The sequence below is a fragment of the Onychomys torridus genome, chromosome 7 (genome assembly GCF_903995425.1).
Source record: "Onychomys torridus chromosome 7, mOncTor1.1, whole genome shotgun sequence".
Classification (NCBI taxonomy): Eukaryota; Metazoa; Chordata; class Mammalia; order Rodentia; family Cricetidae; genus Onychomys; species Onychomys torridus.
In genome coordinates, this window is record NC_050449.1 from 92,345,114 (window position 1) to 92,489,292 (window position 144,179).

Here is a 144,179-nt window from a genome sequence, read left to right on the forward strand (position 1 = left end):
AAAAAAAACCAAACAAATATACATGTGTTTACTCAAGCAGTTAATGATTCTGTTGTCTGCATTCCTATGTCTACCTACGTCTTTCCTAGGACAAATATTCCTTCGCTCAAAGGACCTAAACTATAACATTTCTTATAGTGAAGGGATATTGATGATAAATTCAGCATATGTAGATCTAAAAGTAACCTTTACTTGATCTTATTTTTAAAGATATTTTATAAGGAATATAGTTTTATGTTTATTTTAGTTGGTGTCTAGTACCTTAAAATATTAATTCATTGGCTGGAGAGATGGCTCAGAGGTTAAAAGCATTGACTGCTCTTCCAGAGGTCCTGAGTTCAGTTCCCAGCAGCCACATGGTGGCTCACAACCATCTGTAATGAGATCTGGTGCTCTCTTCTGACCTGCAGGGACACATGCAGGCAGAACATTATATATATAATAAAAATAAATAAATAAATAAATAAATAAATGAATAAAAGTTAATTCATTAATATTCTTTTTTATATCAGCTTTTTTTGGTAAGAAATCTTCTATTTATATTTTTGCTACTTTGTATGTGTGATACACATTTTCCTCTCTGATTTCATTTTTAAAAATTATTTATTAGTTTTTTGTTGTTGTTGTTTGTTTTTTGGTTTTTTTTTTTTTTTTTTTTTTTGAGACAGGGTTTCTCTACATAGCCTTGGCTGTCCTGGAACTCACTTTGCAGACCAGGCTGACCAGTGATCCACCTGTCTCTGCCTACCAAGTACTGGGATTAAAGGCCAGTGCCATCACACCTGGTCAATCCTTTTTTATTTAGATAAAAGAAAGTTTAACAGCATGCACCACCACTGCTCAGCTACTTCTTCTTATATGTTGATTTGGACAGACTAAAAATATCCCTCTTGGAATCTTTCAAATGAAATTTACATGTGTGTCACATCCTGCACTTATTCTGGATCAGTGTCTTGTTTTGTTTGTTTGTTTGTCTGTTTGTTTGAGACAGGGTTTCTCTGTATAACAGCCTGGCTGTCCTGGGTCTCACTCTGTAGACCAGGCTGGCTCCAAACTCACAGAGATCTGCCTGCCTCTGCATCCTGAGTGCTGGGACTAAAGGCGTGCGATACCAAGCCTGGCAGACCAGTGTCTCTTTACTAACAGTTTGTGCTCTTTGCTCCCAGATTCTTTCAATCTGTCCCTTCTGAAATCTTCTGCTCCTGCTGTTTATTTCTCTTTCTCATTCTCATCCTTCTTCCTCTCTGTCTTCCTTTTCCCTTTAAAAAAAAATTCTGCCAAAAATATGTTCTGGCCACAGTTTAAAAACCTGTTTCCTACCTAACTTCATTCATTTCTCTTTATCCTAAGCATAGGCAAGTCTTCAGTGTGGCTTCTGCCTTCAAGCCATTTGTCCTTTTGGTGCAGCTGAACCAAGGGCATGCTGGGAAATCAGAAAAGGACACAGTCCTTCAATGTCTGCTGCAGACAGAGGCACATATTGTGGGCAGCAGATGTGAAGATGGGCCATGTGGCAGCACTTACATCTTAGCCTATGCAGAAGATGATAGAAAACTTGTTGACAGTAGACAAAAGGAGAATCAGTTGTCATGTTTTACCATGTGCAAACGTTAGCTACGGATGGAGGAATAAATGTAATGTGAACGAAGAAACAGTAAAAGAAAGAAAGGAAGGAAGGAAGGAAGGAAGGAAGAAAGAAAGAAAGAAAGAAAGGAGGGAAGGAAGAAAGGAAGGAGGGAAGGAAGAAAGAAGAGGAAAAATATCGTTGTGACTTAGGAATCATGTTCTTTTTCAGAAAGGTACCCAAAACAGAGATCCTCAAAAAAGACCCATATTTATTACATTAAAATAAAACTATTTGATAAATACATGACCAAAGTTGTATTTATCCAGCTAGCATATTGGTACAAGATTGTTGAAATGCTTAAAAATTACATGAGGCATGAAGATTCTATAAGGAATTAGAGTTTCACAATTACAGAGACAGAGAACCCAAGAGAAAAAATAAGCTAAATGGTTGGAGAAGCCCACAGACAAGGAAAAACAGCCAGCCTACAGGTGAGGAGATGCTTGTACTCATCACTTTTAGAGAAATGAAAATTGGAACCATGGTCAGACAGCTCACAGAAACACTGATGACTCCTGGTGGCCTAGCCATCGTCACCACCCACAACTGGTGTGATGAGTAAAATGAATGGCAAAGCTATCACGGCAAATACCAGGACCAGGTAGGAACTCAACAGTCCAAAGGCTAAGTGCAATCTCACTTCTGCTTCTGACTGTCCAAATTGTTGGAGATAGAGGTCAACACAAAGTCCTTGAAATGAAAATGTTTATTGAGGGAACCAACTGCTTATTGAGAGTCAATAACTACTTTAGGTCTCTTTTGTTGGTTATTTGTTCTCCTGAGAAATAAGTCCAGTGGTTGATAGGCATGTGGGTACGTAGGTAATGGTAGGTAGGTAGGCAAACAGACAGACAGGACATCAACTTTGGTGCCTCCTAGTGTAGACAGACATATGGCAAACCTAAACTGAGAAAGGCATGGCTGTTGAGCATTCAGTTTCCTCAGGAAGGCAAGCTATACATCAGCTAAGCTACCAACACATGGTGAGGTAGCCTCCAAGAGAGCAGGAAGGGAATTCAGCAAGTGTAGCAGGAGGGGGATGATGAGTTGCAGGCTTGTCATGTCTACCTGATGAGGGGGTACTACAGTTCATCTTGCTGAACTCCATACTGGTTGTTTCCTTTCATGAAGAAATGGAATCACAAAGACACCGTTTCATGAGCTCATGGAGGGAAATAGATATGGACAGCTCCAGGTGTGTCATGTGGTGGTCATGAGAATGCTTTCTCACATACCTCTAAACTGCGGAGTGTAACTGAGGTGAGTGTCGGGGGCAGGGTGCACAGCTGCAGCCAAGGAGATTCTGCTGTGAGTTTGCTGTGAGGCTCCTCCTGCAGGCTACTCCTAGCCAATGACTATGTGTAACAAGATCCCTCAAGTCTACCTATTCCTGGGACACACAGGATTCTGCTAATAACAGGCTTTCAGAGACTTGGCTGAATCTGTCTTAGCCAAGGACAGTCCTAGGTCAGGCAGCCTGCCATATTTCCTGACAGGGTTCTTCCAGACTCTCATTGTGGGCTGATAGCTGTCTCAGCCATACAAAACAATGTGCCCACTTAAAAAACCCACATCACTAGTGTCCTCATAAAGTCCATGCATAGTCAACATCATCTTGGTATCTGCTTCTCAGAGAACTTGTGTTTACACACAGCTAATACTCTAGGGAGGAGAGTTGAGAATGGCCCTGTGACTTCCAACTTGGGGTCCTGTGTGTATAGTGACAGTAGGAAAAAGGAAATGGATATCCATCTGGGAGAAAAAAAGGAAGACATGGCCATAGACCAGAAAGTTCCCTTGTGCTGCAGTGATCTGTTGTGTATGCAGACCATTCCCTCCCCACGACACCTGGTCCTGTTCTTTCAGGAGCCCATTGTCTGCCTTCCACCATGTGCTCCCAAGGACTGAACTGAGCTGTACATATCAGGTTTGAAGCCACTGAGCTGTCTTACTGGTCCTTGGTTCTAATTCTTAAGAGCAGTTTTAGCATCCTCTAGAGTTAAAAAACAGATTGTCATGAAACACGTGGATGCTTACCATGACATTTCTGCCATGGCTCAGTCTGCTACAACAAAATTCCACACACTGGGTGGCTTAAACAAAAGACACTTGTTTCTTATCATTTTGGAGATAGATAGATAGATAGAGAGAGAGAGATTGGTCTTCTTATAAAGGTCTTAATCTGGCCCATACTCTGGACTCATGTGCCTGCTGTTAATATTCACAATATATCTCTCCTTTAATCTGTGTAGTTATTTCACTCCAAATAAAGTTATCTTGCTACTTTTGCTGAAAAGAGGGAGATTTAATCTGAATCTAATTATCCCTCCCTAGTTTGACCTCCAAATACATCCCTTGAGATTAGGTAAATTTGGGGTGGGGATGTGACATATTAGTAGCCTGTAACAGTTTCTGTCAGTTGTATTGAGATACGCTCAGTCCCTCAGACAGTCCTGTGCCACGTGGGCAGTGTGGGTAGGTCGAAGATGTTCCCACTTCCCTTGTGGAAGACGGAATTCCAACTCTGTTCAGAGGGCTTAGCCACATAGCCTTAAAAAGTGGTTTCAGTGGGTACGAGTATCTCACCAAGAACATTAATTTTTACTTTATCTTGCAGCAGCTGTTTTTATCTGCAAATAAATGTTAAAGGCAGGGGGTAATTACGTGAGTTATCACAATAAAGCAAATCAAGAAATACGCTTGATAACTGTGCAAGGTTTTGTACACAGGGGTATGTTTGATTTAGGTATGCTCTAATAAAAAAGAAAGAAAGATTAGGACCATTTTACTGGGAGTCTAAGATAGTTTAAAATACATTGCAAGGTCTGATGGCTTTAAGACACTGACTTCTAGTTTAAAATTGTATTTTTCAGGGTTAATGATAAACCTTCTAAGCGTGCATCACCTCTTTTATCCTTTATTCATGGTTCCCAAACACCATGCTACCTGGTTGTTTGCCACTCTGTGGTGAGATGAGGCCCGTGTCAAGCCGTCTCTCCCTCTATTCACATCCAGCCAAACAAACCCCCTTTGAGGCTTTGTTTGCTTGAGGAAAGGAATTGGCTGCGTGGACAAGCTATCGCCTTGGATAATTTGTCTTGGGCTGCTAGTAGCTGACTGTTTTAACAAGTTTATCAGTTCCACTTGCTTAACAAATATGTTAAAAACCGGAACCATCACATTAAAAGCCAAAGCAAACAGGACGAGTGCTTCTGGCCTAAGCATTTCCGTCTCACAATAAACCCTAGTTCAAAGAAGCCACAGAGAGGCACAGTGTACTTTTTAAGTGCAATTCAAGTCAATAAACATTTACTGTGAAAGATCCTTCTAACTTTCCTGGCCCGATACAGTGGGTCCTTTATGCAAGTGGGTGCTTCGATCCAAATCCTGAACTATTTCTAATTGAGATTATCAAAGGGTATGCATAGGGACAAAGGATTGAAAAAGCTCCAAAGTTGATCATTGAGTAACGTTCTGAGTACAATGGCATCATTCTGGGCTGGGTAAAGTCGTTGTTGTGGGGCCTCATCTTCCTGAAACCCATCCTTGTGGATGCTGTGGTTCATGAAGTCTGAGTTAAGGGACTCTGCTGTGACCTTGTCCTGAACAGACAGAAACTGGGAGTGTGTTGGCTAAGTGTAGCAGAAAGGAGAGCAGAAGGAAGGAAAGGAGTCTTATTTGTGCCCCCCCCACCCACCTCAAAAGGATGTCCACACACCCTTGGAAGTTCCATTTGGAGTGATTCAAATCTTTCAGGAAGATCAGGGAAGGACATCCAGCTGTGATCCTAAACATTCTTCAGGACCTGTAATTTGCATTTTGGACACATCATACCAACTCACACAGGGTGAGGATCTAAATTTCATTCATAAATTAAAAACAATTACCCAGGGAGCAAAGCAGCTTTATGTTTTTATTAAGGAGTCCATCTACAGTAATTTTTGTTTTATTTTTGAGGCAGGATAGCGTTTATCTCAGGCTAGCCTCGAGGATGACTCTGTGGCTGAGGATAACTCTGAACTCCTGATTCCCTGCTTCTACTCCACCTTCATTGTCTTTCCTCTTCTCCCTGGTGGGAAGTCAGGGTTCTTCTTTAGTCATTTCATCTCCAAGGTGAGCCTGAAGTATGTTATTTTCTGCACTTCTCAGAGTCCTAGAGCTCTCGGCCTGTGACAGATGTAGGCATCATTCTGCCTGCTGTTTGACCAGCAAGATCTACTGTGATGTTTGAGATTTCACATCACTCAGACTCACACCTAGGCCCCGCTGAAAAGACCACTAACTCTGCCACTGTTTTCTTGACCACTGGCTCATTTGTTTATGCCAATGTACAAGCAGCTAGACCCAACTAGGAACAAGGAATCTATCACTTCCACAAACCCAGCTCTCCAGTTAGCCTCAGGCAGCAGAACCGCTAATCTTTCTGCCTGTTTGTAGGAAAGAATGCCCACATTTATTCAATCTAAGAACTCTCAAAAGTTGCTAGATTACCCTGAGCCCAGAGTTGATCAGGTCCACATAAGAAATCCATTTCCCGGGTTGGGGATTTAGCTCAGTGATAGAGTGCTTACCTGGGTTCGGTCCTCAGCTCATAAAAAAAGAAAGAAAGAAAGAAGGAAGGAAAGAAAGAAAGAAAGAAAGAAAGAAAGAAAGAAAGAAGTCTATTTCCCAAAGGAAGAGCAGGGGGAGAACCAAGAGCTAGTTCTGGGGATGCTCAGACAAAGAAACCCAGAGAGATCAAGAAATGGGACAGCTTCAACTCCCTTAATATAGGATTGGATCCACAGCCTGTCCAGTAGGGTGCATCCCTGATCATATTACAGCATCCAGGGGAACCTGTTTTTGCCTGAGAGGAAGCTCTGGGCTGAGGACAGGTGGTTCTTTGAGCAGAGAACAGTTTCTTTCTTTCTTTCTTTCTTTCTTTCTTTCTTTCTTTCTTTCTTTCTTTCTTTCTTTCTTTCTTTCCTTCCTTCCTTCCTTCCTTCCTTCCTTCTCTCTCTCCCTCCCTCCCTCCCTCCCTCCCTCCCTCCCTCCCTCCCTCCCTCCCTTCCTTCCTTCCTTTCTTCCTTCTTTTTGGTTTTTCAGAGACAAGGTTTCTCTGTGTATTGCTGACTGTCCTGGAACTCGCTCTGTTTGTAGACCGGGCAGGTCTCAAACTCAGAGATTCACCTGCCTCTTCCTCCTGAGTGCTGGGATTAAAGGCTACCACTGCCTAGCCAAAGAACAGCTTTAAAGAGGTTTGTTGAACGCTCATATCAGGAGCCATGGGCTAGACCATGGAGAGTGAAGATACCTTGGGGAAACCCACTGGTTGAGGGTGATCAAGCTGACTTTATGAGAAGCTCTTACTCCACAATGGTACATCAAGGCAAAAAAGACCCCTCCTGCAGCCATGGTAGCTGACACTGGAGGGTCCATTCCCATTGTACATCCTTGGGCCTTTAGACTCCTGGAGTTTGTCCACGGCTTTGATGGTGCAAACAGGCTTTCTTTCCTTTTTATCAAACTTTTTAATCACGATTGCAAAGGGGAAATCTGGGTCAGTTTACAGATTGTCTGGTAAAGAACCTTTCACAAGACTTTGCCCATGAGTTTGATTCAAGATGAACTGAGCAAGTGTGTGATGGCACCACCATCATGCTCTCATATAGTTTCCTCCAGTTGAGAGTATCCTCTTGGAGTCCCCATGATAGATCCCCAAACAGGCTTGACAAGCCACGCATGTGGGTCATCTGAAACATCTTGTAAACTCCTATTATCCCCACATACCTACTTTCGGGGTGATAGGGAGGAGCTTAGTGAAGGGAGGAGCTTCCTGGGGAGTTCTTGGGTTTACTCTTAATCTTCTGCCAATGATTTACTTTCCTCTGTGTGGTTGAATTGGAAGACTGGGCAGTGAGTTGTCAGAGTGTATACAGGAAAAATGTGTCCTCACTTCTAAGATTTCAGATACTGGTGAATGTAAGTCTCCGGCTGGAAAGTAAGTTCTGGGCTCCTGGATTTGAGTTTTTTGGAAAGAGTTATGTAGAAGGCAAAAAATGGGCCTCTTAGGAATTGAGATCCCTGCTGTCTTGGAGGCAGCTTAAGCTCAAGCTCACTTCTGCAGGGAGGGAGCCACTGTGGTGAACTGGAGCCTGGACTTTGGTGGTAGATGATGGTAGATGATCCAGGTTGGACTCACCGCTCCAATGCTTGCAAACGATGCTTACAATGTCACCCTGTAACTTTCACTTTAGACCTTTGGTTAATTTTCTTCGGAATTCTGTTAATTTTTGAACATATTAGATTCAGTTTTCTCCATCTGTGGTCATAGTTTGGGAAACTGGTGACACTTTGGCCTCTTCTAATATTTATATTAGTGATTTTTTTCTTTTTGTTTCATTGACTTGGTTAGAATTGTTAGAATAATATTGACTAGTAAGAGTGATGATGGGCATTTTACCATAGTCAAGCTTTATTGGAACATTTTATAATCTATATATTGTCACCTATATTATCCTTATATTATCATCTGTCTATTCCCATCTATATACTATCTATATGTTATCATTTATGTATTGTTCTGGCAGGCATTATTTATCAGATTAAGAAAGTTTTCTTGTAATTTTAAAAAAAATCATGACTGTGAGTCAAAATTTCCTGCATTCTTGACCGCTATTGAATCAGAATTGTGAGATGGTTGCTTTCTGTTTCTTCTGTTAATAGTATATATGTTAAATTATATTAATTAGTAGTATATATATTAATTAGTGTTTTATAGTATTTATTATTATTAATAGTATATATTAAATTAATTGTCTTCCTATATAAATCTAAATCTAAGATGAATTTTTTTGATATTGCCAGTCTTGACCATGTTTCACTTGGGACTTCTTCCAGCTTAACCGATAAGTGATATTCTTACTCGTTTTCTTGCATGCTGCCTCTACTAGGAGCACCAGGGTGAATTCTGATGAACTGCCTTGCTTGAAGAAGAGGCTGGGAGAGCTGGAGGACATGCTGAGGGAACTCCACCTCTCCCTGTCGCTGGTCCTGGTGTTTGCCTGTGGCCTGCTATACCATCTCACCCTGAGGTCCCAATGCTTCTTTGCCTGCCTGCCTCTCTTCACATCTTCTCCGGGGCAGGAAGGCCTCTTGAGCAGTGGACGAAGCATTGTGTTCATAGAAACTTCTGAAAGAGTGGAGCCACCTCCACTGGTCTCCTGTGCTGTGGAGTCTGCTGCCAAAATCTACCCGGAGCAGCCGGTCATCTTCTTTATGAAAAGGCTCAGCAATGCCACACAGCTGAATTCAAACACCAGCTACCCAGCCTTCTCCCTGCTCTCAGCCATAGATAATGTTTTCTTTGTCCCTTTGGACATGAAAAAACTGTTTGAAGACACACCCTTGTTTTCATGGTACACCAAAGTAAGTGTTCAAAGCATTGAGAAAGTCTGTGTTGGGAAGGAGAAACAGAACCTGCAAAATAATGGGTCAAATGCACTCACTGTAGATAGGTAAACTGAGTACAGGGGCTTGGGAAAGAGTCAGGTCTAGCACTCAGACTAATGGGTTGGATTTCTGATTCAGGTAAATGGGAGACACATCAGTTAAGTGATTGGGCTGGTTTCCTTTGCATCCAGGCTAATTTCTTTGAGTCTCTTTGCTGTTTTGGAGCCTCTTCTTAACAGAATGAATTTTTAAAATCCTTTTTAGATACATGGAACACTTACTTTTCACTATCATTTAAAGCCCATCTATGTTAAACTTTTTCAACACCAGAGGTAGAAACCAGGCAATGTTTGAAGTGAAATGATGTAGGTTGAAAATTCAGGAAGGATGAGTGACATGATGCTCCACGAGATTGGGTTGGGGCAAGATATGATCGAGAAGCCCCTGGAACTCCTAGAGATCCAATAATTCTCCTCTTAGCAGTATATCACAATAAATAAATAATATTTCAATGTACCGTTGGTCTCACAGAGGGTGCATAGTTGGGTAGTGCTTAAGAGAATTAGAGTGCAGTTACTCAAGGATTCCATTAGACAGGGCTTACCTGAGTTGGGTTTTTTTTTTTTTTTTTTTGGTTTTTACTGACATCTTATGGGAAGTATAAGACAACATGGAATGAAAGCCTCCTTTACAATGCAATTGTAATAATTTCAGCTATGCAGCCATCTCCAGCATTAAAAAGAATAGAGGAAGCCTTCATGGGGCACACACCAATAATCCTATTACTTTCGAGGTAGAGGTAGGGAGATCAGGAATTTGAAGTCATCTTTGGCATTATAGTAGCTTGTAGGCCAGCCTGGGCTACTTGACACTTTGTCTCAAAAAACAAAGAATTCTAAAAAACAGACAATCAAGTCCCTCCAACAAACAAGCAAGCAAACAAGCAAAAACCAAAGAAACCAAACAGCTATTACAACAGATGTTTGAATGTGATTTAAATAGAAGTGACTCAAAATTTTTGAATTCATCTTCTTTTTTTTATTGGGATAGCATTTCTCTGTGTAACAGCTCTGACTGTCCTGAAACTTGCTTTGCAGACCAAGTTAACCTCAAACTCACAAAGATACAGCTGCCTCTGCTCTCTGAGTGCTGGAACTGAAGGCATGTGCCACCACCGCCTGGCTAAGAAAATTATTTTTTTAAAACAGAAATAATTAAAAAGTTGGTGTCGTAACCTTTGCTTGCCATGTGAAGTTCTACCTAAATGCTCACCCCCCCCCCCGACCGTCAGTGAATATTTAAGCTTTGTGAGCCAACTAGCAAAAGAGAGGTTATCGTCTCTGTTGCTCTGTTAGTTTACAAAGGCTCCTTTAACAAATGATCTCAGATCTGGTGACTGACAGCAACAGACATTTATGCTCTCAGCTCTGGAAGCCACAGTCACAGCAGGAGCTATAGATAGGACTGTTCCTTGTTCCTTAACAGCTTCTGGTGGCCAAGCTGTTCCTTGGCTTGTAGCCCATCAATCTATTGCTGTCTCCTTCTTTAAACTCCCTTTACCTCTGTGTGCCTAGAGTCTCTGTCCACCCCATTCTTTAAATAACGTCTCTGATATTTTCAAGGACTCATCAGCATCATCACACCATCTCAATATCATTGTCTTAATTCTGTCTGCAAACATCCTCTCCCCATACTTACAGGTTCCCAGAAATTAGGACCTGACATCTTTGGGCGGTCATTGTTTAGCCCATTATAGCACATTCATAAAAAGAGAAGAAACCTCTCCCTCCCCTGCTCTGTCTTGCCTCATTAGTGGGGTTCTGGTGTGTTGGTGTGGTTGGCACACTTGAATCTAGTTGCTATCATTTGGAAACATTTGTCAAACTACACTGTAACCCTGAGTGGACACTTTTAGTAGATTAGGCTGGCAGGGACTGGGATTGAAGGCAGCTTCTGGGGTCAGTAGTATTTGGCTTTTAGATGCCAAAGTCCCATCTGTTATAAGACCTGGAAAGGAAATGTAAATTTTGGACTGGTCAGGAGGAAGTGGATAAATTCAAACATGCTAAGTGTCCATATGTTAGTCTTGGCAGTTGCCAGCAGGAGAGTTCCTGGAAAGTGAGTATCACTGTCCCAGGAGCAACAGGGTATGTAACAGGCCAGGAAGACAGGTGTCAGGAATGGAGGGGACAGACAGTTTGGTCCATGCCTCTAAGGATGCCCCAGGACTGCACAACCTTTCCCATACCTGAACTAGACTGTTCTTACCTAAATTGTAGTTTGTTCATTGGAAAAAGAAATATCAAATCATGTTATTTTGGGAGGTGCTGCACACTACCTCTTTTTCTTACAGACGAATCACTCAATAAGAATATTAAAACCTCATTATGGTTCTGAACTAAGGAAACTTTAGCCCTACTTAGAACTCTCTTTCAGTGTGATACATAAATAACCTCTTGGAATCAAAATCCTTTGGGACAAAACTTGGGTTGTGCTAAGATGGATCTAGTTTTTACATGTTAGATTTTAGGAGCAAAGTGGGTCCTGAGATGCAGAGCCCTTAAGTGCCCGCTCCATCTGAGTCTGCAGGGTTATATGCTGGGGTGTGTAACTACAGCGTTCATACCATGATACCCTTGAGGGAACTGGGCCAATACATGTTCTGTCCCAGCTGGGCCTCCAAAGGAGATAGATTGGGAGGCACCTGTTAGAGAGGATCCATGGTGCCATCATTTCCTAAGGACCCCTGGGTTTGCTATATGAACCATACAAGTAGTTGTAGCTCTTGAAGATGTCCAGAACCAGCATGGGTATTGTCCTCAAGACCTCCTTCTGCCGCTAATGCCTCCATCCAGGCGGGGTTCCTCTTCTGCTTTCCTAAGGCTTTTGATGTTCTATGTCTCTTAGTTCAGTCAGAACCCTGAATTTCCCAGGTTATACTGATTTTTATCATAACATAGTTTCTTTTGAATGAGTGGTTATCTGAAGACAAGTTGCTCAGATTCATATTCAAGCCGTACTTGAAGACAAATGATGAAGCATCTTGATCCTTCAGTTTCTCATTTGAAAGATAGAATGACCACGCACCTCATCTTTGAGGATTTGTGTAGATTATCAAGTGCTTAGAATGATCATTGATATATGCTAGCTATTAACTGTTTCTGTAAATGATGGGATAACTTTCAGCAACTGTGAGGCTTTTTGTTTTTTATATACAAAATTTATGTTAACTTGCTTTTGTTCTTTATAGTAGAATTTTAACAACTCTTTTTTTTTCTTTTTTTTGGTTTTTCGAGACAGGGTTTCTCTGTGTAGTTTTGGTGCCTATCCTGGATCTTGCTCTGTAGACCAGGCTGGCTCTGCTTCCCACACACTGGGATTAAAGGCATGCACCACCACCGCCCGGCTCATTTTTTTTTTTTTTTTTAATCAAAACCAAAGGTCTTTGGTTAATCTTTTACTCAATATATTTAAATTCAGAAAAACTTATTTGTTTTTTGTTGTTTTTTTTTAATTCAAAATCTTACCATCCCAGGGGTTGGGGATTTAGCTCAGTGGCAGAGCTCTTGCCTAGCGAGCACAAGGCCCTGGGTTCAGTCCTCAGCTCTGGAAAAAGAAAGAAAAAAAAATCTTATCATCCCAAAAGGGAACACTATGATTTATACTGATGTATTTTTATTCCTCTGGGCTCCTCTTCTGTCTTGCTTGATTTTCGAATTTACAGCTATTTCTTTCCTACCCACCTACCCATCAGTGAAGGCTGACCTGTTTTTATCTGGAATATGGACCCTGATCACTTTTCTCACCCCCACCAGATTATTATTACCCTGATCCAAGTCTGGATGACCTCAACAAGCTCCTAGCCTGCTTCTTTGCCTGTCTCCATCAATTCCTGTCATTGCCCCAGATTCTTGTCCACACAGCAGCCAAAGTGACCCTTGGAAAACCATTCAGATTACATGGCTCCTTTCTGCTCAACCTGCCGGGCAGTGGTGGCACATGCCTTTAATCCCAACACTCGGGAGGCAGAGCCAGGCAGATCTCTGTGAGTTCGAGGACAGCCTGGTCTTCAAAGCGAGTTCCAGGAAAGGCGCAAAGCTACATAGAGAAACCCTGTCTCAAAAAAAAAAAAAAAAAAAAATTCAAATCTTGATCCCATTCTGCCTGATCTCTCCCTTTCCCATACTCTGCTTTGTCCTCATTGCCTGCCCTTCTCCCTCCTTCATCCTGCTTCTGCCTCATAGTCGTATGCTTCTTTCTTGGGGCCCTTGCACTTGCTCACTGCTCCAACTTAGCATTTTCTCCTGGATGTTTTCATGGCGCACCCATCTATTACATTCAAGTTTCTGCTGGAGCCTAATATAACATTGTGCACTCTCTCACCCCTTTATAGTCCTCTCGCCTAGTATTTTATTCCCTTTGTGGTCCTTATCAACACCCAATGCAGTATACGTTTGTTTATTGTCGATCTCCCCAGTGGGGATTTTCCTGTTTGCTCATTAATTTGCTTTCAGCAACTTCACAGTGCTTGGTGCATAGTAAGTGGGTCCTTAGTGAACTTCATTAAGGGACCTCCCAAGCAAACAAAGGCATGCATTCAAGCAGTCTCAGATTCTTTTTCTTTCCTCCAATTTCTCAACTAGTGTATTAATTTTTTTCTAGTTTCCTAGCTTGTTTTCATTTTTCACTTTATTTTAATTTTTTAAAATATCAATCTTGAACATTTTGAGGATTTAAAAAAAATCCATCCCTCACAGTTTCATGTTTGTGGTATTGTCACCCACGTGGAAGATTGACTCACACTGTTCATTGTGAAATTCCTGCTGAATTTTGCCTCTATCTTTCCACTGCTTTGCTGAAAGAAAATCCAGTTTTTGAAATCTTCAATAACTGCTAAAAATATTTGCATTGCTACTAATTGCTATAAACTCTACTTCAAGGAAAATTGGGGTGTGTGTGTGTGAAGATAAATTGAGAAATTTGTGAAGTTTTGCTTGCAGTCAAAATCTATTTAGATTTTGGGGAATCTACCATGTTGTGGTCCTTCCTAGCCACCTATACTACTTTCAGGTTCATTTGTACCTGTTCCCATAGGTCAACAGCAGTACTGAGAAACACTGGCTCCATGTCAGCTCAGATGCATCCCGCCTGGCTATCATCTGGAAATACGGTGGCATCTACTTGGACACTGATGTCATTTCCATCAGGCCCATCCCCGAAGAGAACTTCTTGGCAGCCCAGGGTTCCCGGCACTCCAGTAATGGTGTATTTGGGTTTCTCCCCCACCACCCCTTTCTGTGGGCCTGCATGGAGAACTTTGTCGAGCACTATAACTCACGCATTTGGGGCAACCAAGGTCCCAATTTGATGACAAGGATGTTAAGGGTGTGGTGCAGACTTAAAGACTTCCATGAGCTGGGTGACCTGAAGTGTCTGAATATTTCCTTCCTTCATCCCCAGAGATTTTACCCTATCCCCTATCCAGAGTGGAGACGCTACTATCAAGTGTGGGACACAGAGCCAAGCTTCAACAACTCCTATGCGCTACATTTGTGGAACTATATGAATCAAGAGGGCAGGACTGTGGTTAGAGGAAGCAACACCCTGGTGGAAAATCTCTATCGAAAGCACTGTCCTAAGACTTACAGAGCTCTGATTCAAGGTGCAGATGGGGACGTGTCCAGGGAGCCAGGTACAGGTAACACATAGAGGGCTACTGTTGCCGTGGGAAACTGGACACTTCTGGGCTGCCCCACTCTCGCTTGGTCTCCACTGTCTCTAGGGCCTAGGAGCTAATCCACATCTTCAGGATTAACTTTCTCTGGTAATAATACTTCAAAAGAAAAGTGGCTGTAAACATAGAACATATTTATCCTTCATGGAGTAGCAAGTCTGAAAGCAGATAATTTAGGACAGGTATATTAATAGTGGCCATTGGAAGCCCAGGCTTGAATCTTTCGGATTGTTGTCCTAGCATCTGTAGACCATGTTCCAAGTGGCTGCTGGACCTGCGGCCCATCATCTTGTTATTCCAGACACTAGGATGACAGAAGGAGGAAAGAAAATGCATTTCATAAAGATTTTATGCAAGTACTGTATAAGTGCAAATACAATGTATCCCTGGCTAGATTATAGCTGCAAAGAGGCTGGTAGGTAGCTAATAGGTCTGTTTATGTTCTATTTTATTTAATATTGTAAGATTAATTTTAACACCTGTCAGAATGAAAGGGACATGGCTGTTATTGTTGTTGTTTTGATTTTTGAGACAGGGTCTTGCTATGCAGTTCTGGCTGTCCTGGAACTCTCTATGTAGACCAGGATAGTGTCCAACTCACAGAGATCTATCTGCCTCTGCCTCCTGAGTGCTGGGATTAAAGGCATGTGGCATCATACCCAGCCCTTGACTTTGACATCTGTGTTAATCCATTTTTCTGCCACTATAACAAAATACTGGAACTGAGAAATTTATTAAGAAAAGAGATTTATTTATCTCAGACATTTGGAGGCTGAGATCTTGACTCAGATGACTCTGTCTGTTTGGCTTTTAGTGAAGCCCTCATGAAGGATGGCATCACAGTACAAGATGGACACATGTACAAGAGGTCACATGGTAAGTCAGGAAGCCAGAAAAGTGTAGGAGCCAAGTCCCTTGCACATGTGTCCTAGCTACTAGTCTCCTCTCATCCCCAGGCTGCCTTCCCCACGCTATCCCTTTTCAGTGTACACATTTATCCCACCCCAGCCTTTGCTTAAGAGCAAATGATAAATTCAAGCTCTTTAAAGCTGCTTCCTCCATAGGTTCAGATGAAAACTGACTTCCTTCAAGCATCATGCTGTACACCACAAACACATGTAATTTTTTAATTTTTCAATTAAAATACAAATAAATTCACTTCTGCTTCTCAGGAGGCATGAACATTGATATCATTATTTTTTTTTCTGTAAGCAGTTATCAGCCAAGTCTTTTTGGAAATTTCCTCTTGGTTATTTTCTTTATGGAAAAATTTATACTTTTTTCCAGACACAAAATTATGATGTCTTATGAAGCTCTCCATCCATCTGTTGCCTTTCTATGTTTAATTTCCCTCTTCAAGAATCATGGCTCTGATAGTCTTATTTAAAAAATTGGTGAGATGGCTCACTGGGCAAAGGTGTTTGCTGTCAAACCTGATGACCTGAATATGAGTTTTGGAACCCATGTGGTAGAAGGGGAGAACCAACTCCTGCCAGCTGACCTCTGACCTCCACATGTGTGCTGTGGTGTACATGTACACACACACACACACACACACACACACACACACACACACACTGTAAAGAAACCAAACAATCCAAAACATTCACAAGTCCTGTGTCCTGCCTCAGGTTTATTTATTCCATTAGGTGCTGGGTTTTCTGATATCTGACTCCTCACTACCCCATGATGATGCCCTCTCTTTGTGTCCCTGAGACAGTGAACGTGGGTGTTTAATGTTTCACAGATAAGAATTCCTGTTAGCCCTGCTGGGAAGGAGGAGGTTGACTCTTATTGCTGTTATCTGAAGAATGCTCTCCAGACATCCCTGAAAACAAAAGTTTGAGGGACTTGATTGAAAACACTTTAAACTCAAAAATATATAGTGTTTCCAGTGAGGCCAAATAGGTCAACATCAGAGTCTGACATATTTCTTTAGGCTGGGTTGTACTTGTATGGATTTTTTTTTGAGTCAATAATGATAATTTGATGTTTAGAAAGTTCTTTGTTTTGCAGTAAAATGAGTTTTTGATTAGTAAGTGTGGAAAATGAATTAATAACTTATGTAAGGAGTACCATTTGTATGGTAAAAAAGAATAAATTTAAAACACTTGTACTGGTTCTGAGGAAAATGGAGCAATGTAATTTCCTGGTTCATTTTGGAGAGGCCGATTGCTACCCTTGTTTAACTGGATTTATATTTTCTTATTCTATGCAGCATGTAATAGCGTTTTTTTATGTTGGGGTATTTTCTATTTTTATTGGTTTGTAACTACTCTGTATGTTAAGAATACTAATATATTTTATGACATTGCAGTTTTTTCAGTCTGTTCTTTTTTGATTTCACTCTTTAAATTAAAAATTATTCTTTGGTAATTTCACATATAAATATAATGCATTTAAATGATATCTACCCTCTGGTGTCCCCTTCTAACTCCTCATGTCTTCTTCCTCCTCCTCTTCTTCCTTTTCTACCCATTGAGTCCACTTAGTGCTGCCTGTATGTACATGACTGTAGGGCACCAACCACTGACACATGGGTGACCTGCCATGGGCCATACTGCTGAAGGAAGCTGACTCTCCCCATCTTGGCATCCACCAAGTAGATCCTCAGATAAAGGCAGGACTGCATGGATCCCTTCCTTCTCCCAGTGGAGTGTTGATCTTATGCAGTCTTGGACTAGGACCTCCAGCTTCTGTGGACTCCTGAGAGCTTTGGTCCCATTATGTCCAGAAGACATTAGTTCACAGCAATCCTCACTGACCTCTGGCTCTTCTAATCTTTCTATCTCCTCTTCTGTGATATTCCCTGAGCCTTGGTGGTAGGGAGCTGTGATACAAATGTCACATTTTAACATCCAATGGTCACTTATTTTCTGTATTTTGACTAGCTTGGAGTCTTTGTATTAACTGCCATCTGCATAATAAATTTATCTGATGAAAAGTCTATGGATATAAGGATAAGTATTTAAGTTGGGTAAAGGTAGTGCATACCTTTAATCCTAACACTGAGGCGGCAGAGGTGGGTGGATCTCTATGAGGTTGTAGGGCAGCCTGCCTGGTCTACATAGTGAGTCTCAGGTCATCTAGGACTGCATAGTAAGACCTTATATTTAAAAAATTAAAGAGGATTAAGTATTTATTTAAAAGACAGTTTGATACTATGACCCTTTAGCAAAACAACACTAGTAGGGTGTTACTTCTTAGCCAAATTTGCAGTTCCAGGCATGAATTCCCTCCTCTGGGGTGTACCTTTTGGTAAACTAAGCAGCCTAAGTTCAATTGAAAAACTGCTGGCTACATTCATAACATTCATGCCATAGCATTGCACCATTGGGCACATCTTGACAGGCTGGTCATTATTGTGGTTCATAGAGCTCACAGCTTGGCGAGATTGTTGATGGCTTTTCTCCCCCAGCAGTTTGAAAATCACCTTCTGACACTATGAAGATAGCTAGCAGGCAAGATACTTCCAGGTCAGTACCACTTGATTTCCCTATGTCCTGTGATCAAAGTGTGGTGTCCTCAACAATTGGGTCTTACCATCAAGTTCTGGTGGGTAACCCAGAGAACTGTCAAACTCTTCCACAGAGCTCTGACCAGGCTATGCTCAAAGATCAACTCATAGATGGGGTCTTAAGTATAATTTCTTATTGTTATATGTTTTGGCTCTTTTGGGGGGCCTGCCACCCAGCCAAATAAATCATACATGGAGGCTTATCCTTAATTATAAATGCCTGAATTTAGCTTGGTTTGTTCTTGCCAGCTTTTCTTAACTTAAATTATCCTGTCTACCCTTTGCCTCCAGGATTTTTCCCTTTCTGTATATCTTACTTTTGCTCCTACTCAGTGACAGGCTGTGTGGCGGGGTGGTTGGCCCCTGGCATCTTTTTCTCTTTGTTCTCTTGCTCCTCTCTTCTTTCATCTTCCTCCTCCCAGATTTCTTCTTCTATTTTTTCTCTCTGTCTGACAGCCTGGCCTATCCTTTCTCCTGCCTTGCTATTGACCATTCAGCTCTTTATTTGACCATCAGGGTTAGACAGGCAAAGTAACACAGAATGGCTATTCTTTACAATTATGAATATAGCCTATGAGGCATAGCAGTATTTATAGCATTGGGCTGGCACAGGCTGTTATTAAAATCACAGCTACTTTCATATTGTGTTAAAGTCATACATATATTGAAAGATTGTTTACACTCTCAGAAATCTTCTATATCAGTGGTTCTCAACCTTCCTAATGCTGTGACCCTTTAGTACAGTTTCTCATGTTGTAGTGACCTCAACCATAAAATTATTCTTGTTGCTACTTCATAACTGTAATTTTGCTACTGTTATGAATTGTAATGTCAATATTGGATTTGCAGGATATCTGATATGTGACCCCTGTGAAAGGGTTGTTGACCTCCAGAAGGGTTGCAGCTCACAGGTTGTGAACCACTGTTCTAGACCAAATGCATTTAATGAATTAAATGCTATATACACAAAGCTGCCTTCAAACTGGGAAAGATGAATTTCCTCTTAAAAGACAGGAGTTCCAGGCAGGAAGTCACTGAGATAGGTCTGTCCTGATCCCATCACCATCGCTGCCAGCCAATAAGTGGCAGATTAGTCAGCCAACTAGCTGATCCTGGCTAGGCTTCTTTCAATCCCATATTTCCACTGTTCTTCCAGAAGACATTCTTTTTCCTGAGAAAAGAGTTCTCCTCTGGAAGGGTAAGACTTCTTTCAAAGTGATGTTTTCAGGGAGAGAGCTAGAGTGTAGGCTCCATATGAGGAAGAGCCCCTCTCAGGTCCAGCCAACTCCAGACATGTGAGTGTGTAGACCTACTGCTGCCAGATTCTCAGATTTTTCAAGAGAAATGACCAAACTAGGTTTTTGGGTAAATTCTGCCTCTGACCATATACCTCTGTATCTCTGCATCAACACTATTGCACACTCAACAAAGCCCTAAAGAAACCTCATGGGCCACCATGAGTGGTTATCATGCTAGAGGGTAGGATGGATGCTGGCTTCTCTGCTATAATGCAGCAATTTTATGGGCTGCTCAGGCATTTCCTTCTGTTTCCTGAGATTCTTGTGTGAGGTGTAGGACAGGGAACAGGTGTATGACAAGGTCTAAGCTGGATCAAGTGTGGAAGTATGACTTTGGGTTGAGGAGGTAGTGGACTGCAGGGCAAGGTGGAAATCACAGCTATTGAAAACCATTCCCCTCTTTTTCAGCCAACAGTCATGGTCCAGTGGCTCAGGGTACCAATGATCTAGAGCCAATCTCCTTCCCCTGTATCTAAACATGGGCTAACCAGGTACCATTGATGTTGCCATATTGTATGCTGTGGTAACAGAAAGTGACAGCTTCTCAGTGCTTGTGATTTCTCACCAAGAACAGACCTTGCACATGCTATGTGCTCAAGACTCTCTTCTAGCTGAGAGGAGTGTCCAGGCTTTGAAATCAAAGACAAATCCATATTCCTCATCCCTAAACTGTGTAACCTCAAGAAAGTCACTATGACCTCTCTGACCTTCACTTTCCTTAACTGTAAAGTAGAAAAACTCTAATTGGCAGGGTTGTAAATGAGCACCCCGTTAGCTAAAATATTTCTAGGCTCAGCTCAGGCCTGGGCAATCCATGGTGTGTCTTCCCAGGCTCACACTGAGCATTCTTGCCTATTGGTTTCTTAGCTGTCTTTAATCTTCAAAGTTTACAGAAAGTAGCCAAAGCTACCTGTGTGTGCATTTCTGTGTGTGATTTCCATCAACCTCAGTTTCCCCATGTATAAATGGGTGCCTTCCTTTGCTAAGGCAAACTTGATATGTATGTATTCAAGTCAACCCTAGCCAAAAGCTGAAGCCCCATTTTGAGCCAACCAAGACTCCCATACATGGGATGCTCAGGTGTTTATTTCCCTTTCTGGGAAATTCAGTTGACTGAAAAGGAGGGAATAGTTTTCAATAGCTGTGATTTCCATCTTGCCCTGCAGTCCATTACCTCCTCAACCCAAAGTCATACTTCCACATTTGATCCAGCTTAGACCTTGTCATAGATGTTCCCTGTCCTACACCTCACACAGTCAGAAGGGAGGAAGAGAAAGATTTCCTATAGAAGGATGTAACATATTTCTTATTTGTTCCTTGTTTCTGATCATCATTTCCCCTTACATTTAAAAATTTGTGGTAATATCTCTCTCTCTCTCTCTCTCTCTCTCTCTCTCTCTCTCTCATAAGGTTTGCTCTTTTAGCCATCTTTAGTGTAAATTTCAGGACACTAAGCTTTCATATTGTCATGTACCCATCACTGCTGGCATGCCTGGGAATTGCTCACCATTCCCCAACTGAAACTCTGCACTCGTCAAGAGCAACTCTATGTCTCATCTCTATGGACCCCAGCAATCACTCTCCTGCTTTCTGTCTCTATGAATTTGACTCTTTTTGGTTATGTCCTGTGTGGTGGTTTGATTGAAAATGACCCCCATAGGCCCATAGGGAATGGCATTATTAGGAGGTGTGTGTAGCCTTGTTGAAGTAGATATGGCCACTTTGGAGGAAGTATACCATACTGGGGGTGGGCTTTGAGGTTTCAGAAGCTCAAGCCAGGTCCAGTGTCACTTTCTATTCCTGCTGCCTGCCAATCTGAATGTAGAACTCCCAGCTCCCTCTCCAGCACCATGTCTGCCTACGTGCTGTCATGCTTCCTGCCATGATGACAATGGACTAAACCTCTGGACTGTAAGCCAGGCCCAATTAAATGTTTTCCTTTATAAGAGTTGCTGTGGTCATGGTGTGTCGAGATGATCTTCATAGCAATAGAAACCCTAAGACACCCTTATGTGAAATCATACGACTCTTTACTTTTATGACTAGCTTGTTTACTTTGCATATCTGTTAGCTTTTGGTCAATATAAAATCAGTATATAAAAAAGCAGGTTTATTTTGGCTCACAGTTCTAGAGATTTCAATAGGAGGCAGAGTTGTTTGCCCCATTGCTTAGGCTTATGGTAGGTAATAGATCATAGCAGAGTGAAATCTCTTACTCCATGGCAGTGAAGCAGGAACTGGGGTCTCACTATCACATTCAAGGTCTATACCTGATACCCTGAAGTCCATCTGCTAGGTTCTATCTCTTAAATGTCCTACCAGCTCTCAATAGTACCATGCTAGAGACCAAGGCTTTACCACATGGACCTTTGTGGGGGCACTTAACCAAACAATAGCAGTGATGTTATTATGAATGGGGACTCTTGGAAGTGATTAGGTCATGAATCCTAACCATGACCTCACAGCTGGATTCAGTACCCTTATAGAGGAGTCTCCAGAGGATGACTAGACTCTAACATGGGTCTATCAGGAAATAGATGCTCAGCAAAGATGGAGTCTGCTCATGCCTTGATCTTAGACTTCCTAGCTTCCAGAAGCCAGAGGAATGAGTTCCTGTTCAGTCTGTAGTATTTTACTGTAGTAGTCTGAATGGAGTAAAATAAAGCTGATTTATGTTAAAAACATGTTATAACACATGCCAGTACTTCCTTCCACTTTAAGGGTAAATGATATTCCATTATATGTATAAACTGTGTGTTGTTTATTCAATTAGCTATTATTATTATTATTATTATTATTATTATTATTATTATTATTTTGGTCTTTCAAGTCAGGGTTTCTCTGTGTAGTTTTGCGCCTTTCCTGGAACTCACTCTGTAGACCAGGCTGGCCTGAACTCACAGAGATCCGCCTGCCTCTGCCTCCCGAGTGCTGGGATTAAAGGCATGCACCACCACTGCAGTCAACGCTATTATTTTATTTTACATTGTGTGTGTGTGTGTGTGTGTGTGTGTGTGCGCGCGTGTGCGTGTGCGTGCGCGCCTCTGTATGCCCAAGTGTCAGAAAACAACTTTTAGGAGTTTCCTTCCACTGTGTGAGTTACAGGAATTCAACTCAGGACATCAGGCTTGGTGACAAAACCCTTCCCTTGCTGGGCCATCTTGCCAGCCAGATAGTGCTATTTTAAACACCAGTATCCCATGACCAAGGCAACTATTTACAAAGAATCACATTTAACTGGGCGCCTAGCAGTTTTCCAGGCTTAGTGCATTATCATCACAGAGGGGATGGCGCCAGGCAGGCATAGTGCTGGAGAAGTAGTTGAGAGATACATCCTGATCTGTAAGTCCAGAGAAAGAGAGACTGGGTCTGGCATGGGCTTTTTGAAACTTCAGAGCCCACCCCCAAGTGACACACTTCCTCCAACAAGGCCACACCTACTCCGGCAAGGCCACACCTCCCAATCCTTCTAATCCTTTCAAAGAGTGCCACTCCATGGTGACCAAGCATTAAAATATATAAGCCTATGGGAGCCATTCTAATTCAGATCACCACAACATGTTAATTGCTGGATCATACGGTGACCCAAAGTAACTTCTCCTTGGAGTCACCATTTTGTTTTCCACAGCAGTAATATCATTTTGTATTCCCATCAACAACGCACGGAAATTTGAGTTTCTCCCCACCCTTGCCGACACTTATTTCCAGTATTTTCATCTTTGCTGTCCCAAAATGTAGAGCTTGGCATATGGAAGCTGTGGCGAGAGAAGGCCCTAAGATACAACAAAGGCCTCCCAGAACTTAAAAGCAATGAGACCCAACGAGAAGGCAGCAGGACCCATAATCAGGAGAGAGAAAATAATTCCCTCCAGCTTCTGCCCCAGCTTCCTGGGATCTGCATAAGGGATCTGGAAAATGATTGCCATTTGATCAAACGGAGCACTCTCCAAGTGTCTCCTTATGTGGGCCTTGGCCAAATCCCTTTAGTTTGGCGGGCTTGCAGAGATGCCTGCAAAGCAGCCGCCGCCGGCTGGCCTAGTTTACCGGACAGTGGCTGCGTCCAGCCATGGGTGAGATGTGGAAGTGAAGGGAGGGAGACAAAAGTGTCTGTCCTGCTTCTCATCAAGGCCTAGGAACTTAGATGCTGGATTTTCTTAACGGAGTCAAAGAGGCTCCTTCTTCCATCCCCTACAGCTCTAAAAATAGCTGTTCCGGGGCGCTGGGGAGAGGCTCCGCCTCTGCTGTGGGTGGGGGTGGGAGGCACTGCAGACCCCGGGCCCTGAGCTGCTAGCGTGGAGAGGCGCGCAGGATCCCTGCATTCGGCTAGTAGTGTCAGCCTGGCTGGCAGCATCCTCGGGCTGCCCGCGGAGATGGGGTGAGTCTGGACCTATGGGTGGGGTGAGTGAGGACGTGGCACCTTCCCCAGACCTCCAGTCTTCAGCCCCTGCTCCGAGTGACCCCCAGGGTGACGGAGGCCTCCCCGGAAAACTATGCCTGGATTCCAGCCTGGAGCCGGGGGAGGGTGCGCGGTTCCAGGCGGAGCTACTTCGCCGCTGCGCGCGCAGGTTAAACATTAGTGGCTTCGGTCACCCAGCCAAGGAACCGAGCTGCGTGGTCCAGGGTGCCTCACGACGTCTCGTTCCCTGTGCCTCCATCCTAGCGGCCTCGGATTGTTCTGGACTGAGGTACCCTGCCGGCGAAGGGCTGGCGTGCTTGGAGATGCGGAATGAGATGACTGACACCCAGCCGCCCCTCCCTCCCCAACCCCCCCTGCCTTCTTCGGGAGGGTGGTCTTGGGAATGGTGTTTTTGAAAACAGTAAAGTGATCTAAAGGGACGACGATCTGATTTCAGTAGAGAAGGGGGCAGGGGCGGGTGCGGGTGGGTTTCTAACAAGATGATTTTTAAACAAATATTGGCATCTCTAGTTCCTTCACTTCCGGTCCCGGGCTGAAGTTTAGCACAGCGTTAAGGATCAGAGGTGGATGTGATTAGAGTCCATGGGAGACTGGGTAGGTACAGGGCAAGGGGGTACGAGGCAGGAGCAGAGGACAGGGCTTGGGTAGGACTGCCTTTAAAAAGGATCCTGAAGGGCCCAGGGCCTGTGCTGTCCTGGCCAGCTCTCCAGGAATTGGTTTCTAGCAGGATTAGGTGAGGCCTAGTGAGTGTGAGATGTTCTAAACCTGCCTCCTCCATCCACCTCAGTGTGTCTACTGAGCAAGATGGTTACTACCTCCTCCTTCCTTCCCCAAGGTGTGGTATGGCATGTGGAAACAATTTTGCTCAGAGGTTGTCTGTCTGCCAACACAAGCACCTGGAGACATCTCCCTCCTGTGGGTTCAGATGCATGTCTCAGGTTGGAAGCAGAACATCTTTGTGCAGCTGGGCTTGTGGGTTCTGCCCTGGGAGCTGCACTTTTGTCAGAAAGTTAAGTGTGCTACCCAGAACACCAAGTGGAGAAGGCGAGCACTTGGTAGGCAGTTCTGAATGTCCTGTGGCCACTTTGCAGAAAGGGGCAGTCGTGGCCAACAAGGCTGACCGGCCACTTTCCTCTCACCAGGCCTGGCAATTCTAGTGAGGGGTCTGGCCCAGACTAAAGATGGAGAATTCTGTTAGGAAGCAACAACGCTTGAGTAGACAAGAAGCCCTGGTATAGTCTGTCTGTCAGTTTTCTTTGTGGTGATGTGAAACAGATTTTGTTTGTGTTTGACACTCTGTACCTGGGATGGGTCATGCCAGGTCTATTCCTCTTCTCTGAGATACTCTCAAGAGGCATCTGTTATGGCTCCACCTACATTTTTATTTTAAAGAAAATCTTTTTTTGTGTGTGATAAAAATTCACAATAGCTTTTATAATTGTTTTTTCTTAATTCTTAATTTGAATCTCCTACATGTATTCTGATCATACTCCCTCACCCTCTCCACCCTCACTCCCTACCTGCCCAGCTTTGAGACAGCACCCTCACCCCCACAGTACAGTTGCTGCTGTTTCACTACTCTTGTGAGTAGGGCCTACCATGGAGTATCGTTGACCTGCCAGGGGTCATGTGTACAAGGCCCTGTATTAGGTCCCCACCAGCACACCCACACCAAACAAGCTGTTAAGAGGAAATCATTTTAAAGTTGCTGGGCAGAGGGGGGCAGCCACAGGGAGTGAATCTCTCTTGCTGCTTGGAAGTTCTGAGCGTGGATGCAGCCCCTAGACCTGTTTTTAATGTTTAAGAAAACATTTATTTAAATAAAACAAGAAACTCTAAGATCTAGACTAAGGTCTGTCTATACAAGTGTGCTTTGCAGTCCTTTCCATCAAGGGCTCTAGCACTCCCTTGCCTCTGGTATGTGGAGAGCCTGTTTGCAAACTGTGGGAAGGTTTCCTTGGCAGCCATGACAATTAGCACTAATGACAAGCCTGGAGTTCCCCAGGGCAGGCACAGTGAAGTTAGCTTGGAAGCCCGGGCAAGTTGGTAAATGATTGCCCACAGCAGCCCCTGAGAAGCCTGGCACTTCCCGAACTTTCTTCTTGGTTTCATTTTTGAGGAAGGAAAAGAGACAGTAAGATTTGTAGATGCAATTTCAATGAAAAAGAGAATTAGATGTTTGGGCAATTTTGTGAATATTCTCTTTGGTAGAAGAGCCGTCCAGCTTCCAGGATTTGTTTTGTTACAGAACTGCTGGCTTGGGAGGCAGGAGACACTGCTGCAGGTTTTGGTGTTTTTTTTTTGTTAACATTGAGTGTGGAATTGCTACAGGGGAAATGAACGCTCTCACAGTGGAGCAAGCTTGAAATACTAGCATAAGCCCCCATTTGGATCATGAGAGTAAAGTAGGATTGGGGAGTTTCCCTGGACCCCGTCAAAAACGTGTAGATACAGGTAACACAGCCTCAGATTTCCTAATGACAGTGAATCATCTCTCCCTTGCGTTTCTGTTCCCAGATGTGGGAAAACAGTCTGCTGTAGCTCAGTCTGGAGGAGGCCCGAGTCCCTGCCCCTGGGGTGTGCTGTTTCTTGGTAACCAGCTACATGCTCAAGTGGCTTTGTCTTCTGCTTATCCTTACCAGGAAGCAGGCTTTGGAGCTGAGGTACGTTGAGGATTTAAGGTCTCCAGCACTGACCCTGTCATGATTTGCTGTGAACCCTGGCAGCCCTTCCATTCTGCTCAAGAAATCTCAGGTACTGTATTTCCACACGAGAAATAATCTGTTGTATCATTGTCTGACACCACTGCCATCGTTATTGGGAGGTTGTTTGGTGTAATTCAGATTTGTGGAGTGAGACAGAAATAACACCTGACATGAAGGTGCTTGATACATAATAGCTACAACCATCAGACCACCATCTATATGAATTCTCATATTTCTAGTCTACCTTTTGAAGCCAGAACCCCCAGACGGCTAAGAACCAGACTTCTAGAGTCATAGAATGAGATAGGAGTGATACTTTTGGGGGTGCAGAGGTGCAGTAAAACCTCATGAACTGAGAACTCTGCTTCAGAATTCCATGTAAGCAGGGTGGGGTCTCCCTTCACAGAGTTTATGAAGTTTGCTTAGAATGTAAAAAGAAAGATTTGAAGGATACTGGGAGAGCACGCTCTGAAGCCTTATCTTGACAGCCACGCAGGGCACTTGCAGGGCTCAATGATGTGCCTGAGCTCACCCACAAGAGCCAGTGGGGTTCATCTGTGACTACAGGTGGTGGTCAACTGTCTAACACTTCACTGTGGCTGCATTTCCCCATAGTGAGTCCGAAGGAAAGACAGATAACTCATTTGTCTCGTTGATTCTAACTCTTGGAGGCCCTAGCCTCATTTCCCCAGAACCCCTTGAACAGAGAATTTTGAGGCAAATAGTATAAGGTTTTGGCAGTTTTGTTCAGTTTAATAGCCACCAGGAAGTGGGTCAGAGACTGAGATGCAGTAGACAGGAATAAGGCAGTGTGCAGCCCCGGAAACTCTGGGACATGGGGGAGCAGATGGGGAAGAACGCAGCAGTGTCTTGGTGTGGACCCCTTCTTGGACCCTACCCAGGCACTTAACCACTCTCTAGGGTAAGTTCTGCATATTCTTCTGTCTTTTTGGAGAATAAACCCTGGAGCCAGACACTGTAATTAGGCGATTGTGGGAAAATCATTCCCTTCCTTATTCACCCCCCAAGGTTCTCCATCTGTGTGGTGGGTTGCTGTGAGAATAAATGGGAAAACATATGTAAAACCTGAGAAGTGTGCATGGAGTTGAGAGATGTGAGCTTTTCCTCTTTCATTTCTTCCTCCCCCTCCCCTATTACCCTTCCTTCATCATGGCGGGAACCATTGTCTGGGATCCCATCTATTCTGAATTGTGGTGCCTGGCTTAGGAGTCATTTGCTGACACAGACCAGAGTGAGTACTTAGTGCTTTGGGTTCCCAGAGAAGAGCCCGGAAATTTGGACTCTGGGCCTAGAAGGGATTTCTGGTGACAGTCAAGATGAGCAGAGTCTTGAAGCATGTGTCCATCTTGAGCGGGAACAGAAGGAAGTGGCAGAGGGTCGTCTATTCTGAGGGGCTGCAGAGACAGTGGCTGAGAGCCCAGGCTGGAGTTAAGCTGCTTGGGCTTGAATCCAGCTTCTGGACCTTGGGCAAACATCTTTATTCTTCATGACTCAGAATGTGATGGCAGCTCTTGAGGAATTTTTTAAAATATATTTTTATTTTATGTGTACGAGTGTTTGCCTGCATGTATGTATACTACATTATTTTTTAAGACATAATAATATATTTTATTTTTTATTTATTTTTGAGACAGTCTCAAAAATAGTGGTCTTACATTCACTATGCAACTGAGGATAATCTTGAACTCCTGTCTTCCCACTTACCTCTCTCAAGTGTAGATATCACCACATTTGACTTACAGAAGTTCTTTTTGGGAATACCACATTTTTGCCTGATGCCTACAGAGGCCAGAAGAGGGCTTCAGATTCCCTGGAACTGGAGTTATAGACAGTTGTGAGTTGCCGTGTGGGTGCTGGGAATAGAACCCGGGTCCTCTGGAAGAGCAGCCAGTGCTCTTAACTGCTGAGCCATCGCTCCAGCCCCTAGAAATTGTTTTGAGAAACATTCTCCCCATTGCCGTAGTCCTCAGGACACACTGTAGAGGTTGTCTTTCTCTACTGCTCTCTGCCTTATTTGTGGGTGTGTGTGAGTGTGAGTGAGTGTGTGTGAGTGTGTGAGTGTGTGTGTGTGAGTGTGAGTGTGTGTGTGTGAGTGTGTGTGAGTGTGTGTGTGTGAGAGTGTGTGTGAGTGTGTGTGTGCGTGTGTGTGAGTGTGTGTGTGAGTGTGAGTGTGTGAGTGTGTGAGTGTGAGTGTGTGTGAGTGTGTGTGTGTGTGTGAGTGTGTGTGTGAGTGTGTGTGAGTGTGTGTGTGAGTGTGTGAGTGTGTGTGAGTGTGTGAGTGTGTGAGTGTGTGTGTGAGTGTGTGTGTGTGTGAGTGTGTGTGAGTGTGTGAGTGTGTGTGAGTGTGTGTGAGTGTGTGTGTGAGTGTGTGTGTGTGAGTGTGTGTGTGAGTGTGTGTGTGTGTGTGTGTGTGTGAGTGTGTGTGTGTGTGTGTGTGTGTGAGTGTGTGTGTGTGAGTGTGTGTGTGTGTGTGTGTGTGTGTGTGTGTGTGTGTGTGTGTGTGTGTGTGATGTAGAGAAGGGGGCAGGACATGCACATGGAGGTCAGAGGAAAACTTGGTGGAGTCAGTTCTCTCTTCCCACACCTATGTGGGTCCCAGGGATGTATCTCAGGTCATCAGAATTATGAGGCATGTCCTTTACCTGATGAACCAACCATCTTATGGGCTCTCCACCTGGGTTATTTGAGACAGGGTCTCTTGCTGACTCCAGAGCTCACTGATTGGCTAGATCCCACTGAATTCCAGGGATCTGCTTGTGTTTGTCTCCTACCTAGTGCTAGGGTTACATGTATGTGCCATCATGCCTGGCTTTTATGTGGGTCCTGGAGAATGCAAATGCAGGTCTTTATACTTTTGGGGGCAGACACCTTACCAAGTAGGCTGGCTCCCCGGTTCTGGGTTCTAACATGTTCTCAGATGATGAACTGGGAGCTGACCCAGGGAGGGGAGGACTCTGAGAACCACAGCTTTCTTGAGTCTCAGACACTGAGGCAGAGAATCAGTTTGCCATGAAGCATGTGCTGAGGTTTCTGTCTTACCTGGCATTTCATGTATTTAATGCTACTTTTCTGACACTGTTGGAACTTGGGTTTGAAATCTAAGCAGTTTGGAAGAGTTGGATCCAAAAGTCACAAGAGGAAGAAAGGACCTGAGCAAAGAAATTTGGGGGTAGCCCGAGGTTCAGTCAAGAGCAGAGTAGCTGAAGCAGTGGGTATATGAACCCATCCTCAGGAGCATGCAATGAGACATAGGCCGGGGGTGAACAGTGGATGAATGTAGGGGGTACCCACACCTCTGCCTTAAAGGCAAAAGAATATCATTGCTGAATGGGGAGGCTGGCAGGAGTGTGCTGAGAGAGAGATAGAGATAGAGATAGAGAGATAGAGAGATAGAGAGATAGAGAGATAGAGATAGAGAGAGAGAGAGAGAGAGAGACAGAGAGAGAGAGCTGGTGATGGAGAACTGTGGCCTTATCACTAGACATGACTGTTGGCTAAGACGGGAGGCCAAAGCTTAAATAGTTAAAGAGTGAGGTTCTCAGGCCTGGGAGGACAGGAAGTGGTGTCCTATTACCCTTGTGCACAGCATGCCTGGTAACCTGCTGTTGCTCAGAGGCAGGGCTTGTTGTGAGCAATCATCTCCCGCTGCTCTGGTTGTGAGGCTGCAGCTTGGAGCTAAGCATGGTGAGTACCATGTCACACAATTCCAGTTTTGCTTGCTACCTGGCGTATCGAATGGGGTAGAAAATATACTGGTCATCCAGGGATCATGGCGGGATGCTTATGCTGGATGGTGTTGTCTTTGGAAGAGTATCTGAGAAATGAAGGAGAGGAGTTGGAACTGAAGAGCTAGGCTCAGGACATCCTATGGCCAGTCTGAGGATCAACCAAAGAGGTCTGCAGCCAGCACAGTGGCAGCAAGGAGCCACACTGAACCCCAAGGTGGGGAGCAGGGGTGTGGTGAATACAGCACACAATACTCACAATGCTAGCAGCTGGGCTAAGCCCAAAGAGGTATACAGTAAACAAGGGGACACTTTGTGAACGAATGAATTAGAGGCTTAAGGGAAAAGGAGTGAGCCTCTAGTCAAAGTAAAAGTTCAAGAAGAGAGCCTTACCACAGTTGACTAGTTCAGGTCCACAAACTTTGGAGGGTCATGAACGTGTCGCTGCAGTTCAGCCTTTGTTTCCCTTGTTGAGACGGACCCAACATTCTATCCAGACTCCAGTTTGGTTTGTGGCATTGGCATAATGGTACTGTATCTGAAGGGAGCAGGCAAAAACATCTTGGCCTGAGTACTGCCATTTTGACTTCGGACTTCATCTTACCTGTAGGGTGAAATAAATTTCAGGTTTCCAAGCCCTAGGGGAGCCGAGAACTTTCCTATGGCTGACCCACCTCCTCCCTAAACCATGGAAATAGTGGTTATGCATCTTTAGTTCTCTAGAAACATGGCTGGTCCTAACAACAGAAAGAGCCAATGAATCTGATTGGCTGGACTGAAAGGCTTGCACATATGTCTGTTGACAATGATGGAACACACCAGGAAGCCCCTAATCTTTGATTTCTGATAGGTGAAAATTGTAACTGTAACTTGGCAATAGATGTTTATGAACTTTATACTTATGAACCCCACTTCTGCCCCTGCTTGGGCCTGTTAAGAGAAACAAGGCTCCTGAGTTCTTGTCCTGCAGTCATGATTGATCAGTGAACTGCTTATGTAGTAATTATTAAAATCTTTGGAACCCATAAGTGTTGTCTCTCTCCTTCCTCATGGCTCGGTGTAACATATCTATTTGTAGATTCATACTTAGCTTAGAGATTGCATGAAGCATGAAGCATGTTGGTGTTACCTCTGAGGCTCCCCCCCCCTGCCCCCGCCCCCACTGCTTCTCATAGTCCCTGGGAAGCAGGTGGAGCTGGCCTGGCCATTGCCACTGCATTTTCCAGAGGAAGGCAGTTCAGAAGGGACAGGAACTTTCCTAGAGCCCCTTCTTTGCCCACCCAGCCCTACTGTTTCTTCAAAGCTTTTTTCTTTCATGAGTTTTGTGACCTTTTGTGTTGTTACTTTTCTAACCGTTGTTTTAACAAATATCTGACAAAAGCAATTTAAGGAAACATGGGTCTTTGGGGGCTTATTATTTAAAGGAATATAGTTCATTACAGTGGAATGGTGGGCATGGCAGTAGGGGTGAGAGGTGGCTGACCACTGCTTGCACAGACAGGAAGCAGAAAATGCTGCCTTACTCAATCCAGGACTCAGGCCAGGGGATGGACTCATATCCAGGGTGGGGCTTCCCTCCTGGGTTAATACTCCCTGGAAACGCCTGATAGACAAGCTGAGAGGTGTGTCTCCTAGGTGACTCCAAACCCAGTCAAGTTGACAAAGAAGATAAACTAATACATTTTTTCCCCTCTGCCTTTGGATTGCATTTCAGTGACTGGATCACACAGGCTGGGAAGAACTTGATAAATGGGGAAGTGTGTACCTTTCTCATCTTAGACTGTCAGTCCACAAGGGTGGAAACTGTATTATTATTATTTTTTTAGTTCAAAAAAATAATAAAAGTAATTGGTAATGGTGGGAAGAACTTTGAATAGCATAGAGAAGTGAAAACTAAAAAACCAAAAATCTAACAGCCATGTTCATTTCCTATAAGTAGTCAGTGCCAATAGTTTTTGGCTGTTTTAGAAAGTCTGTGATTATGAAATCAAGCATGTAAATGATTCATGTGACTAACAAGCATGCACATTTTACATAATCAGAACAGGTATAAATCACTCCAATGAACATTGTATAAAACTCCTCTATCTATCTAACCACCTGCTTTTTGTCATCCATCTATCCATTTATTTATCCCATGGTCTCATTTTTGTCTTTCAGACAGCCATCCTAATGAGATCTATAGCTATGCAATTTTTTGAGTTATTATTAAATGTGATTGGACTAATAGCAAACCAGAAATAAAGGCATTTGCATGTATGTGTGTAGATGTGCACATATGAAGTCATTATCCCCTATTGGTATAAAAACTGTCTTGCCCTTGTAACAACAGAGTATTTTGTTGTATAGAAATACCATTTGTATCCCATATTTACTTTGCATCCTCCCCGCCCCCCCCCAAGTCAGAGTTTCTCTGTGTAGCCTTGGCTGTCCTGGTACTTGTTCTATAGACCAGACAGGTCTTGAACTCAGAGATCCACCTGCCTCTGTCTCCTGTGCTGGGATTAAAGGCGTGCACCACTACCTGCTGTATTTTGCTTTCTTATGTATTTTCTTGTACATTACTTTTATAAATAATATTGCAATGGTAATTTTTCACAGGTACCTTTGTGCAGATGAGTTTGTTTATAGTGTAAATTATAATTCACCTTTTTATTAAGAATTTCTCTCTCTCTCTCTCTCTCTCTCTCTCTCTCTCTCTGTATGTGTGTGTGTGTGTGTGTGTGTGTGTGTGTGTGTGTGTGTGTGTATGCTTTGTGAATGCAAGGTAGGTACTTTACCACTGAGCTACAGCCCCAGGCTTCTGCCCCTCTTGAGTATTTTTGACAATTACTCAGGCTGGCCTTGAACTTACTCTGTAGTATAGGCAGGTCTTGAACTCATGATCATCCTGACTCAACCTCCCAAGTATCTGGGATTGTAGGTCCTCCTGCATCAGGCCCTTCTTTAAGAAATGATTTTTTTCCAAAAATTTAATTTTTCTCTAAGTACTGGAGATCAAATCCAGGGTTTTATGAATGCTAGGCAGTCACTTTACTACTGAACTGCATTCCAGCCATAGTTATAATAAGAATGATGGTGATGATGGTGATGATGATGATGATGATGATGATGATGATGATATTTCTCCTCCTTCTTCTTGTTTTTTTGAGACAGGATTTCTCTGTGTAACAGCCCTGGCTGTCCTGGATCTCGCTGTAGACCAGGCTGGCCTTGAACTCACAGAGATCCGCCTACCTCTATCTCCCAAGTGCTGGAATTAAAGGCATGTACCACCACCTCTTGGCTTATAATTCTTAGTAGTAGTATATTAATTTTAAATTCTCGTTGATATTGCCAAATTACTGTTCAAAGAGAAATTAGATGCCTACCGTCTTAGTTTGGGTTTCTATTACTGTAATAAAACACTATAATGAAGAAACAACTTGTGGAGAAAAGGGCTTATGTTGGCTTACAACTCTCAGGTCACATGCCATCATTAAAAGGAAGTCACTAAATGAAGTCAGGTCCTCAAGGTAGGAACGTCGAGGCAGGAACTGGAGCAGAAGCCATGGAGGAACACTGCTTCCTGGCTTGCTCCTGTAGCTTGCTCAGTTTGTTTTCTTATTCACTCCAGGACTGCATGCCCAGAAGTAGCACCACCCACAGTGGGTTGGCCCCTTCTACAACAATCCTCAATTAAGAAAATTCCCCACATGCTGGCCCACAGCCCAATCTTATGGAGATATGTTCTCAATTGTGGTTCCTAACTGCAGGCGATTCTAGCTTGTGGCAATTTGATAAAAAGCTAGTAAGTATACCTACCGGGAGTACAGGAAATAGAATCCTAGTCTTTTGGAAAAACAAAACCAAAGCTCTTTTCTCTAACCTGTTAATGGACTTGGAGTGAAGCTCCACATTAGAGCATTTGCCTAGCATGCCTTAGGCCCTGTGTGTAATCCTCAATGCAGGAAAAAAATAAAACAACAAATAAACAATCAGGCCCATCATAGACTGGGCACACTTTGTGCAGAGACATAGCGGCTTTCCCTCTGGCTGGGCTGGACATTATTTCACTTACAGCCCACCAGAAAGAACTTAGTCACACGATCACACTTTACTGCAGGAGAAACTGGGAAATGTAGTCCAGACATGTTCTACTAGAATGCGGTGTAACACAAGGCACTGTTGTAGTCGTTAGGTGTCTCTGCCATTCCGGGAGAGTTGTGGGACTTTATCCCAAGTAACTGTAGTGTTGCACTTGTACACTTGACAGAACTTTTTGCTAGGCACCACTGCAGTGGTTCTGTAGGGGGTTCCTGAGGACCCCACCAGGTGCCAGGCAGTAGGCTGGGTGTGTCACTGGCCTCCTTCGTCACCACAGTCCTTCCAAGTGGGTTTCCTGCTCTCCCAGAGACACAGGAGGTTTAAGAGGAAGAGACTTGCCCAAGGTAGAGGATTCAGATACATATCTGTGCAACGGAAAGCCCACCTTTCTTTCCCACACTGTAGCCGTGTGAACACCGTGCATCATACTGAGTAGCTTTTATATAGACAACTCACTGTGCTCCACTTTAAGGTTTTGCTGAACAGGTGTATGGAAGCTACAGCCATTCGAACCTGTCTGACTTGGACTCTTCCATTTTCCAGGTCTTCTTTCAGCTCCTTGGCCAGTGGCCTTGGTGGCACTCTACCCCTGTGGTCAGTCCAGAGCCTCTCCTGCCCATGCAGTATTCAGCAGCCACTGTTGAGGGCCTTAGTGGCCCACTGTCTGGGGCCTACACACTCCCCACCTTCAAGTTCCAGCCTCGCCGTGAGAGCATAGACTGGAGGCGCATCAGCGCTGTGGACGTGGACCGTGTGGCCCGGGAGCTGGACGTGGCCACTCTGCAGGAGAACATTGCTGGTGTCACCTTCTGCAACTTGGATCGAGAGGTGTGCAACCACTGTAGGCAGCCTGTGGACCCGGTGCTGCTCAAGGTGCTGCGCCTGGCACAGCTCATCATTGAGTACCTCCTGCACTGCCAGGACTGCCTGAGTGCCAGCGTGGCGCAGCTGGAAGCACGGCTGCAGGCCAGCCTGGGCCAGCAGCAGCGTGGCCAGCAGGAGCTGGGTCGCCAGGCTGATGAGCTCAAGGGTGTTCGGGAGGAGAGCCGGCGTCGGCGAAAGATGATCAGCACCCTGCAGCAGCTGCTCCTGCAGACGGGTGCCCACAGCTACCACACGGTGAGGATTCTGTGCTGAGGGGAACCTGGGCTGTGTACCTTAGGCACAAGGCCAGATGAATGGTGCTGCCTTGGGCCCGGGTCTACTGGAGGCCACTCTCACCAGTTAGGAGCAGATTTTAGAGGTGACATTCTGAGAGTCTTAGGATTGCTGTTGGGTGCTATGCTATGTAAGTGTAGAATGGATGTGTGAGGAGATGAGTGTACAGGGTTATGTATATGGAGTACTCCTGTGCATGGTGAGGCTGCATGTGTAGTGTGTGAAGGTGTGACTGTATGAGGTTTGTATCTGTGTGTGTGGGTATATTAAAATGTGTATATGCAAATGATTGAACCTCTATGATATCTGTGTCTGTAGAATGTGTTGTGTAGTGTGTGCCTGTATTGACTTACCACAATGATCACAGCTGCGAAGTCTAAAATAAAGATGTATGTATGATGTGTGTCTGTGTGTGTTTGAGGAGGTGAAGGATGTGAATGTCTGTCTGTACATATAGAGACTATAGGTAAGGATGTTTATGTGAATGAATGAAGGATATGTAGTATATGTACCTAAGGCTGTGAGTATGTATGGAAGGTATATGTGTTTGTGCATGTACAAGGATGGAGAGTTTATGTATGCAGAGTGTGCCCTGTAAAGGCATGTGTGCATAGAAGTGTGTGGAGTGGGTTGGGGATTTAGCTCAGTGGTAGAGTGCTTGCCTAGCAGGCACAAGGCCCTGGGTTTGATCCTCAGCTAAAAAAAAAAAAGAAGTGTGTGGAGGTTGATTGACTAGGTGTGTGGCAAAGCATAGTGGAGGCGGGCTCAGACAGATAACCAGTGCAGCACTTAAGCATTTGAATCCACTGCACCAGAAACGTAGGTTGAGGTATTAACCCTGGCCATGGGCCAGGCTCTAGAATGCAGTTACAGTTCATGCTAGTTTAGGTTTTCAGGAGATTCATAGTTTGAGGGCAAGGCTATTAGTGTGGGGTAGGGCAATAAGATACCCCACCCAACTTACATTCCTCTTACAACTAGAGGTTTATTTCTGTTAAGTGTGTAGTGGGCAGACTCTGTCAGTGCAGAGTCTGTCCAATGTGATTGTACTGCAAGTGACAGAGATCTGCCTGGCTCTGCCTCCTAAATACTCCAGTTAAAGGTATGTGCCACCAGGACTTAAAAAAAAAGTCACCTCCTAGAAATTGCTTTCTGCTTATATATAATGACTAGAATTTAGTGACATGGTAAGAGGGCCTGGGGCATATGGTGATTATTCTCACTGGCCTTGTATTCTACTAAAAATCAGGGTTCCTATTTTCCTTCCCTACCCACTCCCCACCATTCTTTCCTTGTCTATGTGGTGATGGGAATTGAACCCAGGGTCTCATGCACTCCCAACCCTTCAAATTATTTCTATTTCTGAAGCAGCCCATGGACGCCGTGGAGGCATATTTTCAGTGCAGGGAAGTCCCATGCTCTCTGGGGGATCTAATCCCGCTCTTCCAATTGCTTCCCCTCTGTGTAGTGCCATTTGTGTGACAAGACATTCATGAATGCCACCTTTCTCCGGGGCCACATCCAGCGCAGGCATGCAGGCACGACACTTGAAGTCGGTGAGTCCAGGCAGCATCTGGGAGCTGCTGGGCTGGGATTTGGTGAGTGGGGCACATGCACATGAACCTGCTAGGGAACAAGAGGGATCGGACAGGTAGGTTTTGTTGTAGCTTTTTCCTTCAATGTTACGACAGCGCTCAGCACTTTGCCTCTGAATTTTTGTACCTTTTGCTGTGCCTGAAGCAGGCAATGACTCTGAATGGCCTTTAGTCTCCAGGCCTCATCTGAAACCCTATGAGGCTGGCTATGGGCATACATGGGGCAAATGAGCAGTCAGACCAGTTCTTTGACTGTTCTATGTACTGGAGCTTATCACTACTTAATCACTTTATTTAATTTTACCATTTCAAATTCCAACAGGAGCAGCAAGGCCTTGTACTGTACTCATAAAGTTACATATACTTTTTGAGCTCAGAAGAAATATTGGTAAAATAAAATAAATGCGTAAACTAATACAAAATTTTCATTAAGGAAAACATCCTTGTTTCTCATCATAGTAATTCCCTTTAAAGAAAAAGGTATTTTAGAATTGAGAATGTAACTCAGTAATATAGGACTTGCTTGTATGAGTGAAGTTCTAGGTTCAGTCCTTAGACAGACAGACAGACACACACACACACACAGAGCATGCTTAAAGTAGTACCATTTAACTATACATTTATATATCTCTTCATAGTTCTATACTGGGGATTATTAAGGAAAAATAGTCCATGTCTTAAAACTAGTTTCTTGTAAAAATATGTCTTAGATATGGAAACTTAACTACATGGTGATACATAGGAAAAGAAAAATAAAAACGATGGGCATTATCACTGGCAGTTATTATTTTGATGTATTTTTCTGCATATTTGTAAGCATATAAAAATCACTTTTGATGATTTTGATGTATTTTTCTGCATATATTTGTAAGCATATAAAAATCACTTTTGATGATTGCTTGAGAATATACTACAGTTTTTGTATGTTTGTTTGTTTGTTTGAGACAAGGTTTCAAAGTGAACCTTGATTTTCACTTTATTTATTTGAAAACATTTTTAAAAAGATTGATTTCATGTGTATGAGTATTTTATCTGTATATATGTGCATCCATTTGTGCCTGGTTCCCACAGAGACCAGAAGAGGGCATCAGATCCCCTGGAACTGGAGCTACAGACAGTTGTGAGCCACCATGTGGGTGCTGGGAGTCGAACCTGGGTCCTCTGGAAGAGAAGCCAATGTTCTTAACCCCTGAGCCATCTCTGCAGCCCCAAGGCTGATTTTTAATAAGAGTACTTGGTAATTTCCATTTAGAAGTCACTAAATGTAGTTTTATATTTCATTCTCTATCTGCTATTCGAATACAGTGGTTCTCAGCCTGTAGATAGCAACCCTTTTGGGATTGCCTACGACCATCAGAAAACCCAGATATGTACATTATGTTTCATAGAGTAGCAAGATTACAGTTATGAAGTAGTAAGGAAATAATTTTATGGTGGGGGTCAGCACACATGAGGAAGTGTATTAAAGGGTCTCGGCATTAGGAAGGTTGAGAACCACTGCTCTAATAGTTGCATGTCCGTCTGTCATTACCGTCAGAATACTCTGAAGTACAGTTACTAAAGGTTCACATTTAGGGACCTGTCATGCCAGACACTGTGCTAAGTAAGCACTTTGTGTTGTCACATTTCATTCTCACTTCATGCCACACTCCCCACTGAGTGCTCTTCTATTTCTGTTTTGCAGTTTGGGGAACCAGAGGGACAGGGAGGTGGGGGATATGCTCTTCGTCGCAGGTCAGCGAACTACGTGACAAAGTTGCCCTCAGACTGAGGTGTGATTGCAGAGGGAGAAATGCCCCACTCTTGCCTTTTCACCTATCCTTGTGTTGACCCCAGGAAAGCAGAAGCAGGAACAGCCGCTGGGGGAGGTTTTGGAGGAGCTGCGGGCCAAGCTCCAGTGGACCCAGGGGGAGCTGGAAGCCCAGAGAGAAGCTGAGCGGCAGCGGCAGGCCCAGGTAGGCGTGCAGGGGAAAGGTTGGGGAGACTCAGGGTGTTGTGCCCAACCACTCCTGCAGGGTCCAGATTCCTACTGGTGTCCCTCAGCCAGAAGTCAGATAGAGGGCCACCTTCTCTTGTGTGGGGCATAGTTATAGTTTGTTCAGAAAGGACCTGTGTGGCCGAAAGTGGAGCAGAGAGTCATGGTCTTCTGCATAGTGATGCTGAAGGCATCTGAACATCAATATAGTGTTTTGTGTTAGTTGGCTCAGAGCTTTTGGCTAATTGGTTTTGAAAGCTCTGGAATCTAGGCTGGGGGGTGGTGTAAATATTTACAGAGTAAAAACACTAGCCTTCATTCCTCCACGTATTCACTCATTATTTATTGTGTTAGCAGGCGTTGAGTACCAACCGGGTGTTGTGAGGAGTGTAAAGAAAGAGAAAATCAGTCTTATCTTCAAGGGAGTTTACAATTTAGAGAGGACATGTCTGCAGTGGACCACTCTGGGTCTATACCACAGGGGCTGAGGGTGGAGAGTTCTCTGGATCCCCATAGATTATACATGTGTAAGAGGCCTTCTTGGGTCCTCAGCAAATGTTTGCTACCGAGTGGAGGGAATGACTGTATTGCTCTTTCTCTCTCTCTTTGGTAGGAAATAGAGATGACTCGTCAGAGGGAAATAGAAGCTAAAAAAAAGTTTGATGAATGGAAAGAAAAAGAACGGAGCAAACTTTATGGGGAAATAGACAAGTTGAAACAATTATTTTGGGATGAATTTAAAACTGTTGCCAACCAGAACTCTACGCTAGAAGAGGTAGGTTCCCAACACAAAAAGCTTTTCAAACTTATTTTGTTGAAAACCTGTTTATTTGTTCTTAAAAATTGTGTGTGTGTGTGTGTGTGTGTGTGTGTGTGTGTGTGTGTGTGCATGTAGAGACCAGAGATGGACATAAGATGTCTTCTGTCATCTTTCTGTGTCTTACTTCTTTTTCAGATTTATTTTTATTTGGGTGTGTGTGTGCATGTGTACATGCCTGTGTGTATTCACACATATGTGTGGGTACCTGTGGAAGTCAGAAGAGGACATCAGATCCCCTGGAACTGGAGTTATAGTTGTGAACTGCTTCATGTGGATGCTGGGAACTGAACTTGGGTCCTCTGTAATAGCAGCAAGTGCTCTTCCCAGCTGAGCCATCTTTGCAGAACTTCCACCTTAGGTCTCTCTGTGTAGTTTTGTGCCTTTCCTGGAACTCACTCTGTAGACCAGGCTGGCCTCAAACTCACAGAGATCCACCTGGCTCTGCCTCCTGAGTGCTGGGATTAAAGGCGTGTACCACCACCGCCCAGCCACCTTAGGTTTTTTATTTATTCATTTACTTTTTGGTTGTTTGAGACGGGGTCTTTCTCCATAGCCCTGGCTGTCCTGGAACTTGGTATATACACCAGACTGGTCTCAAACTCATAGAGATCCATCTGCCTCTGCCTCCTGAGTGCTGGGATGAAAGGGGTATGTCCCCACACTCAAATTCCGCACCTTAGTTTTTGAGACATGGTCTCTTACTAAACAGGGAAACCAAATTTTGACTTGAGTGACTGGCCAGTGAGCCCTTAGGATTAGCTTTTCTCCAGCTCCAATCCCTGGTTTTACAGATGTGCACTGCTGCACCTGGCTTTTACATGGAGGTCTGTGCTACGGCAGTGACAGAGAAAGCAGAGGTGGAAAACCCCCAGTTGTTCAGGCCTGTTATGCTAAAGCGTTTGCCAACGAAAATACTGTAGCTGGGAAATAATTAACATTTGGTCCTGGTATTGCTTAAGCAGTGGCTGAGAAAAGTTATCAAGAACACTGAGTAAACTCGGGCTCAAAGATTCTTAAAGCTGTATAGGGCTTTAAGGTTGTGTGTGGGAATAGACATGGGCTTTGTTAGTATAACGGGGGTAGGTAGGGAGGGCTCTGTCTTCGATCGAGTTGTGCCTGCCTGCTCCTCTGGTCACAGTGCTAGCTCAAGAATGGTGAGGGAGTGGGTGAGCCAGCCCAAGGGCATGAGAGCAGAACTGGCCCTGCTCCTTGCTGTCTGCTGCATGGGTGAGTTAGCTGGGGCAGTGCTGGAGAGCTTGCCCTGGTGGTGTTGATGAGGGAAAGCTGGCAGGCTGACCAACCCAGCTATCACCCAGGCCCAGAACTAGGGCTGTGAGTTAATCCACTCCAACATCCATCTATCTATGAACTGCTGGAGCATGTGAAGGGGTAGGTGCTGCAGACCCAAAGCTACAGGATCTCCATGACACAGGGCAGCAACAGGTGATCCAAGAGGAGTCCCAGTGAGGGCCCAGCATCGAGAGTGTAGCCGAAGCCTGGGGTCTTGAACCAGGTCAGCGACTCATTATAATAAACACAAGTAAAGATGTATGGACTAAAGGGTAAACTGTGTGACTCACTGTGTCACACACAGCTTCTACACCAAGACATTTTTTTGTGTTAGTTAGTTTGGTTTCGTTTTTAAATTTTATTTTATTTTGGGGCGGAAGAGGCTGCAAGAGAAGAGAGTGGATGTGAAGGGATAGGGAGATGAACGGGATTGGGATGCATGATGTGGAATCCACAAAGAATCAATAAAAGGAAGTAAAAAATTCACTAGGTATAAGTGATATGGCTCAGAACACTGTAAAAATAGTTGTTTCTGGTGACAGCCAGTGTGTGTGTGTGTGTGTGTGTGTGTGTGTGTGTGTATGTGTATGTGTATGTGTGTGTGTGTTTGTGTGTGTGTGTGTGTGTGTGTGTAAGAAGCAGGGATTCTCAGGGCATAAAGACTCTCACACATGGGCCCTCAGTGTGGCTCTTTTCAGCTTAATCTAGACCTAGGAAGAAACTGGCCAGCAGCTGGGCAAGCTTGGAGTTGGGGACAGCAGGATTTCGCTGGAACTGAAATAAGACTCGAGTTTGTTATTCCCATGGGTGCTTACTTCTACTGTGCAGGGGCTGAGCCTTGGGAGACCCCTAGTGAGGAGACTGCTGATTTGTATGGAAGTTTACTGGCACAGTGGTAGTGAGGGCAAACTGGACGGGCTCTTGATTCAGGGAGTTAACTCCTCTGGTTCTGTATTGGGGTAAGATAAATAGCCAGTGTCATGTCTAGGCTTCCTTTAATGAAATGATTCTTGGCTTTTTCAGAAGCTGAAGGCGCTGCAGTCCTACAGTGTGACTGAGTCCCACCTTGGGTCTCTGCGGGATGAGGAGTCGGAGGAGCGACTCAAGCAGGCCCAGGAGCTCCAGGCCCTTCGAGAGAAGATGGAAGTTCAGGTGAGCTGATGGTTGCTTGGCGCCCTTCTCTCCAGAGCAAGTCAAGAATCTAGCTGTCCTCACTGAGGCCTCAGTTTTGCCTTGTGGATTCGGTGAAGTTGAGAGACATCACAGCTTTATATTTTCAGGCTTTGTTCAGTATGAAAGCACTGAATATGGTTCCCAGACAAGGCTGGTGATGTGTTAGTCATCATATTTACCTGATAGGTACAAATATATGCAAACACAGGTGGGTCTTTTTGACATCTTTGTCCCCACCTTTATTCTGTACAGTTGAAAACCATTCAGAAAGTGTGACAGTGTTCTGGGATGTGAAGATATCTGTGACAAGTCTGTGGTATGGTAGTAAATGCTTAGGTATCAGCTCAGAGCCAAAAATACCACTTGCCAGTTTCTGTGGTGTGCAGACTCCTAACTGGCCATCACTGAGAGGTCACTGAACAGAGCTGGGAAGATTTGTACCCAGTTTACTCTGGTCAGCACTGGGAGAATCTTGCTCAAGTCCAGGCAGTGGAGGTTGGTAACAGCTCTAAGGCCACAGCAGGGACAGTCAGCCACAGCCCAACATGAGCTCCTGTGTCTGCTCTCCAAAGTATTTATTTATTTATTACCTAGAGGGCTCCATTTAACAAAGCTGAAGTCTGTTTGCAGAAAGATGCTGCTTGGATAACATCTTTCAGAGTTTCTATTGTTGTGAAGAGACATTGTGACCAGCAACTCTTAAAAAGGAAAACATCTAATTGGGGCGGCTTACAGTTTCAGAGGTTTAGTCCATTATTGTCATGGTAGGAAGCATGGCAGCATGCAGGAAGACATGGTACTGCAGAAGGAGCTGAGAGTTCTACATCTGGATCTGCAGGCAGAAGGAAGAGACAATGAGACACTAGACCTGGCTTGAGCTTCTGAGACCTCAAAGCCCACCCTGCTGTGATTACTTCCTTCAACAAGCCACAGCTTCTAAAAGTGCCACTCCCTATGTATGGGGGGCATTTTTATTCAATCCACCACAGATGTTTTCCTAGTTAGCTTTCTGTTGCTGTGTGAAACACCATGACCAAAAGCATCTTGGGGAGGAAAAAGGATTTTTGGTTTACACTTCCATGTCACAGTCCATCATCAAGGGAAACCAAGGCAGGGATCTAGAGGAAGAACACTGCTTACTGGCTTGCTATTCTCAAGGCTTGCTCTAGAAGCACCTCAGGGATGACACTGCCCACAGTGGGCCGGGCCCTTCCACATTAATCATCAATTAAGAAAATACTTCACAGGCTTGCCTACAAGGACATTTTCTCCATTGAGGTTCCCTCTTCTCAGATAACTCTAGCTTGTGTTAAGTAGACAAAATCAAAACAAAACAACATCCAAAAAACTCTAACCAACAAAGACGGTTCATAGATTTTTATATCATAAAAGGTCATTGTTCTTGGGGAAATGGCTTGGTCAGTAAAATGCTCACAATGCCAGCATGAGGACTTTAGTTTAGATGCCCGATGCCCACAAAAACACCAGGAACAGCGTGCATCTAGAACCTCAGAGCTAGGGGGCAGAGACAGGCAGATTCTGGGACTCACGGCTCATTGCTCAATCAGTCTAGTTAACTGGTTTAGCAAGAGACCCTGTCTCAAAAATAAGATGGAGGGTGAACCTGGCCTCCACACACATGCAAGCATACCTGCACGCGCGCACACACAGACACACAGACACACAGACACACACACACACACACACACACACACACACACACACACACACACGCACGCACACACACAGGGCCTTTCCTTTCCTATGAACTTGAACTCTGTTCATATTGTTCCCTTTCTTCTTTTGCCCTCTCTCTTTTCTTTCGCTTTTTGAGACAGGGTCTTATGTAGCCTGGACTGACCTCTACTTGCTGTGTGTCTGAGAAGGACCCTAACTTTGAACTCCTGACCTTCCTGTTTCCAGCTTTCAACTGCTGGAGTTACATCCTTGAGCCACTGCCCTGGCCTTGCTTCTACTTGTGGAAATTAGTCCAGCCTTTTGTTATTTAGTTATTTCCCTCCCAATCTTCTACTGGTCTTTCAACTTCTCTTTATTGTTGTCTGGCCATAAAAAAGTAAAGCTTCTCTGATAAAAGTTATCAAATGATCAGCTTTCTTAAAAGAGTCATTTTTATTTTTATTAATGTGTATGTGTGTGTCTCTGTGTGTATGCATATCTGTGTGAAGGTATCTTCGGGAGCTAGAAGAGGGTATTGGATCCCCTGGAGCTGGAGTTACAGGCAGTTGTAAGCCACCTGATGTAGGTGCTGGGACCTGAACTCAGGTCCTCTGCAAGAGCAGCGAATTCTCTTGACTGCCGGACATCTCTTCAACCACTCTGTCTGTCCTTTATTGTTGTGCCTACTCTGAGAGTTAAAAAGAAAATATTCCTTTGTTCTCTTGAGTCAGTCTATGGCCTTAATTATTATTACTATTATTGTTATTATTATTTTATTATTTTGCTGTCTTGATTTTTATGTGTAATTATCTGATCTGTCTACAGTTTATTTTGGCGTAAAACAGGCATCCAAGCTTTTTTTTCTTCTGGTCAGTTAGCCATTTGTTCAAACACCAGTAGTCAATAATCCATGCCCCCATTCTCTCTCCCACTAAGTTTCCATTCCCCCCCAAACTGGTTTATTTCTTTATTCTATTCCACTCGTCTTTCTGTCTAACCAGGAGCCAGAACTTTTTACTCTTTGTAGTTTTATAGTTTGTATTTATTTATTACCTAGAGGGCTCCATTTAACAAAGCTGTTACTCTTTTTCAGAAAACAGAATGGAAGAGAAAAATGAAGGCATTCCATGAAGAGCGGGCAGCCGAGAGAAGAGAGGTAGCTGTTGTTTGGGAGCAAGAGAGTTTGGTTTCCCATGACCTCTCCCTCTGCAGCATCCCCCTCTGCCTCCCATTCTCTAGAACTGGTTGTCAGGTGTATTGTTGCAGATAGTGTTCATGGCTGCCAGTCCCCTTTAATATACAGATGGAGTCATCTGCCTACCGAACAAATTCTTTAGCCAGGAGTGGGCACCCCCAGCCGTGTTCCGAACCCCATGCATCCTATACTAAGTGGTCCCTGTTTCAGGCCCTCTTGTGCTCCGAGATTCTGATGAGTCACATCATTCATGTGTGAACTCTTTGAAAACCTCCACCTCCAGGGAGAACCAGGTAGAGCAAACCCCAGTGATATTTCAGAGGGAGTCTAGTGAAGGGCTCACATACTGAGCCCCGAGCATAGAGAGCAACATACCTTCTTTGTAGATTGAGGAGGAAGTGAGTTAACTTTCTCAGGTTCTGCTGGCCATGGCCCTGGAGATGCCATGAGTCATGGTAGAGCTTGGCTCATGGGGGACACTTGCTCCCACTGCCTTGCAGGGTGGCCCAGTTCCCACGTGATGGTTTTATTTCATTCTCTAGAATTCCTTTACATAACTACTAATAAATAGCCTCATTTACTTCTACTCTCTTGTCAGCGGTGGCATGGTAACAAATTTTCTTCACTTCTTGTTTTTATCTGAAAAGAAATTTGATGATTTTTGAGTGGTCTTTTTTTCTTACCTGCATGTCCTCAGTAGGTGACTACATCTAACAGAGAACCTTCTTCCATGATCCTTTTTTTTTTGGAGACAGGGTTTCTCTGTGTAGTTTTGGTGCCTGTCTTGGATCTTGCTCTGTAGACCGCCTGGCCTCGAACTCACAGAGATCCTCCTGGCTCTGCCTCCCAAGTGCTGGGATTAAAGGCGTGCGCCACCACCGCCTGGCATTCCATGATCCTTGAGGCCTGTATTCCATTTTCTCTTCTCATTTCTTCTCTGGCACAGCTCAAAAATGAACCCAAACTGGAAGGCAGTTTGAAATTGTTTGAAAGCCACCTGCATAGTCTAGAAATTCAGTTTGGCCTTAGGTGAGACCCGCCACCAACATTTGGCCTTAGGGACTCGCCCTTCTCACTTGGGGTACTTGGGTTCGTACAGACATCCGACTGCCCAACCTTCCTGTGCCCACCAGATGCGGGAAGAGAATGAGAGGCTCCATGCCACCCTGTCTCAGGATCAGAAGAAGGCAGCTGCCCAGTCTCAGCGCCATATCAACGCCCTCCGTGCCCAGCTTCAAGAACAAGCCAGGCTCATCGCGTCCCAGGAGGAGACGGTAGGTCGGTCCTTTCCCTAGTCACTGCCCGAAGCTACCAGGCCTCTTCTCTGTGAGGATGGCTTTGGATCCTTCTGAGTTCATGCTGTTGGTGTCATTAGGCTCCTGAAGGAGAGTGAAGAGGGGCACAAGGTTATGAGGCTACAGCCACCTCCCTAGCTGTGGCAAATGTCTCACTCTATCACCAGAGACCACATAAGATGCCAGGTTGGCGCTTTGCATGTTACCTCATTGAAACCTCAAATAGCCTTCATGGTAGACCCCATTTTCTTGCCACCTTTATTTAGTGGATGATGAAATAGGCTTGCTTAAGTCTGCATGGGGTTTTCTTTCTTTTTCTTTTCTTTTTTCTTTTTTTTTTTTTTTGAGATAGGGTTTCTCTGTAGCTTTTTGGAGGCTGTCCTGGAACTCGCTTTGTAGACCAGGCTGGCCTCGAACTCACAAGGATCCGCCTGCCTCTGCCTCCCGAGTGCTGGGATTACAGGCATGTGCTACCACCGCCTGGCTTTATTTATTTATTTATTTATTTATTTTTAATTTTTGCACAGGGTTTTCTATAAGTGGCGGATGACATCTGACTCCAGCTGGGCTGCTGGGACACAGCTGTGCTCCTTATAGTAGATTCACAGATGTAGCTTACTAGCCAGCCCGCTTTCCATCAAGGAACAGCTGCAGATGAGGCTTTCTAATAAGCCAGTGAGATAAAAGTCGCTGGGTCTCTGAGCACCTCCTAAAGCTGGGTCCTGTGCCTCTTCACCTGTTCTTGGTAATTCTCCACCACCCCCAGCCTGTACTTGGCTCCCCTTTGGAAGTCCACGTCTGTGGGAAAGCTGCCCCTATCTCCTGTAAGCCCCACCTGGGGCCTCAGGTTCCTGTTCTCCACAGAGCCCTGGAGTTATTGCCACTGTCCAATCCCTTCCTCCTGTCCTCATACCCCTTGTTAGTTGTACTTTTCTGCTTTCTAGCCACATTATGTCAGTTACTGTACCCACCTGTCACGTGACAAAACTTTTCCTGGGAGACACAACACGCACATCTACTCACGCCAGATAGGGAACCCATGACAGACCAAAGTAGAGATACCACCGAAGTCCAGCTTGGTGATCCAGTGAGTTCTGTTGGGGTTACTTATAGGAATATGGGTGACAGCCGGCACAGCCAGGAACCTGGAGCACACCGCATAGCCTCAGGCAGCTCAGCAGGTTGGAGAGTGTCCTTTCTAAGAGACTCTGTTGGTCTAAACCTCTTCCAGGCAGCTCGGCTGGTTTCTGCTTCTTTGGGCCATTGGTCTGGTCTCAGAGTCTTCTTTGTAGCTTTTCTCCTCTCAGAGTCTTTGCAGCTCAGCTTGTCTGAGTGTTTCTTTTGTAGCTCAGCTTCCGGAGAGGAGGACTCTCAGGTTTTATTCTTTACCCTGTCAGGGAGAGGCCTAGTGATTCTGGTCAGTTTCAGGGACTTCCTGAAGTTATTGTTGAGCTGTTTACCTTCCTGCTTAAGGAGCTCACTACACAGGATGGAATGTTTCAATCTCAGAGGAAGCTGTTAAATGACACCACCTTGTCCCTTGCTCCCTACAAACACTGGCCTCTTCTGCTTGTCTTTGGGTTTCTATTGCTATGAAAAGATACCCACCCTGACCATGGCAACTCTTATAAAGGAAACCATTCAATTGGGTTTGGCTTACAGTTTCAGAGGTTCAGTCCATTATCATCAGGCAGGAAGCATGGCTGTGTGCAGGCAGACATGGTGCTGGAGAAGGAACTGAGAGTTCTACATCTTGATCTACAGGCAGCAGAAGGAGACTGTCACACTAGGCCTAGTTTGAGCATATGAGGCCTCAAAGCCCATACCCACAGTGACACACTTCCTCCAACAAGGCCACACCTCCTAATAGTGCCACTCTTTATGGGCCAAACATTGACACACATAGAATGGTCGATGGAGGCCGTTTGAGTGGTCTATTCAAACCTTCCCATTGCTGTAAGTCACCTCTGGCCCACTCTGGAGGTGTGCCTTCAGAACTAGTGTTTGCAAGTATTTCATTGAGGAACCTGTTGGCTCAAGACAATAGAGTAAGTAGCAGCAGTTTATGCTGATCATACAACCCAAAGAGGCAACACTTGCATGATGTGGTTAGCACCAAATTCACGCTATTGAGAACTCAGACTCTGATTTCACTTTTACATTCAGCTGTCATAGTTATAATATAGCATCGAAGCCCCAACCTTCACAGACATATTTGATGGACGAAGTTGATAAAAAGGTCCTTTCCCAAGACATTCCAAAAGAATTATTTATTCCGTGTGTGTGTGTGTGTATGTGTGTATGTGTGTATGCACATGTACACTCTAGCACACATGTGGAGCTCAGAGGCAGTGCCATGAAATCCATTCTTCCTTATACCTTCATGTAGATTCACGAATCTGATGCAGGTCACCAGGTTGAGCAGCAAGTGCCTTTATCTGCTGAGCTGTCTCACCAGCTCCAGGCTTTGGAGACATATTATTGTTTAAAGTTGTGTCAGTGAGCAAATAGAACTTTAAAGAAACTGGAAAAGAGCATAATTTTTAAGAAGGATTCTTCATTAAAAAAAAGATTTTATTTTATGTTAACGATGTTTTGCCTGTGTGTATGTATTGTGTTATGTATGTGCCTGGTGTCCTTGGAGGTCAGAAGAGGCTGAGAGGAGGGGGGTACCCTGTTCCTGGAATTAAAGAAGGTTGTGAGCCAGAGGCTGCTGGGAACTGAGTCTGGGCCCTCTGCAAGAATAGCAAGTGCTCTTAACTGCTCCTTCATCTCTCCAGCTCCACATAATTGGTTTTCTGGTTGCTGGAGTAGACAGGTAAGGAGAAGCAGTTGGGGATCAGTATTGGATGAGAACTACAGCAGCCCATGATGCAGCAGGTGATAGAAACCCAAGCTGAAGCAGAAGAGAGGGTGCACCACATAGGTAAACAGTGTCTCACAGCCCAAGGCGGAGAAGCAGCTGAGTTTGGGAACGAAATGGAACCGGGACTTGAGTGTGGACACTAGTTTTCCTCTTTAGCGTTTCTCTTTTCTAAAAGTGTTTCCTTTATTCAGAAGCCAACGTGCTTCTTACTGGTCCCATGTGACAACACAAACAAATCAGGAAAACCAAAAACAGTTGGCCACTAGCACTCTTGACCCTTTGCTAGTTCAGAACTCTCTATCCAAACATGGACAGGCAGCTGTTACTGTGGTCTGAGGTCATGTGGACCATATTCAGCTGCCCAGTCTGCAACCCATGAAAGAGGAGGGAAAAGGCCCTTGTTGGGAAAGGGGTGCTGGGCAGATTTGCCAGTGCCTGGGTTAGGCCTCCAGGCAGGGGTGCTGTCTGGCCTCTGTTCCCATGAGCCCTCAGCTCAGCTGGCTGCACCCCTGGTTAGAATTCCTTTTCCTGGCTGTTTTACATCAATTTTATCTCCACACCAACTGTACTCCTGCCCCACTCTGCTTCCGTGGGCTCCTGCCCTGAGGGAATAGCCCTCTGAAGATGGCGTGCTGGTCTCCCATCCCTGAGAAAGCTGAGCAGGTTGTCATCCAGGACTACTAGCAACTGGTCTTCCTTGGTGTGGTGTCTTTCCACAATGCACGGTGGGAAGATGAGATGTGCTTGGGGCCGGATAGTGAGTCATTCTAGTTCCATGTCAACAGTGGCTGCTCTTTCTTTCCTGTTCTGGGCATGTCTGATGCTCTGAGAGGAGTCCCTTTAGTGTCCTCTGCTGGCTGTAACCTGCTCTATCTCACCTTTTGCAGATCCAGACATTGTCCCTCAAGAAGACAGAGGGTAAGTCTGCAGTGGGTGGTTAGGATCAGTCTTTGGGGTTGTCCTGGGCTCTTTGCCTTCCATCCCCCAAGTGATTCACAGGTAGAAGGCTGGTGATAGCAGTCCACAGGACATGCACTGTGATGTCAGGCTGTCTAACTGGATAAGGAAAAGGGCTTATGGGAGAGAGGGCATTTGTGCTGAAGGCATTTCATCAGCTGTCAGAGACTCATGCCTAGCTTGGTTTTTCTCTAGTGGAAGGGCAGGAGTGAGGGTCTTGGGCATGGTGTTGATAGAACCGGGCCCTTGAGTAGTCTTTCTAACTCACCATGTCTGTGGAGTGCCATTAATAACAACCGTGTGCCGTGCCGCATACTTATGGTTCATCATCTCATTATGTTGTGATTTAATGTGGGATGGGTATCATCACTTTGTTTTTCCATATAAGAAAACTGAGGCTTAGTGAGGTTCAGAGACTTGTCAGCTCATGCACAGCTATTGGAGGCAGAACTGGGCTGTGAGTCTGATGTTCCTGCCTCCAGTGTCTGTGACCGTTCCTTCCACCCTGCCCCTCTGGGAAAGATGAGTCTCTGGAGGGCTTGCCCTCACAGGCCAGTACTCCCCTGGGGTACTATACCTTTCTTTGAGTTAGATGTGGGCTGCAGGGTTCTGGTGCCACTAATTGTTCTGTCTTCTCAGAAGTCCAAGAGTTGCCAAAGGCTGTGGACACAGAGGAGGACTCTTCTGAGGAAGGTTGGTGGGTCTCTTTCTCCTCTCTTTTTATTTTCCCTTTAACTGTAATCTGGATACATGAAGCTATGGAGGAAGGAACTAAGGACATATGATAGATATTTCTTAAGCTCTGTGTGTGCACCAGGTACCTTGTTGAAAGGCGCTAACATGCAGTCTGTAGGGTCACTGACTCACAAGGCTACAGAGGCAGAGCCAGTGCCTACCTGGCTTCTGACTCAGGTCCTGCCCCTGTGCCTGCCCCACTGCCTCTCACCTGGTGCTGGTCCCTGGAGGAGAGCTCACTGCACTGGCTTTTAAATGATCTCTGCTGCTGTTCTCCATGTGAAAGAGCTGTAGGTAGATAATGAAGGACCCAAAGTAACAAGACTGACAAGGGGCCTAGAGAGGAAACTTGAAGGGATGATCTTGTCTGCTCTTTAATCTGGATCAGAACAGAACTAGATTCAGTAGTCGGAGAGTTCAGTAGTGGGAGAGGGTATCAGGTGGAGGCTGGGCTAAGGCTGGAGCAGGTCTGAAATCCAAGACCAGCATGGAGTCCAGGGAACAAGTTGTTTCCAAAGTTTAATTCCAATTCCAAAAGCAATGGGTTGACTTCAGGACTGACTGAGCCCAGATCTGGGAGGTCTAGGCTGGCAGGGGATGGGGGAGTAGAAGCTGGGTGGCGTGTCTGAGACAATGACAAACAGAAGGAAAAATGGGTCATCTTCTGGCCCAGGGGTGGGCATGTGGGAGTGGCCTGCTTTGGACTGGGGTTACTGGCAGGTACAGCAAGGCTCTCAGGGTCACCGGCAGGTACAGGGATGGCGGGCTCGGGGGAGCACTGACCTTGCTTACTGTCTCTTGCTGCAGAGCTGCAGGAGTCCCATGATGAGCAGTGGAAAGTGTTAGCAGCCCTGAGGCAAAACCCCACTTGGCTGAAGCAGTTCCGGCCCATCCTGGAGGACACCCTGGAAGAGAAGCTGGAAGGCATGGGGATAAAGAGGGTCGGTTCCTGGGCCACTGTTGAGTTATCATTTGATCATGTGTTTAAAGACAGGGTCTTGCTGTGCAGCTCGGGCTACGTACTGCCTCAGCCTCCAGGGTGCTGGACTTAACCTATTGTACCACTACACCAGGCTAAGGGGTACTGTTTATAGGCTGAGGCCTATAATGAAGACAAAAAATGTTCTCGCCCAGAGAGGCGATTGTTCATTCTTTACCTTGCAGACTCATTCATTTCTTCCTGTGCTTGTTGCTGTCTGGGGACAGCTTCTGTCACCTGTCGGCAGAAGAGAGGTCTCTGCTTTCCTCCAAGTCCTCATCTTGACCCTCTCAATGTTCTCTGCTCATTGGCTACTGTTTTCCCTGTGCCTCTACCAAATCTCCAACAGAGGGCATTTAGCTGGCTGAGTCTGGTCTATGGGCCAGTCCTGTTTGCATAAACCTCTCTCTCTAAGTCCACTATCTATGCATGGAACATGTGGCTGTGCCCAGATGTGCACAGATAGAGCCTGAATGCATATATTAGTAAATAAAGGCACATCATGTTATCAAAGTAGCCAAGCATCATAGCATCGAACTTACCATTTGCATTTCAGTGAGTAAGATTAGAAAAACAAGCCAAACAAACTCAGACAGCTAGGTTTTTTATAAAAATTCTCATTGAGATTGGCCTGTCTTCAGCTGCTATCCTATCCCGGTCCTGTGTTCAATTTTGACTTAAAAATGGCTAATTTTGGTAAATCTTCGTCTAGCATCCAGATGCCTCCCAAACCCTTTTCTGGGCTCTGGGTGGGTGGCAGGCAGAAGCCCAAGGAACTTCTAGTAGTATGCACTGGTTTTGAAGTTCAGTTTTCCAAACCCTGTTAATCAGGGAGAACACGGTAGTGCCAGGAGGTGCAAAATGATGTAGGCCATGCTCTCACCTGGTCGTTCAGTAGGATTCTGGGAAAGAGCGCCCCCATCCAAGTCCCTTACGGTGTGATGAAGCCCTTCACCTAATCCTATGTTGTGCCTTGTGATAGAGTTCCCAAACCCTGAATTCACACACTTTCTGCAATGTGGAGCCCACTGTTCCCCAGGCACCCCCTCCAACACGATAGGCTCCAGTCAGAGTACCCCCACATCAGCAGCTTTAGGGAAGGGAGGAGGGAGCCTGTGTATGCAAAGGTGAACTTTTGTCTCCTCTAGGGCACAAAGGGAATTTCAGCTCAGACTCTCCGACATCTGGAGTCCCTGCTGAGAAGCCAAAGGGAGCAGACATCCAGAAGCTTTGGTGAATTTTGGAGTCTGAGGGAAGAACTCAATAAGGAAGTGACGGGCAGAGTGAAGAGGAGATGGGAGAGTACAGCTGTAGTGTCCCGGCCAGCCAGCCAGCCTCCAGGTAAGCGAGTGCAGGCGTGCTTTGAGGCCATGAGAGGAGAATTCCATTCTGGCTGGGGTATTTGCACAGGAGGAGGGAGCTGCCCCTGCCTCCCATGAGGATGCTTTTCTGACCAATAGAGCCTGTGTGACCCTCAAGGGTAAATGAGTTGAGAAAGCCTCTTTGGGAGAAACAGAGGCGGAGGCAGAGTTGGGTCGAGACATTTGTGATTTGGGTGGAAGATTAAAGGATGCCTTCGTGTCCTTTCCTAAGCCGTGGATGCACATGGCCAGAAGGATGCCAACCCCGTCTCATGTCCAGCAGATCAGGGCTGAGCTCTTTATGCAAATAAAGTTTGCCAAATGCAGCCTGCATATCTCTGGGGGACACTAGAGATGATTTTAGTTGGTACATGGACCATTTATTTTATACTTATTTTTTTCTTTTCCTTCACATGAATTGGGGGGAAAAATCCTAGCATACAATCATGTGATGTAGTAGAATTATTTCTTGTATAAGTATAAAGCAGATATTTTATGTGAAAAGTGCAATTGTTTAATATAAAGTGTTAAAGAGATAACAGGACAGGTAGTATAAGAATATGGTAAAAATTATGTGATTATCTGAGAGACCCCATCCTAAGTCAACTTTCTGACCTTAAAGTTTCTAAAGATAGGACACTTCTTGGTCTTGCTGTCTCTGACAGACAGGTGGTTTTCCTGCTTGGGTCTGAACTTGTGTTCCTTTGCTCATTTGCCCAAATATCTCTAACTTAGTGCAGTATCTGCTTCGCCTGACTTTGTCCCAGGAACTGCCCTGTCACAGGAGAAAGCAGGGGGGACTGGGAGATGTGAGCCAGCCAGCCAGACACAGGAGTGCTGGGTACTCAGGATGGGGAGGAGGGGGATTTGGAGAGGAAGAACGGAAATGTCCTCAGACTTCTGGCTTTCAGGGGAAAGGAAGGGAGTCTTGCTTCTTGTGGGTACCACTTTCCCCCATTGCTGTCACCAGAAAGCCAGGAGGGAGCCTCCCCTTTCCCCATTGCCCCTTCCCTAGCTTTGGGGTTCAAGTCATTTACTGAGATGAGAGATCCGTTTTCATGACACTTGGTAGACCTTTCCTTCCTGCTCTGAGTCCCCTTATCTCCACATTCCCCACAAGCCCTTTGCCAGTGCTCGCCTGGCTGCTGAGAGTCCAAACAGTTCTCAACCTGTGGGTCACAACCCCTTGGGGGGCGGTTTGAACTACCTTTTCACAGGGTTTGCAGATCAGATATCCTGCATATTGGGTATTTATATTATAATTCATAACAGTAGCAAAATTATAGTTATGAAGTACCAGGGAGATAACTTTATGGTTGGAGCTCACCACAACATGAGGAACTGTATGAGGAAGGTTGAGAACCACTGACTTAGACCATGCCTCTTGCTCTGGAGCTTGCCGGGGGCATGCAATGGCAGATGGACCGGCCAGGTGTGCGTCTGTCACTTTGTTCCATGGAGTTGAGGGTAAGTTCCTCCGTAGCTCCGTAGCTCCACGTCTCTGTAAAGCAGGAAAATGATGCTGTTTGATGGTGGGCTGGGGACTGGGGGGGGGGGGGGGGGGTGCTGGTGGGCAACAGATGTATACGAAAGCCTTGATGAGTGTCTAGTACACAGCAGCTGTGAGCTATTGTTTCCTCTCTGCAGTCTTGTTTTGGCTTTTCCCCTTCTTCATCTTACCCCTCCCCACTTATGAATAATAAATTGTCTAAAAGCAATGTATCACATTTTTGACATTGAACTACTGCAGTAAGAAACCCTTCTCAGTGAACCCAGGCATAGGTGTTAAGTTTCATGGAAAGCACTTGCTCTAGCTTCCTGTGATGTACTTTCTCTCCAATTCACGTTCCATGAATAAACTCACTGGGTCCCTTGTTTCCTACCTTGTTTCCTAATGTGAATGGACCTAACTGCCTGTCTTGGGCACAGCAGCCTTGCCTGTGAATTGAAAGGTCCCGGCAGCTCTTGGTAGTCATGTAATCTTGCAGCGACCTCTGGTGGCAGCAGAGTTTTCCTGCAGGGCTTCTCCCATTCAAGGTTCTGAGTAGTTAAAAGTTGTGACCAAAGTCAGCCTGGGTCTGCAGAACGACTTCTCTGGTCTTCTGTAATGATGGCGTGACCTGGAGACTGAATACTTTCTCAGTCTCTAATGAAGCTGGAGCTTTGCCTTAGCAGAGGGACTCGACTCAGGATATAGGGCGACTGTCAACTGTGTTTGGCATGATCATGTCTGGTGTTAGACTTTCCTCTATTTCAGGACTACAGGCCCAGCATTGGCATGTCCTGCAAGTCATTCCTTTCTGTGTTTCTAGTCAAAAGCCAGCGGATCACGCTGGCCACACGGGAGGCCCGGCCAAAGACTAGGACCCTGAATGTGGCACTGCCATCCAAGCCAGCAGAGCCTTCTACGCCAACTCTTCAGAGCCACAGCAGCCATGGCCCTGGCCTCACCCAGGTGTCCACCCCCATTCCACGCCCCCGAGTGCATGGACCCTCCAGTACCCCTGTTTCCCCTGGGCCCGGGCTGAGGTGAGCTCTAGACTTTGTCCTATTGTAGGGTCTAGGTGATGGCCTCTGGCCTCAGGAAACCTGTCCTAGACCCTCACAGAGCTTTGCCTACAAGGGAGGGATGGGGACAGATGAGAATATAGAAGGTACCTCAGGTAGTGTTCACCTGGAGCCTCTGAGAAGAGACTGGGGATCCCTCACTCACAGTCCAGGCAGACCTCCCCTCCCCTTCCCATCTCTTCCTCCCAACCCTGGCTACGGTGGGAGGGTGGGGTCTCAGGTACTCAGGCTTTAACCTTTGCCTGAGAGAGGGAGCAGGGTTGGCTTGGGGCAAACCAAAAAACCAAAGTCTGGCTTTTGAATTTTTCTTTCTGGCCCCTGTTCCCTTCATTTTGTCTTGCAGCAGCACCCCCCCTTTTAGTTCTGAAGAGGAGCCAGAAGAAGACGTTGTGCAGCAAGTGTCTCTTCAGCCTGCCAAAGTTCTTTCCAGATCTGCACCCCAGCCAGAGGACGACTGGGGCTGGTCTGATTCTGAGACCTCGGAGGAGAGTGTCCAGCCCTCCGGCAAGGGCTCCGGTGGGCTGGCTTCCTCAGGTGAGTCCTTCTCTGGCCCCAGTTTCTCTGTGCCCTGGACAACCCTTCAGCTTCTTCCAGGGAGTGCTGATTCGGCATATCTTCTTTGTCTCAGAAATGCCAGGCGGAAGCTAGACCTGGGTGAGGGTTATTTTGCCCCTTGCTTTTGTCACTGAGTTGTCTAAATGTTGGGAGTTTGGGGAGCTCCCCCACTCCTTTTGTTTAGTAGAGAAGACCATCTAAGGAACAGGTCCCTTAGGGGGCTATATGGGAGAAACAGAAGGTAGCTGGAAGCCCTGAGTATGTCTTCATCAACAGCCTTTGGACAGCAGCAGCATTTTATCTGTGTAGAAAGGTTCTTTGGCATTTTCTTCAGTGACAGGCAGGGATGCAACTTGTTGATGAAAAGAGACCTAAGCTAAGGCTTCTGGTAATAGGAGTGAATTATTCTTTAAACTTACCATGCTCTATCTAGTAGGTCATTATAATGATGAGTTGAACATTTCTCTTCTCAAAATAGTGGCGTCTGCTCTTAGCCATCAAGTCCCCTTATAAAACTGCCAACAGAAGCCAGGCCTCTGTCTCAGGTTGTGTTTCTTAGCTCAGGCTGAGCTGGGGAATATGGGGCTTACAGTTTTGACTTTGCAAAGCCAGAAGGAGAAGCTGTGGGGTTTGCAGTCTGTTAACACTTGTCTTAATGGACTCTGTAATGCTTCTTCATGTCTGCAGCATAATCCAAGCCTGTCAACCCATCAGAAGCCACCAGGCCTAGCTTTCTGGAGGCTTGATCCCTTAGCTGGGATGATAAGATGGAAAGATGTTAGAACTGGGAGTCACTAGTCTTTCATACAATTCTTGCTCTGTCACTCCCTACCTGTCCTTGTGCAAAGGTTCTGGTTTCTTTGTTGTAAAAATGACATATTTTAACAAGATGATTCATAAGAGGTCAAAAAACAAAGTGCTTGGCACATAGTAGGAATTTAATAAACATTTCTGTCTTTTAAAGATTCATTTTATTTTTAACTATGTGTAAGTCTGTATATGGGTATGTGCAAGCAAGTGCAGATCCTGTGGAAGCCAGAAGAGGGCGTTAGATCCTTTGAAGCCTGGAGTTACAGGTGGCTGTGAGCTCACTGATAGTAATCAAACTCAGGTCCTCTGCAAATGAGGTAGACACTCTTAACTGCCGAGCCATCTTTCCAGCCCCTATAAACACAATGATCAATCATCCAAGGGCTGCTGCAGCTCTAAAAGTCTGCCAAGAGCCTTAGCATTGGAGTCCAGAGAGCTGGGTGATGTTCATGCTGTGCTTCTCCATTGTGTTGGTTTACAGTGAGTCGGAAGCCCATTGATGATCTGAGTTACTGATTAACTCCTGCTTCCTGAATGGAATTCATAGGAAATTGTACCTGTGATAACTAATATTTGATCTCTGTGTTTGTCTTTGGGTGGAGGTGTTGAAGGAAGACAGAGGAATCACTTTACTGTGACTAAAATACCCAAGAACTAACCCAAGCTTAAAGGAATTATTTATTTTGGTGCATGGTTTCCGAGATAGCAGTCCATCCTTGTAGGAGGTCTATGGAGCAGATCACACCCTGGCTAACGGGAATCTAGAGAAAGGGATACAGAAAAAGGGCAGTCACCTACTTCTTCCAAGTAGGTCCCGCCTTCTACCTTTCCACACACCTCCAGTCACCCCAGTATGAATCTATCAAGGGATCAGTCCACCGATAAGATCAGAGCCCTCATGAGCTAATTGTGTTTGATAATGTCTCACAGACACACCTGAGGTGTGCTCTACTAATTCCCTCCACCATTTCCAATCCAGTCAAGTTGACAAGATTAACCATCACACGTCGCCTCACTGTACATCAATTTTAGTAGTTCATGAATTAAACAGAAGGCTCACTCAGATTCATTAGCGGGACAGTTCCACTCAGCAGCTGGTCATAAGTCAAGTCAGCAGTTACATTATCAAGACATTATATATATAAATTATCAAGGCATTCTAAGCTGCTTATAACCATGCTAGCATTAGCCTGGACCTTCTTTGTCTCCTTTTCCTCTTTGGGGGAGAAGAGGTGCTAATCCTGTCTTCTTCCTCTTGAGTCTCTCTCCACTCCATCTGTCTACACTGGGGTCTAGATAAAGTCCAGAGGGATGAAGCATTCATTTTCCAGACCTGCCCCACTGACATGGCTATTTGCCCCCTTCCAGGAACACTGGTGCAGTCGATGGTCAAAAACCTTGAGAAACACCTTGAAACTCCAGCAAAGAAGCCTTCTGGAGGGGTCAGTGTGTTCTTAAGGCCCAACACTGCCCTACAGAGGTCTTCCACACCAGCAAGGAAGTCTCAGGTAGGATGCTTGAAGATGGCCCTACATTCCATAGAGAGCCAGCTCCAAATTTGAGGGCTCTGGGGTGAAGGTTGGGACAAGACTGAGCAAGTATGAGCTTTAACATGTCCCGAGATGGACATTGCATGTGACATTGTCTCGTTTGTCCCTATCTATGTGGAAAGATGAGCATTTTGGATTTTTTTTCTGTGCCCATGTTAATGTTAAGAAGCCCTTTGGTTCATTAGATAAGTACTTTCTGAGGAGATGTATTTTCTCGTCTCCTGCTGCTGTGAGCCTCCTGTCATGGCTGCTTTCTTCCCGTGCGGTCTCTTCCATATTTGGCCCCTCCCCAGCCCTGACTTCACAGAAGACCCCAACAGAAGGCTGGATAGAAAACACTATCCACCCTCAGAGTGGTGCCACACAGCACATCAGATAGGGAAACGCAGACACCTTTTCTCCAACTGTTCAAGGAGGTGGATGCCTCACCACTGCACATCTTGGTGGCCTGGCCTCCCTCAGGCTGTAGCTGCCATGGAATTTGCAGACGTAGCCCTCACATGAGTGCCAGACTCTTCGCCACCTTCTCTCTCCACCGGGGAACAGCTGCCACTTTCTGTTATTTTCTAGGGCAGGAGGATAAATTATACTTTTCAATTCGCTCCTTTCAACCAAAGAGGTCCGTTTGGAGATGATGAGGATGTTGCCCTGAGCAACAGTAGTGGCAGTGAGCAGTTGTCTTTTTAATGCTGCTGATGGAACCTGGGGCCCCCCACTTGCTAAGCAGACACTTTCACTGGGCAGTCCCGTTCGTTTCTCACTTGTGTTTTTTAATAGCACCCCTACATCCCTTTTCTTATCACACAGTATGCTTGGCTTATCTTGGCATTTATGTAAAGTTCTCCAAGCTCTCCTGTTCTCCATTGACAAAGAGCACCAATAGTCTAAAATAGACAGAGATGCTGTCTAGGCCCTGGACGGTGTCTTCTTACATGCCAGGATAAAATACATGGAATGGCCTATGTCAAACCCCAGGCAGCCAGCAGAGGCCCTGAAAACCCTGGGTGGGAACTCCTGGCCTAGGCTATTACTGTGGTCTGGATGTAGCTTGACCTTCCAACACACTGTAGTTTTATCATTGGCTGCAGCTCAGGCCCATTCCAGGATGTCTTGTTGCTCCCCATCTCCTTTCAAGTTCAGTGTTTACCAGGCAGCTCTGAGCACCAGTCTTCGAGGAAGAGTCCTTTTGACTAAGGTGCATTCATCTCAAAAGCTTCAAAAGTTAAAGGCCCCGGGCTTCCAGTTTTGTCAATGAGAGGAGTTAAAAATCTGCATCTAATATTACCCCCATCTACCTTTTTATTACATACTGTGTTGGTTTTGTCATGGAGCGCATATAAACATCTCTAAGCTCTCCTTCTCTGTTGTGAGTGGGCACTGGTAGTCTAATGCAGATAGATGATGCTGTGAACATGCGGACTGCCCAGGTTTCAATGTAAACATGAGCAACCAGATCTACGCGTAAATCTCTCCAAGGTGCTTGCCTTGGCCTCAGTAGGACACCAGACCTGTTTCAACCACTGTGGCTCTGAGTCTCTGGAGCAGGTTTTCAGAGGCAGGGGGCTTGGAGGGCAGGACCAGGAGTCACCTCTCCCCGTGGCTTTACTTGGACGCATCACTTTCTCCCGTTTCTATCTTGGATGCTGCTGAACTCTCTGTCATCCCCCCTGCATTTATCAAAATCAATTTTCTTCTCCTCTTTTACCTCTGCAGCTTTCTGAGGATGAGAGTGACTTGGAGATCTCATCCTTGGAAGATCTCTCCCAGGACCTGGACCAGAGAGGAACGCCAAAGCCTTTGTCTCGCTCAAAGCTCCCAGAAAAGTTTGATGCTAGCCCTTGGAGTTCTGGCCGACCTAGGGTTCCTGGCTGGTGATTCTGCTGTGGTTGCCAGAGGGCTTAGCCTCTTTGACTGGCTGGGCTCATCCCAACAGAAGAGGCTGTTAGGCTTCTTGCTCCCACCAGCAGCCAAGAAATCTTTCCCTTGAGGAGAGGCAGAGCAGGAGACAGACGTCTATGCATTCTCCCTATAAGGACTGCTACCTCAGAGGGCCAGGGTCCTGCTGCTACCCCAAGAGGCTGCAGTGTCTTGTGTAAATGTGAGAAGGATTATAACAGGAGTGTTTCTTCTATGATTCCTTTTGTAATCTGCAGGTCACCATGGAGATGGGGCCCGAGTCATCACTCTGGGCTAGACTCTCTCGCCTTTCACCACTGAGTTGGGGTGCAGACAGAGGTAGATGGTGTAAAGTGTCTGCTGCCAGGGCCAAGCATATTAATCTAGTGCTAGATATTAGCGAGTTAGGGGGGCACGGGAGAGGCTGCCTGTCCTCATTTCATTCCTGTTGCTGTGATAAAACACTGACCAAAAGCAGCTTAGAGGAGGAAAGGCTTTGTTGGGTTTACAGTTCCAGGTCACAGCCTGTCGCGAGGGAGACGAGGCTGGAACTGGAGGGTAGGCCTGTTTGCTGTTCCATATAGCATTACCTCTCACCAAGGAATTCGCTTCACAGCCAAAGCAGCAGAGCAGAAGCCACGGAGGGCACTGCTTGCCAACTGGCTCACAGCTGTATATGCGCAGCTAGCTTTTTTATACAGTTCAGGACCACCTGCCTAGGGATGGTGCTGCCCACAGTGGGCTGGCTTCTCCTATGTCTGTGAACAATCAGGACAGTTTCTCACAGACATCGTCCTAAAAGCATTTCCTCTACTGAGGGTCTCCTCTTGGACAATTCTCAGTTGTGAAAAATTGATATTTAGAGCTAACCAGGACATCATTCAACCCAGACCAGGATAACCTTGGAGAAGTTCCCAGAGTTGTTACACCTGGTGGAGCTTGTTTGTGGCCAAGAAGAAAGAGCAGTTTGGATGAAGCCTCTTGTCCCCATAGAACCACGAATTTAATTTTTGAGACCATTTCTGACATTGAGTTTTTATATGTAGTTTTTTATATGACTGAATTTTTTTTTTAGAGCAGGGAGTTGAGTCTTTTGGAGACGGGGTTTCTCTGTGTAGCGCTGGCTGTCCTGGAACTCTCTATAGAGCAGGCTGGCCTTGACCTCAGCGATCTGTTTGCTTCTGCCTTCCGAGTGCTGAGATCAAAGGTGTGTATGGTGGCACATGGCTTAGACTGTATTTCTTTTAGTGTGAAAATATTTATTTATTATAGTGAACATTTAAATACAGGATGGTGTTTGTACCGCTCTGTCGTTCTTTATTATTTTTTCAAGCTTTGTGGGTAGAGGGTGGTGAAGAGCCAGTGAAGCAGCTTCCATCTCAGCAGTGGCGGGTTAGTGCTGGGGGCATTATTTTAAGGTCTGTTACCTTTGTTCACATTGCATCTGTTTAACTCTGTAAACCTGTGTTACTGTGCCTGTCTGAAACACCTGACTGGTCGGATAAAGAACTGAATGGCCAATAGCAAGGCAGGAGAGAGAGGGAGGGGGAGAGAGAGAGAGAGAGAGAGAGAGAGAGAGAGAGAGAGAGAGAGAGAGAGAGAGGAAGGCAGAGAATATAAGTAGAAGGAGAAATCTGGGAAGAGAGAATTAAAAAGGAGGAGCCAGAAGAAGAGGAGGAGGAGGACTCCAGGGGCCAGTCACCCAACTCACAACCAACAAACCACAGAGTAAGGGTAAGATCCACAGAAGTAAGAGAACAGGAAAAGCCAGAGGGAAAAGGTAGACGGGAGAATTTAAGGTTAAGGAAAGCTGGCTAGAAACAAAGCCAAGGTAAGGCCAGGTATTCATAATTAAGAATAAGCCTCTGTATGTGATTTGGGTGGCGGGCCCCCCAAAAGAATGAAAAACATATAACAACAGTTTAGGGCCTTTGGGATGCAGTGATCAAGCAGTAATAAGCCAGCCAGTTTTACTGAGGTACTTTCCCTGGGCAAAGTAAAGGTGGCAGCAATGGGATCTGGCAGGGACACAAAGTGGAAGAAAGGAAGAGGCATATCTTAGTCAGTCGTCTATTGCTGTGAGGAGACACCGTGACCACAGCAACTCTACAAAGGAAAGCATTGAATTGGGGCTGGCTTACAGTTTCAGAGGTTTAGTTCACTGTCATCATGGCGGGGAGCATGGGCGTGTGGGCAGAAGTGGTGCTGGTAGCAGGGAGAGAGAGAGAGAGACGTCATGGCTCAGGCTTCTGAAACTTCAAAGCCCACCTACAGTGATACACCGTCTCCAACAAGGCCACATCTGCCCCAACAAGGCCACACTTCCTACTCCTTTCAAATATATCACTCCCAGGTGACCAAGCATTCAAATCTATGGGCCTGTGGGGACCATTCTTATTCAGATTGCCACAGGGCAGAAGCTAGGAGAGCCACACAGTTCTCCTGTGTGAGGAGGTCTCTCACAGGGGAGCTTCAGAGCTAGGACTGCCAACTGTGGAGTCCCCACGTGGCTGAGCTTGCCATGCTTTGTCATTGGCTGGGGGAGCCTGGGGTCACGTGACACCTCAGCTGAGTGCAGTTGAATTCTGTCAGTTTCATCCCTTGTAGCTGAACAGCAATTTTATCATCCTAAAAGAAAAGCAGTCATATGAACACCTTTGTGTTTGCCACAAAAAGGTGTTTCTAACTCTGAATTGATGAAAATTTCAAACGTACAAATGGAAGGAATGGTATGGGATAGCCAAAAGGTGTGCAGATGTTTTTCTTATGGGAGGAACAGGAAGAACAATGGGAAGAAAGCGCTGCAGAGAGCAGAGAGATGTGGTAGTTGGGGAGGGGAGGGCTAGGACCATATCGGTGTAAAGGGACCAGTTTGGTGTGGTTAGAGCAAAGGACTTTTCATGGGTGCTGGATGCAGTTGGGCAGGTAGGTAATTGTCAGGGACTCCTCAAGCCTCATGGCTTTCAGGGAGATGACCCATGTGATGTGAAGAATGAAACTCGGCCAGCACCAATTTTACAGGTGCTGGGTCAAAGCATCCAGAATCTGACCTCTCAGTTTATTTTTTGTACACATTTAAGTGCAGTAAAACTTTGCAAAAAGTTCTACATGACAGTTATCACAACAAAGCTTTAGGCATAGCTACATAGAAACTCCCTAGCAAGGTAGCAAAGCACCTGTGACTGTTGCAATAAGAATGCGTTCTATTGGCTGATACACAGAGCTGAGGGCTGTGGCCTAGAGAGGAAGGATTTGTAATAAGCACTAAGGGTGGGTTCTGTTGATGGAGAAAGCAAGGTACATGGTGCTGTCTTAGGGTTTCTATTGCTGTGAAAAGGCACCACAACCACAGCAACCCTTATAAAGGAAAACATTTAATTAAGGTGGCTAACTTACAGTTTCAGAGGTCCAGTCCATTATCTTGGGGAGTGTGGTGACATGCAGGCAGACATGGTGCTGGAGGAGTAGCTGAGAGTACTGTATCTTGCAGGCAACAGGAAGCAGACTGAGACACTTGCTGGTATTGTGAGCATAGGAAAACTCAAAGCCTATCCTAATAGTGACACACTTCTTCCAACAAGGCCATGCCCACTCCAACAAAGCCACACCTCCTATTCTCCCTATGAGAATATGGAGGCCGATTATATTCAGACTACCACAGGGGCTTCTTATAAGGATGAATTCTAGTCACTGAGAGACAAAGTCCAGGATTAGGGCCTAAACAATTCTCAGAATTTGGGGGAAATTCAGGTGAAGGCTGGCTCCATAGGATAGCAAAGGATCATCAGATTGTTTGCCCACTTTCACTCCACCTGGAAAGGTGACTAGGCCTCATTCATTTCCTTCCATTGAAGAAAGTAGGACCAGATGTTTGACAAGCAGGTTCCTCCAATGTTTTCTTTTAGCTGAGCCTCCTACAGGTAATTCCCTTTGAGTATTTCATACCATTGACAGTTGACATGTATGATGGCTACCCCAGTAGCTATGTGATAAAGAAGAAGGATCAGCATGTCTGGAAGGGTGGGAGTTCTCTTAGATCCTGCCAACATTTTACTCAGTTTGAGTAAAGTAAATGCATCTGGAATATTGCCGTCTCTGCAAAGTGCATGCTCTTGGTCAGTGATTTCAAGTGATGGAGAAAGAAACCCAAGACAGAAAGGAGAAAAGAGGGAGAGGAGGAAGGAAAAGGAGATGGGGAAGAGAAGGCAGGAAGGAGGGGGATGGGAAGGAAGGGAAAAGGGTTGATCTACTCAGCTCTGGGAAATACACCCATCTTCCCCACTCCATGCAACCTCACCCCGTGTAGCACATACTGGCCTCAAACTTCCTATGCAGCAAGACAATGACTTTGAACTTCTGACCCTCTGGCCTCCACCTCTAAATGCTGGGATCACAGGCTTGGTTTATAGAGTGCTAGGGATTGAACCCAGGGATTCAGGCATGCTAGGCAAACCCTCTACCAACTGATGCCAACTGCTTGTGGTATCACATCCTTGTTTCTCCATCATACTCTGACCTCACAGAACTCTGAGCAGCATACTTCTAGTGCCAGCCTCCCTCCACATGGCTCTGGGATCTGCTCTTTTGCTTCTGGCTTGGGTCTGCTCCTGTGGATTGTTGGATAGTCTGCTTGGGGGGAGGGGGAAGGGGGTAAATAGAAGAGCCAGAGAGCCGATGCTGGTGGGTCAAAGCCTGTTAGATGTAGAGAGGGATCTAAGAGGGAATCTATTAGGGGAGTTGGCTCCTACCTGGTGGAGGCTGAGAAATCCCATGACAGGACACCTGAAAGCTGCAGACTCCTGGAAGACAATGGTGTGGTTCTGTGTGAGAGCTCAGGCGTGAGAATCAGGAGAACAGAGTCCAGTTGCCAGTCAAAGGCCAAGGGCCTTAGGATCTGGGAGGTACATTTGTTAGAGAGAATGATGAGTGAATCTGGAGGTTTGACTTTCTTTCCTTCTTCCCTCCCTCCCTCCCTCCCTCCCCCCCCCCCCCTCTCTTGACAATGTTTCTCTTTATAGCCCTGGATGTTCCAGAGCTCGCTCTGTAGACCAGGCTGTTCTCGAACTCACAGAGATCCACCTGCCTCTGCCTCCCAAGTGCTAGGATTAAAGATGTGCACCACCACTGCCCGGCTGAATTTTGATTTTTAAGAATAGGAAAAGAAGACAAAGCCACAGCAAGGGGAAATTGGTGGGCTAACGTAACGTTGAATGCCAGCACCTGCCTCAAATTCCCTGAGCATTGAGCAACTGTCCAGTTGCTGCATGCATTTGAGGGCCTAGGGCAGCACTTGAGTTTTGCCACCAGTAGGTGGTGCAACTGGACTGCAGCTACTTGAGCAGCCTGGTCCTGCAAATCTCACCCCCATCTTTGTCTTACAGTTGGCCACATGTTCCCTAGAAACTTGAACCAATTTAGAGCTTCAGTGTTCCTAAGAGTTCCCTTGGCTTCCTCTTGCAGTATTTTAGCATTGTGATCCATGGAAAATGCAAAGTTATAGATTCTTTTTTTATTTTTTATATTCTCCATATATTCACTTTTTTTTTTTTTTGCTGTTTTCATCTTTCTTATGGAAAATGTCAAGCATCTATAAAAATAATAGAGCAATGAGGTAATGAACTTGATATCCCTATTACTCAGCTTTAACAACATGGAGACTCCGTCTTCCTGTGTTCCTCTCCTCACCTTCCCAAGTAATCATCTGAGCACAGCTACAAATATTTCTCTATTTTTGAAAGCCACCCCTTTTCCCCAAATAACCAATATACCACCACCACAGTCCAGCAAAAGTTAGTATGGTTTCTTTAAATACCATAGAACATTTAGTATCCCCAGTTTCTCATTTTTTATGCAAGTTTTAATCTACAGATAACTTTTTTATGTCTCTTTCCTGGGACTAGCATGACACTAGTTTTTCCCCCCCTTCCTCTAGTTTTTATTGTCATGGAAACATACAATACAACATAAAAATGACCACTCTAACAATTTTAAATGAACAGTTGTATCCATTATTTTTCAATACTGAGGTGATCAAATATTTCAATACTGAGAAACCATTTATGGGAGGAAAGAATTTTGGCTCCCAGTTTCAGAGGATTGCAATCCATCATATGAGGTGGCAGAGTCTGTGGCTGGAGTATGTGGTAGATTTTTCACAGGGTGACTGGACAGGAAATAGCTCAAAAACAGGGGTAGGCAAAACCTTGGAAAGCTGGCTCTTATTGACCAACTACTGCCAGCCAGGCTCTACCTCCTAAAAGCTTCACAGCTTGGAAAACTGGGGACCAAGCACTCAAAACATGAGCCAGTAGGGGGCTTCACAGATTGGAGAGCTAGGCATGGTTCGTAGACACTAAATTCATGCACACTGTTCTCTCATCACCATCTTTATCATCATTCACACCAAAGAAGGTTTGCATCATCCTAAACTGAAAATGTGTGCTCCTGAATGATAATAACACCACCCCTTTCCTTACATTCTTCAACACTTGGCAACCACTTAGTTTCCTTTTCCATGGATTTGACTGATCTAGGGAGCATCATATAAATGGAATCATATGGTAACTAGCCTTCTGTGGCTAGCATTTTTCACTTAGCATAGTGTCTTCAAGGTCTGTCCACAGACCCTCTTTTTAGGCTGATTAATACTCCACTTTATGGGAGCTGAGGAGATGGCTCAGTGTTAAGAGCATTGGCTGGCCTTCCAGAGGATCCTGGTTCAATTACCAGGTGATGCAGCACCCTCTTCTCGTCTCTGCAGGTACCAGGCACACAACTGGCACACAAACATACATACAGGCAAAACACTCATACACATAAAATTTACAAAAGGAGATTAAAGAAAAAGTTCCATTTTTGTGGATGTACCCCACTTCATTCATTCACTGGTCACACAACACAAAGAACTGAAAAATGTTTGTTGTGATGGAAATGCTAATCACACATTTTATTATTACTTATCGTATACATATATTGGAGTATGCTATAGTTCATAAGTATGCAAAATAATTATTAAATTTAGTGAAAGATAGAAAAACAAACTACAAAACTAAACATTAAATTACCATTCTATTTGTTAATTCCTCTAGTGTTACATGTCAAAAGCGTGCAGATACTTGTGGGCTCATGCTCAACATCCACAGTAAAGGGCAAGAGCAACTCAAATAACCTCTGTCTTAAAAACATTTATTTTGTAAGCCAGGCAGTGGTGGCACACATCTTTAATTCCAGCACTTAAGAGGCAGAAGTAGGCAGATCTTTGTGAGTTCAAGGTTAGCCTGGTCTACAAAGTGAGTTCTAGGACAGCCAGTCTGTTATACAGAGAAATCCTGTCTTGAAAAACCAACCAACCAACCAACCAACCAACCAACCAACCAAACAAACAAACAACAAAAACAAAACTCCCCAAGACAAACCATTGTTTTTCATTGTGATAAAGCACACACGAAACTTTCAGTACTAACCATTTCTAACTGGGGGTTCTGTTTAATAGTATTGAGCATATTAAAATGGTTGGGCAGCTGATTGTCAGAACTCTTTCATCTTCCCCAAATAAAACTTTATTCCAGGCTTTAGAGTCATTCCCTCTTGGCTGTATCACTCTCTGTCAGACTGCAAAGGCAAGGATGTGAGGCAGGTAAGTGGAGCGACCAGGGGCCCACTTGACTTACCTATGCACACATACCTCTTTCCCACAATGCACTTAGTGGCCTGTGACTCCCACCTGTAGCATGCATTTTAGGGCCTAGGGCTTCATTTGAGTTCTGCCTCCAGTAGGTGGTGGCAGAGCTTGTGGTCACTCACACCCAAAGCTCCTTAGTAACCTCTAGTAAGTCCCCCTTTGTGGTCAAACATGTCCTGAAACAGAAATTAGGAACAGTAGGACAATCCAGCCTGGGCTAGTTTTGGGCATATGCACACTCAACAAGGCAAACTGTATCCACAAAGCAAACTTTTAGGGAAAAACCCCATCTTAGGACTATGTCTGGGTGAGCAGGCATGTGATTAAAACCCGAAGCATCGTTAGGATGTGTGAAGGGAATAAAGGCTTATATAACTCAAGCCTTTCAAAAAACTGGGAAACTACCCTTGCTTTGCCCCTTAACAATATTTCCTCCTCTTGGCCCTAAAAAAAGAGTCTCAAATAGTAACTGGGTTCTCTTGAGAACTCTATGTCAGGTAGCCCACTGTTCTCTTGTAGCATATCTAGGCTGTACATCTACTTTGTTTTGGAATAAAATTCTTTTCGGTGTTGCTATTTGTGTCCATTTACTTCTTTAGTTCTTTGACCGAGATTCCAAGAACCTGGAATCTCCTGGCCCAGACAGAGACAAGAGGTATGCAGGAGTAAGCGGTCACATTGACAGACAAGAAGTCAGTGAAAGCCTTGGTCCTGCCATCTTTCTCAAGAGCAGGTCTTCAGTCGGCCTAAGGACCTCTGACCAGATCCCACCTCTTCAAGGTCAACCACCTCAACACTGCCACACTGAGGACCAAGCTTGTAACACATGGATCTTTGGGGAACAAACAAGTTCCAACTATAGATGCCACCATCAACATCACCTCCACAAATCATACCACTGCAGAGTCACCCAAGTTCTCTGGGGACCACTGTCCACTCATGAAGGTAGCTCCCACTGTAGAATGAGTGGAGAGGGTCCGAGGACAGGAGACTTGGGTCCAGATTGGAATCCTGGTAGCCTCAGACTTATGACCTTTGGGAAGTTATGCAACCTTTGATTTGCATGTCTCAGAGGTGCAGAGGCTGGCCCAGACAGTCCCCTAGACTGACAGTATTCTGCTATTTCAGGAATGCCTCTGGTTTCAGAAGTTCTTTTGTGCTTTTAAAAAGGCTAGTCAATTTACTAATTGTAACCTGAAAGTCCTTTTGATATTAAAAAATTCTCTTGCTTTTTCTTTGTTCTTTGAAAAATTAGAGCTGCAGCAGTTCACAAAGCCTCAAGCCTATATTTATAATCAGCATTTATTTCATGGTTCTTAGCCATTTGTCACAATTCCATTTTCTTCTTTAGAATTAGTTCTCTGGTGGTTAGTGGCATTCAGCAGAAACAAAATCACTTTTGAAAAGGTCCTTTAGGAGTTATCGGATTAGGGTCCACATGGCTCTTGGACAGAATTGGGTCTCAAAAGGGAAGGCAACCCTATTGTGGAATATTAGTTTAAGATGTTTTACATTTACAATGGAATATCTGTTTAATGATGTAAACATGTATTGCATTCTTTTATGTTGCTTAACTCTTTTAAGTTGTTTAACTCTGTAAACAACTTAAAAGGCAGGAGAGAGAAATGGGTGGGGCTGGTAGGCAGAGAGAATAAATAAAGAGAAATCTAGTTTTGAGAGAAGAGGGAGGAGCAAAAAAAGGAGAAGGAGAGAGGATGCCAGGGGCCAGTCACCCAGCCATACAACCAGCCACAGATTAAAAAAGAAAGGCATATGGAATACAGAAAAGTAAAGCCCGGAGGCAAAAGGTAGACAGGATCATTTAAGTTAAGAAAAGCTGGGAAGAAATAAGCCGAGCTAAGGCTGAGCATTCATAAGTAAGAATAAGTCTCCATGTAATTATTTGGGAGCTGGGTGGCAGGCACCAAAGAGTGAAGAAAACCCAACTAACTGCACAGCCCTGTCCTGAGGGGACAGAGGAGAGTACTGAGGGTAAAAGTGGGCGATGCAGAGCAGATTTGCTTCATTGTAGTTGCTGGTTTGATGGTTGCAAGGAAGAAGCCAGAAAATGTCAGTCAGGACTCCAAAGGAGATGGTTGAGATGTGTTCAGGGAGGTCTATGGAGGTGGCAAGCCATACTGCACAGGGTCATATGCAGGCAGTGGGCCTTATAACCTATAGGTTAGAGGACCAATAGGGTGGATCTGGCTTAGTGTGCCTTTCACAGGTACTGCTGGTTACATCCTTAGGGTGTTGAATCCTTTGTCATGCCCCCAGTAAACACTGGCTTCCAATGACTTGAAAATACTGATGAGCACAAATACTCATTTTATCCAGTGTGTAGAGGAAAATGTAAAGGGTAATTTTCTGGCCTTGTGAATGAACATTCCTCAAAATAAGCTGTGTCTGGGTGTGAATGAAAAACTCCTTGGAAAGAGTCTGTGTCTGCAGAGATTGATGGACTGATTGGAATTTCAGTACTGTGGTGAGATTGGAATTTTGTAGGTCCGGAGGCCAATTACTTTATCTTGGGCTAGTTTTGGCCTTCCAGAACAGCCATTCCTTGCCCCACTCTGTATCAGAACTAACATCTCTGATAAAAAAAAAAAAATCTCTTAGAAGTTATTAACTTGCAGAACACTAGCTTCTGCCACACCCAGGGCTAAGAATGCCATCAGATAGACCTCCCACATCTTGTTGTACCTGCCTCTTTGTTACCCGCCAATGCCTTTAAAACTTGTTTTGATTTATGACTTTCTATGTTCTACAAAACTATAAAGACCTTATGAAACTGCTTCCACATTGGAACATGGAATTTGGGGTAACCTAAATCTGTATTCCCAGGCCATGGTCTCTTAAATGGCTCCAGGATAAACTATATCTTTTTCTCTTTAAGATGAGAGCTGCAGTCTTTACATCAACACTATATTTACTCCTTAGAACTAAAGAATACCAATCCAGACTGACACATCTACTGACTCTCTGAAACTTTTAGGCTGTGATTGTTGCATTCCCAAACTAACCTCTCCCCGCTGTTCACAACCCTTTCCTTCCACACATAGCCACCTGCAGGAAGTGGAAATGAGAAATGCAGTGTGTGCCCATTGAGCAGGGAATGCCCAAACACTCTTCACTAGGCCTTCTAACAAGGGTGAGAGAGCAGTATCATCTTGGCTGGAGGTAAGAGATGGCATTGATTGGAAAGGGCTGTTTGTGTAGTTCACTGAGTCTCAAAGGCCTTCAGAGAAAGTAGAGGTGAGACCACAGGCAAAAAAGGCTGCGGAGTACATGGATGGAGCCTGTGAGGGGTCCGGAGTCTCTTCTGGGATACCTAGGGTGAATGATGCCCACTGCCACTGGATGTTGTAGTCCTGGGGAATGCTGTGAACAGAACGTGAGAATGGATGCTTGGGCTCACACATGGTGATGGGCAGATCCCTGAGTTTACTGCAAAAAAGCTGGGTGTTCACACCCTGGGCTGAGCCTGGTAAATCTACCCCTTTTATATTTCTTAAGCCCATCACAGGGGGTGTTGGGGGGACTGTGCTGTCATGGGCTTTTCCTGTCCATCAGGAAATGAAAGTCTATCTTCACAGGCTTCTCCATCCTTCAGGACGCTAAGATAGATCTTCCTGGGGTAATAATTTTGATTATCTGGATACGATTTAAGCATTTTAATTTGCAAATGCCTGTAACCTTAAGAAATCACATCTAGCTACATTGCTGGGTAGAATGCAACCTACAGAAATTCATACTTAGAGTTTCTCACTTAGTCCGGACCTGCAAGGCCTGAGAACACAGCTGAGGTTTCCTGTGATTTAAAACACATTTATTATTGTTATGAAGCTGAAATTTATACAGCAGAACACCATCACTTTAAAGTGTAGAATTCAGTTATCTGCACAATACTATTTAGTTCTTTTCACTGTTCTTCTGTTTAAAGTTTTCTGTTTTTTTAATTAAAAAGTCCAGGAGGTCCCTGGCTCTGCCACTTTGCCTCCAGAGCAAGATTTGCTGCATAAGAAGAAGGCAGGGAAAAGCTTTTATTTGAAGGGTCACTCCTATAGCTCAGAATGACAATAGCCATGATGTAGGGCGCTGTGTCTTCAATTCCCATCAAATCTTTTTCCTTAGTCACCGCCCCCACTTCAGAAGCTGCTCTTGAGAAATTGAGAGTTCATTATGCTGTGTGGATTATTACTAGAAGAAACACGGAGAGAGCCATCCTGCCGTGGAAACCACTGAACCGCTAAGGACCACACAGCTTAGAAACGGAGACACCAAGGGGCTGGCTTTGCTTTTAATCCGGTCTCAATGTAGGGGCAGGTGTCCTGTCAGTTTCCTTGTTCAGGTGCACATTTCTTGTGGCTTTAACAACTAAAGCCAGCATTCCCCCAGAGACCAATAAAAGCCATACCCAAGGTGAGTTTATGTCTTTCTGCAGAGACACGAGGTGGGATTCTAGGCAGCACAAATAATAGCCTTCCACCCAGTGCAGCTATCAGAGTGTACTCAGGGTGGGCCATATCCACCTGTTTACAAAACTTCACAAGCAGGCTTAAATAAAGGCAAGTCCTATCTTCATCCCTGGCCATCAGCACTGCCAAATAAAGATTCTGAAGGAGAAAAACAAGCCTTTGAACTTGCATCTACTGTGAGATTTTCTTTTATTGAAGATGTTCCTGAGAAGGACAACTATACCTTCTCAAAGCTATCTGGCAAAAATCTTGGTGCCTAGATCCTAGATCTCCTAATTTCATACTCGTGGCAAGTCCCAGGAATTCCATGTGTAGGCAAACAGTGTCTATCTCTTTGAGAAATGGTACTCTGTGTTGCTATGAATAACAGTGGCCATTCTTCAAAAACAATTGGTGTTATTTTGGGAGCAGCATTACATGGATCTTCAATCTTTGCAACAAACTTGGAGGGTTGTTATTAGACCCTGGTGACGGGTTGCTGAGGTTAAGAGTTAAGGAACTGGATCACATCCCTATAGCTTTCTAGGAAGCCTCTGGGCCCTCAGTCTCCCAAGATCCCTCCCATGCCCTTTCTTGTGAATCATAAAAGTGTGCTAACTAAAGGTCTCAGCGAATAGAATTATCATGGACCTTGTATTAGATGGATATGATTCAAATTGCACTTTCGTTAATCACTAGATGAGAAACCAGGCAAGTCAGCTTCCCAAGCCTCAGTTTCCTCTGCTGTAATTGTGATAATGATGCTTGGAGAGGCTATTGTGGGAGTGCAGTGGGCTGAACACTTCAAAGTTCCAGCATGGCATTGGTATGTTATGTCACACATCAGAATATCAACAAATGATACTTCCTCGTTTCTTTCATATTCATTTTGTATGTGTTGTAGCACCTGGCATGAAGTAGATACTCAAGAAATATTTGTGGAAATATTCAAACGATTTTCCATGGCCTTGTTCCATAAGGACGTTGTGAAGTTGGACCCTCTCCAGAAGCTCCCTGGGAGAACAAAAGGAGCCTTGAAACATGTCAAAGCTCCTTGCCGCTACAATCTTTGGGATGAAGCAGAGACAAGAATAATGCTAAAAATAACAACAGCACTAAAATCCCAAAGTCAGATCCGTGAGGTGGAGAGCTGTTGTTCTCCGAGAAGCGGCAGCAGTTGAGGACTGTCAAGTGTCCTGAAGCACAAGGGACAATAATGTGACAAGAACAAGCTCCTGGGCTGGGTGGATTGTTGGACAATGACTACACCAGCCAGAGAGTGTGCTTTTGTAAATGTATCCTTGCTTGAAAACAGAGAAGAAAAGAAAAGAGTCTTAAATGTGCACCGGATGGTAGGGGGAGAAGGCACCCTTCCTGTGATGGAGGAGTGGTTGGCTGAGGTCCAGCTGTGGATGGAGTCAGGAGGGAGTTTGTGACACAGTCTCGTATTGGTTCCTAGCCATGTCCCTGACAGACCTCTGCTAGTTGGTCAGGATAGGTTTTCATGCACCATCAGCTGGAGTCCATCGGATCCAACTACTTATTGCCCCTGTCTCCAAAAAGGGATGCGTTTGTGCCTATTTTATGCCCGGCATTTCAAAGTCCCTTTTCCTTCCCCATGAAACTTCAGTTGGGTTTCTGACAAGGTTAGGTCTTAGCCTGAACAATTTGAGAATGCCATGGGAATTTTAGTGAAGCAACCATTAATATTTTTAGTTCTATTCCCAATGCACCTGCCCTGGAACTCATACATGAGCCTGTGCACCCTAGAGGATAATTATAATGGTAATTATACCACTACATCTAGAATGGGCTTTCCATATCCTCAATGCAAACTCTTCTTTTTCCATTTCTCTTCTTTGAGATGAGACTTTCTAAGATGTTCATTCCTTATGCTCTGGAGTCTGCCAGATCAACAGTTACATCATGATGCTGGTCACCCTAAGCTGGTCAGATCCTACAGAAAAATACCCATCAAGCCATGCCCCTTTACATTTTTCCCCCTCTTGGACAGAGACTTGAGAAGCCATACTGTGCTGTGACCTCATAGTCTGTAATTTATGGTCCTACCTAATACCTGGCTCCTCCTTGCTCTTGGTCACACAGACTGAGCCGTGTGGTGTGAACCTGCCATGCCCAAAAAGGATATTCAAGTCAGTCTTTGTCTTGGTCCAGGGTATTTCTCTAAAGGCTTTTCTCTTCCAGCCCCCATCATCCTGTCCATGACAGCTTTCTCTCCTTCACTTTAAGCTCCTTCCTGAGCTTTAAATGGAAGCTTCTCTTTTACTTGAAGTCCTTATATGTGTTGTCTTGATATGATACTCTGTCCCTTTTTAAGTCTATGATATTCTATCTCTTACTTTCCCATGCCAAGGCCCAATCATTGCCCTTCACCATCATAGTAGCTCTGGGAAGCTCAATGCTCTCAGACTGCCTCACCTGCAGAAATGTGGACCGTTTGCCCCACATGTGGAAATGTAGACAATTGGTTCTCTGTATCCATGGGCTCCAAGTCTGCTCATCAAAAATTTGCATATATACTAAACACAAGCAGATATTTAGATAATTTTCTGAGGAGCATGTGTAGAGTTTATGTCTCAAATTTATAGGGGTCTTATAGGAACTTAGTAAGCTGTTCTAGGAGCTAGGCAATGCCAGCCTAGTTTTACTATTAATTTCCAGGTTGTCTGGAATGGTTTACATTCCCACCAGTAAGTGTCTACATCCTTACCCCAATTTGTTGTTATGCAATGGTATTAGTACTCTGAGAGGTTTTTCCTTAGATTTTAAAAAATATGTTTATTTGTGTTTATTAAACAATAAACATATTTATTGTTTGATTATGAGTATGTACATGTGAGTGCAGATGCCTGGGGAGGCTAGAGGTCTCAGATCTTCTGGAGCTGGAGGTGTAGACGTAAGTGCTGGGAACTGAACTCAGGCCTCTACAACAGCAGTATGTGTTCTTTCTACATTTTTTAAAGGTTTCCTAATCCTCCTCTTCCTTCTTTTTAAAAATGTATATGCAATTTTTTTGTTTGTTTGTTTTTGAGATAGGATTTCTCTGTATAGACCAGGCTGGCCTCGAACTCAGAGATCCACCTACCTCTGCCTTCTGAGTGCCAGGATCAAAGGTGTGTGCCGCCACACCTAGTTAATGTCAATACGTGTTACCACACCTATAGTTTAATTCCTTCCTTGCTGCTAAGACTTCCCTGTCCCCGCTCTAGTTTCACACAATGAAAAACAACCTTGCACTGAAGTTCACTGCCATGGCCCTCTTTTGGAGTGAGGGTGACTTACTTTGAGCAGATTCCTAAGAAAGCCTAAAGGTAATGGAGTCAAAGGGAACGAGCAGGTGGAGTCTTGCTGTGTGAGACCAAAGAGGCTGACAAGGTTGTTTGCTGTTAGTGGACTCCAGGTAACTCTCTGTGGGCATCTGTCTAGCTCCTGGCTGTGCCTCTCTGTGGTGTGTTTGAACTGATGTGGTGTGATGGGGGAAGGGTAGGTGTTCCTACAATCCTCAGAACAAAAACACAAACAACAACAAAAACAAACACGGTCACATCCACTCACAGAGTACCTTCACTCGCTCTGACCACACCCCTGCCTTTTGACATGTTGGTTTGCAAGTTGGACATTTTTGTTTTCCTCACTCTCTGTTAATGATGACTTAGCTCCTAAACCTAGAGCGAACACTCCTAGTATCATAGAGATCTGCAGGCTGGCTCTGCAGCCTGTGCTCCATTATGGTATTTTATTCGCCCTTCAGCCAAGCTCCATCCTCTTCAGCTGGGGCATTGCCATGGCAACCTTCCTTCTTTGGGCAATAAATATGGGTGGCAAGTCCTACATGCTTAATATGTTTGACATTTTACTTTCAAAATATTCTTTAGGGGAAGTTCAAATTGGCTGCTGAACAAAATAAATAAGATTTTTTTTTTTTTTTTTGTCATCAACAAGGGCTGAAGGCATTAGCTTTGATAACAGGAAAGGCCAGGACTGGTCAAAAATTCGAAACCAGAGTGAGCCATTCACTTCTTGCTGCACTTGAGACAAGAAAGGAATGGAAAAGCACTCAGGGCACAGGGACACTGACTCAGACTCCAGATACTGTTAGAGAAACCTCAAAGTTAAGGGCTTTCGGGGATCAAGTGGGCCTGTTCCAAAGCCAGTATCCCCTGGAGGTATTTCTTCTATATAGGGTGCATTTTTGGGGTGTGGGGGGGAGGGGTAGTCCTGGGGCTTTCCAAGCCCTTATGAGTGGCATCACACTACAGTTCTCTTTAGACTAGAAGCCCTTAGGTGTGCACATGCTAAGAACTTTCTAGAAGTTGGTAATGTTGGCTCGGGAGAGACAAGCTGGCCCAACGTCCTTCTCTGCATTGTGTAACTGTATGCTATTACAGTAGACTTGCCCTTATTTAGCAGTGTTTTTTTTTCTTTCCCAAGACAGGGTTTCTCTGTGTAGTTTTGGTGCCTGTCCTGGATCTTGCTCTATAGACCAGGCTGGCCTTGAACTCACAGAGATCCACCTGACTCTGCCTCCTGAGTGCTGGGATTAAAAGCCTGCTTCACCGCTGCCCAGCTTTAGCAGTTTTTGAAATCAGAGAATTAAAATAGAAAATTTGCAGCAAATTGCTTTAAGACTTAAAGTTTAAGTGTAGGCTGGGTGTTGGTGGCACACACCTTTAATCCCAGCACTCAGGAGGCAGAGACAGGCAGATCTTTGTGAGTTCGAGATCCAGGAAAGGTGCAAAGCTGCACAGAGAAACCCTGTCTTGGAAAACCAAAAAAAAAAAAGTTTAAGTGTTGTGCTTCTTGGCTTCATATTTCTTCCCTCTTCCCTTGTTTATTGATTCCCCTCTGCTCTTTCCTCCCTTCCTTTCTATGTGTATTTTTACATGTGTTTTCCCCATCTGATGCATCCCTCTTGTGTAGTTGGGAGACACTGTGGTGTGGCAGAAAGCATGCCTTCCTAGTCATTGGTGAGGCAGCCTTGGTAACACTGTCCTAGTCTTCTCACTGATTTTCCAGAACTCAGGACTTCAATGCTGAGCCCAGCATGGCCCTGGGCATGATGGGACAGTTACTTTGGCAAAATAATTGACCTTTTCCAACTTTTGTGTCTTTAACTGTGAAACAAAGATGACAATACCTCGTGGGGGTAAGGTAAGGGTTAGAGCTAGCGTTAGGGCTAGGGCCTGGGTTAGGGCTGCCTGGGTTAGGGCTAGGGCCTGGGTTAGGGTTAGTGTTAGTTAGGGCTAGGGCCTGGGTTAGGCCTAAGGCCTGGGTTAGGGCTTAGGTTAAGGCTAGGGCTTGGGTTAGGGCTAGGGCCTGGGTTAGTGTTAGGGTTAGTTCCTGGGTTAGTTCTAGGACCTTGGTTAGTTTTAAGGCCTAGCCTCTTGGTTAGATCTAGGGTTAGGGCTAAGGTTATGGTTAGGGCCTGGGTTAGGGCTGAGGCTAGGGTTAGGAACTCCGCCTGTGTTAGTGTTAGGGTTAGGGTAAAGGACTGTGTTAGGGATAGGGTCTGGGTTTGGGCTAAGGCTAGGGTTAGTGTTAGAGTTAATTTTCAAGTTATTGTTAAGAACAAGGGTAGCATTTTAAGGATTAAGGATTCTTAGTGTTAGGTTTTGGGCTAGACCCAAGTTTTGCTATAGGTTTGAAATTACTACTCAGTATCCATCAAAAAAATTCCCCAAATTATGTTTTGTGAGCTCTCTATAGATGATAATTATTACATTGTTAATATTGACTTTTCTCTTTACTTTTGGGCATTCCAAATGAGCGTTCACTATCACTTTTTTTTTTATATCAATGTCATTTTTATTTTTATGTTCCTGCCCAAGGTGTTGATTTTTGTTTTCTTATTATACTTTTTTTTCTGCTACCTTCTTCTACTAAATAGCCAATTTCCCCATCTTCCAAACTATGTGAATGGCTTCTATGTAAATTGACACTTAGGTGGTCCTTTCGACATCTTGGTAGACATACTGAGGACACCTAACCCTCCTCTAGAGATATCATTTCCTTTGCACAGCTCATGTGGGACCCCTTGTTCATAGAATCTTTGTAGTGAAATCCAGTTGTTATATGTTCGGTCCCGGATTGAGCTTTCCCCACATAGCTGGTTTGGTTTGGCCTTAACAGCTGCCAGTAAGAGGCTCCTCAACTGGAAGCATCCTAACCTTTTTCTACTGTCTGGCTCTTCTGGCCAGGAATTACTGCTGGGGTGAACTGGCAGGCGTGGGGTGCAGGTGAGGTTCATGTGGCCTCTCTGAGCAATAAGAGGTCTAACTTGATCCTTTGGTTCTTGCTTTGGTCGCCTTTGAGCTTGCCCTGCGCCCTTTGTGGTCCTTTTCCTCACCAGGGTTTGGGCCTAGTGATCAGGTGGAGAGATGGATGTCAAAGGGTCTCCAAAGGGATGTGGGTTAGAACATACTGTTAAGGGCAGTCGCTGGTTTCACGATTAGTTTATTTCTTCTTCCAAGGTGGCTGAAATGCATTTTCTGTTTTTAAAAATCATCTGCTTTCAGCTTTTAGTTTTTGTCTAGATTTATTTATTTTATTTTATTTTTTTTTTAGACAGGCTCTCTTTCTGTACAGCTCTAGCAACTAAGTAAACTGGTCTCAAACTCTCAGAAATCTGCTTTCTTTTGTTCCCTGAGTGTGGCAGTTCAAGGCATTCACCACCATACCTGGTTAAAAATTACATTGTTACTGAATAAAAAAGAAAATTATATCTCTAACTAGAAGCAACCAATTAATATATTTCCAGGGCATTTTTCAACATATTCTTTAATAATCCACATTGGAAAAAAAACCCTTAGAAATATATTTAAAATTTTATTTTTTTGCTTGTATATATGTGTGACATGAGTGTGTGTGTATGTATGTGTATTTGCCTGTGTGTAGGTGTATATGTGTGTGTGTGCAAGTGTGTAGAGGCTCAAAATGGACTTCATATGCCTTCCCCAATTGCTTCCCATTGCATTTACTGAGGTAGGGTCTCTAGCAGAACCTGGAACTTGCTGATTCCAGCTTGTCTTGGTAGGCAGCTTGTCTGGGGGTACCCTACTTCTGCATTCTGGGTGCTGGGATTACAGGTTGGCCATCACATTGCCTGGCTCTTGTGGTTCTAAGAATCTAAACTCAGGTCTGCCCAGTGCCCACACTGGGGCAGCCGGTGCTCTCTCTGTTGCACCATCTCCCAAGCTCTATTAAAACATCTTACTAGTTTTAATAGTTGTATCCTAGCTTATTTATATATAAAAACCACTTCAAGTTTTAGACTTTTAGACCTAGTTACACCATTTAAAATAATTATTTGGTAATAAGTTCACCATTTTCTTCCTTAGGAGTTTTTTTTTTTTATTTTAATTATTTTATTGTATTTTTAAAATTTGGATCTTGCTGTTTTGTGATGATATCCAGGCTGGTGTCACACTTACAACCTTCCCATTTCTGCCTCCTGAGTGTTAGGATTATAGGCATGTACCATACACCTGGCTGAAATGTTATTTATCTTTAATTCTTGATTCCCTACATGCTCATTTCATGTTTGCTTGGGACATTATGAATAGAATACCCTGTTCCTTTTAAACTCTGGATTGTGAGGTGTTGAAAATCAGCCTGACTGAAACTAGGAGGAATAAAGCAGTTCAAAACCATTCCTAAGGCATGCATGCATGCATGCAAATGCTTAAGAATAGAAAAATCAAACGAATGATGGTCCTTGAGGAAGACCCTGAAATCTCACTGTGTGCATGTATGAGTGCATGAGCTTGTGCGGGTGATTCCTGGTGACTGGCTAGAGGCTTGACCCTTCCCCCCAAATATTTTCTTGTCCCCTAGCTTTTGTCCCTTAAATTCCACAGGTAATATGTTATTATTTTTTATTTTTTCTCTCTCCTGAGTGTTTTGCTGGGACATCATGCCCAGCAAAATCACTATTTTTTTCTTTTCTGTCTTTTATTTATTTTGGGTAGGGTCTCATTGTGTTTCCCTGGTTGACCTAGAATTTGCTATGTAGACCAGACTGGCCTTGAGCCCACAGAAATGCACCTGCCTCTGCCTCCTGAGTACCAGGATCAAAGGTGTGTGCCACCACACCCCATCAAGATTCCCATTAGTGCATTCCAGGAGTCTCAGCAGGTCCAGGTGGGAGCAGCTGGGCAGCCTCTCAGCCTCTCAGTCTGGTAATAGCCTGGAGATTATCCAAGAGGTCAACAAAGAAAGAAAATACAGAAACATGTTATAAATAATTGTAATTGATCCTACAAACACTAAATGATAAACCCGAGAACCATTTCTCCCCTCCTTTCCCCTCTGTTCCTCCGTTTACTTCTCCCTTTCTCTTTTTCCCTTCCTTTCTGTTTTCTGTTTGGTGCAGAGGACGGACCCCAGGGCTCAGTGTACTCTCTAACACTGGGTTATTGTGGGAGGACTGCCCATTTCTCCGTGAAAGGCCCCCTTTCACTTTCCCCCAGGGTACTCTTGAGGAGGGAGACATGAAAAATATTTAGATAGAAGGAGAGAGGGGAGAGAAACAGAAACACAGGATAGCCCCAGGAGGGCCTGGGTCATTATCCATAGCCCCTTCTGTCTCTCCTAAAGGGCTGTTTATAGGAATGTCAAGGGTGGAACAAAGACCTCCCCTTAGCTCAGCCAAGTGTAGACCCTTCCAATCACCTGGTAACCATGCACATGGTTAAGCAATCCTCTGATGCAAACCTGCTGGGTAAAGCAAGCTCAGGTCTCACTAGGAAACCTTTATGGGCCTCCACAGACTACACTCTTAGCCTTGAGGATCATCTTAACTACTTTTGTCATTTCACATACTTAAAATTGAATGCAAAGTTTTAAATTTTTTGTTTTCAATCATTGACACTTTTCTCTGAGACCTGGGGGAATCTCTTAGGTCCTTTTTTTCTCTGCCATATGCTGTTTGGTAATTTGAGAGAGCCAGAAGTTAGAACTCTGAAATTTTCCTTGTAATCGAGGAAGAATCTAAGGAGAAAGAAATGAAGCAACCACACTCATGCCCAGGTCACTGGCCCTGGCTAGAATTAGTGAGTCAAAAATAAAAAAGAATGTAAAAAGATATGCACATGGAATAGGTACTTGTTGGGAGGGGGGTTAGGGAGAGTGGGAGGAGAATAAGAGAGGATGAGTGTGGCTGGAATGTATTACATATGTATATGCAATTGTTGAAGAATATGTTAATTATAAAAATAAATGTAAAGAAATGAAGCAAACAGCATCCTCAGGACACAGCCTTCATAGCACATAACAAGTCTATATCTTGCCTGGGCATCCTGAGCTTGGCCAGACTAGGTGCTGATGTTCCAGCTAAGGAAGTGGTTTTGGGATGGGGAATGATTCCCAGTTCAACAGATTTTGTCAGGATCTCTTCTCCTGTGCATGTCAGCAAAGGCTACCTGCCTGCATGCAGTATGGTCAGCTCTCCCTCCCACTCCCTCAGATGATCTTCTCAGGAAATGAACAACAGAGCAGAGAAGAGAATTGAGACGTAGGACAGAGCAAGGTAGACTCTTGCTCATGTCCCCCAGTGCAGCTATGCCTGAGCCGACCTCGGCTTCAGCTAGCCCAGTTATAAAAGCTAACATTCTGTTTGTCTTAAAGTTGTGTAAGTGTGCACTGCACCCGTTCCTTAATACAGGCCTATGCGTCATTACTACTGTGTCTTTAGTACCACATTTTGTAGATACGGGAACCGAGACTCAGGAAGGTGGGATGCTTTGCTCAGTCTGATAGCTGGGAAGCATCAGGACCCAAGGCTCAGGGAGAGCTGTTCTGACTTTGCAACTGACTCCATTTCTGTCCCCGATAGATACTGATTCAGCCACTAGAACTTATCATGCTTCCGCCCCAGCCCTAGGTCAAGAGGGCAGGCATTGGCTCTCTTGTTTCACAGGGCTGTGGACAAGCCAACAACGCTAGACACTTTAGTTTGGTGTATCCACAGTCAAATGGGTTAAACTGGTGTTTAGACCCGAGCTTCCCTCCTGGTTGTTCCAAGAACCTCGATTCATTACGGCTTCTGACTCAGAAACCATTACCCAGGCTGGGCCCAGACCTGACTGGCCTCTAGACATCTAGGCTTCTGTTCTGGCGGACACAGATTCTGCAAGCAGAAGCAATTCTGGAAAGATGCACTCAGCTTTTGAAGTACTGAAACTTCTTATATCCTCATCTCAAAGCTTAGGAAAAAAGAATAGAATTATTCAAATGGAAGTTAACAGTATTTTTAATATTTAAGTAACAAAACATGGAGATTAATACTCAATGCATACAATATGACAGAGCAATAACAAAAAGATGACAAAGCACAGTCTATAGGGAAGCTTTTAAACAATGTGTTAAGCTGGGTAGTGGTGGCACACTCCTTAAATCCTAGCACTCAGGAGGCAGAGGCAGGTGGATCTCTGAGTTTGAGGCCAGCCTGATCTACAGAGAGAGTTCCAGGACAGTCAGGGCAACACAGAGAAACCCTGTGTTTCTAACTGAAAACTCAGCTGGGCCTCACTGCCTTTAATCTGACCAGGGACTTTCTGATGGGTGGGTAGGTGGGGATTGGGGGAAGCTCAGTGTCCATAGTCTCAAAGGGATGACCTTCCATTTGGACCCCAAGAACCTTGATAATTTTCACGTCCTTGGTTGCTCATTTCCACCTCCTTCTCTCCTTCCTCTCTTGAATTCTTTGATCTGTTCTCTCTCTCTCTCTCTCTCTCTCTCTCTCTCTCTCTCTCTCTCTCTCTCTCTCTCTCTGTGTGTGTGTGTGTGTGTGTGTGTGTGTGTGTGTGACCTCAGATAATGAGTTTCAGGAAGGCTCTCTTCAATATAGCCTAAACCACTGGTGTCCCAGTGGGAAGGACTCTGTGTGCTGCCGTGGAGACACCCCTGAGTATTCACTCACCCCCTGGAGGCCACTTATATATGCACTATTACTGAAGGACTGCCCTTCCCTCCATAATAACAACACTGTGGCCAGGTTCTTACAACACTACTGCTGCTCTGGGCTTGGGTGGGTTTTAGTAAGCACCCTCATCTGCATTTCCTGGGAGCCTCTTCTGGCTGCACATTGGGATGGAATTCATGTTTTCTCCTCCAAAGGGCAGTCCTACAAGCACAGAGAAGGGTGTGGCCCGCATGTTAAGTACTGGTGCAGCTGTCAGAACCACAAATCTGACCGCAGGGCCAAGGAGTGTCCCTGTTAATTGGCAGTGACTATAGCTATGCCAGTGAAGATGCACAGGCTCACTATTCTTTCTGAAAAAAGAACCAGTTTCAAGCTATTTTCTAGGATTTGGGATTTGATTTTTTTAAAAAAACAACAACAACAACAACAAAAAAACCCAAAAAACCAAAAAACAAGGGCTGTGCCTATGAGTACTCGGGTTGTGGAGACCTCAAAAGAAAACAATTAGGATCATAAGCGTTTCATGAAGTTTGGATTTATGTAGAACCTTATAGAGTACAATATAGACAATGTCAAGGAATGATTCCCACCTCCCACCCCCACCAGATTTTTCTGTATGTAAGAGTGAGGTTAATTTACAGCAATATTGTATACCATTTTGCTAATGTACTATTTATTATTACTGTACACAGGACTCGGGTTATCAAAAACTTCACTTCTTTCTCTTGCAAGGAAAATTTTGACTTCTGACAAAAGGAGGACCTCAGGTGGAAAGCTCTGGGATGGTCTTGTTGAAATTAGCAGAGGCCAAGAGAAGTAAACAGGCTGGTTTGCCTCTACTGAAAACCACTGAGTTGCCATGTGAGTGTCTCAGATGGTATGTTGGGGAGACCTCAACTATCTCTCCTCTGTTATTTCTTTTTCTTTAATCAGTGTTTATTATTATTATTATTAGTCAAGTCAGGGGTGGGTAAAGCAAAATTAGTAGGAAATAATGCCTTTTAATCTTTTTTCCCCCTTTTAAAATTTTCCGTGGGGATCAAGCTGGGAAATAGATCATTATCAGGGTTATTAAATATGAGGAGGGAAAGTTTGTCCAAAGTATTAGACAGTGAGTCAAGTTACATTCTGTCATCATATTTAAAAATCTATAGTAAAAAGCAGAAGATTGGGATAAGAGAGTGTTGTGCCTTCTAACTCGTAAGTGATAACTCAGCTGTTTTGTGATGGAATATTTAGAGACAGAGACACGTGGCCAAGACTGTCTAACCTCACCATGGATGAAATCAAGACTTTACCAACTTCCAACTGTCAGTCAAAAGCAATAAGGGACAAAGGTAGAATGTCCTTGTTTTGGAGTGAGCTCTTCTTGGGGTAGGGTTTCTTCTGCACGTGTTGGGGGGCATATTTTAGAGCATTACACATAGTCATACTTGGAAGGAGGAGATTGTTCATCATCCTCTGTGCGGGCACCCCCATCGTATATCTTCTTGTTTCTGATGTTGGACCCAAAGCCAGTGCTGGCCTTGAAGCCTCCAGGCTTGTAGGCAACATTTTGGCCAGAGGCATGGTAAGACACGGCTTTGAAGCTGAAAGCAAAAAAAAAAAAAAAGAAAAGAAAAAAAAATCCATGAACACCAGTGTCTTTAGTAGGAAGACCAACTCTTCACTGTCTTAGTCTCGGCACTGAACAGTTCTGTGTTCATAGAAATAATGTTAGTCTTAGTCAGGCCAAGGCACTGAGTCACCATGTTGGCAAGAGAAGTTTAAGAGAGATGGTGTCGCCAGCCTCAAGTTGTTTCTAACAATCCTAATGTGCTGTCAGAGGCCAGGAGAGCAGAAATGACCTGCCATAGTTACAGGGCTGGTGAGTAGTAGAACCACTACACAATCCGGGTCTATGGATCCTTTGCAAAAGTTAAGAGCAGGGTTTCTCAATAACAGGGCTCTGGGTTTTGGAGCAGATCCTTTGTGGTGAGGGATGCTCCTGTGCATTGCTGGATGTCCACCATGGGCACATACCCACTAGAAACCAGATTCATTGTCCCCTACCATTGTCAAAGCAATCAAATATTTTCAGGTGTTACCAGATATCTCTGCAGTTGATGCAAAAATGTCTTCCAGAGAAGGATTACAGAATTAGGAAGCGCTGGAGCTAGAGGAAATTGGAGGGATTACCGCCCTCTCTCCCCCCAATTTCAAAGAGTATCCATCTTGAACACTCCCGGTGGAATCTTGTTCTATTCCTTAGATTCCCCATAAAAGAGGAAGTTCAATGAACCCATAGCCAATATCATTCTTCCATGTATGCAGATCAATTATTCTGGCTATAAAGTATACATCAAATGAAATTCAAGCCGCAGTGGGAGGGAGGACTCACTTGCTTTCATCTGGTGTCAGGCCACGGCAGGCGATGCACATCATCACTCCCCCAATTAGTGTGAGGCCTCCAGCGACCCACCCCACGAATAGAGCCGCACCGAAGGTGTACCTGAAGAGGGAGATGCTGTGAATACAGTTGACTAAACCCTCCAGGTTCTTCCCATTGCTTCCAGCCATGCCATACCCCTTGTTCTCCTCCGGCCCCTCCTCCTCTCTCTCCTGATCAATGAGTGAGCCTGCAAGGCTTGGCAAGAGAAGTTTAAGAGTGATGGAATCACCAGCCTCAAGTTGTTTCTGAGAGAGTTTTGGTATCTTGAGTTTTCATAGTGGTCCTTATCTCGGGTGGCATTATATAGTGACTCTTCCCTAAGGGCCCCAGGCATTAAAAGCTTGATATCCAAGGTAGTCTTATTGGAAGTTGGTGGACTTTTAGGAGTTGTGACTGGGGGTGGGGGCTTTAGATCATTGAGAACATTCTTTCAAAGGATGTGAGACTCCTGGTATTAAAACTGAGAAAGTCCCAGGTAATCAGGAATGACTTGATCAGCTACTTCCAGGTTGTTCTTGTAACTAAGAGATTATGGGAGAGACCTTGAACAGCATAATGGCAGCTTATGTGATCACATTCCTCCTCAGTCTTGAAACAAAGGAGAAACGTGAATGGGCCCTGGAGTTCTAGAGTCAGATCATGACAGTTGTACCATCTTGATGCTTGTTGGGTGGCTGGAAAAATACCAGGTTCTTCTACGTAGAGAGGATTTACATCACTCTCTGGAAACAAGACTTTCCTCCTTAGGGGTTTTGCTGGTGCTCATTGCCGAGATACATCAATTTGGTACGTGGACTAAACAAATATAGGTATTGATACTGCTTTTCCATTGAACATTTTTTTTCCCCCTGGGGATGGAGAGATGGCACAGTGCTTTAGAGCGCTGGCTGCCTTTCCAGAGGACCTGGGTTCAACTCCCAGCATCCACATGGCAGCTCAGAACAGTCTGCAACTCCATTTCCAGGGGATATGACACCCTCTTCTGGCCTCCTCAGGCACGACACATATGTGATATATAGACATACAAGCAAGTAAACACTCCTATACATAAAATACAAAGAAATAAAGGAGGAGTGGAAGGGGATGTGGGGTAGATGGAAGCAGGGGGTGGTAATCTGGGAGGAGAAGAGGGAGGGGAACCGTAGTTGGTATGTAAAATAAATGAAAAAGTTACTTAAATAAAATAAAATAAAAATGTTTAAAATCTTAAAAAAAAAAGAAATAAAATCTCAAAAAAATTGTCCTGTTCCTTTCAGGCATCAAATTATATTGAGGTTTCACCTTCATCTCCTGGACCTCCTTGAGAGTGTGGAGCTTGGTTGTATCTCTTGCACTCTGGTCTCTGCCTAGGCCTCAGTAGCTGTTCAGTACATTTGCTGGATGAATGAATGAGTGAGGGAAGAAGACAACAGTACCAGGAGGAACCAGGCCTCTCCCCACCCATACCGGACTTCACTCCTTTCTGTTGGGGTTTTTCCCGCTCCTGTCAGGCTCCCAGTATGGACTGTGGGTCTAAGTTGATGCTCATTTACATCTTGGGTTAACCATGCCTGTCATATTGCCACCACAATGGGGCCCTGTGTGAGAATGCTAGATAAATACTGTGAACTGTCACTGTATTTCAGTGTAAATGCCGGATCAGCCTCAAGTCATATCAGCAAGGGTATTTCATGGAAATGAAGCTTAAGAATTTACAGATCATTGTTGAGTTATGATACAGCGTGGTTGCCTCTGATAAATGTTTGCTATTTCAGGCACCGACAGTCACATTAGGCACATGGTTTAATCGTTCTCCTCTTACAATATTCTCTGTGGATCACCAAGAAGCCAACTAAGAGGTTACCTTGTCTGAACAGTCTGCACCATCCCACCCATGCCGCTGTACATGTTAGCTGTGGACATCCAGAAGTTGGTAACCAGCATGTTGGCAAACACGGACACACCAATAATTGCACAGATACCTGTGGGAAAAGAACAAGGACCAGTTTAAGGGACCACAATGTTTCTGAGGCAGTTTATGCTGAAATGAGTTCAGATGAAAAGACTGTAGGATATTCCATTCCTGTAACAGAATGATCAACCAGCCACTGACTGTTGAGTTCCAACTATGTGCTAAACAGTAGGCAAAGAGCTCATCTCATATTTAATTCTGGAAGGATTCATATGTGTGTGTACAGAAAGAGATGTTCCCACACACCTCAGGATCCAAGGGTAAATAAACCAAGCATTTGGGGCTGCTCTTTGGTTACTGGCAAGAGCTTTCCCCTTAAAGCCACGTTTTAGCATTTCACAAAGAAGATGCCTTTCAAAGGCCCTGTCCCATGCTTGCCTTAGGGTCCACCCTCTCCTATTATAGTGTCAGTAGCAGCTAAGAGGGACCTTAGAATGGGTTACAGTTCTGCAGAGTGTAATTTGGCTTTCATGCACTCAGACCTTGAATCCAAGTGTGAAACACTCTGAGCTATGTTTAATAGTGGGGAGGAGCCACTTTTCTTCTGTCAAAATAAATTGTTCTAACATTTGCAGGTGCATGCTAGAGAGAAGGAGTCTGGGTTTACCTGAGATGATGAACAGGATCCCTGAGGTCAGTGTCATCTTGGCCTTGGCAGAATCATCCATGCTGCCAATTCAAATGCACTTCAGGGCAAAAATGGATACTAGAATACCAATGACCCCCAGAACAATGCCCACGATCATGAGGGCTCATACTGCTTGCAACATGGCTGTAGAAGAAGGGGAATGAAATAAGCCAACAAACAATGACACTGATGAGGTTTCATGTTGGTAAAACACAAGAACCCCGATCCATCAATGCTGAACCTTTGAAGACTAGCAGATCTCTGTGAGTTTGTAGTGAGTTCCAAGGCTACAGAGAGAAACCCTATGTCATGTGGTGGGGGAGGAGAAAAGAAAACAAACAGTAGGGCAGCTCAGCACTAAGTCTGGCATGAAGAAATGAAGGTACCCAGACTATACCAATTATCCTCTATTTTTGTCCTTCTTCAAAAGCAACTACTAAGGTCATGGCTGAACTATAGGTTTCTAATTACATAATGATCAGTATGTTAGTTACTATTAAGTCTTTCAACATGACCACAGTTCATCAACAGTGACCTCGTTCTAGGAATTAATTGTTTCTGTAGGTCCTACCGGATCCTCCTATGGACCTCACCTCCAGGTAGGTCCAACATAGTTTCTAGTTTATATTAAAAGATGGCAACTCATCTTAACAGTCACTTATGAAACTCCCATACTGGGGACAGGATGTCAGTAGTGAACACTATGAAATGCTGAGAGGCATTCATCAAGCTTGCCTATTGCAAGCATAAAGAATTTTATTAGGAAGACGTATAGTCTCTAGTGTCTCCCACTGAGCAAGTCTCCTAGAGTGGGTCAGTCTGGTGGAGTTCAGCTGATGAGCTATGTACCATATGTACATATGCGCCATATGTTTGGTACATATAAAACACCAGACACCAATTTGTTTTATCCTTCTAATATAGCCCCTTCTCCCCATCATACAAATCCTGATGGAGCTGCCATGTCTTATATTAGTACTAAAAAGAAATCTTTTTGTTTAAATGCCATAGGTTGATGCCCTGGCAAATGAAAAATCACTTATTTGAGTGTCCCAGAAATGCCCAATTGCTATAAAAACTGAAAATTGTTTTTTTTTTCTCAATTTAGGAAGCAGAACTATTTAGATGGAGAGCAAATAGCTTGTGTAAGAAATGATCCACAGACCCACTTTGAATTATCTACCAACCCTGATCTTTCAGGCTAGAAACTGGACTCTTGATCACAATGACTTAATCCGGCATGGGCATGTGACTGGAACCTGGCAGATGAGATATAGATTCACAGGCCCTACACCATTCTAATGATGGGAGGGGGGCGGTCACCTGAAAGAGATGTCATTCTTAGCCTCTGTGAGTCCAGTGAATAATGCCCAGGTGAAATTCAAAATTTGGGGACAGAAAAGAAACAACAGAAATGCTTCCTGGTGGCCTTCTTGCCACACCTTGTGGCTTGCTGAGATGAGATCTCCCAGACTCTAGCTCAACACTATAGACTTCCATCTACTTTGTTCTGATTCTCATCTCCTTCAGGTGCTTGAGATTGATTCTTTGCTCCTGGGGGGAGTGTTCTATAAGCCACTGTTACTACCCTTGATCTAATTAGCAGGTGCATTCTCAACACAGGTTTATGTGAGCCGGCAATTAATCATTCTTGGAAAAACTAATAAATTTGGCATCTTAAGATTACAGTTGAGTTCTGTGCTACTGTATCGGTGACTCCAGTTAAGAAACAGATAACACATGAGCATTGGAGGGGCACTAGGACATGTCTACTCCAAAAATATGATGGCTCTACTGCTCTACCTGTATTCCAGAGCCATGCCCAGTGGCTTTGCTGGCCCTGCGGTGTGCTGGGAGCAAACGCTTTGTTCATTTCCTTATTAAAAATTGCAAATGCATGCCATCTACTTGTGCATTCACTTTTGTCTCTGTGTATTTAGAGGCAGCACACACTGAATTGTAGCCATGAATTCATAATGCATTTATATTCTTACCCATGGATTTGTTTATTTATCGTGTTTTAGGGTTTTTCTTTTATTGTTCATTTGTTTAGAGTTTTATTATGTATCCAAGGATAGCCCTGAACTCACTATGTAGCTGAGGTTGGCCTTGAATTACCGACAATCCTTCTGTCTCCCCCTACCAAGTACTGGGATTACAGCTGTTCACCACAAGGCCTGGCTTTCATCAAGTATTTAGAGCTCAAATCCTCTGTACCTCCTTCCAATATTGTAGAGGAATAAACATTCAAGAGAAATGATCTGTCTTCAAGGCTTTGCATACTGAGATTACATATTTCCACAGTCCTGAGCCTAAATTTCTTTTTACCTTGGGAATACTCTAGCTGAGTTAAACACCAAAAGACTTTGTGACAGCAGCCCATGACATAGGTCAAGTTGTCTTTTACACACACACACACACATACACACACACACACACACACATACACACACATACACACACACACACACACACATACACACACACACACACACACACACACACACACAGAGAGAGAGAGAGAGAGAGAGAGAGAGAGAGAGAGAGAGAGAGAGAGAGTGTGTGTGTTAAATCACACAGTGATTTTGTGGTTCAGAACTGTGACTCAAAGGACATTTGTGAGATAGCCCACACCCCCCGGAAAGAAATATCCTCAGGGCTGTTCTAGTTTTAGATGTTGCCATCAGGGAACTGGATGTTTGAGAACAAGAAGGAACATGGACATCCCTCTGTCTTTCTCCCATGGTCCTCTTAGAAGTTTTCAGTCTACCCAGGAACCTACTAAAGGCTTTAAAAACTGCTCTAACTGTGATCTTTCAAACCCTAAGCTATTAAAAAAAATATAATGTTGGCAAGGTGTCTGGTTCAGATAAAACAACCAAAACCAAGTGAGCACCAATGAACTGACCAAACAACCATAGAGGATAACGAAGATCCCTTCCTCCGTCTATGGATGTTACATTTCTCCCACCCTCAGCAAGGGTGAAGCCCCTGACTCTGTTGAGTGGCTTTAATAATCTGTTCTTGAAAACATATCCCATGTATACTGTGTTGGGAGCTTCTCCGATGTCACTGGATGAGAAGCAATGTGGGGAGCTGGCAGGCAGAAGGCAAAACAACAACAACAAAACCCAAAAAACAAAAAACAGTGGGGAATGCTGCCTGTGTACCCCAGAGCTCTTGGGGGTCAGAGCCTGGACAGTCTGTCACATCAGCTTCTGTGGCAGGTTCTTAGATGCTTCTTGCTCGCTTGCTCTTTCTTGACCTGTAGACTTGTGATGAAGGCAAGATCTGCTCTGAATCAGGGTTCTAGCATGGCCCTGAGCCCCTTCTTATTTTTCAGAACCTCTTACATACCTCTACCCTCTCTTTTCTATGAGGTTAGAAAGGATGAAATATTGATTTGTAGCTTGGAGTCCAGAAAGCTAGGCTTATGTGCATGGACCAAGGTATTCTCTGATTGGAAACCCCTTGAGATTCTTTTGGGAAGGGGAACTGTGATGAAGGCAGGTCCTAGGAAGTGTGTGAACAAGCTTTGTACCATCTGTTATGATCTTGGAGAGTCAGGAAGGTGATCTGAGCTTCCCTTTTCAGCCTGAAGAGTCTACTATTTGGAATCTAGACTCTTCTCCCTAGACAGGCAAACAGGAAAATTACTTGGAACTATAGGTTTCTCTTCTTGCCACTGAGTCTCTTATTTGATATTTTGATCAAGCTACATAGGCTTTATCAAGTGATACCACATGAGTCAGCAGGCCCTGTGGTCTCCCTCCCTGCACCAAAGGTGTGACTGCAGCATTCTTTCCAGTGAATAATTAGCCATATCAACCAGAAGGGAGGGCAAGACTCAGGGCTGATAAAAACAAACAGAAAGGTTGGAACTCAGTGTTCCCTCTCTGTTGCAAAATATCCCATTCAGTAAAGTAGCCATGGACTGATGGGTGAGGGTACCAAGGTGTGGGTCTCAGCCCTGGTTGCCTCTGAGCATGCTTGGGAACCTTTAGAGAAATGGTGATGCTATGACCTCATTCCGAGCCTTTCATTTCGTTATTTGATCATTTAAAAATTTGAGGGTGAAGTATGAAGACAGTCCTGAAGGGTGGTTTAGGGAGGAAAGAGCACCCCGAGTTGTCAGCACTGAGCTGGCAATAGAGTAGTGCTGGGAAGAGAGTCGGTCACTGTGAACCAAAGGCCCGCTGGTGGGGGCTTGGAGGAGCAGGGCGAGAACCACAATTTTGGCTCAGACTGGAGGCAGGAAGGGCTGGGGCAGGGAGTCCATGTAGGGAAGTCTGTGACTGGCCTCAGAGAGGACACTTCAGAACAAGACAAACTTGGTTTTTCCAAAGAGCTCAAGAAACCACTAGGAAGGGCCTCATGTCTCTGAATTCTGCCACACTGTGATGCCAGCTGAGTGTCCCTGGGCAAGTCATTTGACCTCAGATGAAGTTCCCCCAACTCAAGAGTGAAATAAAGAACTACACCTTGATACCCTTCACCCATCAGATTTTCAAAGAGATGGCATGGGGATCAGGCACCACTCGGTATCTAAATAAAATGAAGCCAGGCTTGATAAATATCAGTTTCTTCTGTTTTCCTAACAGAACCGCTTCCCTGGCTATTCCACATGGCTTTGGCTTGTACAAACTATACATGAACATGGGCTAAAACTGCCTAGAGTGTGTGACTACGAAGAGCAAAAGCAGATGGCTGAGAAGAGGGAGCGGCACCAGGAAGGGTTAAAAGCACAGACAAAGGGGGACACACAGGACCGTGCCAGCAATGGCAAAGGAGCCACATGAGCTTAATCCCCATCACAGTAGTATAAATAGTCTAGAACTTAATCCCTATTACAACAGTATAAATAGTATGGAGGGATGGAGTCTCGAGGGGAGGGCTCAGTCCTTAGGAATGGCAGTAGGTCTTATCCAAGGCGTCACGGAAGTCCGGCTGTACCTTTTGGCCCTTCCTTCCCTTTCACGATGTGAGAACACAGCAAAAGCTAACATCACTCAAGAGAGGCAGACCTGCCGTCACTGTGACCTTAGACTTTCCAGCTTCCAGAGCGGTGAGAAAGAAGCAGTAGGGCTGTTCATCAGCTTCTCAGTCTAAGGTGCTTTTGCTGTAGTATTGTGTCAGCCTTTCAGGTGAGGCTCAGCTACATAACTCTAGTGATATTACTCCCCCCACACCTCCCCTGCCACCAAGAACTGATGCTTACCCTGACAAGGCCAGCCCCTGGCATGCCACATTGTGGGAGCTGGCCCTACTGTTGAGGCCAGGACCACTACAACTGCAAGCTGAGCAAGCATTCTGGTTCTTTTGGGGGACATTTATTATTATTATTATTATTATTATTATTATTATTATTATTATTTTACAGGGTTTCATTGTGTATCCCTGGAACTCACTCTATAGATCAGGCTGGCCTTGAACTCAGAGATCCGCCTGCTTCTGCTTCCCAAGTGCTGGGATTAAAGGCATGCGCAACCATTGCTCAGTGTATTCTGGTTCTTAAGCCTTAGCATTGTTGCTGGAAAAACCAGGGCAAGTACACTCATTTTAACCCAAGTTACAGGTCCTCATGAGCTTTATATAGACATGGCTCACCTCCCTGTGGTATCTCCTTTCCATATATGATGATGTATAAACACTGGAATGTTTGTCACTATAGTCAAAGGCATGCTGCGCTTCCCTCCCTCTCCACCAGTGTTTGAAGAGAGGGAAAACAGCTTGTTTAAAAACCACGAGGCACTGCCAGACCCCAACTCAACTTGATGACTAATGGAATCACTCATCTCTTAGGACCAGGTTTTTCCCTCAGCAACTGGGAATAAGCCAGCTGATTTTACATGACCACGTGCATTAGACTTCAGGAGAAAACATTCAGCCAAGGGCAAAAAGAAATGAGCAGGACAACTTTAGAAAAGGTACTTCAGAATAGCCATAATTTTTTCCCCTTGTACATTTTTGTGTTCAATGTAGATTGGTTGAAACCCCTCATTCTGTGTCTATAAATGTGGTTGACAGGAAAGTTTCCAGTTTTCCAGTGGTGGTTGATTTTACACTGTGATGCATAAGGGGGAACTGATACTTCTCATATGGAAACCCCCGAGATTCTTAGGGCCTGATGTGGGGTTGAGAAATACTGAAGGACCCAGGACACAGATGTGATAGAGATGGGGAAAAGAAGTTATCTTTACTTCAGGTATTTTGGGTGCCACAATGATGATTTAGAAATGCCAACAGCCAGATCTTGTGACTAGGCTGCCTATTTTTTCACATACATGCCACACAGTGTGGTGTTTTAGAAGTGGGCAAAATTAAGCCAGGAGATGTGAGGAGCCAAGTATCCTGGACACACCTACCTCTAACCCTAGGGCTTACCATTGCCCCAAACATGGTCCAAATGTTTGCAAATACATTAAGCAAACAGTATCTGAGTGCAATGTCTTCATGACAGCGGCAGTGGCAGCATGAGGTTGGTAGAAGTTTGCTTTCCCTCTGCCCTACTTGCTGACTGATCTTTGCTTCGGTGTTCCACTGTCTCTAGGAAGTACTGGAAGCAATACTCGGACCACCCTCTGGATAAAAGGGATACTCTGTTGTGCACAAATAATTTTGCAATAAAAGGGGCATGGATGATGTATCCTTTATGCTTCTTGTACTAAAGTCCAGACCCCTCTCTGGAGGTCTCAAAAATCCATTCCCAGCTGGAAGTTGAAATAGGCCAGGTAGGAGGAAAGGACAGTTTAGAAAAACCTTTCAGACGTGTGGCCATCTTCTCTCCATGTGATTTTGGCCATATTCCATTCCCTTCCTCTCAGACTCTCAATTTCTACCTTGTAAGAATACATCTGTACATATTTCCCTGTAGGAGAGCCTAAGTGCAGCCTGACATATGGCCACTTGCTCCACTTCCGGGCACTGCGTGCTGCTTGGACTGGAAATCCAGCTGTTAGGTGCACAGAGCTGGTGGCATGCCCTGCTGTCACCGGCACCTCTTCTCTCCCTGCCCTCTTGGTAGGAGACTCTACACAGCTTGAGCTGAATCAAAATAGTCTATGACTATAAGTACCAAATAGGCATAAACAAGTTTCTTTAGAGATTAAGTGAAGATTTTGCAAGGAAAGAGCTCACACTAAGGAAGAATTTAATAACTGGTGGTGATTGTTGTGGTTACTAACCAAAAGTATGGTTGGTGTCTGTTGTGATTCTCTATTAACACTTCTAGGCATTTCCCCTCTCTGTTCTAGGTCAAAATTAAGCCATCCACCCCATCTCTCTACTGCTTCCACATTGTCTCTATTTCATCCACCACTGAGGAGTCTTCTCTCCTCTTCCCTGGGTTTTTGTCCACACAGCTGTTTCAGATGACAGGTCTCTGTGCTTGGCACTCTGGTTGGTAAATGTTGCTCCCTCAGAGCCTTCACAACTGTCCTCAGACCCCTTCTACTTCCTGTTTGGAAGTACCGAATGCTTATGTTGTTGCTTTTAGATGACCTTCCCACCCATTCCTTCAGTCAGTCAAATCTAAGTCACATGAGTCTGGATTGCAATTCACAGCCACTCCTGCTAACGAGACCGGGTGGCTCCTAACTCCACACTGTATTCCACGGCAACTCCCAAGCCATGTTTCTCTTGGTTTTCAGGGGAATCCTGTTCCTATAACCCAGAGTGTTGGGGATCTGTGTGGCTACTGGGAATTCCCCTGCCCCAACACTCATTCCTATGATGGCTCAGCCCAGCCAAACAGAGGAGAGACCATATAGAATAGCACACTGTTGTGTATGTGGACAATGCAGAGTAGTGTGGGAGATGCAGACAGGCAGCTCAGGTTCCTCTGGCCACAAACTTACCAATAGAGAGAAGACCAACTGTACTCAGTATCACTAAGCACATAGCTATGGGACCTTACATTCATCTTTGCAGTCTTTGGGATGTGGTTTCTGCTAGTGTACTGCACCCTAAAATGCTTTCAGCATAGCCCAGGACCTCCTCTCCCTTTGAGGGTTTGAAACATCTCAGCACTTGTTTGTGGTGGGCTGCCTGTCTAAAAGCTGCCTGTCTGGCCTTACATGGAAGAATAAAGGATTTGCCACATTTCCCTTCCCTCCATCTAAGTTTTTAGGGAAGAAGCTTGTGCCTTTGCTCCATGGCTGTGTTTACACTCATCTGATATTAAATCCTAAGGAATTTTTTCTTCACAGAAACTCCTCCAACCCTTCCTCCTTCCGGATTCCTGACCACTCCTATCAAATGCCTGCCCTCTGAAACCATACCCTTGTATCAGACAGCATACTACACACAGAGGAATTTAGCAATATTTGCTGAAAAAAATGAGTATAAATCAATGGTGTGCCTTGTCTTGCACTCCTATTGGTTTTGACCATTGTGCAGATGAGGGATTACCTGTTTCGTAGAACCAAAATCAGTGTGGTAGTGAGGCTAGGGGGCGTAACTCAGTGGAGAGCAGTTGCCTAGCAAGCACGAACCCCTGGCCCTAGGTTCCATGTCCAATAAAGCAAGAACCACAAGCAACTAACAAACAAAAGGATGGCAAAGAAAACCCTGGGTGAGTGGGAGGTCAGCTCGGGGGCCAGATGGCAGCCTTGACAGTTCCTGCTCAAAGGACCTTTGCAGCCAAGCTGATCAATGATTACCAAATAGCCATAAGCCCCCACATCTCTCACCATCCAGGGCCTTATGTCTAGTTCTAGCCAATGCTTTCTGAGTGGAGGTGACGAGTCACTTTCGGGCTGACATGTTTAAAAGCCCATGTGCTCCCTTTAGGACTTTCTCTTGCCTTGACTTCTATGAATAGCCTATTTATGGTCTTTTTTCCTATGGACTTCATGTGGGCAGGTAGTAAACCTACTTTGTGTGAAGCCACTCAATTGAGTAGTGCGGTTGCTGCAGCAGCTAGCATTAACTACTCCAACTAACAGCTCCTGACGCTCTATCAGTTAATACAGTAAGTATGCAGAAATTTATCGATAACATGACTATTTTAGAAGGAGTAGGACCAGGTTATTTTCTACACATGGAAACAGGACAGTAAAAACATAGTACAAAGGCAAAATCAGTCTTCTGTCTTTTGGGAGAGGAAACTTCTTATCTGTAATTTGTGTGTGTGTGTTCAAATGGTTTGCATAAACATCAAAATAAACGTTTATTATTCAGTTCAATGCATTTTATTAACCATGTTCTAAATAGCCTCCCTACCAGGCTCCATGGTCAGAACTGGGAGGAGACTCTCACTCTGTGTTAGCACAGAGCTGAGTGAGACAAATGTATAAATAACGACGTTAATAATGTAGAGTTCAGACAGCCCTCTTTCCCCAGAATAATCATTTTCTTCCTGCTTTGCTAACACCCATGTAAGAGTACCATCAAATCCACTGCCTTTTCATTGACAGTTTGGCTCACTTATGTCCCCTGGACCAGGATTCACAGGTGCTCACAGGCCAGTTTTGCATTGTGTACTGAGATATGCAGGAAATACTTCTCAGATCCATGAAGAGTGTCAAAAGGGGCTGGGAAGTTCGATGCATGTGTTTAGGCTGCTCTGGCTTGTGGGACCCCATTCAATTTGCAGATGTAGGAAAGCTTCAGATAAGGTCTGTGGGAATGGCAGTTGCAGGTGGTGAAAGAGAACATTGTAGGCAGCTGGGCCAGAAAACCCAAGGAAGAGAGGGGGACGATGATGGAATGGGGCCTTGGCCTTAGGAAGAGAGAGTAGGGAAGGGGAGGCCGCTGTGTTCGACCGCCATGTCTACTCACCAATCAAGCAGGGAATAGAGAATCATGGGGATTTCCTGAGTTTTGCCATGGGTAGGAGACTAAGGAGTGGGAACTGGTGGTTGGAAGGATCACTCCAACCCCGTGCTGTGCTCAAAGGATCAGGTTACCTAGGACAAAGGTGATGAGTTTGTCTAGAAGTGGCGGGAAAATGTTGTCTTTCAATTTGGTTGTCAGTGATTAGGAAGGAGGCAGAACTTGACAATGGTTAGAAATGAAAACAAACAAACAAACATTTTTTCCAGGGAAGGAGGTCAGGAGCCCAGGCTAGCAGGAAAGGTGAGGAAGTGAGGCAAGGGATGAATTGACAGGGAAGGATCCTAGATAGGAGAGCAAAGGGTCTCCAGGGCCTGGGTGGAAGTTAAGTTTTGTGGAACTACAGGAGACAGAGGATTCTCAGGGGGGTCAAAGGAAAGGATCCCACTGTGGGACAGGAGTGAAGCTGCTGTAATGAGCCACATGAGAGTGGATGGAGATGTTTGGAAGGTTCAAAGCAGAAACTGTGAGAGAATACGTGATCAGCAGTGTTTGGTGGGTGCTAGAAAGAGGGTAGTGAGCATGGGACAGTCGCCTTGGGGAAGTGTGAAAGTGATCTCAGTCTTTTTATCTCCATTTAATAATTAACATGGGTGTGGCTAGCCATGCAACAATGCAGGTTTTGCACAGCCTCGCCATGACCTGTCTCTTCTACAAAGCATAGTCTCTCAGTCTGTTTTTCTCCCCTCTGGCTGTTTCTTCCTCCTTTTCTCCCTACTCAGGTCTCTCGAGTTGGTGACCATGATAGCCCTGCAGTGAGTGGTTTCCCCAAACCGAGTGCACCCTGACACTCAGCCTGTATTCCTTTCTCAAAATGAAGATGAACTCATTGAACTGCTTTTTTACAGTTCCATCCCAAGGGCTCCACAACCTCTTTACAACTTGTAAATTTATTTCATCTCTCTTTTTTTGAGGGGCTCATTTCAGAGAATCAAAGCCCTCTCCACACCCTTGCTCACTGTTTTTGTTAAGTACAAATTGAGTTCCTATACTATCAAGAATGCAAAGTCCCTACGATGCTTGAAATAATTATCTGTATTAGAAGGAAAATTCATCTTCATCTTCAAAGGTGAAATGGTGTCATATATTTATATTCTACATTGTTATAATATTATCTTCTGACAACTCTGATTTTTAGGGCAAGTATACCAGATATTTTCATCATAAATGCAGAAAAAGAAAACCATAATTTAATGATAACGATGTTTTTGCACCCCACAGAGACACCACTTTTTAAAAAAAAACTTTAATCAAATTAAAAAGACAATTGAAGTCACTCTAGATAAATTTCTCTGTTTATAATGAAATACCACCCCCTTCCCCTACTTTCATGTATATGCAGGCCGAAGTGAACCTCCTGCTTATGGAAGCAAGCCATTTATGGTCTCCTTAAGTAATAAGGTTCAAATTAGCCATCACCAGCATGTCCTTACATTAGAGCCATTTTCTTTGGCTGGTGTATGAATTCTCTCAGACGTGTGGCTATCGCCCCCTTTGATGCCCCCTTCTCTTATTCACACCTTTTCTTGGGAGCCAGGGCTGCCAGGGTCACACCTGAGGCAGGTGTGGGAGTCCCTTACGGACGCATAGCCCCTCAGCCTCTCCTGTCCCTCTATGACCTCGCCTACCTGGAAGGCCCAGGATGGTGAAATATGGCCGGCACTCGGTGAACCCCGAGCTCTGCTGCACGCAGCTCCTCCAGAGCCCTTCATACTGGAACACGGAGGTGACCGGGTTGTCGTACAGGTCCTGGGTGCTCCACATGTCCATCCCGGTGGCAGCTATGCAGCCGGCCAGACCCAGGAGGGACAGGAGGAGCCCCACCACCTGGCACGTGGTGGTGGCCATGGCTTCAGCTGCTGGTCCCAGGCCTCCAGGAGCAAGCCACCACCCTCCTGCTGGGAAGGTGTTCGGCCTGGCTGGCCGAGGGGAGGTCTCCTAATCAGAAGGTCCCCTCAGCGCAGTGTTTGCTCACACTGTTTTCCTTAGATAGTTCAGTTTCACTCCCGCTTCAAGGGCATAGTTTTTCATCTGTTGGGGAAGCGGCCCCAAGAGGCACTTGTCTGGTCAAGCTTCACAGCCAGGGTGGTTGGAACGCCAAGCAGGCTGAGTGGACAGAAGTACTCTCCCCTTGTCCAGGCCCTACCACCTCCGTCTCTGCCCAGAATGCACCGTCTAAAGGAAAAGAGAGTTTGCCCCATCCTGTGAGAGCCTGAGGAGAGACTGCTAAGGCTGACCTTCATTGTAATAAAACATCCCTGAAATGCACCCATTTGGCTCTATCATAAGTCAGATTGTCATACATCATCCACATACTCCCACGTCACCTTTCTGTTCTGATCTCAGATGGAGAGAGCAGCTGATATTATTTCATTTGTAAAGAGGAGAGAAGTAGTCTAGCCTTCTCTCTCTATCAGCAGGAAGCCAGGTTCTAGAGATGCTCCCTAGATTCCGGGTACTGGGACACCCAAGGAGCCAGGTTCCAATGGACTCTTGCTGTCCCTCACAAAACAGGAGCTACACAAATACTACACACAGAGAGAGGATACTACGAAGGCTGAAAGCAGGGCCATGGCTGGCCTGAGTCTCTCTGCCCTGGCCACTGAGAGGCTGAGGTGCTGCTTCTCACACTGTCCCCAGCTCTGTACCTTTGGTGATCTGGCCTTTATTTATAGGATAGTTTCTTCATTTGTAGCATGATAGGGAACTATGGAGAACATTCCAGATCATTTTCTGATCTCGCTACCTTCCACGTGTTGTAGAATTACAGTTGGTGAATTTCTCGGTAGCTGTATGATCAAGTAGAGAAAAGCCTGACTGAAGAGGTCAGAGCATACATGTACGCACAAACAGATCACATCCCTGCCCCCAGTCTCTAGCCATGACAAGTTCTATAGGAAGCCAGTCCATATTTCAACGATATCTTGGATGCACTCAGCCCTGACTTCCGAGTCTTTATCCCCATACACACAAAAATGGTTAATGTGGATGGTCTTCCCCTCATGTGAATGGAGGCAACCCTGTTCTTGATTGCACACCACTTTCTGGGGTTGATATTTGTAGAGAATGAAGCATGAACTGGAAAAACCCAAACGAGAGACTAAGCCAGATTTATATGACAAATGAGATGTGCATCATGATGGCTGAGTGTCCCTGAGCTGAGCTACTGGGCCAAGTAAACTATAAATGATACTGGTTTCTGCTGGTGGACTGGGATTGATCAATCAGATTGAATAATGCTGGTGGAATGATTCCAGAATTCTTCTGGCATTGCTTCTGGGGACACTGTCAGCCTTGATTCCACAAGAGGGCATATTTGTCATCCCCACAAAGCTCCATGAGTTTGGTTCTCAGTTATCTGGTTTATCATTCACTCTTCCTAAACACCGGTTGACACACCACCAAAATAATAAGTCAAAAACAGAAAAAATAGATTATTCTCATTTGTGGTAGTTTCTCTCCTGGTTTCTCTATGATGTTTTAAAGTAAATTTAAAAGTCGGGGAAAAATTATTTAGGTAAGATGCTTTCTTTCTAGGTTGAAATGTGGCAATGAAATTGTTTTTGAAATGAAAAAAAATTAAATTTCAGTGGTAAACTAAAGCTAACTCTGTGTACACAGAATTCTGAATGAAAAGAGAAATTATATATCCACACACTTTAGAGGATATGTTTAAGACACTTAGCAGGTGGATTTTTCACTTCCTGGGGCTGGGGTGGTTTCTATGCTCTCAACAAGTGACCACTGCTTTCGCCGACTCCCTCAGAGAACAGATGGTGATCCGTGGAGGAAAATCTGGTTCCTTGTTTGTGGCAACAAGTGTTGTTGAAATGGACCATGTATCCCGGTCTTAACCCATGGCCCGATTCTGTTTACAGTAGTAGCTTTGCTACAACTCTGTTTCATAACCTCGAGAATGGAGCAAGATGTTTGGCTGACGTCCTCGGGGAAATCACCCCGTGTTCAGCTCAAACACAGCTCCACTCAACTTCAGCCTGTGCTTTTCCGGGAGCTGATGCCGTTGCCGACACTAGAGAAATTAACCTTCCAGTTTTCTTAACCTTTTGAGCTGCAACAGCAACTGAGTGATTTGGCAAGAATGGTGATCCAAAGAGCAATGAAAATATTATAGGTAGGTATTAGGTGAACTAGCTGGAATAACAATCAACACAATAACTATTCAAAAGGCTACCACATTAAATATTCTTAATGTGTCTAAAAGTGTTTGGTCTTCATAGTAGAAGATTTGGAGGCATTTTAACAAATTACTCATATTTTTAAAGTCTAGACAAACTATTTCCACTCATGAAGATAAACTCTAGACATATTTTTTCTTTTCAGTTCTCTGTATGGCTAACTTTACAAGGTCTAAATTATGTTTGATAATTTGCTCCTCCCACTTAGTTGTGTTTTTTCATTAAAACTCTTGAAAAAATAACTGGCATAAATTACTAGTCCTTTATATAGAGGTGCTATTATTCACATAAAATTTTCTGCTCTCATATACTTAGATTTGTCTTCCTCTAATTTTCTTTTATATTAAAGCAATGTAATGATAAACATTTAATGTGTAAATTTTTTGCCAGCATTTCTGGTCACTCTTTTCAGATATATTCATAGGAGAACTTAATTGCCAAAGAATGTGAAGTATTGAAATAATATCTCCTTTATGCAGAATGACATTTTCCATAAAGTTTATTCCCAGCCTCAGTGTTTAAAAAGATTGTTCTAGGGGCTGGAGAGATGGTTCTGTGGTTAAGAGCACTGGCTCCTCTTCCAGAGGGCCAGGGTTCAATTCCCAGCACCCACATGTTGGTTTACAATTGTCTGTAGCTCCAGTTTCGGGGGACCTGATACCCTGTTATGGCCTCAGAGGCCACTGCAAGCACACAGTGCATAGACACACATGCAGGCAAAACACCCACTCATATAAAATAAAAACAAGATGGAAATATAGTTCTGGATCCTCACCTACGTTTGTTTTAATTTGTATCTCTTTGCCCACTGAGTTTGAGCAATTAAAAGTTTTTTATTTTATTGATTAGTGTGGGTTTCGTGTGTGTGTGTGTGTGTGTGTGTGTGTGTGTGTGTGTGTGTGTACACGGTGCACTCCTGGTGGTCAGAGGACAACTTACAGGAGTCACTGTCAGCCCTCTCCTTCCAGCTTGAGACCTAAGGGTTGAAGTCGGATCAGCAATACTTGCACAGTGTGCACCTTTACTTCTGAGGCGTGATACTGGCCCCAAGACCCTGAAGGTTTGAGTTCTGGTTTTTCTTTAAAAACAACAACAACAACAACAACAACAACCCAAAAAACCAAAACCAAAAACAAAAAAACCCAGAACCAAAAAACCAAAAAGTTATGGGTTGGGTGTGATGGAGCACATCTTTAAGTGGGGGTAAGGGTAGAGGCAGGTGCGCCATGAGTTCAAGGCCAGGATAGTTTACAAAGAAAGCACGTTCTAAGCCAGTCAGAGCCACACAGTGAGACCCTGTCTCAAAAAACTCACAACAACAAAATATTTATGAAGATCATTTTCTTTCTTGCGTTAGCAGCCTGCATTGTTTATTAATCCATTCTCTAGCACTTTAACAACTTTTACCATCACTTTGTGTGAACTAGTTATTAATTGTAGTAATACATTGCAGTAAGCACAACAATCGTGCTTTTGATTCATTACTGGGTTTTTAGATTCATTTATAGTTTTGGCAAAAAATACAATGTATTCCATTTTATGGGTTTTCTAGTATCTGTCAACATAAAATGTACTCAATAAGTATTTGTTGAATAATGTAGTCAAATGAATTTATTTTTCCTTTATGCTTTCCAACACATTGTTTTCATCTTTGGAAAAGTATTTTCCATGTAGGGGGAAAACATTATAAATTATTTTGTAATTAAAAATATTTACAAAGTAGTTAATTTATTTTTCTTCCCATGAAGCACACTCAATAATTTCTGCAGCATTTTTGACTAGCTTTCCTTTCCTATAATGTTTGTAAAACCTCCTGACCTCACATTAAACTTACATTTGTGCCGTTCTAATTTTGGCTTTTTTCCCATTAATCTGTTCATCCTTGTAGCAAAACACAACTTTAATTATCTAAGTGTTAGAATTGGGTTGACTATCTGGTAGACTTAGACCATCACTTCATTATTCTTAAACAACAAGTCAAACATTTCTCACTTGCCTCTTCTTATTGATAAGAACTCTGTCAAATACTCCTGAGCCTTTGATTAGAATTCCTGTACTGCAGAGGGGTCCAGGCTCTGAGGAAAGCAAGCTTGGTGGAATCCTGGCTGCCATTTATATTGCACGGCCACTCAGCAAACTCTAACCTCTTTGTGCCCCAGTTCCCTCAATCTGTGAAATGGAGGAAACAACAGTTCTTACCTCAGAGGATTATTGAAAGTATTAAACTACAAGCCATTTAATTCAATGAATATATAATAATGTAAAATATATAATAATATATATTGATTTCTTAAAATAATGCCCAGCACATGGCAAGGACTGAAATATCCACTATTGTTACATACTGTTAGCTGGAGGCAAAAAAATGTTTTGTAACATTCTCACCAGGAATCTGGGACCTTAAGAAATGCCTCTGGGCAAGGCCTTTTTTCCTTCTTCCATTTGACTCCTGTCAACTGTTCATGGCGGTACTTGCTGGGCATTGTTGCCTATCACTGCACTGTGTGGCCCCTCCTTCCCTAAGCCCTGTTACACAGAGCCTGGCTCTTGCTCTTTTTTTTTTTTTTCTTCCCCAGACAGGGTTTCTCTGTTTAGCCCTGGCTGTCCTAGAACTTGCTCCGTTGACTAGGCTGGCCTTGAACTCAGAGATCCGCCTGCTTCTGTCTCCTGAGTGCTGGGATTAAAGGCGTGCACCACCACTGCCCAGCCCAGCCTGGCTCTTTCCATTCTCTCACACTATGCTGTCTTTACTCAGATAGGGCTTTCTCTGTTTGGAAAACCCTTTGCCTGTCTTCTTTTGTTTCTTTCTTCTAGAAATGAATTGTCTTTAAAGTATCCCTATGAAGTAGCTCACTAAAAGTATGGTTGCACAAATTTAGTTCATATGCCCCAAACTTTTAAAAATGATGACATACAAAGGATAAGAAGGACTATTAAAATAATTGTATGTTAAGCATTATGGATTGCCATTTTTCATCAATTAAATTTACTTTTTGACATTTTCATATATATGATGAGGCAAGCAGATCTCTATGACTTTGAGGCTAGTCTAGTCTATATTGGAGTTCCAGACCAGCCAAGGCTATGGAGATCTTGTTTCAAAAAACCAAAAATAAAAAAAAAATTAATTGCTTCTGTTTGCTCTCACTGTCTGTCACTACTTCCTACAAATCCCTTTGCCACAGACATCTTTGTTCTGTTTTGTGTCCTTTAACTCGAGTAGCTCATCCATATAGCTTTCCTCTGTGGTGTCTGTTTGATGCTTTGTACATGTCACTGTGGTTCCTTACCAGGGATAACCCCTCACCCCCAACGATATTTGGAAATGTCAAGAGATATTTTTGGTAGTAACAAATACTTAGGACAATGCTATTTCCACCTAATGAGTAAAATATCCTAAAACTCACAAGATGACCCTCAAGAGAAATATGCACCCATAGGTGTTGAGAAACCCTACATGATAGTGGTATATTTTCTGACTATCTCTAGATTTTCAAACACTTTGATAATTATGTTACCCCCACCCAGAAAGCTCAGCAAATGTTCATGGAATACATAAATATTTCTTTTAATGCCACAATTTCTGTGTCATTGTTTAGTCCCCTGTGATTTACATTTGTGGGAGGGAATCAGAGGGTGTTGTTTTTCCTTCCCCCAAGAAGGAAGCTTGTCATTTTGGAACAGGTTGACTTCCTAAGTGATGCCTGTCTTTCTAGTCCTGTGCCTGGAGTGCTTATGGAGAAGAAGTTCTCAATCTGGGGGTCAAAACCCCTTGGGATGAATGACCCTTTCACTGGGGTCATTAGGTGTATCAGAAGACACAGATATTTACATCATCATCCACAATAGTAGCAAAATTACAGTTATGAAGTAGCAATGAAAATAATTTTATGTTTGTGGTCACCACAACATGAAGAACCATATTAAAAGTTCTCAGCATTGGGAACATTGAGAACCACTGCTCTGGAGGGTTGTGTTGAGTATGACTGTTTCTTGCTGAGCCTAAGAATCTGTTTGCATTCCCAGTAGAAATTTTAAAACATCATTGCTTTCATTTCAAGGACAAGGAAAAAGAAGCTCAAACAGTCACGTCCTGGGTTCTCTGGCTAGCTACACACAGCTGGTGTTTCTGCCGCTCCCAATAGTTCTACCCGGTTCAGCCAACTGATGTCCTCAATTGCTACAGAGCAAAATGGCTGGAGGGACTTCTCACCCAGTGGTACCAGGGCTCCAGGCTTGGAGGCTTGTGCCTAGCAGTCCATCTATTGGCGCTGCTTGCTTGCTTGCATTTCACATCCCGCTTTTGCACATACCCGATTGCAGCAATTACCAACAGAAATACAGAGTAAAGAACTTTACCCATCTAATCCCAGAAATAACTGTGTTGATGTAGCCATTGGAGCTAGGTTTCAGGAATGCCATGGCAGCCTTTCCTCAGATGAGCAAGCCCATTACAAAGAAGCACTAGGTCTCAGACATCTTATGGCCACAGACATTTTGTAAAACAAACCCACTCCAATAGGGTCACTGCATCAACATTTGGGATCACTCCATATACAGATAGGGAATTTATGAAGGGACAAATCTCCATATAACTACCATCTTCTCTTGCTTCCTTTTCTGGGTGTCTAATCTTGACCTTGTGGTCAAAAGGCAAGTCCCACCTGGGGAAACCCCCATGCTGTTTCTGATCCTTCCTATAACACCCAACTTAGACCAATTCCCCTAGTAAGACATAGTAAGTGTAGCTATGGAAGGAACAAATAAGCAAAATTAAAATGTCATGTTTACTCTTTTTCTTACTCAATTGTAAGAGCAAAAGACACTTTCAACATTCTCTTGTGACTGGAAGTTCTCTTCAAGTCGAAATGACCAATCCACTAAGCAAAAACAAACAAACAAACAAGCAAACTAGCAAACAAGCAACCAAGTAAGCAACCCCCGGCCCCCTACAATCTTGCAACCTGCAAACATGGGGAAGGGGCTTGGTCTCCCACAACATCTTTCCCTAATGGCAGAACTCATTTGCCAGGTATACATTCTTGTGTTGAGAGGTTCTAGAGTCCTGTTCTTTGAGACCAATACTTTCTGAAGGCCAGGCACCTGGAGGTCAGAGCCTCTCCCACCCCCAAGCACAGGCCCATCCCGTGCAATGCTGAGAACCCTGTGTCTTTCCTTCAGGTCTTTTCCATGGGTTTGTTTATATTCTTGCTGTTAGCTTCAGAATTCCTGAAAGCCGGGGTGGGCACAGGAGGCCTGGATATAGAGTCTGTCCAGGAGCTATGTGGTCTCTGTCCCAGCAAGGGGGCTCTTGGCTCTATAAGGAGAAAGTGGCAAGTGTCTGGGTTTCCTGTGTCTTGTTCTTGAGGGTAATGGAGACTCTGCCCTTGCTCATGTATGAACAATTAGAAAAACGTGTCCTTGGAGGAACTGGACACCAATGATCTAAAGAAACAGAAGTGCCAACAGCTCCAGAAAGTTCCTCTCCTTATACTTCCATTCCAATCACAGTGGTAGGGGCTATTGCTCTTGACAAAATTGAATATTGGTTTCTCTGGCTTCTTGGTCCCTCTCATGGGGTCTCAGGTACAGGCTGCTCCCTCTTCTCTACCCCATCCACCTTACGAGCCAGGCACCCGGTCCTTACCTGGCAACCCCAGCAGGGTGAAGTAGCCTCGGCACTCCGTGAAGCCGGAGCTCTCTCGGACGCAAGAGCGCCATAGCCCTTGGAAGTTGAATACAGCTGTCACTGGATTGTTGTATAAGTCCTGGGTGCTCCACTGGTCCATACAAGTGGCGGCAATGATGCCTGCCAACCCGATGAGCGAAACCACAAACCCCAAGCCCTGGCAGGCAGTAACAGACATGACGGAGAAGAGTGTCTACACAAACTTGGAGGACAAAAGACACACAGGTTCTGAGGGCACCAAGTGTAGGGATGGCGTTTTCTCAGAGGCTGGTGCACACGTCACAAATGGACCGTGTAATGGAGGGGGACTCACCAGTGCCACCTGGGCCGGCCTTGCTTCTTTATCTACCTACGCGAGATAATTTCCACAACATGGTACCAAGAGCCATTTGTTCTCCACCATATGTACACTCTACTCACTGTTTGCCTTTGAAGGGAGTTTCTTTTCTGATTAACCAGGTTCTCCTCTGTAGAGGGTGAACGACTGCAGAGATAGCTGCATGTTGGTCAGAGGGGCTTCCAGGAGCTGAGCCACAAACCCTGGAAGACCCAGTGTCTCAGTGATCCTTCAAGGGAGGATACTGAGCTTCTTCAGGTACTTCCCAGGGCACTGCCACCTTAGTTTAAAAAAAAAAAAAAACTTTGGCAAGATATATTGAAATAGAATTAATTCTCATTCATCATGGTCATTATGTTAAAAAAATCACACTATCAAATTAGTAAATTCTGAAACATTGCCTGTAGGGAAAAAAATATACCCTTAGGGTCATGTGAACCTATTTTTTTTATCATCAATAGATAACCTTATTTTTGTGTACTTCTATTTAATGATACATAATTTAATATATATTTTTGATTCATTAGTATTGAAATTACAGTAAGTAGCATAATTCATGCCTACCATCTCACATAAGTATTTTCTTCATGGGGGAATGTGGTAACCTACTCATACTCATAAATAGCAGAAAGAACGTCAGCACTATCCATGGTGACCATTTTAAACAGCAAATCATCAGGAAGTGAAAAAAAATTAAAAAGGAATCACTACATATACTTCAGAAGGGACACTTATTAAAATGCGGGAGCAAAAACAGAAGGCAAGAGTTACTCTGCTCTCCCTCACTTGGCAACTCAAAGTCTTTCCCTCTGCACATGCCTAGATATGGATGTGGAAGTGCTGTGAGTATGGACTTTAGTTAAATTAGTTAATTTTAGAAAAATTTGAAAGCGTGGAATATGCATGTAGTGAAAGTCAGCTTTCGCAGATGTTTGATGGGAAGGACTAGTTAGTGTGGCTAAGTCATTCGCAGCTTCTGTGGCATCAGAATGAAGTCTGCATGAATCAACAGACAGATCGTGGTGGAAGCATGAGAGAGCAGAAGTAAGATGCAAAAGGTTCTTTGGGTTCTGGAGCTGGGCATCCTGGACTCAATGCCCATTTCATTGCTTACCAGCCAAATGCAGACAGACAACAGGAGACCACTTAACCTCTGTGAGCCTCATTGTCTCCACCTACAAAATGTAAGAGTAGCAAATATAATAATAGTAATAGTGTTGAATTATCTGGGTTGTTTTGTAGGTTACACATGAGAATAAATGTGCAATGTCGAGCATCATACACAGAACGTTCCTCAGAAGGCACTGGCAAATATCAAGATACCAGGGAGATGATGATATTACCAGCAAATGCTTTAGCAATTGGTAGTAACTGTCATGTTGTATTTCTTCATGTGAATCACAAATTAAACTCTAACTTTCTCTCATAAATTATCTCTAGTTACAGAAAGACTTAAGTTTTGGTCCATATATCATTTCTACTTTTTTTTGTTGGTGTGTGTGTGTGTGTGTGTGTGTGTGTGTGTGTGTTAGTAAGTGTATGTGGTGTATGTGAACACTGTGCATGGTAAACTCTTGTTCACAGGGTTTCTCACTGAACTTGGGAACTAGGCTGAAATCCAGCAAGCCTCCCTTTCCCCCCTCTCTTCCACAGAACTAGAGTTACATACATGCACATGACCATGTACAGCTTTTTATGTGAGTCCTGGGGATCTGAACTGGAGTCATTAAGTTTGTACAGCAGGAGCTCTTACCTGCAGAGCTGTGTCCTCGGCTCCATTTCTATTTTGGCTCTGGGTTCAAGAATCAACTCTCTTCTTGGAGAGTGAGGCTAGACATCATTAGTTAACATTTCTGTGCTCCCGTTTCTCTAAGTCCATTTCTTTAGTTTTTTAAACAGAGGTTTCCATGTAGCTTAGGTTGGTCTTGGGGTCACTACATACCAAAGGATGACACTGAACCCCTGTTCCTACATCTCCACCTTGCAAGTGTTGATATAGTGGGTGGGGCACTGCATTTAGGGGTGTCTACTAAATGTAACATTCCTAGATATTCTAATGAATCTTGGAGAGGGCAGAAGAATTTTGTAGGGTATGAAATGAGGGCTCAAACCAGTCTCATTTAGGCCTTCAAGGATGGGAGAACTCCCAAGAAAATCTAATTGTAAAACGTGTCAAAGGGTCATAATGTTTCAAATGGGGACTGTATCCTGGTGACACACTCTGCCATGGAGACAATGGAAGTCAGTTCATCCATTGAAATTGCCAGTAATGGCACCTGTGAGGACCAAAGTGGAGAGAGAGAATCCTGACTTAACATGCCCTTCAGTGCCGGAAGGAAAGTTCACGGTAGCTCTGTCCCTCCCTGGTTGCTACTGTCCTAAGGTGTTCCTTCAAAAGCACGACATGGTCCTGAGTTTAGGAGTACACTCCTCATATCTACCTTCTGACCACACTGTCATCTATCGAAAATGTTTTGGAAACTTGAGATTAGTTCTTGTGGGTTTTTTGTTCATTTTCATTTTGCTTTTTATCCAGTCTAGAAATTAAAACTCAGCTCATGTGATAATGAGGATAAATTCTTGTTCCAGCTTTGAGAGATTTTGTTTACACCATCTTATCTGGGTTGTTACATACTCTTCCTCCCTCCCTCCCTCCCTCCTTCCCTCCCTCCCTCCCTCCCTCCCTCCCTCCCTCCTTTCCTCTTTCTCCCTCCCTCTTTCCCTCCCTCCCTCCCTCCTTTCCTCTCTCCCTCTTTCCCTCCCTCCCTCCCTCCCTCCCACCTTCTCTCACACTTCCCTTTGCCCCACCTTTCTTCTGACAGTCGTCAATGTTGTTGCTATGTTGCCCAGTTTACTGCCAACTCACAATTTTCACTCTTACGGATATTTATCACTATGCCTGGTTGAGACTCTTTCTTGTCCATAGCATAAGAACACCTTGAAAAATAATAAGCAGAACATCATTATATTTAGAGATCTTTAGTATTAAAGGTGGGCTCTGATAAGCAAATTAAAATTCTCCAGAGTGGGACACCTGCCCTCTCCAGGTGAAGCAGTTATCCCAGATTCTTATGAGAAACTGAACATGTTCTTGTTATGAGTTCATAATGCCAACTTAGATATGACTCAGAGAAATGACCATCAAACCTGAGTTTCAGTCTAATGTGGGTGTTCCAAGAACACGATTCAGCCAAGTAGTGACTCATTTCCACTTGGTTTAGCTTGTGGGAGTAATGAGATAATACTCCTGTGGCTATGTGCTGGAGTATAAATGCCCATTTACTCTATTTCATTTGATTCAAAATTTTAAATCCAGAAAGCATGAATAACCAGAATATTGCCTAGCACCAAGTGGGTTTCTGGTACTAGTTATCATCTTGTGCACAGGTCAAGTGACTAACAGCATATGAATTTTCAACAAAACTTAAGATCCAAAGCAGCTCATAATGGGCTGGTGAAATGGCTCAGTAGGTAAAGGTGCCTGCTACCAAACCTCACCACTGGAGTTGGATCCCTGGGATCCACATAGTAGAAAGAGAGAACGGACTCTTGCAAGTTGTCCTCTGATGTCCACATACATGTCAGGCCATTCACGCACCCACACATATATACATGTACATAAAATAAAATGTAGTAAAACATTTAAAAGTCAGCTCATAAATTCAAGCAAATTTTGGGAAAGAATTTGAACTAAACAACATATATGTTTTTGGGCTAGACAGGAAGTAGATCTGTATATTTTCAACTCCATCTATAGCTGGAACCTAAACAGATAAAACATGAAAATGGATACTACCCAGGATGCTTCTTGCTCTGCTGCCAGCATATGCTTGTGTGCTGAGATACAGGGCCTTAGAGGGCAGAATTCCTACACAGACCCAGCCTGTGGCAAGGACTGGGTATCATCACAGAGAATCCTAGCTTCTCTGGTTCTCCTATCTGTCTCTCTCTAACTCCTTCCTTTTAGCTGGTATTTCTTGCTCTAGGCACCTAATCCACCTTCTAAGCATGATGAATGGTTAGAAAGTCTAGTTTGTAACTCATTCTACAACTTCTCTCTCCACTGTAAAAACAGACCATATAAAGGATTTTGTGTTTGCAGATGATGAATACATTTTTATGAATGAATACATTTTTTATGTAAATTATTTAGAAACATAAAGAAGATTGCCAACTCACTTTCCCAAGCAAGGACACCATTAGTTACCACAATCGTAAGAGAATGTTTTAATAAAAAAGATAGAAAACCACAATCTCAGAATAAAAGAATGTCATTGATAGCTAGATATATATTAATATTTCATATTTCTTTCTCAGAGAGGACAGACTGATCATGGGCCAGGGTAGTTCACTGGCCAGCGTGGATACAGGAGCAGGAGTCTAGAGCTGCTGGACTGCTGGGCTGCTGGGCTGCTGGGCTGTTGGGCTGCTGGGCTGCTGGGCTGCTGGTATAGCCCATGAGATATTTATTGCCAAGGTTTGTTGAGTGGCCATGCCAGAGTATGAAGGCCAAAAATACAACTCTTGAGCTGAAGGGGACAGTGGGAGTTTAGGGGAGCCTGAGGGGAGGTGTTAAGCTTGCAGGGAGGCAAACTTAAGGGCAAAGGCAGGGAAATCCAAGGACAGCTGAAGGGCAGGGACTGAGGTTGGGAGAAGTGCTGTCAGGGGAAACTAATTCATGTCAAGGATAGGCGAGAAAAGAAGGAACAAAACATCCCTGGGATGGTTTCTGTGTGCTTCGAGGGTCTCAGTTGAGTGTTCTGTGGACAGGGATGAGGAATGTCATGGAGTGACTGATGGATTTTAGGTGATAGATTTGATCCATTCACGGATGCATTAGTCTAAGAAGCCATTGTTGAGCTATGAAGTACACATCACCGCTGGTGATGTAGAAACAAATACAGTGTAGTTTTGTTCCCAGATATGCATAGTTACATGTGTGTATAAATTGTAAATACGTATGCACTGGCTAGTTTTATGTCAACTTGACACAATCTAGAGTCATTTTGGAAGAGGGAACCTCAAGAAAATACTTCCACCAGATTGGCCTTTGGACTAGCTTGTAGGGAAATTCCTTGGTTGATGGTTGATGTAGGAGGGTTCAGCTCACAATGAGCAGCCACCCCAGGGCTGATGGTCATTGATCTTGTAAAAAGGCAGGCTGAGCAAGCCTTGGGGAGCAAGCTAGTAAGCAGAATTCCTTCCTCGCCTCCAGTTTGCTGCCTTGCTTGAGTTCCTGCCCTGACTTCCTCTGATGGTGGACTGTGATGTGGACTGTAAGCTGAAATAAATCCTTTCCTCCCTGAGCTGCTTTTTGTCATAGTCTTTATCACAGCAACAAAAGCCTTAACTAAGACAATGTGATGATGTATTTATGTGTTATGTACTCTAGAACTCTTGTCTAGCATGTGTGAAGCCATCGGTTCAATCCCTAGCACCCCACATATACATACATACATATACCTACATTCATGATATTTTCACATGAAAACTGAAAGAGGAAAGTTCAATACTGATTTTAAACAGAACTTCTTGATTTGTTTCCCTGCTCCCAGTGGATTAGTTTGTCTATTCCTGGCCTGTGCACAGTCTGGACTTGAAGATCATGGCCAAATCAACACTGAGAGAGAAATGGCAGGTAGACATGCAAATGGCTTCGAGGAGGCTGAGAAAGAGAAAGAGCTCAAAGGCAGAAAGGTCTGAATTTCTTTGGAATAAAAGAGAAAAGATAGAGTATAATAAAGAGAAATGAAGTGTAAAGAAAAGAGAAAAATAAAGTGTAGTTTGGAATCATAGGAAGAAGGAGAATGTTTAAGAAACCAGTGAGTTTCTGGGCGGTGGTGGTGCACGCCTTTAATCCCAGCACTTGGGGGAACAGATGCAGTTGGATCTCTGTGAGTTTGAGGCCAGCCAGGTCTGCATAGTGAGTTTCAGGACAGGCTCCAAAAGCTACACAGAGAAACCCTGTCTCAAAAAACCAACAAAACAAAACAAAACAAAACAAAACAAAACAAAACAAAACAAAACGAAACAAAACGAAACAAAACGAAACAAAACAAAACAAGTGAGTGATTGATGAGGCAGTGAGGTAGAGCTTAAGCCACAGAAAGGCAGCTTGAAACTCTGGAATTCAAGCTTATTTAGACCCCACTACCGTTTGAGGCTGGGCCTGTGGTTCACCTTATTTCTGTTTGAGATACACACCACACTGTCTGATGATAGTGGCAGCTGGCTTCTGTAATGCAGAGGACAGAGTGGCAAGGGCTTACATGAAACCTGGGAGAGGGAAAAATCCTAAGCCTCAGTGATTCTGGTTTCCAGGTCAGAGGGCACTATGGCTCAGTGTTAGCATTTTGAGTCAACTGATAACAGTAGGGGACCAGCTAGCCTGATTTGCTGAGGAAGGACTCTCCTCCTATCACAGAAAGCCACTGGTTCTGGAAATCCCCCAGTTTCAGACAAACTGGACCATTGACTAACTTCAGTCATAGTACTTTAATTGCTGCTGTGAGGACCAGTGTCCTATCCCTGGTCAGTTCACTAACTCCAGGGGAGTGGCTGCTTCTGCAGAGGTGGAATGGGCAGAGGCTCTGCTGCTTGGTGCCTTTCACTTTCCAGTCACAGTGATTGGGTTATGGATGGGCACATGACACCAATACCAGGGAGACTCAATTTTAGACACACTTTTAAAGCTAGAATTTCATGTAGCCCACGATGGCTTCAAACTCTCTACATAGTCAAGGGGTGACTTTGAACACCTGACCCTTCATCCTTCCCCACCTCAGTGCTAGAGTTACAGGCATGTGCCTCCTGCCCAGTTTCTGCAGGGCTGGGGCTCCAACCTAGGGCCTCATGCATTCTAGGCAAACATTTTAACTAAGGTACGTTCCTAGAAATTCTGGAGTTTTGTTGAGCCTGTTGGGAAAGAAAAGGGGGGATGCTTTCAGTGGAATCACAGGTAGTGAGCCTAGCAAACATTTAAAGCTAGACTTTTCAATAGAAACTAGAATCAATCATGGCAGAGAGTAGCAGAGAGATAAAGAGAACCCATAGTTCCTGATATCTGAGCCTTTCTACCAGATTATGCCCAAAGGGAGCTTCACATGAGTGGTTTTCATTATGTGAATCAACATGTCTACCTACCCTTACCACCCAACCCATGCTCTGCTCAAGCTGGTTGGTTGGCATTCTCTTTCAGTTAAATAGAATCCTGACAAAGTTTGTAGTGATCAAATACAGACAAGAAAATCAATATATAGTGCCCTACCCAGAGGCGTCATTCATTTTGCATCTTGATGCTTGGAGAAAGGGGTGGAGGTAGTTGCCAGTTTTCCTTTAGAGAATTTAGAGAATTTCCTTTAGAGATTGTCAGCAGTTTCATGGGGTTAAATGACCAGGAATAAAAAGAGACAACTGTTCTCTAATGGGGAAATAATTGGGATAATTCAGATCCAAAGCTAAAGGATATTTAGAAAACACAGATTTTGTTGTTATACTGTATTTGTGATTTTAATTTCTCCCCTTACCTAAGGCAATAAACAGTACATTTTGACAAACTGTATTAAAATTGACTTGAGGGTGGCTTTTGGAGAGCAGCTAAATTGGGGAAAGATGAAATCGAGAAACAAACAGACTAATAATACATAGTTCTTTGTCCAATACAAAGTTTTTAAATATTTCTTCAACATTTACTTAGATGAAACACAAAGAAAAACTCATTTTGATAATGAATTCACTTCTGTTGGTGAGAGCTGATGTCAAAAATTCCATGAAATGTTTTTCATTTTCTGAAGTTCTTGTTCTCTCCTGTAGTAGCAAGATTTCTTGAAGCAGACATCTCACTGATGCTCTCTAGAGAGTCTAAGGCTTTAAGAACAGGTGTGAGCAAACAGCATTCCACCATCTCTGAAATAGTTTTATAACCACAGATCTCTATGTTACAAAGTTTAGTCAATTGTTGATGGCAAGCTTTGGGTTGGTGACATTTAAGAACAAAATATAGATCATGGAGACTCTTGGTTGCAGTGGTACTTCATTTGTGCTGAAATGTGGTGGTATTTTATTTGTATGTTAATAAATAAAGTTTCTCTAGAAATCAGAGGTCATAGCCAAGCCATCAACAAAAGTCAGGCAGTGGTAGCACATGCCCTTAGTCCCATCACATGGCAGGCAGTCTCTGTGTGTTCAAGGACACAGCCAAGCATGGTGACACACATCTTTAATCCCAGTACCAACCATAGAGCCCCGGAGGTCTGTATAGACAGGCAGTGATGAGGAAGTGATGTGGCTGAGCTTAGAGCCAATGAGAAGGCAGAACAGCAAGGCAATAAAGGCACAGGTTAGACAGGAAGAAGCTGGTTCAGTTCTCTTGGGAAGTGACAGTGGTGTGGTAAGCTAAGGTTAGTTTGGTGGCTATCACAGGTGGCTTGCACCCCTATATTTGGCTCTGTGTTTCTTATTTAATAAGACTGTTTTAGCAATTTGTCTACTATTTTACCCAACATGGGGCTTGAACCCATGCCCCTGAAATTAAGAGTCTCATGCTCTACTGACTGAGCTAGCTGGACAGTGTTAATTAATGTAAGTTTCTGAATGATTATTTTATAAGCAGCTGCAGGGTCTGTGGGGCTAGGCAGGACCGGAGAAAACTTCAGCTACAAATGGCACCCAATGGCTTGAGTTTCCACCTGAAACCTGAGAATACTTAATAAGCAATTCTAAATGGAGCCAAAAATAGGTTCCTGCTTCATGTCTCATGCGGGCAGTGAGATGCCACAACATGTGGGCTTGAGCTACTCTGTGGCAGGTTCAGGGCATGCAGGCTTGACCTATGCCATGTTACACAGAGGTGTCTCCAAGTATATGCTGCTGGATGAAAGCATAGACCCACTGCTTCTCATAGTCAGTGGTTAGCTTGGTTCCCTGGGTGTCATGGGGAGAGCACCAAATTCTAAGCACTAGGACCACCAGGGAAACTTTTAATTTCAGGGTCATGGGTTTGAGCTCCACATTGGGTGCCATTTGTAGCTGAAGTTTTCTCTGGTCCTGCCCAGCCCCACAGACCCTGCAGCCACTTATAAAATAATCACTCAGAAGCTTATATTAATTAAAACTGCTCAGCCATTAGCTCTGGCCTACCACAGACTAGCTCTTACATTTAAACTCAGCCCATTTCTGTTAATCTATATGTTGCCATGTGTTCCATGACTTTACCTGTGTGTCATTACATGCTGCTCCCTGGACAGTGGGCTGGCATCTGCTGACTCAACCTTCCAGCCTTCCCACAATTCTCCTTCTCTTCTTATCCAACCTATACTTCCTGCCTGGCTACTGGCCAATAAGCATTTTATTTATTAACCAATCAGAGCAATACATTCACAGCAGACAGAGCGATATCCACAGCACTTTCCCTTTTCTTTTTTTTCAAAAAGGAAACTTTTAACTTTAACATAGTAAAATTACATATAATAAAACAATTATCAAGCAAAAATTATAGTTATAATATCTAGTCTATGTGTATTTGGCAAAATTAAAGATGATATCCTAGCTATCCTATATTTGTGAGTCTAAGGTTTCATATCTAACTTATCTCTTATCATAAACAACAAAATTATAATTATAATTATCTAGTCTTCAACTACATCAAAGACCTCAGAAGAATATAATATTACCTAAGTAAACAGGAAATGCATTGTAAGCAACTTCCAAAAATCTAGAATGACAGAGACAGCTGCCTGCCTGGACAGTCATCCAAAGTTCTTCTGCAGTGTTGGGGCATCCATCTTCAGCCCATAGGTCTAGTCTCTCAGTCACTTTTTTCTGTGTCCTGTAGAATGGTAGTTTCCTCTGTGGAGCAGGAACTTGAAAGACCATCTTAACTTGCAAAATTTTGTGGTGACCTTCCCATGGGTCCTGCATGTCCAGTTGACACAACATTGTGTCAAGCAGTCCAGGCAAGAACAGTTTCTTGCCCAAGAAGAAGATAAACTCCATATGGAGTGTCTCTGACACCAATCTTTCTCTTTGAAGTAAATCAGTGCTGCCAGGAGCAGATGTGTCTCACTGTCCAGAAAGTCTAAGTTTTTAAAACATTTTAAATGCCATATTCTGTAGGTCTTTGAAGTGTTTGAAGATTACCTACCTATCTGAAATATATCTATGTATACCTAGAAAACTAAACTAACATGACTATAAGTTTGATTATCATAGATGACTAATTATTAATCTGTATTCTTAATTATCCATTTCAATTTCAAATGAGCTGCACAAACACAATACCTTAAACTAAAGTAAAAATATACATACAGTATAACAAAATTAACTTTAAATTTGTATCAGTAAACTAAAATCTATACTAATGTAAACATTTTAAACAAGTTGTTGTTCTTTAAAAGTAGAGTCAATAATCTACCCTTTCATCCTATCATATCTATATCTTATATTTCTATATCATATCCTCCTTTCTTCTTTTAGAAAGAAATTGACTATGACCAATAACAATTTGTAACCAACACTTGGTTAGTAACTTTCCACAGAAAACACAGTCTACTTTGGGGAAATGGGGCTATCTAGCTTTTCATCAAAGCAAGGTAGTCTATGAAGAAGCCTGAATTAATGGACATCTGTGATAGTTTGAACATAATTGACCCCCATCATCTCATAGAGGATGGCACTATAAAGAAGTTTGGCTTTGTTGGAATGGGTAAGGTCTTGTTGTAGGAAGTGTGTCACTATAGGGGTGGGCTTTGAGGTTTCACATGCTCAGAATACTGCCCAGTGTCTCAGTTGACTTCCCGTTGCCTGCAAGATGTAGAACTCTCAACTACTACTACACCATATCTGCCTGCATGACTCCATGCTCCCTGTCATGATGGTAATGGACTAAACCTCTGAACTGTCACTGAGCCACCCCAATTAAACATTTCCTTTATAAGAGTTGCTGTGGTCATTGTGTCTCTTCATAGCAATAAAAACCCTAACTAAGACAACATGATATTTCCAATTTATCCAGTAATGGCTTGAAACCCTCAGACTGTTAGTACTTCAGCAGCCTGGTTAGTCTAGTCCAGCTTTGGAAGGAAGGAGTGACGGAAGGAAGGAGTGACGGAAGGAAGGACTTCAGGCAGAGAAGCTGAGCTCTTGACTCTGCAACAAGCCACACTACAGAGGGGCAGGGGGAGCTGGTCCTTCTCAGGACGGCAGTTGGAATGCCGTGGGGGAGGCTTCTGTGTCTAGGAACGGCAGAACATCTGGTCAATTTCCGAGCACGATTTCAAAAGCTGAATTCAGGGGAAAGTCTGGACTGTGATAAACTATACAAGTTAACATAAAGTTGCTAGTCTCAAAGTGAGGGAAAAGCAGAGCTCCAAGGTAGAAATGGACACTGGAGCTACTACTTTTAGCTGAGGACGTTGTTGAGTCTCCCAAATTAAGGCTTTTCATTTGACATCCTGTGGGGGCAGGTACAGGGCATAAAATGTCAAGGTTTCATGTGAGGTAAGGCTTAGGAGACAAGGGACTCTTCTACAATAAGCTCAGAGTCAGTCTGCTGGGAAAGAATACAGCAGCCAAGAACTATGGCTCAGAATTCCTCAGAGTTACAGTTCTAAACTTCTGTAGTTCCCCTTTATGTGTGACCCTCAAATTATTCATTCAAATAATTTTTATGTGTAGTCAGAGATAACCAGATATGTATAAATAGAATTTGAAGAGGAAAAACCAACAAACAAAACTTAACACAACATCGCCTAAGACAGCGAAAAAGCAAATTAATGGATTGATAGGCACATTAAAGGAATTATTCAGAGAACACAATGTAAGTATTAAGAAGAGAGGAAAAAAAGAAAGAAAGACTGGCTAGAGAGATGGCTTAGCAGTTAAGAACGCTTAACTGCTTGAAAGGGACTTGGGTTTGGTTCCCAAAACCTACACAACAGTTCACAACTGTCTGTAACTCCAGTTCTAGGGGATCTGATGCCATCTTTTGGCCTCTGCAGACACCAGATACACATACATACATGCAGACAAATATACATATACATAAAAGTGAATCTTTAGAAAAAAACAAGAAGAGAGGGAGGTTTTGGAGGGAGGGAGGAAGAAGGTAGAAAGGGGGCAGGGAGGATCCTGGAAGACAACATGATAAGGTATAATAAGCATATGTCTAGTTGCAATTCAGATAGGAGAAAACAGAATGAAGCAGATGCTGATATGAGTAGACAATCACCAAGAACTCTCTAGAATTACAGAAAGGTACCAATATTTCGCATCCTTAATAAGCCCCAGAACCATAACAAGATGAATCAGAAGTATACTCCTAGCTACATCATTATGTTTCAGAAAACCAAAAACAAAGGAACATTTTAATAATAAAAAATAGATTCACTTTATGGGAGTGCCATTTTGCAGTAATTAGACTGAACAACAGTGGAAGACAGAAGTCTCCATGGAACAACACCCTCTCAGAGCTGAAGAAAGGTAGCTGCAATGTAGAATTCTACACTTGGGAAACAAAATCTTGCAGTAATAGAAATAAATTTAAAAATATTTTCAAACAAATAAAATAGAATGAGTTCACCAAGAGCAGACTTTTAACAAAGCAAATTCTGAAGAAATGTTTTAAGTAAAAAAATGTTTTTAAGCTAAGTTTAAAAAAAAGTGGGGTGGTGGAGGAATAAAAAAATCACCACTGAAATCAGAAGTAAAAATAAAAGACAGAATGTTTGAAGTAAAAATAAAAGACAGAATGTTTGAAGTAAAAATAAAAGACAGAATGTTTGCCCCATAAGGTAAGTAGGACTGAGGCAAATATGACTGTTTTCATCATTTTCCTGGAGGTTCTAGCCATCAAAATTAGGCAAGAAAAAAAGAAATGAAAGGTGTCCAGATTGGAAGGAGAAGCAAAAACATCTCCGTTTGCTAAGGAAATATCTTCTATATAGGATCCTTACTCTTTTTTTTTTTTTTTTTTTGGTTTTTCGAGACAGGGTTTCCCTGTGTAGTTTTGCACCTTTCCTGGAACTCACTTGGTAGCTCAGGCTGGCTTCGAACTCACAGAGCTCTGTCTGCCTATGCCTCCTGAGTGCTGGGATTAAAGGCGTGTGCCACCACTGCCCGGCAGGATCCTTACTCTTATAGCCTTACATATAAGAAAAACTTAAAGAAACCATTAAAAAAGCCAAATAATGGGGTAAGTCAAGTTGCAGGGTTCAAGGTCATAACACTTTGCCATGAAAAACCTGCAAATAACATTTAGAAAACAATCGCAGTGTCAAATCAGTATCAAAAGGAGCAAAATATCGGGCTGGGGAGGTGATGTAAAGCACTTGCTGTGTAGGTGTGAGGGTCTGAGCCCATATCCCAGAACCCATGGAAAAGTTTGTCATGGTAGTGCACACCTGTAATCCCAGTGCTGCTTTAGTGAGATTAAAACATCCCTGACACTTCATGGGCAGCTAGCCTGGTTTACAGTGATGGATAAAAGGAGAGACCTTGTTCTCCAACAAGGTATAAACTGAGGACTCACATCTGAGGTTATCCTCTGACTTCCACATCCTCACATGCTCACACACAAATGTTTGTACATTCATACACACATACGTATACACACAGAACAAAAAAGAAAAAAATTGTAATCAATTTAATAAGGTAAGTATAAAACTTTTACTTTCGGAAAATTTATCTTTATTATTTTCATTTTGCATAGTGGTGAGTCATCTCTCCAGGTCCATCTTTACTCTTTAGACTCTTTAAAGTACAAAGTATCATTGAAATAAAATTTAAAAGCTAGAAACAAGTGGGAGAAATCATCCATTGATTGGGAGATTTAGTGTTGTTAAGAAGACAATATCTCCCCAATGGGTTCAATACAATCCCATTAAAAGGTCAGCCTCAGCCTTTCTTCTCCTTTTCTTTTTTTTCTTTCTCCCTCCTTACCTCCCTCCCTCCCTTCATCTTCCTCCCCCTCTCTCCCTCCTTCCCTCCCCCTCTCTCTCACTATGCACACCCGACTTGCTTGGAATTCTCCATGTAAACAGAGTGGCCTCAAATTTGCCTACAGCTCCACATTCCTCTGCTTCTTGAGTGACTTCTTTGTAGAAACTGACAAGCTTATTCTAAACCCCAAGGAATCTAAGATAGTCAATGACAAAGAAGAACAAAATTGGAGGACTTCATCTTTCCAATTTTTTTTCCTTTTTTTATTTATAATATTTGTGTTTTAATTTTACACATCAGCCATGGGTTCCCCTGTCCTCCCCTCTCCCGCCCCTGACCCCACCTTCCCCCCAACCCCTCCCCTCCATTCCCATTTCCTCCAGGGCCAAGACTCCCCTGGGGATTCATTTAAACCTGGTGGATTCAGTACAGGCAGGTCCAGTACCCTCCTTCCAGGCTGAGCAAAGTGTCCCTGTGTAGTAAGCCCAAGGTTCCAAACAGCCAGCTCATGCACTAAGGACAGGTCCGGGTCCCACTGCCTGGATGCTTCCCAAACAGTTCAAGCTATTCAATTGTCTCACTTATCCAGGGGGCCTGCTCCAGCTGGGGGCTCCACAGCCTTTGGTTCATAATTCATGTGCTTCCATTTGTTTGGCTATTTGTCCCTGTGCTTTTCCATTCTTGATCTCAATAATTCACACTCTTACAGTCCCTCCTCTTTCTCGACAATCGGACTCCTGGAGCTCCACCTCGGGCCTGGCCGGATCTCTGCATCCACTTCCATCAGTTATTGGATGAGAGATCCAGCATGACTGTTAGGGTGTTTGGCCATCTGATCACTAGACTAGGTCAGATCAGGCTTTCTCTCTACCACTGCCAGTGGTCTACAGTGGAGGTATCATTGTGGATTTCTGGGGACCTCTCCAGCACTCTGCCTATTCCTGTTCTCATGTGGTCATCATTTATCATGGTCTGTTATTCCTTGTTCTCCCTTTCTGTTCTTGATCCAGCTGGGATCTCCTGCTCCCATAAGCTTTCTTTCCCTTGAACCTTGCCTTCATTACTCCCACTGTCGTCCAGATTGTTTATGTAGATCTCATCCATTTCTCTGTCATTGGGCGATCCCTGTGTCTTTCCTAGGGTCCCATATTCTAGGTAGCCTCCCTGGAGTTGTGTAGCAGTCTAGTCATCTTTGTTTTACATTTAGTATCCTACTATGAGTGAGTACATACCATGTTCATCCTTCTGAGTCTGGGTTACCTCAATCAATATGGCACTTCCTTAGAAAATTGGGAATCCATCTCCCCAAGACCCAGCTGTAGCACTCTTGGGCATATACCCAAGGAATGCTCAATCATACCACAAGGGCATTTGCTCAGCTATGTTCATATCAGCATTGTTTGTAATACCAGAACCTGGAAACAACCTAGATGCCCTTCAACTGAAGAATGGATAAAGAAAATATGGTACATATACACAATGGAGTACTACTCAGCAGAGAAAAACAATGACATCATGAGGTTTGCAGGCAAATGGATGGATCTAGAAAAAAATCATCCTGAGTGAGGTAACCCAGACATCTTTCCAATTTTAAAACATATTCCAGATCTACAGTGATCAAGACAGTGTGGCACAGATCCAAGAATAGGTTCATGATTCAATGAATGGAGCTCAGAATCCAAAAATAAATTGTCATATTCTGGCCAACTGCTTTGTGAAAGTTTTAAGGCAATTCAGTGGAGAAGGAGAATAATTCCTTCAACAGTGGGACAGTTGAACATCTGCATTTAAAAGAATAGAGTCATATCCCTACCTCACACCACACATGAAAGCCAATTCAAAATGGATCAAAAAACTAAACACAAGAGCTAAAACTACAAACATCTTAGAAGAAAACATTGACATGTATCTTCATCTCAGAGCAGGGGATAGTTACTTGAGTATGATACCCAAAGTATAACCAACAAATGAAAACAAAGATTTTAGATTTTAACAAAATCAATTTTTTTTGTGAGTGTCAAAGGACACTGCCAAGAAAGTCAAGACAATTGACCGAATATGATGCTGTGAGAAGGCTTAAGAATTTGGAATAGCATTTAACTTTGAAGCATGAAGATAAGCTAAGAACAAGTACAGCTGGTCCTCTTGGGAAGATTCCCGTATGTTAAACTCTCCTGGGGAAGGTCTTATGTAGTGATCCCATTTCTCAAACTGAGATGTTTGTGGACATGAACTGAGAAAGAGAGTTTGCCTCTGACTTTCTATCAATTGAAACAAAGCGAACTTTTAAGTACAAAATTAAACTATCGTTAGCTAACGTACACAACACATTATCCTGGTAATGACAGCAAGATGAGAGGAGAATGCCTGCCTGCATGAGAAGTAGTTGGGGTGATGTCCATCCATGTCTCGGTTTACCTGCCAGCACCCAGCACCCACCTTATCGGAGCAACGTTTAGTATCAGGAAGCAGAGGACTGTTTCCTGCTCTTAGGAATCAGGAGCAGAGTCAGGCGAGAACAAACAAGGCGGGAAGGCTGGTTTCTGTTTGACTAGCTGTCGGCCTGCTTGGCTTCCTGCCATCTCCCAGTAGTCAATAGGTGAACTACATGCTCACTTTGGGGTGCTTTTATCCAGGGAAGCTACAAATTTACACACAGTGTTTCTGAGTCATGGGAGAAACTAAGAATGCAATCTGATTTTCCCTCACAAAGACTTCCTTTAAATGACATATTTATTTTTCCTTATCAGAAATGTCATATGAAACACAGAAAAATAGAGAAAAAATGAAAATGTTTTCCAACATCCAAACAAGGATGGCCGGGAGGAGCCCAGTGTACTTTCAGGGTATGAAACTGATTCATATGATATGCTGTAGATACCTGCTGCTAAATATTTGTCTAAACTCCAGAAAGCACAACTCAAAGCTCGAATCCTGTGGCCTCTGGGCGGTAACATGCTAACACAGGCTTGTGAGCTGTGAGAAAGCACCAGTTGGTGGGGGACCTGGACAATGGAGAAGGCTCTGCATTGGATGGGTATGGGGATAAGGTATGTGTTGGAAGTCTCCTTCATTCCACTCAATTTCAACGTGAACCTAAAACTATTGTAAAAATAAAATGAAAAGTAAATAAAATCCCTTTCTTCCTTCAAATTCCCAAAGCACAAAAGCACAGAAGATAAAGTGCAATTCTCCCTTTAGGATTTACTACTTGTAACAATCTGTCTTTATTTACCTCCTATCTTCTTTTCCTAGTATTGTACATACTTTTATATAGCTAGAATCAGGCTACATGTAACAGTTTTTAATCATGCTTTTTAAAATTTAACTTTATATTCAGGAAATGTATTGCCGTCATTAAGAACTCATTGCCAGCACACGCTTCAACAATTTGTTCTGTGGCACCATCAAGTTGGTGAGCCAGTCCTGCTTACTGTTGCACAGGACATTATCTCTGATTGAGGGACACAGCCAAGAAAGTCCAGCAGAACCATGGGAAGGCTGCTTGCTGACTCACTCTTTCAGGTTCATGTTTGGCTAGCTTTCTTAGACAGTGAGGAACCACCTGCCCAGGGAATGGTGCTCCTACGCTACACTGGGATCGACTCTTCTATATCACTTAGCAATCAAGACTGTCTTTTATAGATATGCCCACAGGCCAACCTGGTAAAAACAATTGCTCAGTTAGACTCTCTTTTTCGGGTGATTCGGCCATGTCAGTTGACAGTTAATGCCAAGTAGAAGAGAAGGCAAAGAGAGAGAACATCAGGACAGATCCCTAGCATTGGTATCTGATTGTGTGTGTGTGTGTGTGTGTGTGTGTGTGTGTGTGTGTGTGTGTGTAGGAGTTCCCTAGTTAGTTGCAGGGCTCTGAAGGCACAGGCTTCTAAGTTCTCGGCACATGGATGACACCCGATGAGAGAGGCAAGATGATCATTTTGAAATGACACAGGAAGAGACTGCAAGATTGGTTCTACCAAGAGTCCAGATCCGGTCTCTGGAATGCTCTCAACCCTTAGAAGGCAGCAGATCAAGAGGCATCAACAAAAAGACTAGGAAGGGTTGAGCAAAGAGGTAGAAAGAGGTAGTGGATGTAGGCTCACAGAAGTCAAAAGACAAGGGTGCTTGGAGAAGAAGGGTGAGGCACTGTCTTCTGCTGCAAAAGTCAAACAAGTGGAGGACTGAGGGGTATCTTATGGGTTGATTGACAAAGATGTTCACGAGTGCCTTTCCCAGGGATGTTTTTAGTACAAATGTTAAGGAAGGATGCTGGAACATAGAGAGAAGGAACATGTAGGGCATGAGAAGGGGGGAAGTTTCAGTAGAGACTTTTATCAAAAATTTGTTCAAGACAGGGCAGATGAGAAGTAGCATCATGGCAACAAAAAGCATGGGGTTGGAGGAAAGTTGTGTGTGTGAGAGAGAGAGAGCAGGGAGGCATGGTTGGCGTGCGCAATTGCAGATGGGAAACCAGAAGAGAAGCAGAGACACGGGAGAGAGGGTCACTGAGGGGCTCAAGTCTCTGTGATGACAAGATGGAGTTCATACCTTCTGCTCACTTTAAGTGATCCGTTTATGGTGCTTTGTCTCTGAGCACTCTGCCTCTTCCGCTGTGCTTATGTAGTTCAGAATTTGCTTCCCTCAAAAGTGTGTTCTCAGCTGGTGAGCTGGTGCAATGGGTCAAAGTACTTGCTGAAGACAGAAGTCTATCCCAGAAGGAGAGATCTCCCCCCCCCCACCCCCGAAAAAAAAAGATATCCTCTGACCTCCACATGTGCCCTGGCATGTGTGTATTTGCACATACATACACCACAATAACAACGAAAATTAAATTTAAAAAGCTAATATTTCGTTTCAACCATCCTCAATTTGTTCTGGAATTGACTAATCTATCCACTCACTCATATGTTCCTACATAATTCAGTTTCTTAAGCAATCTTTATGTTTGAGGTTGATTAGAGACATGAGTGGGTTCAGGGCCTGGGATTTAGGGATGTCCGCCTTGCCCAGGAGTGCTGGGAGGGTCTCATCTTTCTTCTCCTTTGTGCCTCTGCTTAGTTGGGGATGTTAAGCTCAATGCCTCTAAACATGGAGGTTTGTTAACCTGCAGAAACTGCTTCAGCAGCTCTGGCAAGGCCAGAGAGCCTGAATTTCAGACGAGCTCCCAGGTGAAACCTCTGTTCTGAGTAAAAGGGGTCCAATTGGTGCTGTCTGAGACACAGAGAAGACGTGAGAGGAAGGTGGCCAGATAAAAATCGTGATGACTAATTAAGTTTGAATTCCAGAAAATGAATTTTATTGCAAGTATAATCCAAACTTCAGAATGGAACATATTTATACTTAAACATTTATTAGATATATTAAAAAAATTGTGTCTACTGGAAATTCATATTTAAAAGGGCACTCAGTGTTCTTATTTGTTAAGCATGGCAATCTTACATATGATTCAAGCAGCAGATATGAACTACATTTGTAACTCTAAGCTTTCTAATAGCTATATTTTAAAAAGTAAAAAGGAAGAAGCAAATTAAGTAATGTCATTTATTGAACCTATCATTAAAAAACCTTTCAGCATGTGTCCATACAGAAATTCTTTCCTATTCCTATTCCTGAGGTTCTGGAATCTAGTGGGTATTCTGCACTTCTGCCACAATTAGTGTTCATTTTTTCCTACTTTATTGTCAAAAAAAAAAAAAAACCTTTGAAAATAAACAAAAACATTACAGACCAAAATGAACCAGACTCACAGACCGTACAATTTAACGAACTTACACACATTAGGACTGACAATGAGAATGGAAGCTGTGAATCTTCACATTAAACTTCTGCACTTAATCACCACCAAAACAGACAAAACCCATGGCAGAATTAGAAGTAGAAAAACATTTAGCTTTACAGAGATAAGCTCATGTCCATTATGTGAGTTCAGTCCCTTCCTAATTCTGTTACATTTAGCTTTTCTTGGTCTCTTTCCTTCATGTTATACTGTATCGGCATGTGCATTTGTTTACACATATATATTACACACACATATATTACACACATAGCAAACACATGCTCACTTGGCTCGATTTTGCATATGCCAGAGAACCCATGACTTCTTTCTGAGATTGTGTGATGTCGCGTTTCACTTATTCTAAACCCATCCATTTTTTCTGCGATTTCTTTTCTTTTCTTTCTTTCTTTTTCTTTTTCTTTTTTTTTTTCACTTCATTTTTCTTTAGAATTGAGTAGTCTTCGATAGCTGTTCCTGAATGCTGGTGGCAGTATTGGACAACACAGATCCAGTTGTCTCCAGGTTATTTGGAATGCGGTAGCACTTGTCTCAGAGCTTGTTTTAAAAGCTCTTAGGCACTGTGGGGATTCCAATTCACTGTCTCCAACCTTCCAAGGCGGCAGGAGGCGAGCATTTCGGCGGTGGCAGCCACCACGAGAGGGAGCCAGCAGTTCAGAGTAAAGCCTCCTGCAGACCTCAAGTCCCTGGCTAGCCTGAGGCTCAGGAAACTCACTGCCTGCGCGGATTCTTCAGCATCTTTCCCACTAGCTTTCCCAGCCAGGGTTTTCCTGTCTGAGCCACTCTGGAGGAATCTGTCCAGTTGTTTGTTGGTTCTTTCTGTTGGTCGTATCTTGATTGTCCTCTTTCCTATGGCTGGTCCCTTCAGCTCAATGGGAGGGTAGGAAGAGGAACCAGGACTCTGCAGGGCCTTCTTTGCTTACTTCGAGACTGTTTTGAGCTTGCTCACCGGTGTAGAGACAAAGCCCGCTTCGCAGCTGTGCCCAGGAAGGGCAGCAGGTGACAGGGTACCCAGGGCGAGGTCCAGGAGCCATGCTACTAAATCTCAGTTCAGTTCTTCCTCCCTACAAAGGCGGTGAGGGTAACCGACTGCCTGGTGTGTGAGTTCCCAAACCTCGAGGCCTGGATTCAGTTTAAGATGGGGATGCGCCTAAGGATTATGGATTAGAGTTTGAAAGTTCCACAGACGCTCATGAGTGCTGCGGAAGACGGAAGAAGGAACCGGTGATTTGGATCCCGGGTTCTGGGTTCAGTGTCTTGCTTTGCTGTTTAGTTAACCTCTCCTAGCCTCATTTATGCTCTTTGTTAAAGGAGCTCACACACACAGGGCTCAGGAGGAAGGAACGCGCATAAAGCAACTAGCCCACCAAGGGCGGGCAGCGCCTCTCTGCCCGAGAGGGAGATGGCTTTATGACTAATTCTCTTGCTGCTAACACAGGTCTTTCTTTGCACTTCCCAACCACTCATTGTCATTTCTTTCAGGTAGTTGGGGTGTCTTGTTCCGTCTGCCTCCACCACCGGAGCTGGCCACATAACCAGGAGCCTTTGGACTTCAGATCAAATTTTATCCATGGCATCCTAATCAAATCCTGGCTTCTTTGACTAAGCAAAAGGCCATTGTCAGAAGACTGGTAAACATGAACTCCGTCCTGCCCTCAAGGAGCTGGTGGTCTTCATCGAGGGAAGGAAGCCTGGGAGCAAAGTGGGGGTGCGGGGCGCTCCTGCAAGGAAGAGTGAAGGGGACAATTAACCGGTCATTTTTCAATTGCAGGCTTCTGGATGAAATTGGTTTGCTATACAGCAAAACATCAGAAACAGAGACAAAAGACAAATGTCAAATTGGCCTAGAGATTGACCCAGTCAGATCTGGAATTTTGTTTACTCCACAAAACACTCTTGTTTAAAATAATCATTTATTCATTATTTATTTATTCATTTTTATTTATTTATTTATTTATTTATTTATTTATTTATTTATTTATTTATTTATTTATTTATTTTCGGGTATGTGCTGTGATGCGCTTGTGGCGGTCACAGGATAACTTGCTGGGGTCCAGCCTTTCCTTTCACCACGTGGGTCCCAAGGATAGTGACAAGTGCCTTTACCAGCTGAGCCATCTTGCCTGAGGTGGTAATCGTAGCCTAAAGTGGCCGCAGGGATGTCTAGTAAGCCCAAGAGAGTGAGGGAATCATGAAGGTGCTGTGTTCACTTTTAGTTGGTGAAAAAATGAACACCCCCCTGTCCAAATTACAAAATGCCAACAAAAGGCAAGAATTAAAATTGCATTTGTGCATGCATGTACATGCTCCTGTGAGTGTGTATGTGGAAGCCAGAGGTCAACACTTCTTTAATCAACTCTCCATCTGACTTTTGGAGATACTGTCTCCTACTGAACCTGGAGCTCATAGATTTGGCTATTCCAGCAAACCTCAGGAATTCTCCTGTTTCTGACCACCCAGTGCTGGGATTGCAGGCATACACTGCCAGGCTCAGCTTTTTATACATGGATGTTCAGGGTCCTGCCTTGTATGGAGTGAGCCATCTTTCCAGTCCCTGACTACCTTTTTATTATGTCAACAGAAGCATCTATTCAATGTGCTGGTCACATATTCTATGCCTTTTCATTTTTTTCCTTAATGACATAATTTAAAATTTTATTACTTATTTACCTCAAACTTTCAAAAAGCTTAATATTACCTCAATGTTTGACTGCATTATAACTTAATTTAATTAGCACTGTATTAATGTATGTCTCCAATATTTTCTATTGTGAATGATAATGGGGCAGGTATCTTAGAACACCAATTATTTCTCAATTGTTTCATTATTTTCTTAGGATAAACTCTCTGAGATGGGATATTTGATATGAACATAAAATAAATTCAGATTAAAAAGGATCAGTTTTTATTTACTTACAAACTAAAGGTTTTCCATATTTTTTAAAAATCATTTCAGGAACAAGCAGGTCCCTCCTCCCCAACTTGGAAGTTTTTGATTTGTCTACTGCTGAACATGGCTTCCTGCCTTGGTAAACATTTTTATTTCTTCTCTTTTGACTTTCTTATTTATGTTACTAAGTAAAGTTGTTTTTTTTTTCTTTCTTTTTTTTCTGTCTTGGAACTCACTCTGTAGACTTGGCCTAGAACTCAGAGAGTCACCTGCCTCTGTCTTCCAAGTACTGGGATTAAAGGCATGCGCCACCAGGCCCGGCTCTAAGTAAAGTTTTAATCAGAATAATAAATCCATTACAAGATTGTATTTAATATCTTCTATAAGTAAATTTAATGTCAAATGGGTGGGCAGAAGTAGTTACCCCAAATTACAGATAAAATAAATACTTACAATGACCATTTTAGATTACTTTTCAGATTTTTAAAATATTGTATTCTTTTTTATTAGTTCTTTTGTAGTATCATCTAATGAGTTTTGACTGTATTGATCTTCTCCCCCCAACTCCTCCCACATCCATTTCTCTCCCTCCCTCCCTCCCTCCCTCCCTAACTTTGTTCCTTTTTACCTTTCACCTACAAAGAACAATTTGTGCTGCCCATGCGCTCATGAACGTGTGGCCTTTCATTAGAATTTGGTTGCCCTACAGGTGGCAGCCGCTGGGAAGGAGACAGACACTTTTAAAGAAAACTGACTGTCTCCTTCCCAGCAGCTATCAATTGCCAATAGCTCTTTGTTTAGGGGTGGGACTTTACACCCCCCCTTGTCCCTCCATGTTGTGATTTGATCTGGCTTGAGCTTGCACAGCTCTTGTGCATGTGGTCACACTGCTAACACAGTTTTAAATAGACTCCTAATGACTTACTGTTATACCCATAGTTGAGTGAATCTCTCAACCCTCATCATAGACACTTCTATTTGTAGTAGATGATGCTTAACACAGAGACCCACAACTGACCAAGAGAATAGGAGCCCGTGGAATGCTCAGCCCTAAACAGATCATCTATACTGCACCCCACCTCCCAAGATCATCACCAAAAAGGAGGCAGAGGAGTGTAAGAACCAGAGATGGTGAACAAATACAAGGGATCTTAAAGTAGTTGGAATCTACATTCCCCTGATGGTTAAGGATGTTGAGCACTTTAAAACTCTTTTAAAAAAGTATTTTCTTGGACATTTGTATTTTTTTCCCTTCTAAAACTCTGTTTAGTTACATAAGCCATTTTATAATTAGATTGTTTATTTTTTGGAGTTTAGCTTTCTGACTTCCTTGTATATTCTAGTTATGAACACTCTATCAGATGTATAACGGGCAAATATTTTCTCTCATTCTGTGGGCCACCTTTTCACTCAATTACTAGTTTCCTTTGCTGTACAGAAACATGTTAGTTCTACTGTGATCCTTTTGTTGATTGTTAATCTTATTTCCTATGTCCTCATCAGAAAAAAAAAGTTAAAAAAAAAATCCAATTACTGCTTTTTCCTCTGGCAATTTCTGGGTATCAGGTCTTATATATGAGAGATACATTTGAAAATGCTTTCTTTCTTTCTTTTTATTTATTTTATTCACTTTTTGGTGCAAAGGTGAGATACAGGGATCTAGGTTCACTCTTCTACATGCTGATGTCCAGGTTTCCCAGGACCATTTATTGAAGATGGAGTCTTTTCTCTAGTGACAACCTTTGGATTTTTGTCAAATCAGGTATTTACAATTACATGGACTTTTATCTGGCCACGCTATTCTTTCCCACTGATCTGTGTGTCTGTTTTTGCTCCACTGCCATGCTGTTTTTAGTACTATGATTCTGTAGTACACTTGAAATCGGGAATGGTAACACCTCTTACAGTGTTCATTTTGTCCAAGACTGATTTGCCTCTCCTTGGTCTTTTGTGTTTTCATGTGAATTTTCAGATTTTTTCTGTCTCTTAAGAATGTCCTTGGAATCATGATTGGGATTGCACTGTAGATTGGCTTTGGTAAGGGTGGCTTTTTTACAATATTGATTCTTCCAATCCACGAGAAAGGGTGGTCTTTCACATCTTCTGATGTCAGTCTGGATTTCTTTCCTCAGTGGCTTTAAGTTTTCACTACAGAGGTCTTTCATTTCCTTGGTTATGTTTATTCCTAGATTTTTTTGGAATTGTTCTTCTGATTTGTTTTTCAGTGTGTTTGTCATTGGTGTTTAGGAAGGCCACTGATTTTTGTGTGTGTACTGGCTGGTTTTGTGTGTCAACTTGACACAAGCTAGTCATCAGAGAGGAAGGAGCCTCAGTTGAGGAAACGCCTCCATGAGATCCAGCTGTAAGATATTTTCTCAATTAGGGATCAATGGGGGAGGGCCCAGCCCATGGTGGGGGGTTCCATCCCTGGACTGGTGATCCTGGGTTCTATGAGAAAGCAGGCTGAGCAAGCCAGGGGAAACAAGTCATTAAGCAACTCCCCTCCATGTCCTCTGCATCAGCTCCTGCCTCCAGGCTCCCGTCCTGCTTGAGTTCCTTTGCTGACTTCCTTCAGTGATGAACCATTATGTGGAAGTATAAGCCAAATAAAGCCTTTCCTCCTCAACTTGCTTTATGGTCATGGTGTTTCGTCACAGCAATAGAAACCCTAACTAAGACAGTGTGTTAAGTTTGTATCTTGCCAGTTTGCTGAAAATGTTTATCAGCTTTAAGAACTGTTTTTGGTGGAGTCCTTAAGGTTTTTTTATGTATAGAAGAATATAATATGAAAAAAGAACCCTTTAATCTCTTCTCTTCTTATTTGTATCCTTTCTAATTCTTTCTTTTGTCTTATTGCTGTATTAAGACTTATTGACTAAGTGGAGAGAATAGATATACCCACTGTGGTCCTGGTCTCAGTGAGAATGCTTTGAGGTTTTTCTCCATTTACTGTGATGTGGGCTGTAAAGTTTTATATAAAAACTTTATGATATTGAGATATACTGTCTCCATCACTAGCATCTCCATGCCTTGAATCATGAAAAGATGTTGAGTTTTATCAAAGATCTTTTCTTCATTTAGTGATGATCATGTGATAATTTTGTTTACTGATTTAATTTGGCAAACCACTCTTCTATCCCTGGAATGAAGTCAGTTTAATCATAGTGAATAATCTTTTTGATATAAGTTTGAATTTGGTTTGTAAGTATATTGTTGAAAAACTTTGCATCTATGTTTATCAGGAAATCAGTCTGTAATTTTCTTTTTTGTATGTGTGTCTTTATCTAGCTTTAATATCAGGATAATACTAACTTCGTTAAAAGAGTTTAGAAGCATTTCTTCCTTTTCTATTTTGTGGGATATTTTAATAGTACTGGTAAGAGTTTTTCTTTGAAGGTTGGGTAGCATTCTGCATTGAATCCATCTGGTCTTTTTTTTTTTTAATTGGAAGGGAGACTTTTTATTACTGCTTCAGTCTCATTGTTGGTTATAAGTCTGTATAAGTTATCTATTTTATTTTAATTTAATTTTGGTAGGTCATCTGCATCTAGAAATGTATCTATCTCTTCTAGACTTCTAAAAATATTATAGAATATAGGTTTTAAAGGCATATCCTTTGGTGTGAAGTCATTTTGTCCAATATTGGAATAGTTGCACTTTTTTTTTTTTTTAGTTCTATTTGCCTGTCGTACCTTGCCCTATTCCATTACTCTAAGGTAGTGTCTATCTTTTTTTATTTTCTATTTTTTAATTTAAATATTTTTATTTATTTATTTAAAAAATTTGGGGCTGGGCATTTAGCTCAGTGGTAGAGTGCTTGCCTAGATGGTTATGGTTGGGATCTGTGCTGCAATGGACCTCACTTGGTAGTTCTTTAGTAGATGGCTTTGATGGCAGGTAAGAAGTTGCAGGTGATAAGACTATAGAACTGCCTTAAGTGATCCTCACTGGGATATGACAATTTAGCACCTTCCTATTGCTAGTTTTTGAGACAGGGTCTTGTTATGTGGCTTATGCTGTCATTGAACTTGTGATCTTCTTGTCTCCACTCTTTGAGTGCTGGAATTACAGGTGTGTACTATTATCACTGGTTACAATACATCTATATTTGTTTATATATTTAATTTAATTTTATGTATGTGTGTTTTGCTTACACGTCTGTGTTCCACATGTATGTCTTGTACCTGTGGAAGACAGAAGAGGGCACTGGATTCCCTGGAATTGGAGTCACAGATTGTGAACTGTGAGTCACAGGTTGTGAGCTGCCACATAGGTGCTGAATATAGGATCCATGTCCTCTGCAGAGCAGAGCAGTCAGTGCTCTTCCCTCTGAGTCATCTCTCTAGCCACAATACTTTTAAATACAAATGATTACAAATGAAGCTTGCATTCTTTTAATTTAATTTAATTTTTTTTTACTTGTACATCCATGTTTACTATTGTTGTTGTTGTTTTTTAATAATAAAAGGGATGATGTAACCTAAATGTCTACCAAGACTTAAACAACAGAGTCTTATTCAAGCCTCAAAGAAAAATAAAATTTGTAGGAAAATTGATGGAAGTGGAAAATACTATATTTAGTGAGATATATACAGTTATGTATGAATGTAAATCCTAGCTTATTACTTTTTTTTCCTTTGAAAAATATATGATTTTATTTTCCAGTATTGTGAAATAGTTGTCACATAAAAAAAATCATTTCAAACTCTGAGTAATAATTTGCAAAACCAAACTTCTCCTAAAGATTTTTGTTTTGGAAAAAAAAAGCCTGTAGACTATACTTTACTTTCCCCTGCTTTTATGAATAAAAGTATTAGTTGTCTAAAAAGACCTAAATAATTCCATTCAAATACACAATTTTTTGGTGTGGGTTGGAGAACCAGCAGGAGAATAAAGAAACAAACCCCAGCCCTGTGGTGGGCTACGTCTTCTTTCTAGAAGCAGGTCTATGCCAAAGATTTTCTTTCTTTCTTTCTTTTTGTTTTTGTTTTTGTATTTTTTTTAAAAAAATTATTTATTTATTTTTATTATTATATAGGTGGAGCTCCAGGAGTCCAATTGTCGAGAAAGAGGAGGGACTGTAAGAGTGTGAATTGTTGAGACCAAGATTGGAAAAGCACAGGGACAAATAGCCAAACTAATGGAAGCACATGAATTATGAACCAAAAGCTGTGGAGCCCCCAACTGGATCAGGCCCTCTGGATAAGTGAGACAATTGAATAGCTTGAACTGTTTGGGAGGCACCCAGGCTGTGGGACCCGGACCTGTCCTTAGTGCATGAGCTGGCTGTTTGGAACCTTGGGCTTACACAGGGACACTTTGCTTAGCCTGGAAGGAGGGGACTGGACTGGCCTGTACTGAATCCACCAGGTTTAAATGAATCCCCAGGGGAGTCTTGGCCCTGGAGGATATGGGGATGGAGGGGAGGGGCTGGGGGGAAGGTAGGGTCAGGGGCGGGAGGGGGAGGACAGGGGAACCCATGGCTGATATGTAAAATTAAAATGCATTCTTTTAATTTTAAAGACAAGCAAATCTTCATGTGGCTTTGTAAAATGGCAGGATTGTAGTAGCATCCTCATTTAACAATAACAATGTCATTACTACTCTTCCCCCATTTCCTGCTGACAGGGGGGGATGACAGTACTCTAGGCAGCTGATCATATTTCACTGTGCCCAAAGCAAACACATGTGATCTCTGACCCTTCAGTATGCACCCCTGAAACAAATGTGTCCAGCTATGTCTGTGTGCCTTGGGCCAACTGGGAATACTCTTAATTAACTTCTCAATAGAAAATGTTTATTCAAAGATAAATAGTAAAAATGTGCCCATTTGAAACTTACGTATGTATTATCGATACTTGAGCACAATTACAAAAATTATTTAGATGTTAAAACCACAAAAGATGCTTTAAGGAGGAATATTTATCACTGTCATTAGTGGAAAGACCATATAATAATAACAAAACCAGAGCTTACGTGAATATGATTATTGCCTTTCAATTCTTCACAGACAATGCATCTTTGATGCTTGTCTATTTTCTTCACCCTTCAAGAGAAGCAGAGGACTCTCCAGGTTCTGTCATGGAGTGGACAGAGTCTCACAGTAAACTTCATTTTTATTTACTAAACAGAGTTAGTTTCTCTTGAATTGGAGTTCATGGCTGGAGACCTATGCCCAGCAATTTGTTCTTGTGGAAACTGCTTCTTTTTGCTGTGGCTTTCATGGGAGTGGTGGAGCTTCTCTAGGTTGTAATCTTTCTTGTCAGGATAGAAGAGGTTTTGAAACTCTTGTTTTGAAGGGAAAAATCATTTCGTGAATGGGAACCAAACTGAATACAGACCTCCCACCTCACAGGCAAAGACCCAAATGTGTAACCTCAATATACAGTCTGCCAAACATTCAAGGGATATGCACGTTTCCATGTCCAGTGTCAACTGGGCTCAGAGGCCTTTTACATCCTCATCTCCCTCCCTGGATTTGGAGCATGACACACTATATCGTCTCTGGCTTTTCCCAGCTTAAGGCTATTCATGGGGGCGAAAATGGTAGGCAAGCAGTTGACTCTTAGTATGTAAGCTCAGGACAGCTTCAACCTGAATGCCTATGGCAGTGTAAGGAGTCTGTAGTTGTAGAGGAGGGGCCTTCTTGTGGAGTCACAGCACCCTTCCCTGAGTGGTGAAGTCCAGCCAATGATCGCTGGTGACTGTGGTCTTCAATCAGAACTCGTCTTTGGTGATGTTTCAGCACACACTTATCTCCTAAGTCCTTGAGGGGATTACAATCCATATGGTTTCCCATTGGGTTTGATAAGTCTCCAAAGCCTTCCTGGGTAGGATGCTCATGCCAAGAAGGCAGAGCAGCAACTGAAGGAAGGTTTTTCACCCTGAGCTCTGGGGTGTATTTATCTTCCAGTCAGTGTTACAGTTGGTGCTTTCTTTTGCCAAGCTTCATAATAGCGGGAGCCCCTCTTCCTTCAGAGACTCATAATAAAGTGGGAGGAGGATTAAAAAAATCTTCCTCTAGTGAGCAGGAAAGAACGCTAGTCGAATATCCATTAGATATAATAATAAGTCAGACTCATTTCCAAGGCATCATGTTGACCTACCACAGGCCCTTCTGAAGCTGTGACCTAGAAGGGGCCCTGGGTCTTTTGTTCCCAGTGGCTGGTGGGAGGGAGGCTGGGCAGCCAGGATGATGCCCTGCTGGACAATGGGGAGCGTTGACGAAGTGCTCCCATTTATTGGCTGAGCGACTGCATCAGTCATTCATTCACAGACACAAGGTCTAAATTGCAGAACCAATTAACAGCACTAATAGCCCTTGCCTGAATTAATCTTTGAGACAAAAGGGAGGAGAAGTGGAGGCGCTATTAGCAAATCAAGCTGTACCATCCCTGCTTTATTGCGGGGATCTTACTGTCTGTATGTGGCTATTGTGTGCTGACTGCAATTACAGCCCTCATTTAAAAATGATTAAGTGGTTATAATTATTTTTCAATTAAAACTTATATCTTCCATTTATGCAACATTTCAGACTTCAATTAAACTTCTTTTTAAAATTGCCACAGAGCCCAAAGATTCGTCTTCTGTCAGGGAGCCTTAAACTTAACCCACAGAGGGTCCTGATTTCTAGACTTCAAGAGTCCATTAAATTTAGACATTGAGATGAAAGTTAAGCAATAAAAGTTTCAGGGCCTGCATGAATGGGCCACTCTGTCTCAAGAAGACTGAAAGATTTGGGATACCTGAGAACAGGGTTCTTGCCACTGGGCAACAATGTGAACAGGTGAGTTGCTACTTGAGGCTCTGTCCTTAGAGCAGTGCCCTCGGCTAGCCTCTTATGACAGAGATGAGTGAACGTTTGAAAGATATAAAAAAATTTAAAATTTATCTTTATTTTGATGTGTTCATGCCATGGCATGTGGGTGGAAGTCAGAGAGCACCTTGCAGGAGTTGGTTTTCTGCTTCCATCCAAGTGGGTCTCATCAGGCTCAGTGGCAAGGGCCTTGACCACAACCCAAGTTGTGAAGTTCTGAGCAACTCAGTGCGTTTAAGATCTAGAGACATTTCACAGTACCCTTGGCTGTCAGCTAGACTAGACTGAGAGACACCTGGGAAATTGGGAAGGCAACACTTCTGGGTATGTCTGTGAGGGTGTTTCTAGGGATGGTTGGCATGAGAGCACAGAACTGATAGGTGAAGACCCATTCCAAATGTGGGGAACACCAGTAAATAATTGGGGTCTTAGATGGAGCAGAGAGTGGAAAAAGGGGAAAGCTTGCTACAGGCAAGACTTATTCTTGAATGGCATTTTTCTGCCATGGCCCGTGGACATCAGATTCCAGGTTCTTCAACTTTTTGGTTTGTTTATTTGTAAACATTATGATTGTTTTACTATTTTATGTGTACAAGTATTTTTTTCTGCATGTATGACTACATACCACATGCATGCCTTGTGCCCACAGATGCCAGAAGAGGGAGTCAGATCCCCTGGAACTGGAGTTACAGGTGCTTATGAGCTACCATGTGGGTGCTGGGAATGGAATTTAGGTCCTCTAGAAAAGTAGCCAATGCTCTTAACCTCTGAGCCATCTCTCCAGCCCCAATTCTTCAGTTTTTAAATGTGGACTTGTGGTAGCAACTTCCCAGGGGGTTTACAGGCCTTCAGGCTTGGACCCAGGCTGCATTATTGGTTCCTCTTGCTCGGAGGCTTTTGGTTTCTTGGACTAAAAAGCTGTTGGTACTCTTCACACTTTCTCCTGCAGACCAGCACAGTAGGGCCGTTCAGTCTTTCACTGTGTGAGCCAAGCTCTGTGTGTATGTGTATGTATGTTGCTGTGTGTGTGCATACAGAGTACATGCATGTTTCTGTGTGCATGGTTGTAGGTGGCTGTGCATGTGTGTAGAGAACAGAAGTCAAATTCAAGTGTTTCTTGATTGCTTTCCAACTTTATTTTCAATTTTTTTGAGACAAGGTCTTTCACAGAACCTGGAACTCATTGACTAAAGTAGGCTCAATGGCCAGTGAGCTTCAGGGATCCATCTGTCCCCTCATTCCCTCTCCCACACTGGAATTACAGACATCTGCCACTACTCCTGGCCTTTTTTTTTTTAAATGTGGGAGCTGAGAATCCACTCAAATCTCCATGCTTATGCAGCAGGCACTCTACTAACTGAGCTATTGCCCAGACCCCTCAGTCTAATAAATTCTCTCATGATTATGTCCACATTTTATTGATTCTGCCCCTCCAGACAAAGCAAATATGCCTCCTTAAAACTGCCTTTACCCTCTGCTTCCTTGAAGGGGAGAGGTATGTATACATTATGGTCCATTTCATCTTATTGCCCATAACCAGTGCATGTTCTTGGGCTATGACTCTCATGGGGATATCATGCATCTTGTATGTGGTATTGGGAGTCCTTTGAGGTTTAGACCTTCTAGTCAGGACTGTTTAAAAAGCCATATCACCAACTTCAGTGGGGACAAAGAGCTGTGAAAAGAAATTCTTGGGCTCAGAGAAGCAGTACAAGACATTGGTTTTTATCCTCCTCCTGACTGACCTCGGCCTCCCATTTTAGCTGGATTTTTGGAGTTAGTAATCTCAGTCTGGTTCTGTGCTGTTGAAAGCATCTGTGTCACATGTAATGAGTTTCAGAAGCCAGACAATTAAAAGAAATTATTTCTAATTTTCTTCTTTTAATATCAAAGTCATCACTTGTCTAGCATAATTGTGGCACTCACAAAGAAAATTATGCCTCAAGATAGAGGAGGCAATGGCAATATTAAAATCTGGAGCTGGCTCCATGGACTAAGCTCTGACCTAGAAACTCAGTGAGAATTTGCAGCCTTTTTCTGCAAGGAAGAGATGTACTCCTGTAATATATTTTTCCTTTTCAAAAATTAAATAATCTGTACATGGTAGTTCATGCATATAATACAGAATTTGGGGACTGAGGCAGAAGGGCTGCCATGAGTTTGAGGCCAGCCTGGGCTACAGAGTGAGACTTTGTCTCAAACAATTTAAATATTTATTTAACTAAAATATATCATTTAATACTGTTCATGTTTCCAAAGTGCTTTTACTTTTGTGTGGCTATAAAATATCTGATCTGGGTATGGCAGTGCAGTAGGAAGGCTGAAGCAGAAGGATTGAGATTTCAAGGCTAGCTTAGGTTATGTGAAAGACTTTGTATCAAAGAATCTTAACTGCAGAAGAACAGAACACTTGATAAATAAACCTAGGCGGGGGAATCCAGTTGAACCATCTGTAAGTATGCTTGAAGAATGTTAATATCTTCTAGTGTTGGAGAGTTGTTTCTGATTCAAGTTAGACATCCTCACTATCTGACTTTCTCCCAGCCACAGGTCAGCAAGGTTGTGTATTCTCCTTCTTGTGTGGGCTAACAGACTCACAGGAAAGGTCTGATGGTTTTACTTAGTTCTCTGTTTTAGAAATCAGGTAGTGAATGGGCAGGCAAAGAACACAATACCAACCTCCAGATTCAAAGATGAGGAGTTACATTTGAGGCAAGCCAGCATCAGAAACAGAAGGAAGAAAGCAGTAGGCTCAAGGGCCACTGGACTTAATCAATACTTTTAATAAAGCGTATTATACCTTCATTACCGTTTTTAGTAGCTAAGACCAGATACATTTGTACTCTTTGGAAAAAAGTTCTTACTATTTTTTTGCATCAGTTTTTCATGTAGTTTCTATAACACACCTACAATGTACATGTTTTAAAGTTGAATTTCCAGATGGGATTGGGGAAGTTGTTTGAGGAATTTGTTCCTGGACATGTTGTTAACTGGCAGCAGAGCTGGAACATCTCATCTGTAATGGCATCAGGGCTTATTCTTAGTTACAATGGCTTTATAGAAAGTCTGAAATCTCATGGGACAAGGCCTTTCCCTCCCCTGCCCTGGCCCCAGTGGCCTATCTTTTAACTGCCCTGGTGGTCTCTCTTCTTCAAATGTTGTTGGTCTTTATGCTTCTCTGTGCATTTAAGGAAGTGTTTGCCACTGTCTGCAAAGCAATACCTCTTGCCTTCTACTAAGACCTCTGTTGGGATATTGATTAGACATTGATTAGAATTATAGTAAATGTATGGATTACTTTAGGGGAAGATGGCATCTTTATAGGATGGGTGCTTTCTGCCTGCGATTGCAGACAATCTCTATTTCTTCAGAGTTGCTTTCATGAATTTCAATAATGTTTCAGTTTTTTTCTCCCACAAAATATACCTACTTGTTCCAAGGCTCTTTACATAGACTTTTATATTTTGACAATGTGGGTGAGCTGTTGTCCTAATATGCTTTCTAATAAATTACATGGAGTAGACTCTCGACTGATTTTCCTATATACACTTGGTCTTTAGTGAACTTGCTGAATCCTCTCCTCATTTACAGCACTGGGATTCAAACCCAGGACTTCGTGTATGCTAAGTAAATACTTGAGCACTGTGCTACACCTTGTGTAGCGCCGAATTCTCTTGTTGGGGGGTATGTTTCTTCTTCTCATCTCTTCTATGCATAAAGGGTTAAGTTTCTGGTATTCAAGACAGTGATGGACAGAAGTGATGACATAGGCATTTTGCCTTGTTTGTCTTAAAGAGGCCTCTTCCAGTACTGCATCTTTTAGTACACTGTTTGTTTTAGGCATTGACAAATTCTCTGTCTCGGTGAAATAAATGATTTCTGCTTGTGAAAAGGTTCAACTTCATTGGACCTTTTCCTGTATTTACTGGGATGCTGACATCCTGTTCTCATCTAGTGTTATCTTGGATATTTGTATTAAAAGCTCTCCCTACCTTCCTGGGATAGGAATCTACATTATTAAATTTGATGATACTTTACCTAAGATTTCTTCATCTCCTTTTATGAAGTGATCAGACTATAACCCCCTCTCTTGCTTTCTCTTGCCATTTTCTCCCTGCTTTTCTTTCTTCTCTCATTTTAATATAGAAAGTATACTCACCTGCCATCATGAATTAATTTCCACCTTTGAAACTGTTTGTGTTCATTTAGTAGGAGTTATTGGATGCTCAGTGTGCACCAGGCCCTCTTCTAGTCATTGGGGACACAGTGGTCAGCCAGCATGGGTTGTTCCTCCATTTGACCGGACTCATTCTCCTAGTTCTAGGTATTTAAGAATGGGCAAAACCTTTTGATTTCTATTCAGTTCTTTCATAGTTCTGTCCACATTTTACGTTTTTCTTTTTGAATTTTAAAATGTGTGTGTGTGTGTGTGTGTGTGTGTGTGTGTGTGTGTGCGTGTGTGTGTGTGATATGTATATATGGGTACAACAAAAGAGTCTTGGATCTCATGGCACTTGAGTTAAAGGTGTTTATGAGCCCTGGCACCCACATGGATGCTGAGAACTGAATTCTGGTTTTCTGG

The 144,179-nt window shown here is 43.6% G+C and overlaps 3 protein-coding genes across 7 annotated transcripts; 2 read left to right on the forward strand and 1 right to left on the reverse strand.

The window, feature by feature from the left end:
• The first annotated feature begins 8,623 nt into the window (after positions 1-8,623).
• Positions 8,624-24,419, forward strand: A4gnt (alpha-1,4-N-acetylglucosaminyltransferase). The gene is made up of 4 exons (XM_036193646.1): positions 8,624-9,034; positions 14,153-14,756; positions 23,316-23,677; positions 23,814-24,419. The coding sequence occupies exons 1-4, from the start codon at positions 8,624-8,626 to the stop codon at positions 24,417-24,419; spliced, it is 1,983 nt and encodes a 660-aa protein (XP_036049539.1).
• Dzip1l (DAZ interacting zinc finger protein 1 like) lies at positions 23,714-62,120 on the forward strand. 5 transcript variants are annotated; one of them, XM_036193751.1, is made up of 17 exons: positions 23,715-23,982; positions 26,667-26,778; positions 35,105-35,680; positions 37,188-37,275; positions 39,151-39,269; positions 39,903-40,064; positions 42,423-42,551; positions 45,343-45,405; positions 46,578-46,718; positions 50,493-50,523; positions 51,202-51,255; positions 52,105-52,238; positions 53,425-53,617; positions 55,950-56,166; positions 56,552-56,739; positions 58,939-59,078; positions 60,834-62,120. In XM_036193751.1, the coding sequence occupies exons 3-17, from the start codon at positions 35,180-35,182 to the stop codon at positions 60,993-60,995; spliced, it is 2,322 nt and encodes a 773-aa protein (XP_036049644.1). In that variant the 5' UTR covers positions 23,715-23,982; positions 26,667-26,778; positions 35,105-35,179; the 3' UTR covers positions 60,996-62,120. The 5 variants fall into 5 exon arrangements, with proteins under 5 accessions (XP_036049645.1, XP_036049646.1, XP_036049644.1 ...); XM_036193749.1 differs by having other exon boundaries at positions 23,716-23,982; positions 56,549-56,739; XM_036193750.1 differs by lacking the exon at positions 23,715-23,982 and adding an exon at positions 24,193-24,292 and having other exon boundaries at positions 56,549-56,739.
• A 23,393-nt stretch (positions 62,121-85,513) lies between these two features.
• On the reverse strand, positions 85,514-100,788 carry Cldn18 (claudin 18). Its single transcript, XM_036191695.1, is given in 5 exon segments — positions 85,514-85,685; positions 86,477-86,587; positions 88,371-88,488; positions 89,086-89,250; positions 100,569-100,788. Coding segments are annotated over 5 exon segments (786 nt in total).
• Between the last annotated feature and the right edge of the window lie 43,391 nt (positions 100,789-144,179).

Excerpts from the sequence above, each read along its gene's own strand:
- Dzip1l (XM_036193749.1), top strand. The coding sequence starts at position 35,180 with ATGCAGTATTCAGCAGCCACTGTTGAGGGCCTTAGTGGCCCACTGTCT. Across the intron at positions 53,618-55,949 it reads GCCAGCCAGCCAGCCTCCAG|TCAAAAGCCAGCGGATCACG; the intron begins GTAAGCGAGTGC and ends CTGTGTTTCTAG. Across the intron at positions 56,167-56,548 it reads TCCCCTGGGCCCGGGCTGAG|CAGCACCCCCCCTTTTAGTT; the intron begins GTGAGCTCTAGA and ends TTTGTCTTGCAG.
- A4gnt (XM_036193646.1), top strand. The coding sequence starts at position 8,624 with ATGCTGAGGGAACTCCACCTCTCCCTGTCGCTGGTCCTGGTGTTTGCC. Across the intron at positions 14,757-23,315 it reads GTCCAGGGAGCCAGGTACAG|TATTTTCATCTTTGCTGTCC; the intron begins GTAACACATAGA and ends ACTTATTTCCAG. Across the intron at positions 23,678-23,813 it reads GTGGCTGCGTCCAGCCATGG|CTGTTCCGGGGCGCTGGGGA; the intron begins GTGAGATGTGGA and ends CTCTAAAAATAG.